Source organism: Bos javanicus, chromosome 11, assembly GCF_032452875.1.
Source record: "Bos javanicus breed banteng chromosome 11, ARS-OSU_banteng_1.0, whole genome shotgun sequence".
Classification (NCBI taxonomy): Eukaryota; Metazoa; Chordata; class Mammalia; order Artiodactyla; family Bovidae; genus Bos; species Bos javanicus.
In genome coordinates, this window is record NC_083878.1 from 12,871,182 (window position 1) to 13,015,360 (window position 144,179).

A 144,179-nucleotide genomic window follows, 5' to 3' on the forward strand; every position below is an offset into this window, starting at 1 on the left:
CAATGAAAGAAATCTTGAACTGTGGCATCTATCAAACTTAAGATTAAACTCTGTCTGTGCAATTTACTAGCTGTGTAACTTTGAGAAAATTACTGAACCTAAGGCTTTGTTTTCCTCATCTGTAAAATGAGAATTATATTTGTCTTAACAGTTTCTCTGAGAATTAAATACAGTAACACTCAATAGAAAGCTTAAGTTATCTTCAAAATGTTAAGTTTCTCTTTTTTTGTCTATTTTTCCATTATGTGAAAGAAGTTGGTTGGGTTTCCAGCAAGGTCAAAGGATATGTTTTGAATAGTCTCATATTATTAAAGGTTTCTAAAACTCAAGAATTAAGAAATGCAGGTTTTAATGCTCACAGGGAGCCAGGAAAACTATCCCCTAAGGCTAGGGAGCTGGGATTTATCATTCTTCATAATATCAAGATCATAGGATGTACCCTTACTGCAAGAGTAGAAAAGAATGATGCTTAACTACCTTCTTTCTCCATCTATGATCTAGATACAGGAAGGAATTAATCTCTGAGAATGTTTAATCATTCACCTGATGCTAAGTCACTTCAGTCGTGTCTGACTCTGTGCGACCCCATAGACGGAAGCCCAGCCCACCAGGCTCCCCTGTCCCTGGGATTCTCCAGGCAAGAATACTGGAGTGGGTTGCCATTTCCTTCTCCAATGCATGAAAGTGAAAAGTGAAAGTGAAGTCGCTCAGTTGTGTCCGACTCTTGGCAACCCCATGGACTGCAGCCTACCAGGCTCCTCAGTCCATGGGATTTTCCAGGCAAGAGTGCTGGAGTGGGTTGCCATTGCAATCATTCACATGCCTTTATGCAAATTTGGGCTTCATTCACTTTTGAATGATTCTCATGAAAAGCAGTTCCATCCCAATGAAATCCCTAGGATGCCTGGAAGAAGGAAACACAAAATCTTTGAAGATCAAGTAGTCAACCCAGATAGATGCCTATAGATTCCAAGCCAGCACTAGATTCCTATAAATAAAGATCCTCTAAAAATGAAATTCAGAGAGGAAAAATTCTGTCATGAGCAAGAGGTAGTAAAATAAAACAACAAAACAAGTAGTTGAATTAGACTGTTAAGAATTCAGGTAATAAAACTATCAAATTGATACTATAAAATAAACATTTTAATTATTAAAGACAAAATATATATGTCTTAACAGTTTCTCTGAGAATTAAATACAGTAACACTCAATAGAAAGCTTAAGTTATCTTCAAAATGTTAAGTTTCTTTTTTTGTCTATTTTTCCATTATGTGAAAGAAGTTGGTTGGGTTTCCAGCAAGGTCAAAGGATAGGTTTTGAATAGTCTCAAATATAAGTCATAAATATATGACTAAAACAAAAATTCCCTCTAAAAAAAGAGCAGATTACCTTAAAAGAAAGCAAGTAGAACTTTTAGAAATAAATAAACAGAATCAACAAAATTAAAAACTCAATGGATGAGCCCTTTAAATATATTAGCTGAAGAGAGGGTTAGCACACTGGAAGATAGTTCTGAGAATATTCCCCAAATTGCAGGACAGAAATAGACATAATTGGAAAACACACATGAGAGTTTAAGAAATGTGGAGGGGAGAATCAGAAAATACAACATATTTCTACTGCAGGTTTTTGGATAGGAGAACAGTGAATGAGAGAGAGAATATCTGAAGATAATGGCTAAGAACTTTCCATGTTTTTTATGAAAGACTTATATTCAGGAAACAAAATATAAAAAGAAATCCACATATAGACACATCATAATGAAATTACAGAACCAAAAAGATAGAAAGGAAATATCAAAAGTGGCCAGAGGGGAAAAATAGGTTACTCACAAAGGAACATCATTTAAACTGATAGCAGAATTTTCATCATCAACAACAGATGTAAATTGGCAATTGGATCATCTTCAAAGTAATGAGGGTAATTGTCAACTGCAATTCTATACCCAACTAATATATAATTAAAAAGTAAAAATAAAATAATCTATTCAAAACGACATAGGGAGTATACTATTACAGGCCCTCGCTGGAAAAAAAAAAAAAAAAATTGAAGAGTGTTTTTCAGGAGAAGGGAATTAAACCCACAAGTTAGTAATGAGATATAAGAAACGACAATGAGCAAAGAAATTGATCAACATGTAGGTAAACCTAAACAAGAATTGATACCATAAAATAATAATTATTTTGATGGCTAACTTTGGGGTATTACATCAGTTCAGTTCAGTTCAGTTGCTCAGTCAGGTCTGACTCTTTGCAACCCCATGGACTGCAGCATGCCAGGCCTCCCTGTCCATCGCCAACTCCCGGAGTTTACTCAAACTCGTGCCCATCGAGTCGGTGATGCCATCCAACCATCTCATCATCTGTTGTCCCCTTCTCCTCTTGCCTTCAATCTTTCCCAGCATCGGGGTCTTTTCAAATGAGTCAGCTCTTCACATCAGGTGGCCAAAATATTGGAATTTCAGCTTCAACATCACTCCTTCCAATGAATATTCAGGACTGATTACATTTAGGATGGACTGGTTGGATCTCCTTGCAGTCCAAGAGATTTTTAAGAGTCTTCTCCAACACCACAGTTCAAAAGCATCAATTCTTCAGCACTCAGCTTTCTTTATAGTCCAACTCTCACATCCATACATGACTACTGGAAACAGCACAGCCTTGACTAGATGGATCTTTGTTAGCAAAGTAATGTCTCTGCTTTTTAATATGATGTCTAGGTTGGTCCTAACTTTTCTTCCAAGGAGCAAATGTGTTTTTATTTCATGACTGCAGTCATTACCTACAGTGATTTTGGAGCCCCAAAAAATAAAGTCTAACACTGTTTCCACTGTTTCCCCATCTATTTGCCATAAAGTGATGGGACCGGATGCCATGATCTTTGTTTTCTGAATGCTGAGCTTTAAGTCAACTTTTTCACTCTCCTCTTTCACTTTCATCAAGAGGCTCTTTAGTTCTTCACTTTCTGCCATAAGGGTGGTGTCATCTGCATATCTGAGTTTATTGATATTTCTCCTGGCAATCTTGATTCCAGCTTGTGCTTCATCCAGCCCAGCGTTTCTCATGATGTACTCTGCATATAAATATAAATAAGCAGGGTGACAATATACAGCCTTGATGTACTCCTTTTCCTATTTGGAACCAGTCTGTTGCTCCATGTCCAGTTCTAATTGCTGCTTCCTGACCTGCTTACAGGTTTCTCAAGAGGCAGGTCCGGTGGTCTGGTATTCCCATCTCGTTCAGAATTTTCCGCAGTTTATTGTGAGCCACACAGTCAAAGGCTTTAGAGTAGTCAATAAAGCAGAAATAGGTTTTTTTCTGGAACTCTATTGCTTTTTTGATGATCCAGCAGATATTGGCAATTTGATCTCTGGTTCCTCTGCCTTTTCTAAAACCAGCTTGAACATTGGGAAGTTCACAGTTCACATATTATTGAAGCCTGGCTTGGAGAATTTTGAGCATTACTTTATTAGCATGTGAGATGAGTGCAATTGTGCAGTAGTTTGAGCATTCTTTGGCATTGCCTTTCTTTGGGATTGGAATGAAAACTGACCTTTTCCAGTCCTGTGGCCACTGCTGAATTTTCCAAATTTGCTGGCATATTGAATGCAGTACTTTCACAGCATCATCTTTTAGGACTTGAAATAGCTCAACTGGAATTCCATCACCTCCACCAGCTTTGTTCACAATGATGCTTCCTAAGGCCCACTTGACTTCACATTCCAAGATGCCTGGTTCCAGGTGAGAGATCACACCATCGTGATTATCTGGGTCATGAAGATCTTTTTTGTACAGTTCTTCTGTGTATTCTTGCCACCTCTTCTTAATATCTTCTGCTTCTGTTAGGTCCATATCACTTCTGTCTTTTATCAAGCCCATCTTTGCATGAAATATGCCCTTAGTATAGCTAATTTTCTTGAAGAGATTTCTAGTCTTTCCCAGCCTATGGTTTTCCTCTATTTCTTTGCACTGGTCACTGAGGAAGGCTTTCTTATCTCTCCTTGCTATTCTTTGGAACTCTGCATTCAAATGGGTATATCTTTCCTTTTCTTCTTTGCTTTTCTCTTCTCTTTTTTTCACAGATATTTGTAAGGCCTCCTCAGACACCTATTTTGATTTTTTTGCATTTCTTTTTCTTGGGGGTGATCTTGCTCCCTGTCTCCTGTACAATGTCACAAACCTCCATCCATAGTTCATCAGGCACTCTATCAGATATAGTCCCTTAAATCTATTTTTTACTTCCACTGTATAATTGTTAGAGATTTGATTTATGTCATATCTGAATGGTCTAGTGGTTTTCCCTACTTTCATCAATTTAAGTCTGAATTTGGCAATAAGGAGTTCATGATCTGAGTCACAGTCAGTTCCCAGTCTTGTTTTTGCTGACTGTATAGAGCTTCTCCGTCTTTGGCTGCAAAGAATATAATCAGTCTGACCTCAGTGTTGACCATCTTGTGATGTCCATGTGCAGAGTCTTCTCTTGAGTTGTTGGAAGAGGGTGTTTGCAATGACCAGTGCATTCTCTTGGCAGAACTCCATTAGCCTTTGCCCTGTTTCATTCTGTACTCCAAGGCTAAATTTGCCTGTTACTCCAGGTGTTTCTTGATTTCCTACTTTTATATTCCAGTCCCCTATAATGAAAAGGACATCTTTTTTGGATGCTAATTCTAGAAAGTCTTGTAGGTCTTCATGCTGCTGCTGCTGCTGCTAAGTCGCTTCAGTCGTGTCCGACTCTGTGTGACCCCATAGACGGCAGCCCACCAGGCTCCCCCGTCCCTAGGATTCTCCAGGCAAGAACACTGGAGTGGGTTGCCATTTCCTTCTCCAATGCATGAAAGTGAAAACTGAAAGTGAAGTCGCTCAGTTGTGTCTGACTCTTAGCGACCCCATGGACTGCAGCCTACCAGGCTCCTCCGTCCATGTGATTTTCCAGGCAAGAGTATTGGAGTGGGGTGCCATTGCCTTCTCTGGTATGTCTTCATAGAACCGTTCAAATTCAGCTTCTTCAGCATTACCGGTCGGGGCATAGACTTGGATTACCATGATATTGAATGGTTTGCCTTGAAAACAGAGATCATTCTGTCATTTTTGAGATTGCCTCCAAGTATTGCATTTTATACTCTTTTGTTGACTCTAATGGGTACTCCATTTCTTCTAACGGATTCGTGCCCACAACAGTAGATACATTGGTCATCTGAGTTAAATTCACCCATTCCAGTCCATTTTAGTTCACTGATTCCTAAAATGTCAATGTTCACTCTTGCCATCTCCTGTCTGATCACTTCCAATTTGCCTTGATTCATGGACCTAACATTCCTGGTTCCTATGCAATATTGCTCTTTATAGCATTGGACCTTGCTTCCATCACCAGTCACATCCACAACTGGGTGTTGTTTTTGCTTTGGCTTCGTCTCTTCATTCTTTCTGGAGGTATTTCTCCACTGATCTCCAGTAGCATATTGGGCATCTACCATCCTGGGGAGTTCATCTTTCAGTGTCCTATCTTTTTGCCTTTTCATACTGTTCATGGGGTTCTCAAGGCAGGAATACTGAAGCGGCTTGCCATTCCCTTCTCCAGTGGACCACATTTTGTCAGAACTCTCCACCATGACCCATTGGTCTTGGGTGGCCCTACATGGCATGGCTCATAGTTTCATTGAGTTAGACAAGGCTGTGGTCCATGTGATTAGATTGGTTGGTTTTCTGTGATTGTGGTTTTCAGTCTGTCTGCCCTCTGATGGAGAAGGATAAGAGGCTTATGAAAGATTCCTGATGAGATAGATTGCCTGAGGGGATAATGGGTCTTGTTCTGATAGGCAGGGCCATGCTCAGTAAATCTTTAATCCAATTTTCTGTTCATGGGTGGAGCTGTGTTTCCTCCCTGCCCCACTCCAGTACTCTTGCCTGGAAAATCCCAGGGACGGGGGAGCCTGGTGGGCTTCCGTCTATGGAGTCGCACAGAGTCAGACACGACTGAAGCGACTTAGCAGCAGTAGCAGCAGCAAACTGTGGTGGAGGTAATGAAAATAATGGTGACTTCCTTCAGAAGGTCCCATGCATGTACTGCTACACTTGGTGCCCCCGACCCTGAAGCCGGCCACCAGTGACCCACACCTTCGCCAGAGACTCCCAGACACCCACAGGCAAGTCTCCTGTGGGGTCACTGTTCCTTTCTCCTGGGTCCTGGTACACAAGGACCTGTTGTGCCCTCCAAAAAGTCTATTTCCCAGTCCTATGTGAGTTCTGGCAGCTCTATGGTGGGGTTAATGGCGACCTCCTCCAATGGGAATAAAATTTGGAAAATAGTGTATTAATAAAAGTTTGGATGTGATAGATCGTCATACATAGAAAAGAGTAAATAGTTTGAGTAACTTTAGACTTTGTTACGTAGTAATATAAAAAAAAATTATAAGTTTTTTAAAACAGGAATAAATGTGTATCTTCCAAATAAGAGAAATATGTATCTACCATCTCTGGGTGCCTGCCTTTAGTTTTCTCTCTTGGGAAAAAAAGCAAATAGGTTTTTGTTTAAGACATTGAAGTTGGATCTCTTGCAGGCACTGCCACATCTAATATTAACTAGTATAATTTCTGAATAATATTTCTCCACCAATATACCGTAAGATCCAACTTGGAAGGGACAGTTTCTATATTTCCCCTTCCTATATTTAGGAACTTAGTGTAGTACTTGTACAAATTGGGTTTATATGAAGAAGGGAGGAAAGGCAGAAAGAAAGGAAGGGGAAAAGGAAAGCTCTCTATAGACTCTTAACTATTTGAATAATCATAAAAAGTGTTTATTAATGAATCAGCATCAACCTGAAGAAGGATCTTAGTGTTCAATCTATATTAACATTTTTATCAATAATTTGGATAAGAACAATAACTTGATGTTATCCAATTTGACAGATGCTATACTATTAATGGGAATAAATAATATTAAGTGAAAGAATCAGGACAAAAAGTCTTTTCTGGCTGTGAAAGACAGAATAATGTGACCCTCCCCCAGAAAATGTTCAGCTACTATTCCCTGGAACCTATGAATATGTTACCTTATGTGGCAAAAGGTAATTTGCAGATGTGATTACCTTAAATCCCTTGAGAAGGGGAAATTATCCTAGTTTATCTGGGTGTAAGGATAAGAAGCTTCAGAGTCAGAGAAGGAAATGCGCTGACAGAAATAGAGGCAGGGTGAAGTCTAAACATGCTTTGCTGCTGGCCTTAAAGATGAAAAAAGGGATGGTGAGCCAAGGAATGAGGAAACCTTTAAAAACTAGAAAAGACAAGGAAACTGATCTTATCTCAGTGCCTCCACACCTTGATTTTAGCTCAGTGAAGCCCATTTTGGACTTCTGCTCTCTAGAACTATAAGATATAAATTTGCGCTGTTGTAAAACACTGGGCTTGTGACAATTCATTACAAGCAGCAAAAGGAAACTAATGTATTGCCTGAAAGTATAAGATGGTCTAACAAAATATTTAAAAATACAGATTTAATGCAAATTTTTATATTGAGATCAAAGAAGACAACCAAATCTAGATTGATACTTTATAATGTGTCAAGGGCTTATGAATTTTAATTAACAACAAGCTCAGTAGAAAATAAAGAGATGCAAAGAGATGTGTGGGCTTGGAATGGAGAAACAGAGGTTCCATGTCATCACTGAGAAGGGTCCTGCAGACCCCACATCATTATCAATGATGTGGCACAGTGGGCAGCCGTGGGTTTAACTCTTTACAGAGGATATTGACAGACAGAAAGGACATCTAGATGAGGAGGAATCTAGAAACATATTTAAAAAAGAAGTAACTAGGTAGGAAAATTTCATCAAAATAAGAGAAAGTCTATGAAGTTATGCCACTTTCTTAAGTGATAGGAGCTTATTTTCTGTGCTTCCTGTGGGTTTCCCAGGTGGCTCAGTGGTGAAGAACCTGCCTGAGATGCAGGAGACCTAGAAAATGCAGGTTTGATCCCTGGGTCAGGGAACTCTCCTGGAAGAGGAAATAGCAACCCTCTCCAGTACTCTTGCCTGGAAAATCTCGTGGACAGAAAGAGCCTGGAATCACAAAGAGTCAGACATGACTGAACAACTAACACTTCACTTCATGGACTTATTTTCCGTGGTCCCTAAGGTTAAAACTCAAACTAGAAGGCTCCAAGGGGATTTATTTTAATCCAGCATGAAGAAGAAATCTTTCACCCTCCCAGCAGCCCTGACATTGGATGAATGTGAGGGTGAATATTGGAGAAGGAAATGGCAACCCACTCCAGTGTTCTTGCCTGGAGAATCCCAGGGACAGGGGAGCCTGGTGGGCTGCTGTCTATGGGGCCGCACAGAGTCGGACACAACTGAAGCGACTTAGCAGCAGCAGCATTCTGAAATTCTTGCCCCTAGACATAACTAAGAGTATTCTGAGAGTCTTGTCCCTAGATGTAACTGAGCATAGCTTGAGCATGTATTTTAAAGTCTCTTTTGGTCCTTAAGAGACTGTGCTCCTTGAATGGAAAGTGAATAGGAATAGTATCATGGAAAGAAGAGAGATGACTCCACTGTTTCACCCAGCCTTCTTACCTCCATCCAAGCCACAGTTTCAGAAAGAAACCTGGGCCATTAGAATTCTGCCTCCATCTTGGAAAACCCAAAATCCTGATGATAAAAGAGAGGACCTTGAGTCCTTGCTAGGCAATTCATTCCCTCTCCTACCTCAGCAAACAACAACACAACCAAAGAAAAATCTGTAATTACATCAGTCAGTTCAGTTCAGTTGCTCAGTCATGTCTGACTCTTTACGACCCCATGAATTGCAGCATGCCAGGTCTCCCTGTCCATCACCAACTCCCAGAGTTCACTCAAACTCATGTCCATTGAGTCAGTAATGCCATCCAGCCATCTCATTTTCTGTCGTCCCCTTCTCCTCCTGCCCCCAATCCCTCTCAGCATCAGAATCTTTTCCAATGAGTCAACTCTTTGCATAAGGTGGCCAAAGTATTGGAGTTTCAGCTTCAGCATCAGTCCTTCCAATGAACACCCAAGGACTGATCTCCTTTAGAATGGACTGTTTGGATCTCCTTGCAGTCCAAGGGACTCTCAAGAGTCTTCTCCAACACCACAGTTCAAAAGCATCAATTCTTCCGTGCTCAGCTTTCTTCACAGTCCAACTCTCACATCCATACATGACCACTGGAAAATGGTCATACAGCCTTGACTAGATGGACCTTTGTTGGCAAAGTAATACCTCTGCTTTTGAATATGCTATCTAGGTTGGTCATAACTTTCCTTCCAAGGAGTAAGCGTCTTTTAATTTCATGGCTGCAGTCACCATCTGCAGTGATTTTGGAGCCCCAAAAATAAAGTCTGACACTCTTTCCACTGTTTCCCCATCTATTTCCCATGAAATGATGGGACCAGATGCCATGATCTTCGTTTTCTGAATGTTGAGCTTTAAGCCAACTTTTTCACTCTCCTCTTTCACTTTCATCAAGAGGCTTTTTAGTTCCTCTTCACTTTCTGCCATAAGGGTGGTGTCATCTGCATATCTGAGGTTATTGATATTTCTCCTGGCAATCTTGATTCCAGCTTGTGCTTCTTCCAGCCCAGCGTTTCTCATGATGTACTCTGCATATAAGTTAAATAAGTAGGGTGACAATATACAGCCTTGACGTACTCTTTTCCTACTTGGAACCAGTCTGTTGCTCCATGTCCAGTTCTAACTGTTGCTTCCTGACCTGCATATCGGTTTCTCAAGAGGCAGGTCAGATGGTCTGGTATTCCCATCTCTTTCAGAATTTTCCACAGTTTATTGTGATCCACACAGTCAAAGGCTTTGGCATGGTCAATAAAGCAGATATAGATGTTTTTCTGGAACTCTCTTTTCTAAAACCAGCTTGAACATCTGGAAGTTCACGGTTCACGTATTGCTGAAGCCTGGCTTGGAGGATTTTGAGCATTACTTTCCTAGCGTGTGAGATGAGTGTAATTGTGCAGTAGTTTAGTGCTTCTCAAAATCTATAAAATCTTAGAGTTGAGGAAATGTATTTTCTGGGCTCTTGTCCCAGTTCTCAGGGAAAAAAAATAGAGCAGTAAAATGAGCAGTGGTGTCCCATTTCTCACAGAGCCTGGTTCCTCTTGATCATGAAGAAGAAGGAAGGCCCCACCGGCTCCCCGGTCCCTCAAGTACTTGGCATCCATTCTTTCAGGAACCCCAGTCCTGTGGGGGAGGCATGGAGGAACTCCTTTTCCCAAATGAGACGTGGCCCTTGACCTCAGGGATGGCTTCTTTTTGGGTCCCAGCCTTGATATGTGTGTGGGGAGAGGTCAGACTAGGGGCACAGATTGATGACAGGGTGGACAGCCCAACCCCTTATAGGTTCCAGAAAACACAGGGCCCTTGGGTACCCTGGGGTTCTATGAGAGGGTGCGGGATGAGGGGAGATCAGAGAACACATCCTTCCTGGAATAGACTTGACGCCACAGATTTGTAGTTTCAGTCCTACACATGGCATCCCCCACCATCACCAACTTTAAGGGAATTTCCATCTCTTCTCTGTCCCTCGGCTCCCCCTCCACCCTGCCCAGTCTTCAGGATGGGTGGGAAGGGAACTGTGGAAATTCCCTTTTCAGGGACATGCGGGGTGACCGAGAGAGCAGGGGGTGGTGGAAGCAAAGGGAACACTGAAAACTGAGAAGGATCCCTTGGCTTTCTGCCCCCACTTTCATCCTCAGCCAGGTTATCCTCAGAAAGGAGGAAGGCCTCACCAGACCCACCAGCAGGTGCTGAATTTTCCCAAGGCCTCCTGCCCACCCTCCTCCAGTCCCCCAGCCAGCCCATCCCACCAGGGAGTCAGAAGGCCCAGCTGACAGCTGGGTTGTGCAATCAGCAGCCCAGATGTGGCTGGGACTCTGGCTTGTGGCAGCTGCCTCTGTCATCACCCAGAGCCTATGGCCTTTATTTCACCCTTGAGCTGTATTCTAGCAACATTCCTGTTCTTATCCCAGACAGGCCCCACCCCGGCCACCATCCTCCTCCAGCAACTCCAGAGAACACTTAGCAGCTAAGGATTATGGGCCCAGCTCAGCCATGCAATGCATACTCTGCTGTGCCGCCAATGGGCAGGGCCTCACCCTCCTTGGGCCTCACTAGATACATGCTAAACCTTGAGCCCTAAGTTCTCTCCTGAACTTCTGCATCATTCTCAAGGCCCTTGAGTTTAGCGATGCATTTATTGGCTTCCCACAGTAACTGGATAAAATATAAAACCTTTTGTTGCCCTTGGGTATTCTAACCAGGGCAAGGTCACATCCCAAACAGCTACCATGACCACTGTTTGCAGGAAGCCTTGGGTGTGGTCAATCTTTAGGCAACACCATTGATTCTTTGGCTTTAGGTTTGGCAGCCAATCAGACCTACAATAATTTCAGCCTGCTCTCTGCTTCATGCAGGACTGCCTGACTCAGAGCAGATGCACTGTAGTTATTTGCTAAATGGAAAAATACAGTAAAGATTAGCCGAGATAGAGAGCTGCTTGAGGTCACACTACAAACTAGCGGCCAACACAGGGTAAATCAGATTGCTTTTCCCTGCGCCATACTCTCTGAATTCACAGATGTGATGGTGGTGATGGTGGAGTGATGGTGAAGAAGGTGGTGGTCATGACGGCGGTGATGGTGGTGCTATGGTGATAGTGGTGGTGACGATGGTGATGGTTGCAGGGTTGGTGGTCAATGATGCCCGTGATGGTGGTGCTGGTGGTGAGAGTATTGGTGATGGTGGAGACGTGTTACTGGTTGTGGTGATGGAGGTGGTGGTTGCAGTGATTGGAGTGTTGATGAAAGCAATGGTGGGGGTGGTGGGGATGATGTGGTAATGATGACAGTTAAGATGGTTATAGTAAGGATGATGGTGACAAGGGTGGAAATGGTGGTGACGATGGTGGTGATGATGGTGACAATGCCTTGACATGATAATGGACATGAATCCCCCTTATTTCAAGGAGTTCTCTTTGGGAACGCATGCTGCTGCTGCTGCTGCTGCTACTGCTAAGTCGCTTCAGTCGTGTCTGACTCTGTGTGACCCCATAGACGGCAGCCCACCAGGCTCCACCATCCCTGGGATTCTCCAGGCAAGAATACTGGAGTGGGTTGCCATTTCCTTCTCCAATGCATGAAAGTGAAAAGTGAATGGGAAGTCACTCAGTCATGTCCGACTCTTCGAGACCCCATGGACTGCAGCCTACCAGGCTCCTCCATCCATGGGATTTTCCAGGCAAGAGTACTGGAGTGGGGTGCCATTGCCTTCTCCGTGGGAATGCATAGCACATTCCAATAACTTTGGTTCTCATCTTCAACTTTGGGAGGATTCAGAATCTGAGCCCTTACTCTAAGTTTTCCTCAGCAGCAGAAACTAAGTCAGCTTTGACCCCTGAGTCAGCCTTGAAGATATCTTGCCCAGAACTGCTGCTCTGATGAGGATATGGAAAGACAGCTCCAGCTGCTGCCCTGCTGGATCCACCAGAGTTTCCCGTGGTTCCCGGGGCTACTCCAGGCAATGGCAAAGCACAGCAGTGCTCCTAATGCTAGCCTATTCCTGGGGATGCAGGACTCCTCAGCCAGGTGAATTCGATTCACCATCCTCCCAATGCTGAGACTTTCTTGGAACTGTACCGCAGTCTCAGATTCTTTTTCCCCAACCCTCCTTCCTTCCCTCTCCCCTTCTCAGGGGCAGGCCTGCACTGCCCTCGGAAGGTTCCTCTCAGCCCCCTGGCTCCCTCTCCTTTATTCTGGGAGAGTGTTCCTCCTTCCTCCTTTGCAGGTGTTTCCTCTGGTAACTCTTTTGTGTCTTTTAATGTCCTGTTCTATGCTTTTCAGAAGACCCGGGGAGAAAATCTGATTGCTCAAGCTGGGTAATACCATTCTGGTGAAAGGGAATTTTTAAATAGACAAAACATTTTTTAAAATGAGATGGATTTTCTTCTGACTTTCAGACTGCCTCTGAGGACAATTCCAGGCTGGTATGTGTTATATGCTTTGAGAAATAAAATTTGCCTTTGGGAGATTAAACCCTTGCAAAGGATTTGAAATAGATTGGAGAGAAGGGGGAAGATGGAGGAAACACAGAGCAAAGACTTTGAGACAGGAATAAACTTGCTATGTTCTGGGGATGACTAAGGTGGAGGAGAAGTCAGAGAAGTGGTGAAGCTGAAGCTGAAAGGTGGAGGGAATGAGAGAAGGATGTGGAAGTCAAGGAGAGGACCTGGGATTTGATGAAACAAGAAAAGAGGTGACACAGAGGACTCTTGGTTGGGTGGGAAGTGCATTACAGAGTGGCCGGGCAAGAAGGGCTCACAGGGAAGAGGCCATCTGGAGGTGGCTGGGGCCATCCAGCCGAGCCACGATGCCAGTGGGATTGAAATGGGCTGAGAAAGAGTAAATCCGTCTTGTCTCACTGTGCATGACCACTGGAGAGGAGGAAGGCAGCAAGGCGCCTTGGAGCTTCCAGTCTGGAAAGTAGCCTGGCGGTACCTCTGACAGAAACAAGACGGCTGAAAGGTTCTGGAGGAGAGATTGTGAATTGGTTTTGGCCATGCTTTTCTGTTAATAGTGGGCATGTCCACCAGGGACTTGGAGATGTGGGCCTGAAGCTTGGCAATAAGACTGTGGACCAGGATGCGGGCTTAGAAAGGGAAGAATCAAAGGCGCTGTCCTCTGAGGCAGATGGAGGGAGAAAGCAGATCTTGGGAACTACCTACAGTGGTGGCAGGGAAAATGGAGTGGAGCAAACAGACGAGGGGGTGAGCCACAAGCAGCAGGAGAGAAAGGCAGGCAGTGCTTATAACCACAGGAGTCCTGGAGGCTGAGGGGTGCCTGTGTTTCCCTGAAGGGAAGTGGGGACAGGCATCTGGGGGTTTCTCACAACCTCAGAGGAGCTCTTCCCTAGAGCCAGGCCAGGACAGAGGGGTGACATTCTGGCAGGCTCAGAACATCTGCACCCGCCACCAGGGCGGCCTCCCACAGGCTGCTCCTGTGGTCCAGTGGACACGTCGCTCTCCTGGGGTCAGCGCCGGGGCGGCAGCAGCCTCCGTGTGAGGTGGTAGTGCTGGCATCTGATTCCCTGGAACAGGGACTAGGAAAACAGATGACCTCAGGCTGAAAGCTCTTAGAAGCATTGCTCAGAAGAGGGCGGAAAAGACGAGGCTAAAAATACACACAGACCCAAATTCCCTACCTCTCCGGAAAAATTCCAGGCAGAGTGTCCTACAAATGCGTCTGACACAGGCCCTGCAATTGGCTGTTCCCTCACCACCCTTTCCCCATCATTCTTGTCTCTGGCCTGTGCACCTGCCCTCCACCCAGGCTGGTTCCTCTCTGTGCCTGGGGCACCTTGGCTCAGTCCTATGTCCTGCCTGTCCCCACGTCCCCCTACTTCCACCTGAGGCACCTTCCTTCTCCATTGGGCTTGTCCTCACTTGGGCAGCATTCATCTCAGAATGGCCCTCCAACTTCCTCCTCCTAGGAGCCTGCTGGACCACCCATGCCAGGACTGCTCTGGGTCCCCTAACCCAGAATCTGAATCACACAAAATTGACCCTCAGATGGTCTCTCTTTCCCTCAACTTCTGAAGGTTAGACAGATCTCTTACAGTCATAACAGAATCTTCATAATGGAGGTGGAAGCAAGAAGGGACTTCTGATGTTTTCTTTTTCTTCTATCTCCAAAAGCACTCGGTCTATAATTAGGCACATGTGGAGCTTTAATAAGGTGGTGCTAGTGGTAAGAAATTAGTGAGCTTCCCTGGTGGATCAGACGGTAAAGAATCTGCCTGCAATGCGGAAGACCTGAGTTTGATCCCTGGATTGGGAAGTTCCCCTAGAGGAGGGCATGGCAACCCACTCCAGTATTCTTGCCTGGAGAATCCCCATGGACAGAGAAGACTAGTGGGCTACTGCCATGAGGTCACAAAGAGTTGGACATGACAGAGCGACTAAGCACAGCACAGTGGCACAGAATCCGCCTGCCAATGCAGGAGATGTAAGAGGCACGAGCTGGATCCCTGGGTTGAGAAGACCCCCTGAAAGAGAGCATGGCAACCCGCTCCAGTATTCTTGCCTGGAGAATCCAGACAGAGAAGCCTGGTAGGCTATAATCTATAAGGTTGCAAAGAGTCGAACATGACTGAAATGACTTAGCATGGCACAGCATGGCAGAAGCTTAATAAATCTTAGTGAGCAATTGAATAAATAGAATGGCTCAGTTATTAGCAATAAAAAAGTGGGTAGGGACTGTGGAGGGTATGGAGGATGATGGGGAAGGATGGGGAGGCTTACCCAATGTGTGTGTGTGTGTGTATGTGTGTATGCGCACATGTGTGTGGGCAAGTGTGCCTGCCCTTGCATGTGACATGCATGAAAAACTGTACTAAACCAAAAGGGAGGAACTAGAATGTTTGGGATTCCTGAGTAGTTTCTAAGGTTCTTAAGACAGACCTGGGCTCCCTGGAAAGCCCAAGCCCACATCTTTGGGGCTGGTACTACCTGATTCTTGCCCTGAATCTCCTCATTTTGGCTGGAGATCGGGGAACCCTCCTGGCAGGGTTCCCAAGTAGAAGCTTTGGATCGTTTTCTGCCTCGAAGACCCTGGTTCCTCATCTTCAGTGGTGGGGAATGGGACACAGGGGTCCAGGGCATGTCTAATGGCCGGCGTCTCTTTACAGCGCTTCCTTTGCTTTTCTCTCAGGACCCTCTCCTTACTACTGCCTCTGTCTAACTGCTTCAGTCCTCATCTGGGAACCTCGAAGCTCCAGAAGCCCTGAGTACAGCATAAGACCCGACCCTCAGTAGGTAGCCCAACGTCGCAATAGGACGAAAGGGAGGGTAGGCAGGAAAGTGGGGGAGGAATTAGTCTTCCAACCTAAACCGTCTGGCAGGAGGATGGCAAAGAAGAAAGAGAAGGAAAACACATAGACCTCCTGCGGCATCATCCCGGTGTCCTTGCGGCACACGTGGCTCAGCAATGCTGGCTGACCTCTGTTTCAACAAAGCGACTGTCGAACAGTCAAAATAGTAAACATTACAGCTCTGACACGCTGGGGAAGGGGATGAGATTCTGACCCCCACAATTCAGTGTGACCCTCAGGGGAATGCCCAGTCCATCCCTCTCCAATCTAAGGAACATCAGGTGAGGAATCACAGACCTTCTCCTCATCTCCCTCCCTTCTGGCCCCAGCCAGCCACACTGGGGATCTGGTCAAGACTGGACACTTCACGGTGGGTGGGCTGACTCAGACACCACCTCTTGTTTCTTTCACTTCCTGGGACCCGGCCTTCCCAGGCAGGCCCGCCAGCCTCCTGCCTCCTCTCACTTCCTGTGCTACGTTCTCACGGCTTGCCCGAGGCGGGGTGGACCAGGTGCTCCTAGCCTGTGGACAGTGGGCAGGTGGCTGCCAAGCCTGCCACACTGCCCCGGGCTACGGAGTCATGCGGGGCTGGGGGCGGGAAGCTCTCCTTGGACTTCCCAGGAAGCTTGGACTGTCCACCCAGCTCATCAGAGCAGCCTTGCTTTGGGGAGATGCTGGGCATGCATTCGGAGATTAGGGAGCTGCTACTTTGTTTCCCTTTTGGATTTTATCCTTATGTTCAAGACTCCCTTGGCAGGAGAGCTGGAAGGCAAGGAGGTGAACCGTAGAAATCAGGCCCCAGACCTCCCTGGAGCCTAATAAGGAGCCAGTACAGAGATAACTCAGTGAGATGCTAAAAATGCATCCTCAAGGTCACATTTCCATCATGTTCTGCCCCCTTAAGCAGATAAAGTGAAGAGCACAGGCTAGGAGACAGAAGACTTGAGATTCCAACCCTCCCCTGAAGGAATTCTTTCTGATGCACAGCCCAGTGTCCTTCCGCGCAGCACGAGAAGATGGCTCTAGGAGACCGCAGAGGACCGCGCAGCCTCTCGTGTTAAGCAACTTCAGGATCAGAATTCGGTTTGATGCCTTCAGTTCTGTGTGCAGGACAGAAGCCGAAGGAACTCAGTGGTGGAGCAATGGGGTCAGGAGAGGAACCCACATGTGTGAACCAACTGGAGACAAATGTTTGGCAGAGTTTGATTGAATGCCTGAGTGAGTGGATCAGACCGGCAGTGACGGCTTGTGGGCTGGAACTCTTGCAAGGGAGCTGTACATCCATATGCCCTACAAGCATCGACCGAAGGTTGAATAAATAATACAACTTGCATGTATATGTGTGACTGTTTTTCAAATCATCAATGCTGCTGTCACGAATGAAACACAGATTCACTCGAAAGTAGTCCTGCGTGCAGACCGCCTTTGGGTTACAAGGCAGTTTCTCAAACAGCAGACCTTATAAAGACAACTGCGGTTTACAGTGAAATAAAACGATATCTGGGCTCTTCTTTAAAATACTCAAGGGAAAAAAGGCAGGGGGTAGATGAAACTAGGAGAGAATGTTAATAATTATTGACGCTGGATGATGAGCACATGGGGGGCTATTTACCGTTGTCTTACTTTTGTATGTTCAAACTTTTCCATAATAAAATGTTTTTTGAAAAGTATAAGTGCTCTTATGTGGTCATTCATGGAATCTATTGACATTAAAAAAAGAGATTTTTTTTTTTTTTTGTGGAAAGCTGTTCACAATACATCGCTGGATGAAAAAAAGCAGTTGTGAAGCCATATGAAAGTATGACTTCAATTCTCTTTCTTTAAAAAAGTGAGTACAAGTATGTGTGTGTGTGTGTGTGTGTGTGTCTAGAAAAAGGCCTTCCTTTCAGACCCTCTGGAGATGTGAATGATGGTTACCTCCAAGTAGAAGGAATGGGATCATCTTTATTTTCTTTATTCTGTACATCTATATTTCCAATGAGTCTATTTTCCTTTTGTTATCTACCCAAAATATTATTTTTAAAACATTATAATAAGTATTCTTAGATTCTGAGAAAGGTTAGGAGGGATTCATATGGACCCTCGACTGTGATCAGAATGCAGTTTTCAGGGAAACGAGCAAGGGGAACAGGCTTGGGAAGCTGTCATGAAGGACAGACGCCTTGTGCTGGGTCTTAAGGATGGGCAGGATTTAGATCCCAAGGCGGGTGGGAGGCTGTTCCAGGCAACATCAAAACAAGTACATCCCGTCTTGAGACAGTGGCCTTCCCAGAGCTGGGATGAGCCCAGGGGCCAGGGGGCTGTGGAGGACATGGAGTAGAGATGGAGGGGTTGGGTGGGGCATGGCCTCGAAGGGCCATGGGGTTCTGGGAAAAGAGGAGCCTGAATGTCTGGCTAAAAATGGTCCTGGGTATGTGTGTGAGTGTGCACGCGCGTATTAACTGTGGCATTCAGAACAAGGGATAATTGGAAAAACATGACTGATGCTGAGCCACACGCATTTGGGGACATGTGGCTCCAGTTCTGGGATTGTTTGTCATTCCTTATTTCAGGAAAGCAGGAAGACAAAAGATGTAGCTTCGAACGCAGCGAAGACTCAGATGTCACCAGTCAATGTGGGGCCAGGCCACCGCCATCTATCAGCAGCGGCCTTTTGAGGCTGCCACCCGCCCCATGATCAGCCCCATGCCTGGGCTGTCCTGTGCCAGCTGCCAGATAGGACCCAGCGCCCTCCACAATCTGAGCTTTCGCACGCTGGGAGAGGGAACTCTGGCTCCTTCCCAAGGGTTTGCCGGAAGGGAGCTGGAGGGACAGCGGGATGCAAAGGAAGAGGTAAACTGGCAACTGGAGTTACAGGCAAACTGGAGTCAACCGGGAAACTCCCAGAAACCCCAGCACAAACCAAGGAACGAGCCTGGGTGACCCACAGAGGCCTGCATGACCTCAGGAAGGGCCAGAGGCTGCTGACTTCCAAAAGCTGGGGAGGTTGAGGGCCTGCTTCTCTGTACCTCTGTGTCCTTTCTGGCAACTGAAGTGGAGGCATCAGGATGCGGGTGGGGGCTTGAAGAGAGCAGAAGACATAAACAGCATCCACATGCGAGGCCAGGCAGGTGGACTCCGGTTGGCAGGACCTGCATCCAACCCCCTTTGAGCAAGGTGATGGAGAACACACTTGCTAACTGCTAGCATCCAGTTCCTCTGAGTTCCCTTCACTCACTGGGATCTATCTAGTGCATAGACTCTTGGTATTTAGGACTGGAAGTGACATTACCCAAACTTGTTCTGATCTTTGAGAGAACACAGAACACTGTGCCTTACTCCGAGTAGGGGCTCAACAAACGTGAGGTCCCTTTACTGGCCCCATCCTGTCTCTGAGTCCCAGGAGACCTGGGTGGCAGCTTCACCAGGAACACAATAGCTTCCTTCTTGCTTTTCCAGCCAAGTCCTTTCCCCCTTCACTCAGCCAGAAATAAGACTGGACTTTTAAAAAATGTTTACTAGGAAACTAAGAAACAAACAAAGCAAACAGAATGCATGTGATGGAAGTTGAGGAACTATTACAGAATTCCAGATTTTATTAACACTCTTGGATCAAAGAACCCAATCTAAATCCCCCAGGATTTTTTCTCTTTTTTGGAGAAGTGCTTCTTGCTCGTATTTTATTGTTCTAATTTTCTTTCTCATTAATATTTTTTGCTAATATTTTTGAGCATTTGCCATGTGCCAAGCACTTTGCAATGTCATCACCAACCATTTTATCAGACTTAAGCAATGTGCACATATATCATTTTATCAGACTAGAGCGGTTAAATAATTTGCCCATAGTTGCTCCTTTGTGGCAGGAATGGGAGCTGAAATGAAACTCTGTGACCCTCTGCTGCTGCTACTGCTAAGTCGCTTCAGTCGTGTCCAACTCTGTGCGACCCCATAGACGGCAGCCCGCCAGGCTCCCCCATCCCTGGGATTCTCCAGGCAAGAACACTGGAGTGGGTTGCCATTTCCTTCCCCAATGCATAAAAGTGAAAAGTGAAAATGAAGTTGCTCAGTCGTGTCCAACCTCAGTGACCCCATGGACTGCAGCTTTCCAGGCTCCTCCATCCATGGGATTTTCCAGGCAAGAGTACTGTGACCCTCAAACCTGTGTTTTGATCACCTCTACCCTGACTTCCTTTGGCCTACACTCCCTTGTAACACCATCTAAGGAGGGTGAGGTAGGCTGGGGTAGGCTGGGAAGCCAGAAGGCACATGTGAAATTTGGAATCCACTTCTGCCCAGGCCTACTTTGTGCAAAGGTCCCTAACACTGACTATGAAACAGCTCGCAAGTTTAAGAAGACAAATAAATAAGTCTGCACTGTATTTCTTTAATTTCTATTTCTTATGGACTCATGTACACAAAGTTAGCATAATACCCGACTTACCTCTTGGCACGTTATCATCGTTGTTTCATACATGACTCTCGGTTATTTTTTATGTATGTATTTTTCTTTATTTCTAAGAAACTGAAGACCCACAGAGCACCACCCAACGTTACAGGCAATGGACAATTACCTGTGTTCCCCTCCCTTCCTATCCCTATACCCCATCCCTTCAGAGTAACTATGCTGAATATCATGCTTATCATTCTTTTAAATGTCATTTTATCAGATTTAAATGTATGTTTAAAAGTAGAATTTTTTTAGTTTTACTTGTTTTCAAACTTGCAGGATTATAGCTGAGCACCAGAACCTAAGATTTCTTTTTTTCACCCAAAATTATACTACCAAGATTCATCCATGTTGTAATGGGCCATTTCTCTTTTTTTCTGTTTGATCCTATCAATAAAAACAGTCTAGTTAGGTAACTTTGCCAAGATTTTTGATCACTTTTGCATCTGCTATATCTTGCATAGATTCTTGAATTTAGTTCTCCTCTTAAAGGACACTTCAAAGAATGTCTTCAATGCGGGTTTCTCATGGCTGGTCATTCAAGTCTATGTATCACTAGGAATATTTTCATTATGCCCTGACAGTTGGTTAGACATTTGGTTAAACAGCTGGTTAAACTGACAATTCGGTTAGCTATATAATTTATGTAAATAAATAACTGTGGCAAGAATACATACATGAGATCTACCTTCTTAACAAAATTCTAAGTATATGCTATAGCATTGTTAACTATAAGCACAATATTGTACAAAAGATCTCTAGAACTTACCATTTTTGCATAATTGAAATAGACAATTTGCTGCTGTTGTTCAGCCGCTTATCATGTCTGACTCTTTGCGACCCCACAGACTGCAGCAGGCCAGCTTCCCTGCCCCTCACCATTTCCCGGAGCTTGCTCAAATTCATGTCAATTGAGTTGGTGATGGCGTCCAACCATCTCGTCCTCTGTTGTCCCCTTCTCCTCCTGCTTTCAGTCTTTCCCAGCATCAGGGGCTTTTCTAATGAGTCAGCTCTTCCTATCAGGTGGCCAAAGTATTGGAGCTTCAGGATCAGTCCTCCAATGAATATTCAGGACAGATTTCCTTTAAGATAGACTGGTTTGATCTCCTTGCTGTTCAAGGAATTCTTGAGTCTTCTCCAGCCCCACAGTTCAAATGCATTAATTCTTGGGCTCTCAGCTTCCTTCATGGTCCAATTCTCAAATCCATATAAGACTACTGGAAAAACCATAGCTTTGACTATATGGACCTTTGTCGGCAAAGTAAAGTTTCTGCTTTTTAATATATTGTCTAGGCTTGTCATAGCTTTTCTTTCAAGAAGCAAGAGTCTTTTAATTTCAAGGCCACAGTCATCATCTGTGATTTTGCAGCCCAAGAAAATAAAATCTGTCACTGTTTACATTGTTTCCCATCTATTTGCCATGAAGTGATGGAACCAGATGCCATAATCTTCTTTTTTTGAAAGTTGAGTTTTAAGCCAGCTTTTTCACTCTTTTCTTTCACCTTCATCAAAAGGCTCTTTAGTTCTTCTTCACTTTCTGCCATAACAGTGGTGTCATCTGCATATCTGAGGTTATTGATATTTCTCCTGGCAATCTTGATTCCAGCTTTTGCTTCATCCAGCCCAGAATTTTTCATGATGTCCTCTGCATATAAGTTAAATAAGCAGGGTGACAATATACCACCTTGACATTCTCCTTTCCCAATTTGGAACCAGTCCATTGTTCCAAGTCTGGTTCTAACCGTTGCTTCTTGACCTGCATACAGGTTTCTCAGGAAGCAGAGAAAGTGGTCTGATATTCCCATCTCTTGAAGAATTTTCCACAGTTTGTTGTGATCTACACATTCAAAGGCTTTAGAGTAGTCAATGAAGCACAAGTAGATTTTTTTCTCAAATTCTCTTGCTTTTTCTATGATCCAACAGATGTTGGCAATTTGATCTCTGGTTCCTCTGCCTTTTTTAAATCCAGCTTGAACATTGGAAGTTCTGGGTTCACATACTGTTGAAGCCTACCTTGGAGAATTTTGAGCATTACTTTGCTAGCATGTGAAATGAGTGCAGTTGTGTGGTAGTTTGAGCATTCTTTGGCATTGCCTTTCTTTGGGATTGGAATGAAAACTGACCTTTTCCAGTCCTGTGGCCACTGCTGAGTTTTCCAAATTTGCTGGCATATTGAGTGCAGTACTTTCACAGCATCATCTGTTAGGATTTGAAATAGCGCAACTGGAATTCCATCACCTCCACCAGCTTTGTTCACAGTGATGCTTCCTAAGACCCACTTGACTTCACACTCCAAGATGCCTGGTTCTAGGTGAGTGATCACACATCGTGATTATCTGGGTCGTGAAGATCTTTTTTGTAGAGTTCTTCTGTGTATTCTTGCCACCTCTTCTTAATATCTTCTGCTTCTGTTAGGTCCTTGCTATTTCTGTCCTTTATTGTGCCCATCTTTGCATGAAATTTTTCCTTGGTATCTCTAATTTTCTTGAAGAGATCTCCAGTCTTTCCCATTCTATTGTTTCCCTCTATTTCTTTACATTTTTCACTTAGGAAGGCTTTCTTATCTCTCCTTGCCATCCTTTGGAACTCTGCATTTAGACAATTTGAGACTACATCAAACTAAAAAGCATTTTCACAGCAAAGGAAATTATCAACAGGGTGAGAAGACAATCTATGGAATAGGAGAAAATATTTGTAAATTGAATATCTCACAAAGAGTAATACCCAAAATATAAAAGGAACTCAGCAAAAAACAAATAACCCAATTTAAAAATGTGCAAGGAACTTGAATAGGCATTGCTCCAAAGATGTAACAGTGGCCAAAAAGTGTGTTAAGAGGCTCAACATTACTAATCATCAGGGAAATGCTAATCAAAATCACAATGAGATATCACTTCGAACATTTTAAGATAGCCATTATTTTTGTTAAAAAAAAAAATGAGCGTTGATAAGGTTGCAGGGAATTTGGAACCCTTGAACACTGTTGATGGGATTGTAAATGATAGCAATTATGTAAAAAAGTTTAGAGTTTCCTGAAAAAAATTGAAAATTAGAACCACCATATAAGCCAGCAGTTCCAAAAGAACTGATCCAAAAGAATTGAAATTGGGATCTTTAAAAAATATTTGCGCTCCTCTGTTATTGCAGCATCATTCAAAAGAACCAAAATGTGGAAACAACCTAAATGTCCCATCAGTGGATGAATGGATAAAGAAGACATGATATATACATGAAATGGAATATTGCTGTTGTTCAGTTGCCAAGTCATGTCGACTCTTTGTGAGCCCACAGACTGCAGTGCACCAGCCCACCTTGTCCCTCAGCATCTCCTGGAGTTTGCCCAAGTTCATGTCCATTGAATTGGTGATGCCTTCCAACCATCTCATCCTCTGTCACCCTCTTCTCCTCCTGCCTTCAATCTTTCCCAGCATCAGGGTCTTTTCAGTGAGTCAGCTCTTCATATTAGGTAGCTAAAGTATTGGAGCTTCAGCATCAGTCCTTCCAATGAATATTCAGGGTTGATTTCCTTTAGGATTAACTGGATTGATCCCCTTGCTGTCCAAGGGGCTTTCAAGAGTCTTCTCCTGCACCACAGTTCAAAAGCATCCATTCTTCAAGGTTCTGCCTTCTTTATGGTCCAACTCTCACATCCATACATGACTACTGGGATGGAATATGCAATGCAATGGAATATTATTCACACATAAAAAGATGGAAATCCCACCATAGATGACAACATGGATGAACCTTGAAGATATTATGCTAAGTGAAATAAGCTTGCCACAGAAAGACAAATACTCCATGATTCCACTTACATAAAACAGAAGGGAGAATAGCAGTTGCCAAGGGCTGAAAGAAGGGGGGGAATGGGGAATTGCTGTTTAATAGTTACAAAGTTTCATTTATGCAAGACAAGTAACTTCTATAAATCTTCTCTAAAACATTGCCCTTTGTTATTTTTAAATAATGTTCCCCAATTCCATCTACAAAGCTAAAATATACCTAATGCAGAATGCTTGAAAAGCAGGCTAAAACGATCTTCAATCTTACCACCCTGAAATTTCTTCTATTAATAGTTCAATGTGTATAGATCCTGCCAAGACCTTCAAGAAGGTCGTAACGATGTAGATGTCAACTGGGTGCTTGAAACTCCTATTTCCTGAGACCTAATACTAATGCTGGATAATATTGATCTTAAAAAGTTTTGCCAAACTGATGGTTAAGAAGAAATGTAATTCCTTGTTGATTTAATTTGTAGCCCCAGAGCTGCAGGATAGTATTCATATGTGCATTAGCTATTGGCACTTCTGTGAAAGGCTCATTCAAACTCTTTGCCCAGGTTTCTTTTGAGTTATTTGAGTTTTCTTATTGTTTTGTAGAAAAAAATTTTGTATGCTAGCCTTTATGTATGTTTCATACACTTTCTCCTCTTAAGTAAAGGGAAGGTGATTTGCATTTAACTGTTTCTTTGAAATTACAGATGTTTAAAATTTTCATGTAGTTTCAACATTTTCAATATTTTCCTTTAACATTTCTGAGATTGTGCAATGCCTGGGAAGGTTTTCCCCATTCCACAATTAGAAGAAAAAAAAAAATCCAAAGGATCTGAATAAATATTTATCCAAGCAGATATATAAATGGCCAACAAGAACATGAAAAGATGATCAACATCATTAGCCACCAGGAAAATGCAAATCTAAACCACAATGAGATACCATGTATCTACTAGTATGGCTACAATCAAAAAGACTGATCATTCATTACACATGGAGAAATCAGAACCCTAATACATTGTTAATATGAATACAAAATGGTTCAGCTACTTTGGAAAGCAGTATGGCGTTTCCTCAAAAGATTAAACATAGAATGACCATACAACCCAGAAACTGTACTCCTAGATAAATACCCAAGAGAAATGAAAACAAATGTCCAAGCAAAACTTGTACGCAAACGCTCATTGCAACATTATTCTTAATAATCAAAAAGTGGAAACAACCAAAATGGTCATCAAATAATGAGTAAGTGAATAAAATACGGTATTCCATACAATGGAGTATTATTTGACAGTGAAAAGGACTGGAATACTGACACATCGTATAAGATGGATAAACCAGGGAAACATTAGGCCAAGTGAAAGAAACCAGTCACAGAAGATCACATGTTATATAACTCCATTTATATAAAATGTACAGAATAGGCAAATCTATAGAGACAGAAAGTAGATTAGTGGTTGCCTAGAGGTATGGTTCGGAGAAGGCAATGGCACCCCACTCCAGTACTCTTGCCTGGAAAATCCCATGGACGGAGGAGCCTGGTAGGCTGCAGTCCATGGGGTCGCTGGGAGTTGGACACGACTGAGCGACTTCACTTTCACTTTTCACTTTCCTGCATTGGAGAAGGAAATGGCAACCCACTCCAGTGTTCTTGCCTGGAGAATCCCAGGGATGGGGGAGCCTGATGGGCTGCCGTCTATGGGGTCTCACAGAGTCGGACACCACTGAAGCGACTTAGCAGCAGCAGCAGAGGTATGGTTGTATAACTCTGCTGCTGCTGCTGCTAAGTCGCTTCAGTCGTGTCCGACTCTGCTGTCCCTGGGATTCTCCAGGCAAGAACACTGGAGTAAAGGCTGTTGAATTGTACACTTCAAATGAGCAAATTGTATAGTATCTGAATTATGTCTCAATAAAGCTGTTTTTTTTTTCCACCAGCTTAAAAGAAAAGGAAATTTATTTGCCCTAACAATGGAAAGTCCAGGACAATGACTGACATGAGAGGTTTAGGGCTTTGTCTGTCTCTCTTCTTGGCCTTCGGATGTATAAAATTTATCCTCAGACTCTTTGGAGTTGGTCACATGGCCATCACCAAATAACCCAGAAGTGTGGAGTGTTTTGATTCACCAGAGCTGGATCACATGCTTGACTCCTGGTGCTGAGGGAGAAACTATATCCAGATCACATGAGACAAACATGTATGAGGAAGTGGATTCTCAAGTGACATTTATGAGCTATTCAGGAAGAAGAGGCAACAGATAGTAACAGACATTCAATATGGAGATAATTAAATCATCTGAAAATAATGGTGTTTCTGCATTTTTGTTTTCAGTATTTTTGCTACCCAATTTTTCTTTTCTTGTTGCATTGTTTAGGGTGTCCAGAACTATATAGGAAAATTACAGCAATAGTATTACATGACTTTAATGGGAATGCCTCTAATATTTTACTATTCTAGACAGAATGGTTTGGATAAAATTTGATGCTCTTTACCAAGTAAGAAAAATATCATTATAGGCCTAGCTGGCTGAAATTTCTTAATTAAAAGTTAATTTGACTTATAGTGAATGTCAACTGCTATAATCATGAATTTACTCTCTTTTATTTGTCCAAACTACATGAATAAACTTTTTAACATTGGACAGTTTCTGTATTTCTATGAATTGCTTTATAATGGACAGGATAAACAGATTGTTTTTCTTAAAAAAATCAACAAGTAAGTTGTGACATTTTCTATTTCAGGAGAGCTCCTGGTTAAGGGAGAAAAATTTGGGTACCCATTGAGGGAGTATATGAGCCAGGATTCAAGAATATGGGAAAAGGATATGGCAGCTGGCTCTGTTTTCAGGCCCAGCTTTTAGGCCTTTTTCTTTCTTGGACCCAACACACTGGCAGTAATCATATAAGAGGCAAGTGCGCAGGATAGCCCAGTCCACCAACAGCTCCTTTCATATAATTTCTATTAGGCATGGTCTGTCAACAAAGGTCCATCTAGTCAAGGCTGTGGTTTTTCCAGTAGTCATGTATGGATGTGACAGTTGGACTATAAAGAAAGCTGAGTGCTGAAGAATTGATGCTTTTGAACTGTGGTGTTGGAGAAGACTCGTGAGAGTCCCTTGGACTGCAAGGAGATCCAACCAGTCCATCCTAAAGGAGATCGGTCCTGAGTGTTCATTGGAAGGACTGATGTTGAAGCTGAAACTCCAATACTTTGGCTACCTGATGCGAAGAACTGACTCATCTGAAAAGACCCTGATGCTGGGAAAGATTTAGGGCAGGAAGAGAAGGAGACAACAGAGGATGAGATGGTTGGATAGCATCACCGACTCAATGGATGTGGGTTTGGGTAGACTCCGGCAGTTGGTGATGGATAGGGAAGCATGGCATGCTGTGGTTCATGGGGTCGCAAAGAGTCAGACATGACTGAGCAACTGAACTGAATTGGATAGGGGTAAAAAACAGGATCAAGATCTGATAGAAGGAAAGAAGTACTTAGAAGACAGATAAGGAGGGACAAAGTGCAGAAAGCCTGTGACTTACCTACAGTTCCACAGGTTTTGAGTCCATGTGGAATAACCTCCAAAGTCTAGTTCCTGTCCTCACCACGATACTATCCCAAAGGTTGGTCTGTACTGCTCAGAACAGGGGCTCTAAATCCTTGGAACAGAAATTTTGGGGAAAGGAGGAACCAATAACCTTGTTCCTGTCTGGGTCTGAGGCTTCTTCTGGGCCACAGAACCCTTTTCACCAGTATGAGATGCTTGGTCCACATCCTGCCCAAATGGGTTCTCAAAGATGAAGCCCTCTGATTCTCACATAACTCACAGTTTTCTAGACAGATAGAGTTTTTAGGAAAAAGAAAAGTTTATGGAAATCCCAGCCAGATTCAGATGGGAAAGACCTGTCCTCATCACAATGTTCATGCAGTTAACAGCTCTGATGCTCAAAAATGCTGTAGTGGACATCAAAATTAATGGAACCAAGGTTACTTGGAAGCCAACAGGGCTTTGGTAATCCCTTAAAAGTGTAACTTGTCTCAGTTATGACAAAGGGAGAGTGGGAAATGGAGGACAAACTTTAGTAAAAGCTGAAGACAACATTGGAAGCCCTTGGGGTTAGCCAGCTCTTCCTAACAGAGGATGGTGTTGATTTCATGGGACTGAATAAGGAGAAATACCATTCATTCATATTTTTGATGAGTATTTACCCAGTTCCTTCTGCATGCAAGGCAGCCTACCAGTTGCTGCAAACACAGTGGTGAACAGAGTAAACATGTCCCCTGCTTTGTCAGAGCTTTGAATCTAGTGAAAAAAGACAGTCAATAAGAGAACAAATTTCAAATTCTGCTAAGAGGAAAATGAAGTGTGTGTTATGGAAGGGAAGATGGGGTACACACGTGGAGATGTCAAGGGCGAGAAGAAGCCGTCTCAGTGAGGAGGAAGGGAGGCCACAGCATGGGTGAAGTCTTCACAGTAGAGAAGAGCTTGTTTTGTTCAAGGACCTGGAAGGTTAGTATAGCAGGAGCACCATGTGCTGGGAGAGACTCAAGTGAGATGACCTTGAAGAAGTATTGGGGCCAAATTATGCAGATCCTCTTGGACCATGTTGAGGAGTGTGGATTTTCTTCTAAAAAAAAAAAAAAAGACAAAAACCGTTTTTAGGCATGTGAAAAATCTGGTTTCTTTTTTTTTTTTAATTGCTCTAACTTCTATGTGTAAAACAGATAGGAAAGGGCAGTATAGGAAATAGAGAAACTGGTTAAAGGCAAGTTCCCAAGTGAGAAATTAAAGAAGCTTAGGCCAGAATGGTGTCAGTGGAAATGGAGATAAGCAAGCGGACTAGAGATGTATGTTTGAGGAAGAATCAATAGAACCTGCTGATGAAGACAATGTGGGAAGTAAGGAAATGTGGAAAATCTGTAATTACTCCCAGGTTTCTGAATAGAGCAGTTTGTTGGATGGTGATGCTGCCTTGAGATGGGAAAACAAAGGGGAGGGTGAATGGTGATGTATGGCAAAACCAATACAATATTGTAAAGTAAAAAATAAATAAATAAAATAAAATCAGCAGTCAAAATGACTAGTTGAGATCATGGAAATAAATAAATAATTTCTTACTAAAAAAAAAAGAGTTCTATTTCAGGCATATAGAAATTAAACATCTACTTTTAAAACTCTCCTTTGTCTATGGTCGCACACTGTGCCTTATCCCTGGGAGCTCCTTGTCTTATGGGTTGGTGTGTCCTCTACTAGTCAATTACCAAGGACTCAAGCGCGGGGGAGGCCTAGAAGATCTCCTCACCCACTTTTTGCCCCAGCCCCACAATGCCTGTTCTCCAACAGCCCCATGAGGCCCCAAGTACCCCTTCCCCATGTCTCCATTTTGACAGGAGGATGGACTTGACCCTGGGAGCGATTCTTGGCCTCTACTGGGAAACTGGCTCCCAGCAACCTCCTCCCCCTGCGTCAGTCCTTTTCCCCTAAATGCTTCCCAGCTTCCCAGATGGTGTCCAGATAACCCGCACCCTCTCCCTGGGGTGCGATCATCATTCCGAGGGTCAGCTCATCTCCTTGAATCCTTCAGCGTAGGAAGAATCATGAGTCCATCTGTCATCACCCACCTCCCTGGGAACTGAGGAGGGCAGAGAGCCAGGCCAGCGGGCAGAGTACATTTGTATCCCTTTGCTCAAGGCCAGCTCTGCTGGTTAATCTATGGAGAAACCCAGCCAGGAAGTCTACAAAAAAACACAGGAATCACTAGTTTGAGCCTTCTGTCCCACACATCCTCTCCCCATCATCATACATGTCCTATTCATCATCCCAGATTTAGCTCAAAGGCCATCTCATCTGGGCAGGCTTCCGAATTCCCAAGCACATCTAGTCTCTCTCTCTCCTCCAATTCTTTAATTGGACCGCAATGGTGGTCTGATCTTGATGTACTGATGATGAAACGGTCTGGTTATGTCTCTCTTTCCATTAAATCTGTGCTGTTTAATATGGCGCCCACCCATTATATGTGGCTGCTTACATTTATATCAATTAAAATTCAACAAAATATAATTTCAGCTCCTCAACTGGTCTAGCACATGATCAGGTGCTCAGTAGCCATGTGTGGCCAGTGGCTCCCATATTAAACATCACAGATTGAGAGCCCCTTCTCAATCTGTAGAATAGCACTGTGTTAAACTAAGAACTCCCTGATGACCAAACTGGGTGTTATCCTCTTTGTTCCCTTGGCACCCGGTACAGAATACAGAACATAGAAGATGCTAAATATGTATGGACTGAATGAGCAGATGAGAGGATAAGTTCTGGACACCATGTGTGAAGGAGAATATGGGTGACCTGCATGAAGTATGCTCCAAAGACAGGAACCAAGAAAAGATATGATTTAGGGGAAAGACAGAGAGGACAGCTCAGTGTGAGCAAGGTGGCCTTTCTGTGCCCGGAGACACTAGAATGCTGTTGCCAGTGTCCTTCAATAGCACCATTAAATCACACATAGTCACATAGGACAGCTCATCCTATCAGCCTCTCCTCTGTGACACCTCTGTTTACCTCTCTGTCAATCCAGTCCCCTCATTGTCCTTGAAATTCCCTGAGAAGTCTCTCCTGACCCACCCCAGCTGGTCCTACTTGCCATGCTCTGTCCAGCATCCCCAAGTACAGTGCGAAGGAACTCCGTCTGACGGCTACAGTCACTGTCCATTTTGTGCCCCAGTGCATACGTCTTATATCCGTAACTCTGCTCTGTCCTTCAGGCTGACTAAGCAACAGATCCCCAGGGATGAGACCCCCTAAGACTTGGACTCCCTAGGGGTAAGATTTTACTGATCAGGATGAGTAAGGGTTGCCCAAGAAGCTCTTTCCTAACAGGCAGGCCACTTAGGGGAAGGACCCGAGATCTGATCTCACGGAAACTGTTTACCCAGAGTCCTGCCCACCATGGCAGACACAGAGCAGGGGCTTGAGGGATTTCAAGACAACGCTACTTCTCCTGTGCAATCTCAAGTGGACTTTATGCAACAGCTTCTCTTCAGGGCAGTGGCTAGACTCTGGGAGAAGCGAGGAACACGGGCCTGAACCTTAAGGATCTGCGGAAGTTGAATCCCCCTGTGTTTGCCTGTATCAGCTCCTACTTCAGCATCTTGAGACTCATCATCTTCCTTTGCTTTCTGAGAATCCAGGAAAGATAGACTGAGCAGTTCTGTAGCTCTGACTTAGCTCTCTGTGGATTCCTTCTTGACCCAAGAGCTCTCCCTAAATCCATGACTTCAGAGACCCTCCTGCCAACAGGAAGGGCTCTTCTGGCCCTGGGCCCTTATAATCCTGCTCTTAGCCTGGGCCATTTCTCTGTGGTCCCCTGGAGTTTATGTGCAAAGCTGTGGTAGTACAGTTTGGCTCTGCCCTGGTAGACAGTTCCGCTTCTTTTCCCACTAGAAACTAGGCCATTCTCAACAACAGGCCCAAATCCCCAAATAGTGGCCTTACCAACAGGAAGGTTGTAGAGGGTGATGTAGTATTTAGAATGTCTTCAATCATTCACCTTGTCCTTCTCTTGGGCTCTTAATACCAGCTTCTTTGACCCAAACACTATCCTTTAAAGCAATCAGCAGCTGTTCCCTTTGTCGCCTGAAAGAGAACCTGGCCCTCAGTAACATATCTTTGAAAGTTGGCAGGTGGGCACACCTTATGCCCCATAGATGATCCCTTCTCACTGGTTCTGTGTGTGACACCCCTTCCACCAGAGGAAAGTCTCTTAGAGTCATGATTTGAAAGCTTCAGCACAGTTCATCTGTATAGGAACACACGTCTGCTACAAGGAGGCTTGATGGCACACAACTTTGGTGAGAGGTGTCAGGAAAGATATTCCAAGCCTCAAATCTGAGTCAGTGTTTCCCACTAGACCCATTCTTTTGGGTTGAGACTGGCCCTCCTTTTAAACAGACCCTTCTTTTTAAACAGTGGTCTTCCTCCCTCCCTTGAGGAGCGCTTGGGACTGGTCCCATGGGAGAGCTTTGTGGACGCCAGGTGACTCTCTGACTACTCCTCCAAAGGGCAGTGGAAGGAAGTGGCCATCCCAAAGCCAGAGCCTGTGCTCATCTCTCCCCAGCTGCCATGGCTGAGAGTGGAGGCTGTCTTTCCCATGTTCGGGGCAAAGGAGGGGAAGAGCTGGAAGTCATCAGGGTGTTGTTTTTGCCAGTGGAGCCCTTGAAGTGGAGACAGGAGGAAAACAAACAAACTCATGTCATCTCCCCAGGGTCCTGGAAGAGGTCCCTTTCACAGCCAGGAATGTGACAAGGAGTGAAGTCAGCCAGGAGGCTGCCTGCAGAGGGAGGGAGGCAGGCAGCGGGGCGAGGATCAGAGGCGCAGAGCAGGGGAAGGGGCCAGACACGGGGAGGGTCCAAGGCCGTCATATCCCTGGGGCTGGGGGTGGGCAAAGAGCCCGCAGGGAGAGATGTGCCCCAAGGCTGGGAGGGCCCCACTGTACAGAAAGACATGTATCTCAGCTTGCCTACTAAAAGGTCCAGCCCATATTTTCCAGAAGCCAGTTTTGTGGAATAGATGTGGCAATAATTACAGGGATTGGCCGCTGATTGGCATGGAGATCAGTACAAGGAAGAATAAGATTAGAAGTAGATACACAGAAAGGAAAAATGGTCCCTGGGAGGAGAAAAAGTGCCAGGGTGGGGACCGGCCCCAGGCCAAGTGGCCAAGTGAGACCAAGTGGATGAGAGTCCAGGTTAGACTGAGGTTGCCCAGCCCTCTGGCTCCCCAGGAGGCCTCTGATGTACTGAGGCTGACCCCACACTGCTGCTGTTCAGGAATCCATGACGTGTCCCAGCCTCACCTCTCTATCACGGGGCAGGAGCCAGCAGGCAGTTCTGGGCCCAGATTTGGTTCTCAGCTTGCCACAGCCCCTGGAAACAGGGGAGGGCCTGAGGGGAAGGTGTGGGGTTTCCTCCTCCAAGCCACCTCCATGACCTTGAGAGCACAGGTGCAGCTCACCTGCTCCTCCTTCTCCCTGTGTGTCTGACAGAGTCTGAGATCTTCTCTGCTCTGGCTCCCAGCTGTGTGGGAAAGCTGGGCTATGCCAGCCAGGTCCAGTTTTCCCAGCAACTCCCTTTGTAGCATTGGGATCACTGTAAACGGTCAGGACTCAATATCCCCATTCTGAAAAATGGAGGTATATCCTGACCTCCCCTCACCTCACCTCACTCACAGTTGAGGGTTAACAAGAAACCAGAGTGGCCAGAGCACCCAGGAAGCAAACTAACACATCTAAAGTATTCCAGGAGAGAGGTCTCTCTTTGGGAATTTTCTTTTTGTTTGGGGGTTTGTATAGATAGTACTGAAAACTTTATTTTATGTATTTGATTTTATTAAATATTGTACAGTACATTTTGACAAAATAGATACAGTGTAAATCTATAAATATTTGGATTTAAATCAAATATAATTTTTAACTTACATTCACAAACACCTTTGTTTTTTGGGCAAAAACAAAATCTTATATTTTTTCTGAATTTTGAATTTTGTTAATGAGTGTTTAAAGCACACATTATCTCTGAGACACTTTCAACAATGTTCTCTGGAAGGAAGTCTGAAAAACAGAATCAAGTAAGATGGCATGTATTATGTAGTGACACTGAATGTTGAGTTACTGAACTTGGAATTACAGCTGACCTTGAAAAATCTCTTTGGTAATTTTCTGCTGAAGATGCTGACTCCGTCCACAGCCTGAAATGTACCCGTGAGAGCGTCTGCTCCAGCATCCCTGTGTGCAATTGGGAGGACGGAGGCCCACCTGGCTCACAGACCCCTTAGGCAGGCCAGAGAAAGGTGAGCAGGGGAGAGGCAGCCCCGTCCCCTAGCAGCCCCGACCTTCTGCCTGGATTCTGATAAATGGGGTCTACCTTGTGCCTGAGACCCAGGAGCCACCTCAACCCCTTCCCCATTTCTGAACCTCCATCCTGAGATAGTCTTAGCACCGTTTGGAAGCCCAGACCTGGGGCTTGCTTTTGCTTCTCCTCCCAGAGGCTCAAGTTCCCTCTGAATCTCCAGCCCAAGAGCCAGTGCCCAAGCACTGCTCCCAGATCCCTGACACCTCCCGCCTCCTGGCTAGCTGGGCTTTCACTAGGATGTAAACACTCTGTGAGCAGGGACCTTAGGTCTTCTGTTCACTGATGAATCCAAAGCCCCTAGAACATAGCACAATGGAGACACCAGTATTTGTTGAATGTGCAGAGGCCAGAACCTACTATAAAAGAATTGGTGGGAAAATCCAGCCCACAGATTAAAGGGAAACCCATCAGGAAAGACACTCTGGGGTGGCCACATGCATCTCACCTCACTTGCCCCTCACCACAGTTTGTGTGCTATGCTCAGTCACTCAGTTGTGTCTGACTCTTTGCACCCCCATAGACTGTAGCCCACCAGGCTCCTCTGTCCATGGGGATTCTCCAGGCAAGAATACTGGAGTGGGCTGCCATGCAAACTCAGGGATTGAACCCAGGTCTCCTGCGTTGCAGGTGGATTCTTTAACATCTGAGCCACCAGGGAAGCCCCACCACTATTTGCCACCTCTCAAAATGTATCAGTCCCTCCAGAGAGGACCACCTCCCTTCACCAGCTCAGGTCCTATAGCTCTCCATTGCCTGGTGGACTCTTCCAGCCTTCTTCTTTCTTCCTCAATGCTCAGTGTCACAGTAGCCCCAGGACAGTCCCTAAGCCATCAGGTTGCCGGCTCAGCATCCATATGGAGCTCACCAGGTCCCATTTGGCGGGTCTATCCTCCCAGCCTGGTCTGTGCATGCTCAGAGCTCACCCCTGTCTTGGAGGTTGTCTAGGGTGGGAGTCCTGGCTGGACCCAGCTCCCAAAACTTATTGGATCATCGAGAAAGCAAGTTTCTTCATCCTCTCTCACATATGCATCCCCAGCTCCATGCCCCTGCCTCTCTTTCCATGTTTTTAGCATCTTCTTCCGCTTGCTGGCTTCCCAGGGGTCCAGACTCAAGGCCATTTCCCACTGCCAGCACCCAGACCGCAGGAAGGCTGCTATCTCTCCCTCCTGGGCCTCCAGATCCCAGGGCCTTGTGTTCCTCTGCTACATTCCAGGCGAGACTCTGGTGGGAGAGACAGGGAGGACACCAAGGTGGTCTGAGCTCCCGGGAACAGCCCGGCTTCTTCCCTCCACTCCACTCTGCCTTCCCATCCCCTCTCAAGCTTTCTGGCTCTAAGCTGCCTGAAGGAATCTTGGCTCAAATCTTTACAGCCCCTCCTTTAGCCTCCTCCAAGGTCGCCTCGTCCTCTCCCTGCTGGTAGGCCCTGAGGACCTCACCCTGAGGACCTCACTAACACAGCAGGCTCCCCATAAACCTGCCATCCCTTTCCTTTGTCCCTGCTGGCCGACAGATCTTAGAAAAGTTCTAATGAAGTTGGGGCTCTACATCATCCCTGCCATATGAGGGATTTCAAGCTGGCACTGTTCCCTTCATCCTGCCACAGACAGTAAACCAGTGTGGAGACCATACTCCAGTGAGAGACTCTCCCTCGGGCTGTCTCCTTAGCCTCAGACTGTCCTGCCCTAGACACAGATAGGTCTCTAACTCTGGTCCTCATTTGACATCATCTGTCCCTTCACAGGAGAAGGTAATGGCACCCCACTCCAGTACTCTTGCCTGGAAAATCCCATGGATGGAGGAGCCTGGTAGGCTGCAGTCCATGGGGTCGCGAAGAGTCGGACACGACTGAGCGACTTCCCTTTCACTTTTCACTTTCATGCATTGGAGAAGGAAATGGCAACCCACTCCAGTGTTCTTGCCTGGAGAATCCCAGGGACGGGGGAGCCTGGTGGGCTGCCATCTCTGGGGTCGCACAGAGTTGGACACGACTGAAGCGACTTAGCAGCAGCAGCAGCAGTCCCTTCACAACGACCCCAGGCCCCTCCAGCCAACTCTCAAGAATGGGACATGAAGCACTTGAGGGAGCTGATGCTAGAGGCTTTTGGAGACCCTCCTCACAGCCCACCTTGGGTGGGGAGGGGCTGGTCACCCACAGTTCACTGCTTCGTAGATACTCTTCTGCCATCAGGAAGAGCTCTCTGGCCCCGAGCCCTTCGAGGCTTACTCTCATCCTTTGTCCATTTCTCTCTGTCCCACTGGCTCCGAGTATGAAGCTAGAAGCCTAAGATGGTAGCCTAACAGTGTCAATGTTTGGAGGGTGATTTATTTACCATGTCCCCAATTATTCCCCTGGCCTTACCACTGGGTGTATTCAAGCAGTATCCCTTCTGCAGCTGTGCTCCTCTCTCAGGCCTCTGCTCACATTCAGTGTTCCTGAGGTCTCCATGAGCTCTCTTGACCCTCGCCTGGATCCCACCAGCATGCCAAGTCTCTCTTAAGTGTGGATGTCCCTGCTTCTTTCATACTCATTTCATCCCTGGAGCATATTGCTCCTGAAACACCACTCGCTGTCATGGCCTGTCCTTCTAGATATATCTGGTTTCTGATGGGTCCTGCATGGCATGAACACTGTAGAAGGTGATCCCAGAGTTGGCCAGAGTCCAAAATACCTCACTTCTAGCCTCAATTCTTTACCTTCCCTTTTCCCAACTGCCTAAAAAAAAACGTGCCTCTTATGGATTTGTTTGAATAATAATTTTCTTTTTAAAATGTAAGCTCTTCTGCAAAGTCTAGGCCCTTCCTTCCCTTCCTTATATTGACCTCACATTTCTGCCCTCTAACCTTCACAGAACTTGATTAAACTGCACAGAGATGGGGTGTCTCTATTGCTGTTTTTCACCAGCTCCTCCTTATGTTTCTCTCACTGGTCCATCATTTGCCAAATATTAATCAAGACTCCGCAATATACAAAGTAATGGGCACTTTCTGTCTTCTTTCTTCTTTTCCATTAAAAAAAAATAATTTATGAAGTAGAGCCAGGGATCCCAGGCCAAGATAAAGTCTAAACAAGGATATAGGTGGTCCATCCCAGGACTGAGTGAGGCACAGGACTTGGTGTGCAGAGCAGAGAGTAAATCCCAAGAACCTCTTTTGAGTGAGGACCCCAGGGGCACCTGCCTCCCCATGGCTCACTGAAGAAGCTATCATCAAGCAGCAGCCACCACCCCCTGCCCCCAGTCCACTTCTATTCAGAAGCCAGGGAGAGTCTCCAGAACACACCTCAGATCACATCCTTCAAGGGTTACAAACTCCTGCCTGATCTGGACCTCAATGTCCCCCTCATCCCATCTTAAGTTTGTGTGTCCCCTTGCTTGCTACAGACACATTGGTTTTCTTCAAGACCGGCTTTGTGTCAGCTTGCACATGCCTCCCTCACAACTTACACACATGCCCCTCGAGCCCACCACACTTGTCCTCACCCTCACTCTCTGCTTCTTGCCAACGTTCACATTTCACTGTAAGTGGCACTTCTTCAGAAAGGAACATCTTACCTGACCTTCAGCTGAAGTCAGTGCCCTGCTGTACATTCTCATCATCACCCTTATCATCATGAAACTCCACTGAGCTTATGCTTCTGTGATTAGTGATAGCAGGTGGCAGGGGTAACGGGGGGTCTCCATTCTGCTAGGGGGAAAACAGACATAGGTATGAGTTCTGAGAGCAGGGCTCTGGGAGGTAGTAGAGAAGCCAGTACCACATCCAGCTGACCACCAGGAGAGCCCACGTTGGGTGATAAAACCACTGTAGCATCCCCAGCCCTCGGCAAGGTCTGGCTGACCGGTCAGTGAGCAGCTGTGCTGCAGCTGGGACAGCTCTGGCCCTCCCTGTCCTCCGCTCATCTGATTTCTGCATGGCCCCAAGGATCACACTGCCTCCCAGGCCAGGAGCCTGTCATCAGCGTCTTATTCCCCGCCTCCCCTTCCTCCAGTGTGCACGCCACAGCTCATATTCCCAGGGTGTCTGGGAAACAGCAAGGGTACCACGGGCTCCTCCCAACTCAGGTGGCAGGTGATAAGCACTCCAAGCCCCAACAAAACTGAGCCTTTGACCCCTTGAGGCCTTTCCCACACATGCCATAGGTATTCAGTCTGGCCACATGAGGCTGGGGACACCTCCCTGTCTGTGTCCTGCTCCCTGGCTGCTGGCTCTCTACAGGACTGAAGGGGCATGTTCTTGGAGGTCCTGGAGACCCAGATCTATGGCTTCTGGCCTGAGGTGGTGTGATAACTTCCTTCTCCTCTTCCCTGCACCAGCTGCCCAGCCTTTCCTGGGCCTTTTCTCCTATTCTGCCTTTACAGAGGCAGCCAGTGCTAACAGCAGAGGCCTCTCATTCTTCTTCCACTTTATCCTGGTTCAAGCTCATCAGTTCTTGTCAAGAAAGGAACTGAAGCCAGGGGTTCTAATCTTCCCAGCTCTGAGAATAATTTGCTCAGAAAACCCCTCTTTCCTTGACAGCTAGGTTTTGGTGTTGAGAAATCCAGGCCAAGAGACTTCCTCACCATAAAGATCTGGACATAGCTAGCAACATCAACTTACTGCCATCAAAACCATAATCTTCAACACTGTGATCATCACCACCATGAGTAATACAGTCATGACGACCATTACATCATTACCACCATCCAACGAACACTGTCGCCCTCCTTATCACCCTGATCGTTATCACCGTCTCCATTATTTTCACCATGGTTATTATCACCGTCACCAAGACCCATGACCACCCCCCACCACCGCTGCGCAATCATCCCACTTAACATTACTGCTATGATTAGCATGTCCACCACTGTCACTGCTGCTCCACTTTCACAAACATCCTCACCAACTTCTAGATTATCATCCCCGTCAGTTTTAGCACAACACCACAACAATTACACACTCACCATCTCCTTCACAGCACGTCAGCACTGCTATCATCAGGCATCACCAGCATCTCATCACTCTTACCTTCACAAACACCATTACCCACTGCCATCCCCTCCGTGGGCACTGTTATCACCCGCCAACATCAATACCATTATGATGGTATTCATACCCATCATCGCCAGCCATCATCAACACCCATTATCACCACCAAGCATCACTGTCCTCGTCCTTGTCCATGTTCTTCTTTATTCAGATGATTTTCCTCTGTAATAGATTCTATGAAATTCTTCTTTATTCTAAAAATCTATACTAAACACAACCTGTGCGTTTAACACACAATGGGTTATTCAGGTTGAATTAGTTGGCTTTCGAGGTATAATGAGAAACCTCAAAATAAGTGGTTTGAAATAACAAATATTTAATTACTTAGTGTATGAGTCATGGGTCGGTTGGGTAGTCCTTCCAGTCTGGGATGGAAGCCACTAGGCTTCCTTGCTGCTGCTACTATGTGTCCCCAATCAGCTGATAGGTCAGGCAGCAACCAGATGAAGGGTGGTCCGACTCCCATCGATGGGGCCCCTTAGCTCCGCCTCATGTGTCTTCTCACTCTCCAGTGGGCTTGCTCAGGCTCATACACACAGTGGTCTCGGGGTTCTAAGTTTAGCAAAAAGGCAAGCCCCCATGCACAAGGGTGGTTTCCAAGCCACTACTTATATCACGCTTGCTAATATCCCATTGTCTAAAGTAACTCACAAGGTTGGCACAGACTCTAGAGATGGAGAAAGAGACCACCTCCTGATGAGAGTATCCACAAAATCACTTTGAAAGGTCATGATCTCAAGGAAGGGAAGAATTTATAGCCACTTTACACTTTACCATACTGTAAACTGGCCTGGTGGTCCTCGTGGACCCCTTTTTATCCTCCTTTTCCAGGGACTCTCTCGATTCCTGCTGGACACGGCTTATGAAACTTCTGATTCCATCAGACCCTCAGCCACTTAGTCTCCATTGCGTTTGTGCATGCGTGCTAAGTCGCTTCAGTTGTGTCCAACTCTTGGTGACCCTGTGGACTGTAGCCTTCCAGGCTTCTCTGTCTGTAGGATTCTCCAGGCAAGAACACTGGAGTGGGTTGTCATGACCTCCACCAGGGGATCTTCCCAACCCAGGGATCAAACCCGAGTCTCTTATGTCTCCTGCACTGGCAGGGGGGTAGCACCACCTGGGAAATAGCCGACTCCACACATGCTTGTGCAGGTCTGCCATCTGAGGTTGACCAGTTGCCCTGCCAGTTTCAGACTCCTGCTGCACTTCCATTCTTAGAAGAAACATCAGTGTGCAGAGTCTGGGCTCTAAATTCATAAGCAGTTACTGAAGGAGCTGAGTGACACAGTCAGGAAGCTCAGGTTAGACAACTCCCTATGAAACGGATTTTGGCAGAGAGAAGATGGGAGAGAACTTCAGATAACAGTCTGCTTTTCCTTTCTAATGAATTGTTCTAAGACACATTTTTTTCTGTACAGTCTGTTCAAAGATGTCCTGCCTGGCTGATGCACTTATATCTTGATGAGCTGTGTCTCTTTGTATCTCGTCAGGAAGCAAGGGTCAATGTGATAACTGTCGTCTTGCATTGGTTCCCAGCCTTTATGCTTCACTTCCACTTTGCTTCACTCTTGCTGCTGAATTTGCACCTCCCAAATAAAACATTAGCACTTAAGCCTTGCCTCAGGCTCTGCTTTCTAGGGAACCCAAACAAAGACATCATCTTAAAGGAGTTCATAACCAGGATGTTTTAAGAGGAAGCCAAGGACATCAGGGGGCTAAGTAGTTATGCCTTCTAGCCAAAGAAGACTGTAAAATTGACAGATTTTTTTGTGGTGTGAGACAGTGGGAGTAGTGGGACATCTGTGTCCCCCTCATCAAAAAAAAAAAAAAAAAGTAGCCCATTTCTAGGAAGCTAGGGCTTGGGGATGAGGGTCTAGGAATTCAAGTCCCTATTGTCCCAGTTCCCTGGAGAAAGGGTTTCCTTTTTTTCCCTTTGCCCTTCCAAAAGTATTCAGAATCAGGTTCAAAGATTCTTAGTTGTGCTAAGTATTAGGACTAGTCTCTGCTTTCTATCTCAGCCAATGAGCATGAAGGTTCCCACATCCAGAGATCACCTCCCAGTTCCTTGCAGACCAGGACTTTGACTCCCTCATCAGTCTAGGGTTTCCCAAAGGCAGGAAATATGTGGCTCTCCTGAAACCCAGCCCAAGATGACTCAACTGGTCACAAGAACAGAGCCCAGCCATGTAGCTGAGGTGGACACTGTCTGCTCCTCTCTCCTCTGATCATCTCACTTCCCCGACTGTGTCCTGGCCTCCTCTCTCCTTCCCAGGGCCCAGCTCTCATTAGAGAGCTCACCACCAACCTCTCCTCAGTCTTCGTGGTCTGAGATTTAGTCATGTACATGGAATTGTGGCCCACTTCGTCCTTCTCTCTGTGTGTTCATGAAACTGGATGAATGAGTTTTCAACAAGGTTGGAGACAAAACAGTGATAGCAAGTAATCCCCAAAGGGGAAAATAGTAGGAAAATATGCTATTTATTTGAAGACATTTAACCTTTTCCCCAACCCAACTCATTACTTTGAATTTGGGTTTTCCTAAAGTTCCAGCAAACCAGAGACAGGCCGTGTAGTGTTTCAATCCTTGTGTTGCAGGGCTGAGACTAAGCCCATGCATGGAGAGGGATGGGTGGTCACTCGGCCCTGGTCTCTAACTTAGGGCAGCATAAACTCTACACCTGTCTCTTGAGCAACTCTCCTGTCTATGAAGACACCTGGGTCTAAAACAGTAAAGAGAGTAAATATCACTCCTTGCCTGTTTTACCCATGGCCCAGCCACTTTTTCAGGAGTTCTCCTTGCAGCTCACCCACACCCTGCTGGCTGCATTTCAAGCCTGTTTCTACCTGCCAATTCATAGTGAAACTTGGCACTCTGCTGCCATGCTTCATTCATTGGCTCTGTTTTGCAGGGACACAGGATTTAGCTGACTCCTTGGAGCTCTGGTTAACACTGAGTTTTACTTAACACTCAAAAGTCGAAGAGCACTGGCCAGGAGAGGCCAGGTTCTGTCCTTTCTCCTGCTTGGCATGCTCTCGGCCAGGTCTTTGGTTCCCAGTATCCTCAAGGGCAGCTGCTAGGGTATGGCTTGGGCTGATGAGACCAGCAGGGTATGGGCTCCTTGGGACCAACCAAGGTCATGCAGCACAAGGGGCAACTCTTGTGTTCTCAGGTCCTTTGTTAAATGCAGTCCATCGCCCGATGGTATTGTTATAAAATACAGAGCTCAGGGCAAGGTGGGATTCTGCAATGCCCTGTCCCTATTGAAAATACTTGGATCTGATTGGTTTGGGCTCAAGCGCAGACACAGGATTCTTCCACTTTAGAGCCCTCAGCTCCCCTTTCCAGTCTAATGACTACCTTTAGCAAGCAGCAAGGAAGACAAGTGAAGACCTTCATCTTTGCAGGTAAGACAGCAGGGGAAAGGGGAAGGGAAGGACCATCTAATGAGCCTTTGGTAAGTATGTTATCCTAAAGAATATTCAGAATGGCCTGATGAGGCAGGCTGGCCATCCCCAGAGAGGGGAAACCTTTGGTATCAAGGAGTCCCAGTTCAGTGGCAGCAGTAGGGTTTTCCCCAGACACCACCCCAATGCTCGCCCTACCCAGCAGACTGCCTTATAGCTGTAAATAACATGGCATCCTGCCTCCAAGCGGAGAGAGAAATTGATTGTCTCCTATTCTAAGGAGGCTCACCAGGGCTCCTGCTCCCTGTTTATGTGATGCCTTTGATCTTCCCTTCCATGTCTCAGTGTCATGCCCAGATGCTTGGAAATTCCTGGCACCCCATCCAGGTATGGCTATGCCCAGAGGAAGGCAAAGGACCTGTCTTCCTGTTCCTCTGTCTTAAGAGTGAGGAATCATTTCCTGGAAGCCCCCAACAGACATCCTTCATAACCCATTCTTACATAATGAAACTAGCGTGACAGCTAAGTTAGAGCAACAGCTAGAATCGGGCTCTTTGATACTGTAGGCTTTTTTTAAGAGGCACCTCCAAACCCTCCTAGAACAGCTCCTCTAAGCCTCAGCTCACACCTAACAGTGTTTGGGAAAACAAAGGAAGGGCCCCCATGGTCTGTCTTGGGAGTTCATGTCCAACAAGAATGCAAGATGAGACAACACAGATGGGTAAGTGGCCTAGCCCAACTCCGATTCTTCCTTCCCAGCTTCACTCAGTGAGTGCTTAGGAACTGGACATAGAGGCCCTAGAGAGAAGGTGGGGCCTCTGCTGGGCCTGCCAGAGGCCTTTCAGTGGGGCCGAGACACAGCGATGGGATTGGACTGGACATGAGGGACCTTATGGAACTGAGCAAGTGGAGTAGGAAGAGGAGGACAAAAGATTGGGATGGAAGGAGGGGCAGATCTGAAAGGAGGGGAGGCTTGAGTTTGGGTTTGAGCTCAGAGTTGAAGAAACTCAGCCACTGCCCTCTCGGCCCTGGGTCTGGGCAGACATGTTCCCTTGCCCAAACCACAGATATCCCAGAAAAGGTTTTCTCCGGATAAGACCCTGTGAGGACAGGGCAGGGAAGCCAAAGGCTGGTACAGGAGGACGGGGCAGCTGGGAGTGTGGAGATGGCCCCGGCAGACAGTGAACACCCCGCCCCCAGGAGGCTTCCAGCAAGGGAGAGCCCCAGCACCCCTGCACATCCCTTCGGGTCCATCATAACTTCCATGGAGACAGGAAAACTAGGGAGAGTGTGCCCCCAACTGGCCAGCCAGGACAGGGCCACTGGGAGTGCAGGGCCCAGGCCAGGCCAGAGAAAGTCTTGGGCCTTTCTTCATCTCACCCAGGAGCCACGCTGCCTCGGGAAAGTCAGCAAACCTCCCGGTCACGTGCCTTCCTGGCCCTGGGGAGGGTCTGTGGGCCACTCCCTATCTGGAACTTCATTTGTGGTCTCCCACTGCTGCAGGCCAGGCCTTGCCTGTGTGATCAGAGCGCTGGGGACAGAACCACCTTGTCCCACTCCAAAGAGGGTCTCTCAGAGTTCTCTCTCCCTCCCCTGATATCAGGGTTGGTGAAGTTCCCAAATATGGCTCAGTTCAGAGAGAAGAAACTGGTCCTTCAGCAATCAGGAGTCTGGAAAGCTCTAAAGGATCTTCCAAGGGAGGAATCCCAACAGGGTGAGAGGGAAGCATCGTCCCAAGGATTTCCTAGCCCAGTGGGCACAAAAATAAAGTGAAAACTCAGGTCTCCCCAGTACAGGTGAGACTGGGGCTCCCTCCACACATGAGAGTCTGGAGGCCAAGGTTTTCCAGCTCCTGGCTTTCCCTCACTCAGGTAGGTGTTCAGGTTCTAAGGGAACCTAGGAGTTGAATGAGTTAATAATTTTCTCTTTTATGGGAGAAATCATGCCTTTTATAAAAGTTTCCCCAGACCTTTCAAAGCATAATGACATTCTCCCATCACCTTCTTTTTCTTCCTCATCTAAATCCCTCCCATCACAGTTTAAGCCTCTGGGGCTGAGCGACGTGCTAGGCCAAAGCTGAATGTTGCTGCCTTTAAGAGGCCCGCAGCTTCTGGGAGAAACAGGCAAGGCCCTCCTCAAAGGAAAGAGGCCTGCAGCAGACAAATATACAAAATAGAGCAGAAATCATAAACACGTTTTATTTCTAAATAATTTTAAAACCACTGGCCTTGTAGCAAATTGGAATATATTTCCAGAATCGACTCAAAGAGATTTTTTTTTTTACAGCAACATATGAAAAATGTCATTTAAATATCCACCAGCAGCTGCACCACATGTTGGGCTCTTAGGAAAACACGTTCATTCTTTTCATCAAAGTGCATTGATTAATGTTCCACTTTTCTTTGACACTTTTTCCATAGTTTGGGGGAAAAAAATCAAAGGCTGTACTATTATCTGGAAGAAAATTAAACCGATAAGATTTAATGTCTGCTATATTCTACAGTCATGGTAAAAAATATCGCTCAGGCCTTGGGCCAAATGCAAATGAACATTAAGCAGAGGGTACATCCCTGCAGTGAGGCTTTTTGGAGGGGTTAGGCTGGGGCAGATGGGGGAGCAGAAAGAGCTGGGGATGGGGAAATGGCGGGAAGGGGCTGGCGTGAAGGTTTGGGGGCCAGAGCAGGGGGAGGTGGAAACAGGTCTGTGCAGAGGAGAAACTCTTGATGGCAACCCCTGAGCAGGGCCAGGGAGTGGGAAGTCAGAGGGGCGGTATTGCCCACCTGCAGCAGGGCTCCTGTGATCCTGGGATTTTGTGAATGGGATGGGCAGAGGAGAGAGAAGGATTGAGCGGGAAAGAGGGAGGGGAGCACAGCAAGAGGAGAGACTGCGCCAGGAGGAAGCCTAGGCAGATGGAGAGAGGGGAAATCGCAGCCTGTCTGGCACGGCAGCTGATGCCATAATTTAAAGGTCAACTCAGTGGAAAAGGAAGAGAAAAAAGGGGGAGGGGGTGGTGTTGAAAAGACTACCTCCACAGTATGGCACTTAACCCCTCCCATCCCTGTGCAGTCCAAGTGGCCTTTTCTCTTGACTTGACATCCTCTAAGTTCTGGTATCCCCTTCCCCAGTGTGGGCTCTGGAGGCTGCAAACCTAGCTCTGCCTTCTGCCTCCTTTTGTTACCTCATCAGAGTAGAAGCCACATAACCTCCTGAACCTTAGTTTCTTCATTCATAAACTGGGGATGATAAAACCGAATCTCCCCAGTTTATTGTAAAAGTTAAATTGTATGATGGCGTAAATGCTGGAAAAACTCGTTAAAAAGTTGCAAATCTTTCTGGGCTTCTCTAAAGGAAGTGGCTTGATTACCTTTGAGAAAAAGTGTCCCTTTGTTCTAGGAAAAAAAAAAAAAAACACCATTTGGCAAATAAAAACTAGTAGCCATTCATTGTCCTAAGACACCCTCTGTCCTTGGAGACAACTGGTCATCCTTAGACTGAATGCTGTGAGGATGAGATATGCTCACTTTCAGCTTTCCTCTTTGTCTTTCACCAATTTATTTTGTAAGTGAGTTAATCTTTTAGCAAAATCTCTCTCTCTCTCTCCATGCTCCCTCTTCCTCCCTCTCTCTCTCAACTGGCTGAGTTGCTTCTTGGGGAAGAATGTTACTTTTCTCTGCATGGATTTGGGCTGCCTTATGCCTATAAATTATAGCAAGTTCTTGAGGGACTATGGAGGTTTTTGTTGGAATGGTTTTTTTGCCAGAAGGCTGAAGAGGAAACCCCAAGGGCTGCAGGAAAGACTTGCAGGCATGGGTTTCAGCTCAGGCTAGGGGAGGCTGTATAAAGTAACTGGACAGGCCCACAGCTTCCTGCTACGGTGCTCTGTGATGCTCTCTTGCCGTGCAAGGGCCATGGGACAAGCCCACACTGCCTGTTGTCTATGGTGGGACAGAACATAGACTATGAGGGAAGTCTGGAGACCACCTGTGCTCCCAGGCCTGCTGCTGGGCTAGATCACCCTGGTCTAATGGAATTGGCCAAAGGGCTGACTGGAGCCCCACTGGCCCCTTACTTCCCTTCCATTATCCTCAACTCTTCGATGAGTCTAAAATCACAGCCTAGACTCTACTGTTATAGAAGAGCCACCTCCTGCTCTTCCTATCAAGACATGGCTTTCAAAGACTTAGATTTGAAAGATGGATATGGCCATGGTGATATGGTTGGTGAGGGGGAAGATGGAGCGTCCTTCTTCAGAATCCCCATCACTGGGGCTACAGGTAGCCATTTTCCAAAGCAAGACATCAGGAGAATTATACCCTTTCCCCTGGTCTCTTAGGTATGATAAAGGCCTCTTCTCTTTTGAACCCACAAGGACCAGGACACTTCAGCCCAGGAGAGGTTTGCTTCTAGGCAGAGCTATCTAGTTAGACAGTGAAAGAGGCCCTGGCCTGATGGCAGGTGAGGATGACCTTGCCTTGCTTCCTGCTTTCGCTCTGTCTTTCCCCAGTCCATGGTCACTTCTTCCCTGTAATGATGGCTGAGCCTCTCTTAGAAGGTGAGGGCTTTTCAGCACAGGGAAGCTCAGGTCTACCCTGAGCACTATGCAGTCTGGTTCTGGGTGTGCCAGGACTTGGCTGGGTGGGGTAAGAATGTCCAGGAAGAGGTACCCAAAGAGGGTCACTGCATGGAGTGGGGGATGGGCCTTGACCTTATGCCTGGCGAACAGCAAGGAAACTCTAACTCGGGGCTTTTTGCCAGTCGCAGGGCCAGCACAGGGAGCCCTTGCCAAAGGAAGAGGCTCCCTTTGTCTACTTGAGGCTGTAAGAGAACCCCTGGGGAGAGCAGCACACCTTCACAGTGACCACCAGGGGGCTCTGGGGGACCCCGCAAGAGCTACTTCTGGAAGAGAAATTTCAGTGACCCCCCCTGCCTGGCCTGGAGCCCTAGAGCAAATGACAGAACCTAAAATCAGCTAGTAGAGAGAGCGCTCCCTGTCTCCACAGGTATGGGATGGAGGCTAAAGGAGTCATCCTTCAACAAGGGAATTCGTTTCTCATGCAAAAGTCTGACACGGGTCCACCCTGCTCCAAGATCCTGTTGACATGGCCCAGGCAAACCGACACTGTGTTTCCATTAGCTGATCGGCACACACAGCACTCTGCCACCAGCCATCCAAGAGACGGAGAAGGCTAAAACCAACCAAGCCCGTGAGAGACAAACACAAGTTTCATTCATAGTCTCAATCTAGCCAAATGTAGCTGTTGGCAGTTCCTTGCAATAATTAGAGAGACAGCTCACATTTGCCTAAAATAACTAAAGAATTGAAGGAATAAAACCTTTAGTTCCAGGGCAAAGGAAACCTGGGGGTTATGATATGTCAACACATCATAAACTGAAGAGGAGCCTGAGGGCAGAGGCAGCGTCTCCCTGGTTGGGACAGAGGCTTCCCCAGGGCAGAGCCTTTGTCCCCTGCCTGACACCACCCAACACATTAGTCCAGAACACTCTCTAAGGGTGTTTGAGAGAACTGATGGGCCCATCTCCCCGGGGCCTTGCTGCTGACTGGGGCTCCTGGAATGGGTTCTGGGCTGTAATGCAGCACCCCTGCAGTGGTCCAGAAAAGAAGCAGCCCATTGGCAGCCCCCAGCTCCCAGCAGCATCTGGTCCCCTCTCAGCAGCCCTGCCCAAGGCCACAAGAGAACATCATCCCACCCAGAGTGTCTGGCACCCAGTGCTGCCCTCAGCCCTTCTCTGATCAGTGTTTTCAAGAGCCCCATGCTCTTGGAACACAAGTCCCCTCTCCCTAAGGACAGCTCACACCTCCTGCCTCCAGCCTCTGCCTCCTTCGCAGAGTGAGCAGGTCTCCCTGACTCCCCGGGGTCCCCAGTGCCAGCTGTAGCCACTTCTCTAGGTCACTCTGGGCTCCAAATCTCAGACCTGCTGGACCCACTGTCCAGCCTGAGTCATCTCGTGTGTCAGGCCGCTCTGGGCCCTGGGGACACAGGAGCAAGCCTGCCCTCCATGGAACTCCTATTCAGGATGCTGACAGCCTCAAGAATCCTCTAGAGCTTTGCTTTCCAGAGACTGGACTCAGGTCATGATCCTGGCAGAGACTAGCAGCTATGGCTGCAGGCTGGCCATTGGGACAAGGAGGGACAGTCAGAATCAGGCAGGCATGCCTGGAACAGGGCTGTCAGACTGTTTTGGGGTATCCATCAGGAAACTGGGAGGCAGGGAGAGATGGAAGGGGACACACCAACGGCCAGGCTGGGCTCCGGGCTTATAGTCTTTGGGAGTCAGGTTGGGCCCAGAGAAGAGGCATATTGATTAAACTCATGCTGACCTAGCGTGGGTCTCCCTTCTGGGTTCTAATGCAGGCTTCAACACATACTCACCCCCTCCTTCCAGCCTGTTTCCTTCTCTGAAGATTGTAAGGATCACTCCCGTCCCTGCCTTGCCCCGTTACAGGGATGCAGTGAAGATCACATGCAATATAAAGGCCACTGTGAACATAAAGGATTTGATTCTACTGCTCATACTTACACACCTAGAGGACAGGGAACTCACTACCTCTCAGGCGGATGCTCTGTTGAGCTGGTGTCTTCACTGAGTAACTCACAGGAAGCACACTGCAAATCCAGAGGGAAAAGGGCTAATGCAGCTCAAGGCTTCAGTTGGAGACTGGCTTGACCACATCAAGACCACAACTGCACAGAAGACGGACCCCAGAAAGCCAGAAGGTGATGCTTCTGGTCTTTGGAGACTTCCCTGAGCAACTTCCTCAGCCCTGTACAAACACCTCCCTGATCTTGACCTGCTCAGCCCTTGTCTGGTGGCATCTGACCATCTGTGAAGGTCTGGGGCTCTGTCACCCACTGAAGGCCACACATCTAAGAAGCTGCCTGGATTCTGCTTGTGAGCAACAGCTGTGCCCTGAGCATCCCCAGGCAGGCAAAAGGACATCTCCCCCGACCTAGGAAAAAAAAACCCTGAGACAGGGGCGGCCTCACTGTCCCCTCGGGGAGGAGCCCCCTGGGAGTGAGGGCATTTGGGGCAGCCTAGGGGATGGGGATGAGAAGCAGGAGGCAAAAGCAGGCAGCTGGTTCAGACCCGTGGCAGGAAGTCACAACCAAGATTCATCCTGGAAAAATGCAACTAATGCTACACAGCTGGGGCCCACTAATCAGAAACACGGGCCCAGAGGTGGCAGCAGGGACAGGCCCAGAGGGCAGGGCTGACAGCGAGGTGATAATCAGCAGCAAGCTCTAGGTCGGTCTCCCCACCCTCTCCGCCGGCTGCCGTTTAGAGACAGAGGTTGTCACACTGCGATCTGGACGCATTGCTTACCCATAGCCCAAACATCAGCTCAAACAATAGCTGAGCCTTCGTCAGATCTCCAGAGAATGGAGTCGGCATGGTGACATTCACCTCTTTCCTTCCCTGGTGATGCCCCCCAAGTCCGGGAGGCACAGCCTGTCCCCCTTCTCCCAGCACAGCCCGCCATCAGGACAGGTTCAAAATGAGCCTTGAGCCCTCAGTGGACTCCTCTCCATCTGGGCAAGGCCCTGTCCCCTGGGAAAGGCAGGAACAGAACAGGATTCTGGGCCGAGGTTATGTTAGGGGAGAACATGGAAGACTGGACTGAGCCACAAGCCCTCAAAGTGCCATTTCTTTGAGTTCAAGGAACATAGATGAAGTTCCTGCTATTACCTGCATGCCAGGCCCTGGGCTACAAGGTGAATGTCTGCATTCTCTGTCCTCAGGGGCTCACAGTCTAGCTGGAGAGAGAAACAGGGAGAGAGGAGCTTTCACTTGAGGTAAGAGCAGGGCCAGGAAGGCCCCTGGGAGTCGAGGGCTAGAAGAGGGGCTCCCACACCTGCCCAGAAATGGTAGATCCTTCAGACCCCAGGATGCTCCACTGGTTCTCCTCCCCACTTCCCTCCCACTTCCCAAGCTGTCCTTCTGCCCTCAGCAACATCTGCCTCGGGGTGAGCCCTCAGGGCCACAGCCTAGGGAGAGAAGAGGGAGTGCACACTGTCGGGAGAAGAGGCCTGCCCTGTGGACCCTCAGCCCAGAGGCTGCCCCCTCCGAAGGGCTCTTGCAGTCCCTGAGCTCCTCCACCCTTGGCCCCTCCTCAGCCCCAGACCCTGTGTGGCCCCAAGTACAACCCCAGCAGCCAAGGGTGGGGAGAGGCTGGTGGCCCGTCCTATTGGTAAGACCCCTTCTTTTGCTGCCTAAGCTGTCTACTAGAGGCACTTCTGGGAGCAGAGGTCCCCTGAGCCTTCAGAGCACACTGATGGTGAGCACAGGCCCACAGCCTGCCCCTCCCCACCTTCTCCCAAGCCTGACTCCCCCTCCCTGTGGCCCCACGCTGCTCCCGCAGACCTGTCTCTGAAGCGTAAGGCTTGGTGTCTGGCCGACCCTCCCAAATCACAGAAAGCATGGGTAGGTGTTGGGTGGGGGCCTGGGTGTAGGTTTGAGAGATGAAGGTTGAAGGACAGAGGGAGAATCCGGAGGGCATGCAGGTGGGGAGACAGGGTTGGTCATGGCCTGGGGAAGCCTGGATGGAAGAAGCAGGGGTCAGAGGTCAGAAGCAGGAAAGATGATGAGGAAGCAAAGGGCAGTGTGGAGCTGGGAGCTGCCTTGTTGGAGGTTTCCTTACCGCCTGAGTGTTTGCCATGGAATTTCCCGGCCTAATAAAGAAGAATTTAAATAGACCGCAAGTTGCTTAATGTTGACTGTATAAATAATCCAAATCCCCAGCTCCCTTTGTTCCACAAGCTATTTGTGTCGAGAGAGAGGGAGGGGGCGGGATCCAACAGAAGCCACCGTCCCAGATCGCGGGGTTTGGGGACTCTATGTTCTCCTCCACCAGGGCCCCAGGGAGCAGGGTTGAGGCCTCGGACGGGGAGACTCGGGTTTCCCAGCCAAGTCTTCCGTTTGTGAGCGTGCACACACTGGCACGTCATCCCCACACAGATTCACGTGCGTGCGTGTACCCGTGCACACGTGCACACACAGCACATTGTGCCCGCGCTCCCTCTGGGTATGTGTGCACAGGCACACGCGGGCCCACACAGGCTGACTCCAGTGCACACAAATGTGCGTACACTCCCAGGCACACAGGGAGCACAGAGGGGTTCAGATGAGGTGCCAGCCTGCCAGGGGGCAGGTGCCCCCTGCTGCTCAGTGACCTGGGAGCTCGCAGCTTGGCAAGAGGGACCCTTCAGAGTCCTGCTGGGTGTGTGGCAGAGTGGCTTCAGTCACACTGAGTCACTTCCAGGGAGGGTTCCTACGGAGTCACACACAAAAGCCAAGTTGAAAGTCTCCAACTCCACAGCTCACCGGTGACCAAGGTCTCCATCTCCTCCTCCCCCACGTGATCAATCCTGCCATGTCCACCTGTGCTTAGGTCTCAGAGGATAGGGGCAGACACGGTCATCCCATGAAGCCAGGGCCAGCATGGAAGCTTCTAGTCCCTTAGTAACAGGCGTGGCTCTAGGAGGGCCATTTCGACACAGAACACAGGAGTACCACCCAATCTGTGGTAGCAATGGGGGAGAAGGAAGGAGAGAGAGTCAAGGGGAGGGAAGAGGAGGGGAGGAGAGGGGCAGGGAAGGGAGAGACTGGGAGGGGAGAGGAGAGGCCAATGGATGCTACAGGGCTGACCTGCAGCTATTCCTGTTTGGTGTCCATTCTGACTGCTCCATCCCTGTGGGGGACAAAGTTAAATATCTTTCACTTCATTCTAGAATGTACTCTTGAGCACATTCACACGGATCACACGTGGCAATGAGAGCTTGGGGGGTAAGGGGTGGGGCGCCTGGCCCCACATATAATCCCAGGTTAGAAATTCCTGTTCCAGTCTTAATTCTGACGGGCCCCTGAGTCCCAGACCTTTCCTGGTCACCTAAACCATGCTCCAGAGGCACAGCTCAGATTAGCCCAACTCTGAACCTTGCACAACCCTACAGATGCCCCAAGAAATCAGTAACAGGGACTGATGAAGACCAAACCCAGTGTAAGGGAATTTTGAGGGTGTGAGATCCAAGCTTCTATCCCAGAAACCCACAATTTAATTCTTATGCTAAGAACTAGAGAACAACCAGCCAGTGAGAAGTGACCGCTCCAGATAACCGAGTCACCAGCCAGAAATAAAGAATGAAAAAGCCTCAAAAACTAAGGTTCTGAGTAGAGGAGGAGAAGCCCAGTGGGCTAGAACCTTGGGGGCCATTCATTCTCTAATTTAGCCATCCATTCATCAAATATTTCAGAGAAGGCAATGGCAACCCACTCCAGTGTTCTTGCCTGGAGAATCCCAGTGATGGGGGAGCCTGGTGGGCTGCCGTCTATGGGGTCTCAGAGTCAGACACGACTGAAGTGACTTAGCAGCAGTAGCAGCATCAAATATTTCTTGTGTACCTACCAAATGCATCGTCCATGGGGTCGCAAGGAGTCCGACATGACTGAGCGACTCTCACTCACTCACCAAATGCAAGCACTGCAATGCTGGATACTGTCTTCATAGGAGTGTGAGTGTGTGTCTGGGCATGTGTGTACATGTGAGTGCATGCATCTGGGTTTAAGAATTGCTCCGCCACTTGCCACATACAAACCCAGACAAGCACAGGATGCCACAATCACCCTCAGTCCCAGCCCCAAACCCAAGCCCACCCTCCAGGGTCCTGTAATTCCTTCTCCTGAAGCAGTTTTGTCTCCTGGATCTAATGAGCAGAGGGAATTCGGGGTGGAAGGAGCCCCTACATCTTTGCAACCCTGACCAACTTTGCTCAGGTCCACGAAGCCCAATAATCATTGTGTATAATACCTGCTGTCTTATTTACACGGGGCCCCAGCCCAGTGCTTCCTCTCAGCGGGTGGGGTTGGGGGTGGGGCTCTGGGAATGGAAATGCGGGTCTGCCTGCTGCTTCTTCCCCAGGCTGGCTGGGGGCTCGAGGCTCGGGGCTGCCAGCAGATGGTGTGCATCTCTCAGGCTGCCTGGGAGACGGACAGGAAGGAAAGCGGGCCTGTCCACATGCCCAGAATCTCTGGGCTGTCACCAGGTCCCCTTGATCCTCCTTCCAAGAAGGAAAGCGGGAAAACATGTCTTTCCAGGCCCTAATCCTCTCCACATGGGTGGGCACCATGGAGAGCCAGGGCCCCACTGCAGGCACGCAGACCACCAGAGTCCCACCATCATTCTGGCCAAGGACCCCTCCCCTAGGACCTGCAGGTTTGTAACCACAGAAGCTCCTGCCTTCCTTCCAGAGCTTCCACACGGACCACCTTCTACTCTCAGCCCGTCCTCTGCCTAGCAGGCCTTGCATACTTCTGCCAAAGGGAAACAGGCTGATAGACACCTGGGTGGAAGGAGTCAGGCAAGAAGTGGTTTGCCCTGAGCAGCTATTTGAACTTGAAGCCCTCCCAAGAGCACTACAGGCAAAAAGATCCAGGAGAGCTTCCCAGTTGGGTGCAGGACCCTTACAAACCTACACAGTGCATCCCTAGACATTCAGGGTAGGATCCCAGCAGCCGATGCCCCCAGGGCCAGTTCCCCATGGGGTGCTCAGGTCAGGTAGAAACGAGGAAGTGGAAGATCCTCCAGGATGGAGCCCGAATGGTCAGTAGGAGGCTAGAGGATCCATCAGAGGAAGGAAGGTCTGTGTAGGCGCCCTCGTCTAAACTAGCACCAAGCCTCTCCCAGCTAGGATCCTGTGAAAGGTCAGTTTGCGTGACCGATGGTACAATCCTTTCTTGCTACAGCAAAACAGACCTCGTGCCATCTCCATATGGTTTCCAATCTTGGTTTCCAGTCTTGGCTCTTGTGGTTGATCCTGGCCACGTGGACCTCACCCCCAAACCCAACCCCCATGGCCTGGCTTTTGGTGACCTGCATGTCTAACTCCAGGGTGTCTGAGGATACAGAGCCAGTGTGACAAGCACAGAGAGTGGATGTGGGCTGCACCCACCCACAGCTGGAGCTCCTGGCAACCCCAGAGTGGGAAGGAGCTCACATGTCAATTGCTCTAAGTCACTTGGGGCCTGCCACTAATGCCAGGCTGGCCTGCCCCCTCCAGCCACTATGTCAACCACACAGCCTGGACCCCCAGGGCAGGGAGGAGCTGCCAGGAGCTGGGAGGCGGGGAGGGCTTGGCACTGCTTTGATCTCGGGCATCAAAGGCCAGGAAATGCAATCAGCTCTGAAGAGCACTTGCTGTCAAGCCATCCCCAGCAGGCACAGGCCCAGACCCCTCCCCACTCTCCCAGGCCCCGCCTGGGCCCTAGTAGGCTGGCCAAGGGCCCTGGGCAGCAGACTGGAAAGGCCACCCCCATCCCCAAGCAATTCAACGGCAACTCTGAATAAGAGCTAACTCTGCCAGCATGGCGTCTTCCTTCTGCGCCCCCTACCCTGCTTCCCTCCACCTCCTCCCTGCCCCCCACAATGGCTACCCCCCTGACTTTTATTGTCCCAGACATTTGCATGAGAACAGGAACTTTGTGCTCTGGGCTCCATCTGCTCCTGCTTATTTCTCACTTGGAACTGAAATCCATGGTCACACATGCCCCCTCCCCACACCCTCTCTGCCTCTACCCAGGCTGCCCCCAGAGTCAGGGCTTGTGGGGTTTCTGGTCCTTGGCACAGATTGGTGCGTCCTGAGAGAGAGTGGCCCAGAAGTGGACAACATTTTGTATGAGGAGGCCGGGGTGTATAAGTCTCAGGATCTCTCTCCCTGAAAGGCCCCCAGGCCCAGTATCCATGAGTCATAAGCTCCAGTAAATACCATCTTGTGTTGCTTATAGGAACCACAATGGATAGTACAAGGAAAGAGATGTTGTTAAGTAAACGACTAAATAAGTTCGCCTCTCAGAGGGCACTTACTATGTGAAGAATTTTATAAATATTACCTCATGTTTACAAATATGGCCTCAGCTTCCTCAGGGAGGTGCTACTGTAATCCTCTTCATCCAGGTGAGAAACCAGGGCAGAGACTAATTAAGGAGCTTGTCCCAGGCCACACACCTGGTCAGAGTGACTGAGAGCAGTTGGTGCTCACTCACCCTCTGAGTCTCTGCTCATGCCTGCTCTAGAAGGCTCTCCTGCCTATTCCCATCCTTCAAAGCCCATTTCCATCTTCCTCCTGAGTCTCTGCTCATGCCTGCTCTAGAAGGCTCTCCTGCCTATTCCCATCCTTCAAAGCCCATTTCCATCTTCCTCCTGAGTCTCTGCTCATGCCTGCTCTAGAAGGCTCTCCTGCCTATTCCCATCCTTCAAAGCCCATTTCCATCTTCCTCCTGAGTCTCTGCTCATGCCTGCTCTAGAAGGCTCTCCTGCCTATTCCCATCCTTCAAAGCCCATTTCCATCTTCCTCCTGAGTCTCTGCTCATGCCTGCTCTAGAAGGCTCTCCTGCCTATTCCCATCCTTCAAAGCCCATTTCCATCTTCCTCCTGAGTCTCTGCTCATGCCTGCTCTAGAAGGCTCTCCTGCCTATTCCCATCCTTCAAAGCCCATTTCCATCTTCCTCCTGAGTCTCTGCTCATGCCTGCTCTAGAAGGCTCTCCTGCCTATTCCCATCCTTCAAAGCCCATTTCCATCTTCCTCCTGAGTCTCTGCTCATGCCTGCTCTAGAAGGCTCTCCTGCCTATTCCCATCCTTCAAAGCCCATTTCCATCTTCCTCCTGAGTCTCTGCTCATGCCTGCTCTAGAAGGCTCTCCTGCCTATTCCCATCCTTCAAAGCCCATTTCCATCTTCCTCCTGAGTCTCTGCTCATGCCTGCTCTAGAAGGCTCTCCTGCCTATTCCCATCCTTCAAAGCCCATTTCCATCTTCCTCCTGAGTCTCTGCTCATGCCTGCTCTAGAAGGCTCTCCTGCCTATTCCCATCCTTCAAAGCCCATTTCCATCTTCCTCCTGAGTCTCTGCTCATGCCTGCTCTAGAAGGCTCTCCTGCCTATTCCCATCCTTCAAAGCCCATTTCCATCTTCCTCCTGAGTCTCTGCTCATGCCTGCTCTAGAAGGCTCTCCTGCCTATTCCCATCCTTCAAAGCCCATTTCCATCTTCCTCCTGAGTCTCTGCTCATGCCTGCTCTAGAAGGCTCTCCTGCCTATTCCCATCCTTCAAAGCCCATTTCCATCTTCCTCCTGAGTCTCTGCTCATGCCTGCTCTAGAAGGCTCTCCTGCCTATTCCCATCCTTCAAAGCCCATTTCCATCTTCCTCCTGAGTCTCTGCTCATGCCTGCTCTAGAAGGCTCTCCTGCCTATTCCCATCCTTCAAAGCCCATTTCCATCTTCCTCCTGAGTCTCTGCTCATGCCTGCTCTAGAAGGCTCTTCTGCCTATTCCCATCCTTCAAAGCCCATTTCCATCTTCCTCCTGAGTCTCTGCTCATGCCTGCTCTAGAAGGCTCTCCTGCCTATTCCCATCCTTCAAAGCCCATTTCCATCTTCCTCCTGAGTCTCTGCTCATGCCTGCTCTAGAAGGCTCTCCTGCCTATTCCCATCCTTCAAAGCCCATTTCCATCTTCCTCCTGAGTCTCTGCTCATGCCTGCTCTAGAAGGCTCTCCTGCCTATTCCCATCCTTCAAAGCCCATTTCCATCTTCCTCCTGAGTCTCTGCTCATGCCTGCTCTAGAAGGCTCTCCTGCCTATTCCCATCCTTCAAAGCCCATTTCCATCTTCCTCCTGAGTCTCTGCTCATGCCTGCTCTAGAAGGCTCTCCTGCCTATTCCCATCCTTCAAAGCCCATTTCCATCTTCCTCCTGAGTCTCTGCTCATGCCTGCTCTAGAAGGCTCTCCTGCCTATTCCCATCCTTCAAAGCCCATTTCCATCTTCCTCCTGAGTCTCTGCTCATGCCTGCTCTAGAAGGCTCTCCTGCCTATTCCCATCCTTCAAAGCCCATTTCCATCTTCCTCCTGAGTCTCTGCTCATGCCTGCTCTAGAAGGCTCTCCTGCCTATTCCCATCCTTCAAAGCCCATTTCCATCTTCCTCCTGAGTCTCTGCTCATGCCTGCTCTAGAAGGCTCTCCTGCCTATTCCCATCCTTCAAAGCCCATTTCCATCTTCCTCCTGAGTCTCTGCTCATGCCTGCTCTAGAAGGCTCTCCTGCCTATTCCCATCCTTCAAAGCCCATTTCCATCTTCCTCCTGAGTCTCTGCTCATGCCTGCTCTAGAAGGCTCTCCTGCCTATTCCCATCCTTCAAAGCCCATTTCCATCTTCCTCCTGAGTCTCTGCTCATGCCTGCTCTAGAAGGCTCTCCTGCCTATTCCCATCCTTCAAAGCCCATTTCCATCTTCCTCCTGAGTCTCTGCTCATGCCTGCTCTAGAAGGCTCTCCTGCCTATTCCCATCCTTCAAAGCCCATTTCCATCTTCCTCCTGAGTCTCTGCTCATGCCTGCTCTAGAAGGCTCTCCTGCCTATTCCCATCCTTCAAAGCCCATTTCCATCTTCCTCCTGAGTCTCTGCTCATGCCTGCTCTAGAAGGCTCTTCTGCCTATTCCCATCCTTCAAAGCCCATTTCCATCTTCCTCCTGAGTCTCTGCTCATGCCTGCTCTAGAAGGCTCTCCTGCCTATTCCCATCCTTCAAAGCCCATTTCCATCTTCCTCCTGAGTCTCTGCTCATGCCTGCTCTAGAAGGCTCTCCTGCCTATTCCCATCCTTCAAAGCCCATTTCCATCTTCCTCCTGAGTCTCTGCTCATGCCTGCTCTAGAAGGCTCTTCTGCCTATTCCCATCCTTCAAAGCCCATTTCCATCTTCCTCCTGAGTCTCTGCTCATGCCTGCTCTAGAAGGCTCTCCTGCCTATTCCCATCCTTCAAAGCCCATTTCCATCTTCCTCCTGAGTCTCTGCTCATGCCTGCTCTAGAAGGCTCTCCTGCCTATTCCCATCCTTCAAAGCCCATTTCCATCTTCCTCCTGAGTCTCTGCTCATGCCTGCTCTAGAAGGCTCTCCTGCCTATTCCCATCCTTCAAAGCCCATTTCCATCTTCCTCCTGAGTCTCTGCTCATGCCTGCTCTAGAAGGCTCTCCTGCCTATTCCCATCCTTCAAAGCCCATTTCCATCTTCCTCCTGAGTCTCTGCTCATGCCTGCTCTAGAAGGCTCTTCTGCCTATTCCCATCCTTCAAAGCCCATTTCCATCTTCCTCCTGAGTCTCTGCTCATGCCTGCTCTAGAAGGCTCTCCTGCCTATTCCCATCCTTCAAAGCCCATTTCCATCTTCCTCCTGAGTCTCTGCTCATGCCTGCTCTAGAAGGCTCTCCTGCCTATTCCCATCCTTCAAAGCCCATTTCCATCTTCCTCCTGAGTCTCTGCTCATGCCTGCTCTAGAAGGCTCTTCTGCCTATTCCCATCCTTCAAAGCCCATTTCCATCTTCCTCCTGAGTCTCTGCTCATGCCTGCTCTAGAAGGCTCTCCTGCCTATTCCCATCCTTCAAAGCCCATTTCCATCTTCCTCCTGAAGCCTCCATGCTTTTGTCCCCATTTTAAAAAGAAGGAAACTGAGACCCAGCAGTCACTGTATTTCTGGAAAGATTTTACAAGGACCAGAGTCTCATTTAAAACTGAACTCTCTGATTATCTAAAAATTAAAAACCTCTTTTGGTTGGAGATTTTTCATTTCAAGGTGATTCCCTCAATGCCAAGGTCAGGAGCCAGATCGGCTAGTCAGCATGCAAGCCAGGCTGCCAAGCTCTCTGGGTCAGCATCGGTGGGCCACAGCTCTTCCTTCTGAACACCACAGCTCCCCAGTCACTGGCCAGTCCTGCCACCTCTCTGAGGTCTCTGCCCCTCAGTTTCTGGCAGCTTCTATACCTCGGCTGTGCCCAACCGCACATCAAGTCAGAACTTACGAGCTCCCTTTGGGGCCGTGCTGTCATCCTGGGGAGACAAGCACAACCGAATGGACATGCTGGGCGGGCAATGGACCCCTGGACTGGGAGAGAGAGAGCTGAGGTCTATATCTGGCTCTGTTCGCGTTGGGACAAGTCATTTGGCCTCTCTGGGCCTCAATTTTCCATTATGTAAAATAAAAAGGGAGGGCTCACAAAGCCCTAAATACTCTTCCAGCCCAGACGGGATGAAGAGAGACAACATAGAAAATAGGCTGGCAGGCCTGAGCCAGAACAAGGGCACACACAAAGGCTGGGTGTGTGTGTTCACAGGGAGTTGGAGCAGTTCCCAGAATGCCAAGAGGCGGTTCCGGAGGGCTTCCTGGGGGAAGTGAGCTGTGCACCCAGCTGGTCAAGGAGGTGTCAGGAACCAACTCCGTGACGTGTAACAGGCAGGGGCCCCGCTGAGCAGAGCCTGGGGGGCGGGTGAGGGCCTGGTGTGCTACGACAGAGGCAGGGAGGGGGCCGCCAGCCCCACAGGAAGCCCCAGCTTGTTGTTGGGTAACTTCTCCTCCTGTTTTCTGGGAACAAGCTGTTTGGAGAAGAGGGGGAGGGAGACTTTAAAGGCTTCCAGATGGGGGTCCCTTCTGCTGCCATGCCGCCACAAAGTCTATGCAGTGCTTTCTAAGAATCCCAGCAAATGTTAGCCAGGGTGGCTCTGGGGAGGTCTTCCAAGCCATCCCTCTGACTCTGTGCTCCCCACTATCCTGGACCCAATAGCAGGCCATATTTCATTCTTTACTATTATTCTTTGTTTATTTATTTATTTTTATTAAAAAGCTGCAGAGACAGGGAATTTGGACTCATCTTTGTCACCCTCCTCCTTGTCCAGGGTCTCAGCATCCTGACACACTCTCTGTCCACCCCATCTGGACCAGTCTGCCCTGAAGACAGGGGTTGGAGGGAAGGACCTGACTCTCCCCTAACCAGGGGAGGCTGTTGGACATTCAACAGAGAAGAGAAAACGGAACAACCCAGGATCTCTGTGGAGAGGAGAGGCAGGGGCTGGGGAGAAGGAGAACAGAAAGGAGGGGCATTAGGGTCCACCCCTCCCCCAGCACACAGCCAGGGCTGCCGGGGTGGGCTCCCATGCTTCTCCTGGGGTTATTTCTCAGGGAAGCCAGGTGGTGCCCGTGCTCAGGGACATCCCCTTCCTGCCTCTCCCCACTCAGAGCATCCTGGCTCCAGTGCTCACTTATACCCTCCTTGAGCTGGGGTGATGTGGACATACAGGGCTCCCAGCAGAGAGCTCTGGAGAGATCCAGGAAGGATCTGCAGAGACAAGGGTGGCTGGGCCCAGCCCAGCAGGGTCCCCAACCCACAGCTCTGTCCGGTCCTGGGGTTTGTTCACTAGCCTCCAGGTGGTAGGACAGGGCAGGTAGGGTGGAGAGGAGAGCTGGGCAGTGAAGGGCGCCACATCTGGGGCCCAGGACAGCTGCCCCTCTGGGTGCTATCCTGGGGGAAGGAGGGGGTGAGCCCCCCAGCCTAGGTCAAGGAAGAGCCTACATCAGTCCTGTTAGGACTCTGGGTCTCAGAAGGAGCAGCAGGTTTCCCCCAAAGCCTGCGCCTCCTCAGACTGTTGCAATACAGGCTTCTGATGAGAAGGCATTTTTTATGAGTCAATCAGAAACACATGAAGCACACACCACGGGGGTGAGCAATAGAGGAGCAGGGACAGGGGAGGGGGCAGACATGTGCCACCAGAGGAAACCTCCCTGACCTGGTCTCCAGCCAGCCCTGGGCCCAGCTCGGGGTGCTGGGCCCCACTCATGGGGCTTCTACTTGGAAGACTGAATGGGGCCTGGGATCAAGAGAAGAAAGACGGGTTGACCTTGCCATGGCCCTTCCTCTCCCTGAGAGCCCAGAAAGTTCTGAGCCTTCCTGAGCAGAAGGGAGCTTGAGGGAGGGCTCAGGGCTCACCTACCCTTGAAGAGGCCCAGGCAAAGGAGCCCAGGGATGCCATCCCTGAACCAATGAGTGATGCTCTTGGGCCGAGGGTCAATAGATTGGTGTTGAGGTGTAGGGCAAGGGGGCTCATGCAGATAGAAGAATCCGGCTGCACCAGGCCCTCACACTTCGCAACAGATTACTCACGTCCAGACTGGGGCCTGGTCTTGGCTGAGCCCAGTTTGAGCCAGAAGGAGCCAGAGGGGACCCTGGTTTATATGTCCCCAGGCTTTGATTCTGGGAAAGATTGAAGCCAGGGGGATAAGGGGAGGACAGAGGACGAGACATTTGGAAGGCATCACCGACTCAATGGACATGAGTTTGAGCAAGCTCCAGGAGATGGTGAAGGACAGGGCATGCTGCAGTCCATGAGGTCGCAAAGAGTTGGACATGACTGAGCAACTGAACCGGAGAAGGCAATGGCACCCCACTCCAGTACTCTTGCCTGGAAAATCCATGGACAGAGGAGCCTGGTAGGCTGCTGTCCATGGGGTCGCTAAGAGTCAGGCACGACTGAGGACTTCACTTTCACTTTTCACTTTCATGCATTGGAGAAGGAAATGGCAACCCACTCCAGTGTTCTTGCCTGGAGAATCCCAGGGACGGGGGAGCCTGGTGGGCTGCCGTCTGTGGGGTCGCACAGAGTCGGACACGACTGAAGCGACTTAGCAGCAGCAGCAGCAGAGCAACTGAACAACAACAAAAGTCTCTGCTAAATCCCTTCTGCACCGAACCCCGACTCTGGCCCTGCCTCACAGGGCCCCATCCCTCCCCAGCCTCAGTTTCCCCTTCCTCTACAAGAGCTTGGACAACAGAAACTCTGGCTCCTCCGGTGATGCTGTGAGTTCTGATGCAGGCAATTTGAGGGGCAAATGTATGCAGACGGATATGCAAATAGCCATCTCCAGGATTTACGGGCGGCCTCCGTTCTGAGGGAGGAGGTGGGAGGGTAGAGGGGGCATTTCAATGAGGCGGCCTCAGCCCGGCTGGCCCACTAAATCCTGGCGGTGTCAGCGCCGTAAAGCACCGTGATGAAGGGCAGGCGGCGCGCGGAGGGGACGCTGATTTACAGCCGCGAAAGTCTCCTCCCCGCGGCCACGCAGGCAAGCGCCACGGGACAGGGACAAGGAAGGATTTATGGCGCCTGCTTCCCTAGCCCGGCGGCAGGCAGTGGGGAGAACGGCAGAAGGTGACTTTCACCTTCAGAAGCCGCGGTATGGGACAGAGCAGCCTGTTGTCCATCCACAATGCACAGAAGAGGGAAGGACGGAGGGAGCGCTACCAGCCCGACCCCTGCCCAGGCCTTCCCACGTGGTCTCTTCTCGGTGGCCTTTTCACGCTAAGCTTGACTCCCTTCACCCAGGCCACCTAACCCCAACTGTCACCTTCTTCCCTGGGGTCCTATCTGTGTCTGGCCAGCTCTTCTAAGCTTGGAAACTTTCTGTCCAGGAAGAGGAGGAAAGTGGGTTCCATTGCATTTCCTTCCCTCATCAGAGCTGGCCTAGAGTCTAACCTAACGCTTACGCTGGAAAGGGAAAGATCACACTGTGATCTATTTGGGGAGACCATAAAGAGGAAGTTATCTCTGTCCTCTTCACCTGGCTGGAAGGTGGTTGCTTTGTCCGCTCCTTTCCAGCTTCTTCCTGGCCAGCAAACAGGTGGACGCCCTGGGCTGTGGGTGGGACACAGGAAACCGCAGGCCCCGCCCACCCTGCACCCCCTGAAATCCCCTGTCGCTGGTACATTACAGCGTGGTGACACCACCTCTCCAGTGACTCACCACTGTCTCAGAAATGACTCATGTGTCACTCCGCCAGGAAGTCCTACTGTGTGCCGGGGTGAGGCTGGAGAACAGGAAGTCTCAGAGGCAAAACTCTCCACCAGGCGGTCCTCAGGACCGCCCAGCCTCCAGCTCTGAGGGCCTCTCCCTCCCGGCCCACCACAGCCTGTCTGTAAACAGTTTCCCGTGTTCGGTTCTCATAATTAAAGGAGGCCAGCCCAGGTAAGGGGACCTAAGTCCCTCAGGTAAAGAAGGGCTCCTTTCGGGGATATAAATACATAAAGCAAAAAGCCTGCTTCAGCTGAGTTGCTCATCTACTGAGTTCTGTGTTCTAAGTGAAGCATGCCTCCCTTGAGTTCATTGTAGGCAAATATGGCCCGGGCTTCTGGGTGTTCGGGCCAGAGAGAGCAGCAGGAATGCCTGCTTTCCTACCCAATGCCTCACCTCAGAAACCCAGAAACCTTCCAAGTAAGGCTGGGATCCTTCAACTTTGTCTCCACTCCTCAGCATCTCTCTGCTGCAGTCAACTCTGGCCGTGTTTTTTGGGGATCCCAATTATTCTCCGCTTCTGTCCCCCTCCAAAGACCAAGTCCAGTTACCACAAGTGCTGTTGCCTCAAGCATATCTCTGTGATGTTGGCTTTCTTCTGAGAACCAAACTATGAATTGAGGCAAGGTTCTGTATGACCGGACTTCCCTGTGGCTCAAACAGTAAAGAATCTGTCTGTGATGCAGGAGACCAGGGTTCGATCCCTGGGTCAGGAAGTTCCTCTGGAGAAGGGAATGGCAATCCACTCCAGTATTCTTGCCTGAAGAATTCCATGGACAGGGAAGCCTGGCAGGCTACAGTTCATGGGGTTGCAAAGAGTCAAACATGACTGAGCGACTAACACACAACTCACTCTGTATGACTCAACACAAATACCAAACTCCATAGACATTCCCCGCTGGGAGATTTGGCCTGGAGATTGGTGCCCAAGGTCTCAGAGACTCAAAAGAGCAGGTGATGGAGGGTAGGGGAAGCCACCAGAGCAAGTGAGAGGGCTGCCAGGGAGAGGTCAACACACACAGGACCCCCTGACAAATACACTCACCTCCTCCTTTCAACTTCATTTGTTCATCGCACTTTTGCTGAGAATGTGTGGGTCAGATAGAATCACTGCAAATAATTGTGCTGTTGGTGTGCTGCCTAAGGCTTCTTGTCTAGGGAACGGCAGTATACAAGTACAACTCCTGCATCATGGCCCTGGACTGTATCAACCTGGAAAGGGGACAGCTTTATCCCATTCATGCAAAGACCCTGTAGACTAACAGGAACCCCAATGCCAAGTACTGTGAAAATACGTTTACATCCATTACCTCATTTAATCTCAACATAGGTAGGTGTGATGTTCTTGTTTTCCAGGTGAGACAATGGAAGCATAGCCAAGTTCAAGTACTTGCCCAAGGTCACAGGGCAGATAACCAATGAAGGCAAGATGCAAACAGCATCCCCAAATCCAATTTCTCTTCTTGGTTTACTCTCTACTTGTACTCTGTCCCTTTCTTGGTGCTGTTATAACCCACATAACCTCAGCCCTCATCTAACGTGACTAACATACCAAGTGTTGGCACACAGGTGGAACATCCAGTCCTTGTCACATTGCTGGAGGGAACATGCAGTGGGAAAGGTACTTTGAATAACTGTCACATTTAAGCTCACAGAATTTATTCCAAAGTTCAATATACACCTACCATATGATTCAACCATTCCACTCCTAGACATACACCCAAAAGAAATGAAATACTGTGTCTATATAAAGACTCTTGCATGAATGGGGCTGGGCAGAGAACAAGGGAAGGGAAAGCAGAGTCAGGATGGGCTGGAGAGCTTGGCACCCCTGGGCTGCCTCACTGTGCTCCCTTCCTCCTTCATTCAAGTCGAAAGCTCTCAGGAGCTCCATGCCAACCTCGTGGGGAGAAGCTGGCGGGAGGGGGAGGCCACGGGGCTCTGGACAGTGCTCAGAGGGCCTGCTAGTGACTGAGTCCCAACTCTGACCTGTCATGGGTGTGAAGCAGGGCCCCCGCTGATGGGAAGGGCTGGTCTGGTCTGGGTTGGGCTGGCTGGGAGGCAAGGACAGGGGAGAGGGAGGAGTGGCCCCCGCCCAAATGAAGAGCAGCACGGCCAAGCACTGGGCAGACAGTAGAACTAAGGCCAGCTGAGCACAGAGGTTAGGAGCCCACAATGCCAGTATTAGCCAGAGGCCCTCAGCACGGCAGCTCTGTGAGTGCTCAAAGCTTCAGCACTTGCACTTGCGATGCTTCTGAAGGGCTCCAGCCAGGGTAAATCTGGCTGGATTTTCCCTAGGGATGGTGGCATCAAGCTTCTAGGCCGAAAGTTTCAGCAAGCTGCTGCTGGCTGAGGCCAGGCTAGGATCGACTCCGCTCCTGGCTAGGTCACACTCCACCACCCTGACTTCTGTGCCTACACTGGTCATGAAAAGCAGTACTAGCCTGTGAGCCTCAGCTTTAGCCATGCCAGGCTCTGAATCAGAAGACTGGCCCAGGGAGACATTGGTAGTTTCTTCCTCTTCTGGCAACCAGAATCTGCACAGCCTTGTCTGGCAGCCTCAGGTGGGCAGACCCCAAGTACCCTCAAGGACATCTGGAGGTAGCTTCCTCCTCACCCTGCCATCTTCTGCCTGTGCCTCTGGTTCCCTACTTTCATTTCTGCTCCCTGCTGGGACTAGAGCCTCAAACATTCTGCTCCAGGTTACTACTCCAGCCCCTGCCCTCACCCCGAGAACTCCACCCTGGCTGCTCTTTATCCCCACTGGGCAGCAGCCAGGATGGAAGACCAGGACATCCATAGCTCAGAGAGAAAAGACAATGCCACTTGAGCTAGTTCCATGCATCCTCAAAATGGTATTAGCCCCGAAGAAGAGCTCAGGAGTGGAAGGAGACCTGAAGTGGGGGAGACACACTGATTCCCCACTCCCAGCCCAATGTTCATTTTCAGTTCCAGGTTACAGCCTGGATTTCAGGAACCTCTTTGTCATTTGAAGTGTAAAATGTGTTCCAAAGTTAGTCAGGAATGTTTACTTTCTGCCACCCCTCATTCTAATGACTTAGGTCAGCACAGGGTATGGGCAGGGATCAGGGTCACCTGCTAATTTGTCTGTCCTGCTAGGAGAGTGCAGAGTAACACACTTCCCAACCAAGACCAAGAGATGGCCCCCTACCCCGACCACACTCCATTTTGAAGCTGTTCTCTGTGATTCAGTCCTAGGACTTCCATACCACTCACCACACCTCCCGTGTCAAACATGGACTGTTCTTGGCTCTAGCTTGCAAGGATTTCCCCCCCTCCACCACGTTTTAAAAGCATCTTCTCTGCTTGTCCCAGATCTGCTCTCTTCTGCTGCCCAGTTGAGGTCATCACAGCTTCTGATCTGGACTCCTGCAGTCCTACCCCTGAGGCCTGCCTGCTCTCCCAGCCCCCCTAACCCCGCCTTCCCACCAGCATAGCTGCCCAGGAGGGCAGCCTCTTACTGAATGCCTACCCACTACGTGCTGGGGCCACAAAAACTGGAGGCAAGGACAGGCTTGTCTTTCGGTGGAGAAGATGGACAAGACTCAATCAGTGTGGCAGTGTCCTGCTGCAGCACAGAGTCTGCCCCAGGTGTGGGCTGGGTCCCAGGGTCATGGAGTGCTTCTAAGGAGGGTGGGTGCACAAAAAGGGCAAGAGCCCCTCTAGGCCACAGTGGTGTTCTCAGTGGTGGGATGCGCTGGGCGAAGGATTTGAGGCCGATTTCACAGTCTTCTGTGCCCTGTGCACACTTACTCATCACACATGTCCCAAAGGACACCTCAGACTGACCTCAGGAACAAAAAGAATGTGTTGATTTTCACCCCAAACTCAACAGATTGAGCCAGAGAAGTTCAACCCAGGTGCTTAAAGGACATCACCAGAGACTCAGTTTCTCTCTGTGTCTTCACTTCATCCTCAGCTCTACAAGGTGGCCCTCCAGCACCTCCCAGCTCCCCCTTCCAGAGAGCAGTGCCCGAGCCCCACACATCACCTTGTGCAGGAGAAGAAATCCTGTGCCAATGACATACTCACTTTCACTCTCTCTTCCTTCCTTGCTAGAGCTTCACTCCCTCAGAAATACAGTGAATGTTTTCTTGGAACTCATTGACTCTGACTAGGTTAAAAATCCATCTGTGAACCAGTCGCTGAGACTGGGAGAATTTGATCATCCTATTGGCTTGGGCAGGGAAGGCCTGGCGTGCTACGATTCATGGGGTCACAAAGAGTCGGACACGACTGAGCGACTGATCTGATCTGATCTGATTGGCTTGGGCCAGGCCCTATGCTCCACCCTCAAGCACATAGGCAGAGAGTGGGCGTGAAAGACGCCATGGCCAGGAGCGCAGAGGATGGATGAACCTAAGGCTGGGGAGTGTCCTGTAGATGAAAGTCGGCAAGAGCACCACCCAGGATTTACTTCAAACCAAATATCAACTCACCTTGAAAAGAAGACTCTGGATGAAATAGTGGGCCCCCAACTTCCCTCAAGTTCCTTTCCCCGATTTACTTTTTCATATCACCTAAGCTCCTGGAGAAGGAAATGGCAAACCACTCTAGTATTCTTGCCTGGAGAATCCCATGGACAGAGCAGCCTGGTGGGCTGCAATCCACGGACTCACAAAGAGCCAGACACAACTGAGTGACTGAGGTGATGACTCTCACTTTCATCACCTCAGCTGGTACGAGAGAGCATTATCTCTGAAGAGTGCAACTTCCATTCCTCTTTGGGGCAATCTGTGTGTGTGTGTGTGTGTGTGTGTGTCGTGATGTCATCTTTTAGAATATAGGCAGATGTGGGGATTGAAAAGCCTTCCTCCCAAACACTAAACAGTTATAGCCAAGAAAGAAAGGCCACACATGCGATGTGATGCTGACACTGAAGCCAGCGAGTGCAGCTCTGGGAGCCTGGGGCACCTCTTGTAATCCCGCGGCCCGTGTCTACATGGAAGAGAATGGGGCTGGGACTTTGGCACCTGATAGGCCAAGGCCCAGGCCAGCCCCTCTTCCCCAAGGAGAAGCTACTGGCACTTGCAGGGACAGACAGAAGTGGGTGAGGGAATCTGGAAGGGTCTGAGGCCTCCAAGTCCACAAATCATCCTGTTCTAACATAAATGGCAATTGCCAAGAGTACAGCATGTTTTCCTGCGTCAGCAGCTCAGTGACTAATGTCCTAAGATAAATGGCTTTGTTTTGCCTTGTTTAGAGTGATTCTGTAACCTTTCCCTTCTTTCTGCAAAGGGGATCCCCCATGTCTCTCCTATCTGCAAAGGGGACCCCCCACATCCCTCACAAGTGCACCCAGGGCTAAGGAAGGCTGAGGTCAGGGCCTCTGGCTAGGTGGGGGTCACTCCATGTACGATGAGAGGCAGGCCCAGGTGAGAACCTGGGCTTTGTGGGTCTGAAGCAGGTCCATCATCAGTCCCCTGCAAACGACTCTCTAGTAGCTGGGAACAAGCTCTACCCTCAGGCAGACTGGAGCTGGGGCTGGAGGGAGGCTCAGGAGCACCCAGGATTACTGGGGAGAAAACTGGGACAAGAAGGGCGAGGGGAAGAAGAATGAGCGAGTAGAACAAGGAAGAGGTTACACTCCCATCTTGTGCCACTTGAGTATTATTAAGCCACCTGGACTTTGTTTTTTTGTTGTTGTTTAACCAATGATGGCAATGGCACCCCACTCCAGTACTCTTGCCTGGAAAATCCCATGGACGGAGGAGCCTGGTAGGCTGCAGTCCATGGGGTCGCTAGGAGTCGGACACGACTGAGCGACTTCACTTTGACTTTTCACTTTCATGCATTGGAGGAGGAAATGGCAACCCACTCCAGTGTTCTTGCCTGGAGAATCCCATGGACAGAGGAGCCTGGTGGGCTTCCGTCTATGGGGTCGCACAAAGTCGGACACGACTGAAGCGACTTAGCAGCAGCAGCAACCAGTGAAGACTCTGGATTTTGAAAGAATTGGCTGTGGACCCAGACCCAGGTGGTTGGGAATCACAGCCCTATCATTTACTGGCTGTGGCATCTTGGGTGGTATTGCACCATTTTATAGATGAAGAAACTGAGGCTTAGATTGGCTAAGCAATTTGCCCAAAGTCACACATCTAGCTCATGGCAGTATCCAAACTTCAACCAGGATGGTCTAGCTCCGAAGCCAATAGCGTTGAATAAAGAGGCACTTGGGGAAATCAGTTTCCCCAGGTGCCTACTGATTTGTGAAACACCAGCCCTCACCCTTCCAGAAATATGCCCTTGTTTTGCCACACTGCAAGTCCTGTGGTTTATACTTCCACCCCTCTGCTTTCTGAACACACTTCTCAGTGTCCTTGTGGTTGGTGGACCATGGGTCACTTCCAGGATGGAGCATTTCATTGTCAGTATGAAGCCCTTCAGAGCCCTTGCACTCTGTCACAGCAACCAGCACTGTTCCAAACAGGCTGCTCCATCAGCCTGCATCCTACATTAGGACCATGTGGATGGGCCTCCTGTAAACCCACAGTGGACAATGAAGCATGAGTGAGAAATAAAACTTCACTGCTTTAAACCTGGGCTTCCCTAGTGACTCAGATGGTAAAAAATCTGCCTACAGTATAAGAGACCTGGGTTTAATTCCTCAGTCAAGAAGATACCTGGAGACGGGAATGGCTATCCACTCCAGTATTCTTGCCTGCAGATCCCATGGACAGAGAAACCTGGTGGGCTACAGTCCATGGGATTGCAGAGTTAGACATTACCAAATGACCAAGCATGCACGCAGTCTTTAAACAAGTGAGATTGGAGGTTTGCTTGGGGCTTCCCAGGTGGCACTAGTGGTAAGGAACCTGCCTGCCAATTCAGGAAACACATAGACTTGGATTACTATGATGTTGAATGACTTGCTTTGGAAACAAACCAAGATCATTCAGTCATTTTTGAGGTTGCACCCAAGTACTGCATTTCAGAATCTTTTGTGGATTATAAGGGCTACTCCATTTCTTCTATGGAATTCTTGTCCACAGTACTAAATACAATGGTCATCTGAATTAAATTTGCCCATTCCAGTCCATTTTAGTTCACTGATTCCTTAGATGTCGATGCTTATTCTTGCCATCTCCTGCTTGACCACGTCCAATTTACCTTGACTGATGGACCTAACATTCCATGTTCCTGTGCAATACTGTTCTTTGCAGCATCAGATTTTACTTTCATCACCAGACACATCCACAACTGAGTATCCTTTCCGCTTTGGCCCAGCTGCTTCATTCTTCCTGGGGCTTTAGTAGTTTTCCTCCACTCTTCCCCAGTAGCATATTGGACACCTTCAGACCTGGACTCATGTTTTGGTGTCATATCTTTTTGTTCTTTTATACAGTTCAGGAGGTTCAGTGTTTGTTCATTTCTTTCTCTTCATGTTTGAAAATTACAGCCTCAACCTCTATTCTTTGGGTGAATAATCTTTTTGAGAGTTGCTATTTCATGGGGGTGTTCTCCCAAATGCCCTTCCCTATAGGGCAGCTTTCTGGTTACCTTATCCCTAGCTCTGAACCATGGGATTCAGAGTTGTGAATAAGAGATTATGTGAACAACTTTGTCTAGGAGTCTTCTGCATGTGGATGGGGTAGTTCTGAACTTCATATCTACATAGGGAACATGGAAGAGCTCGGTTTTGTTATTGGGCTTCATCTCTATTTCTGGCCTTGGATAGACAACATGTTTCCAGAGCCCTGCTCAAGGCTGATCAGAGTCAGTCCATCTCCCCGGTGGATGGGCTGTATGTTCATGGCTCCCTCTATGGGCTTCACGGAGGAGCCCAGTCCTGGCATAGCGGTCCAATCCCCAATGACTGGTCTTTGTACCCAGTTTTCAGCTGCACTTCAGCTCCTGTTCACCACTTTGGTTTCCTTCTCCGTCATTTGCCTGTGAAGGTCTTCCTTTTTATATTCTTTTTAACATACACATATATTCTAAATTAATTAACATATCTGTTCTTCCTATATATTGAGATGAAAGTAGACAGTTTGACATCCTGACCCAGGTTTGATCCCTGGGTCAGGAAGATCCCCTGGCAGAGGGCATAGCAACCTGCTCCAGTATTCTTGCCTGGAGAATCCCCATGCACAGAAGAGCCTGGCGGGCTACAGTCCACAGGGTCACAAAGAGTCGGACACGACTGAAGCACCTGAGCACATACAGCACTGAAGTAGAACGTATCCCATCCTGAATGAAACTTTTCTCTTCCTGGGAGGATGAATCAGTGAATCCTTTTAGATGTAGGCAGTAATGCCCAGCAAAGGGAAAGGACAGGGGCACATTTCCACCCACCACACCATCATGTTTCAGAGACGTCAAGGCCCAGGAGAAACAAGCCTTAGGGAAGACAAGGATTCCAACAGCCCTGAGCCACAGAGCTTTCAGACTAGAGGAGGGTCATCTGGCCCACTTGAGGTTAGGAGGGCTGGGTTAGGGAAGTCTTATTTCACATGGCCCTTGTCCATGCTGTCCAGGCCTCCTGGAAGAGGAGTCAGAATTTGGCCTTGGGAGGAACTGGCTCACTGCCAGGCCAAGCGCCAGCAGGGCCTCTCACAGTGGCAGACGAGCAATGGACATCACTGCAGATGCTTACTTTGGCAGACAGGCCCTGGGCACTGGGGCCCTGCCACCTGAATGCAGTCTCCCCTGCCCAGGCAGACTCTGCAAACAGTCGACAGGGTCCTCCATGGGCATGAGTTGTGGAACAGTAACTGCTGCAGTGGGACTGGGCTACAGGACACCAGAGGATCTCCTGGAAGTGGGGAGACCCTGTGGAGGAGTGTAGCTCTAACCTTCTGTCAGATTATTTCTTCCCCTCCTCTAGCACAAACAGAGCAACCCCATCCCACAGTTCCAAGAGACAGCTGAAGGGAAAGTGGCTAGACTGCAGAACAGACCCTTCTGGATCAGGTGGTTCTGAAACTGGACTTGATCTGGGAGAGATTCTAGAACTGGAACTGCATGCTCAAAGGGAATGCCTGTAGAAGCAGGGAGGAGGGTAGAAAGAATTTCCCTTAAGTGGCAACTGCTGGGTTAGGGTGAGTAGAGGGATGCTACTCACCAGGCATGTGTGACCCCCAAGTATCTTCTCACCACTTTCTCCTTTCCCTCCAGTCACAGCCAGCCTTGGCTCATTCTTTCCCTGACATCTACCTACTCACAGCTGTCCAGAATCTCCCCCACCTGGCCAGAGTGGCCTGAAAGAGCTCATCATCCTATAGAATGTGTTGAGTTCCTTCCCGAAGACCCTGGAAGGGCTATGTTATTTCCTAGAGAAGCAGGCAATTGGGGAGCCCCTCTAGCTCTTCCCCCAGCCAAGACTGGCCATTTGGAAGCTGCCTCGGAGGTTACCCTGGAGGCGAATCTTGACGTTACTTCTGACTCCTATTGTGTGGGTCAGCATAAGAGCATGGAGAAAACAGCTCAGCTTTTGAGATCAGACAGATCTGGATTTCGTCCCCAACTCTGCCATGTGCAAGGTGTATGAACTTGGGCATGAGCTTAAATTCTATAATCCTCAATTTCATGTAAAAGAGTTTACAATGGTGATAACGTTAGTCCCCACATCATGAGAGCATGTAAGATTCCACCAAGGGTGAAAGAAGACACAGCCCTCAGCACAGGGTCTGTCTGATGTGAAGCACATGTCAGTGCTCAATAAATGATATTTAGCATTAAAGTGCTACCCTGAGGGGTGAGAATGGAGAGGCTTGCGCCAGTCTCATCAAGCAGTCAGTGAGTTTGTTTGACTCAAAAAGGCAGGAAGAAGTGTTGGGGAACCATGTAAGAGGTTTGGGGGGACCCCAGGAGCCTGGTCAACAGCAGCACCCATGACCTGGGCACTCTGATGCCAGTGCCCACAGATGAGGAAGAGGTTCCAGGACCAGATCTGCCCAGTCAGCAGCTCTGGAGCCAGCCCAGCACTACCGCGGGCAAACATCTGAACAGAGTTGTTTAGCATTCATCCAGAATTCATGAAGCTCCACTTCATCCATCTCTGTCAGCACAGTTTGTCTCTGCTATTGCATTGTTGAGTTACCTTCTTTGACCTTCAAGTTGCTTGTGGGTATTTCAGAAGACATTATCAAGTTTCACTGTCTGGGCCAGTGAGAATAGCAGTGAGGCAGTAAGGACCACCACGACCCATTAAGAGCCCAGAGAGACCAAAGAAGGCACAGGATGAACTACAATGAAGATGTGGCCTTTAGGGCTGCTTGAAAAGGACAGGGGCCTGCTTCCCAGATGATGGCTGCCCAGAGGGGAATTTCACCCTAACACGTTCCAAAATGTGTCAGTCATTTAGCGCATTTAGTCACTCATTCTAATTTATATATGAATAATTAATATGAGACTTTTGGTTCAAGACATCAAACCGTCTACCTCCATCTCTATATATAAGAAGAACAGATATGTTTGTTAATTCAGAATATATGTATATGTTAAAAAGAATATAAAAAGGAAGACCTTCACAGGCAAATGACGGAGAAGGAAACCAAAGTGGTGAACAGGAGCTGAAGTGCAGCTGAAAACTGGGTACAAAGACCAGTCATTGGGGATTGGACCGCTATGCCAGGACTGGGCTCCTCCGTGAAGCCCATAGAGGGAGCCATGAACATACAGCCACCCACCGGGGAGGTGGACTGACTCTGATCAGCCTTGAGCAGGGCTCTGGAAACATGTTGTCTATCCAAGGCCAGAAATAGAGATGAAGCCCAATAACAAAACCGAGCTCTTCCATGTTCCCTATGTAGATATGAAGTTCAGAACTACCCCATCCACATGCAGAAGACTCCTAGACAAAGTTGTTCACATAATCTCTTATTCACAACTCTGAATCCCATGCTTCAGAGCTAGGGATAAGGTAACCAGAAAGCTGCCCTATAGGGCAGGGCATTTGGGAGAACACCCCCATGAAATAGCAACTCTCAAAAAGATTATTCACCCAAAGAATAGAGGTTGAGGCTGTAATTTTCAAACATGAAGAGAAAGAAATGAACAAACACTGAACCTCCTGAACTGTATAAAAGAACAAAAAGATATGACACCAAAACATGAGTCCCCCAGGTCTGAAGGTGTCCAATATGCTACTGGGGAAGAGTGGAGGAAAACTACTAAAGCCCCAGGAAGAATGAAGCAGCTGGACCAAAGCGGAAAGGATACTCAGTTGTGGATGTGTCTGGTGATGAAAGTAAAATCTGATGCTGCAAAGAACAGTATTGCACAGGAACATGGAATGTTAGGTCCATCAGTCAAGGTAAATTGGACGTGGTCAAGCAGGAGATGGCAAGAATAAGCATCGACATCTAAGGAATCAGTGAACTAAAATGGATTGGAATGGGCGAATTTAATTCAGATGACCATTGTATTTAGTACTGTGGACAAGAATTCCATAGAAGGAATGGAGTAGCCCTTATAATCCACAAAAGACTCTGAAATGCAGTACTTGGGTGCAACCTCAAAAATGACTGAATGATCTTGGTTTGTTTCCAAAGCAAGTCATTCAACATCATAGTAATCCAAGTCTATGCCCCTATGCCACCGTGGCTCAGAGGTTAAAGTGTCTGCCTGTAGTGAGGGAGACCTGGGTTCGATCCCTGGGTCAGGAAGATCCCCTGGAGAAGGAAATGGAAACCCACTCCAGTATTGTTGCCTGGAGAATCCCATGGATGGAGGAGCTTGGTGAGCTAAAGTCCACAGGTCACAAAGAGTCGGACACAACCAAGCAACTTCATTTCACATGCCCCTATTACCAATGCCAAAGAAGCTGAAGTTGATCAGTTCTATGAAGACCTAGAAGATCTCCTAGAACTAACACTCAAAGAAGATGTTCTATTCATCATTGGGGATTGGAATACAAAAGTAAACAGTCAAGAGATACCAGGAGTAACAGGCAAGTTTGGCCTTGGAGTTCAAATTGAAGCAGGGCAGAGGCTAACTGAATGCTGCCAAGAGTATGCATTGGTCATAGCAAATACCCTTTTTCAACAACACAAGAGACGGCTTTACATATGGACATCACCAAATGGCCAATACCAAAATCAAATTGATTACATTCTTTGTAGCTGAAGACGGAGAAGCTATAACTGTCAGCAAAAACAAGACCTGGCACTGACTGTGTCTCAGATCATCAGCTTCTCATAGCAAAATTCAGGCTTAAATTAAAGAAAGTTGGGGTTGGGGGAACACTAGGTCAGCCAGGTATTACTTAAATCAAATTCCCTATGAATATGCAGTGGAGGTAACGAATAGGTTCAAGGGATTAGAACTTGTAAACAGTATGCCTGAAGAACTGTGGATGGAGGTCCGTAGTGTCATACAGGAGGCAGAGAACAAAACCATCCCAAAGAAAAAGAAAAGCAAGGAGGCAAAATGATTATCTGAGGAGGCCTTACAAATAGCTGAAGAAAGAATAGAAGCAAAAAGTAAGGGAGAGAGGGAAAGGTATATCCAACTCAATGCAGATTTCCAAGGAACAGCACGGAGAGACAGGAAGGTCTTCTTCAATGAACAGTGCATAAAACTAGAAGAAAACAACAGAAGGGGGAAGACTAGAGATCTCTTCGGGGAAACTGGAGCTATGAAGGGAATATCTTGCCCAAAGATGGGCACGATAAAGGACACAAATGGTAGAGACCTAGTACACACTGAAGAATTCAAGAAGAGATGGAAAGAATACACAGAAGAACTGTATATAAAATATCCAGATGAATGGATGATGAGCATGGTGTGGTCAGCCACCCAGAGCAAGACATTCTGGAGAATGAAGTCAATGGGGCCTTAGGAAACACTGCTGTTAATAAAGCTAGTGGAGGCAATGGAATTCCAATAGAACTATTCAAAGCCCTAAAGGATGATGCCATCAAGGTTTTGCATTCAGTATGTCAGCAAATCTGGAAGACCCAGCAATGGCCACAGGACTGGAAAAGGCCAATCCTCATTCCAGTTCCCAAGAAGGGTAGTAGTAAAGAATGTGCTAACCATTGGACAATTGCACTCATCTCCCATGCGAACGTGAGGCCATACTCAATGTGGCCCACGACTGGGGGACCCCTCTCCTTCCTCCACACTGCCAGGTTAGCGTGCTGTGGCCCTCATGGACCCAGCATGGGCAGTCAGCCCATCCTAGCCACAGCGGGCGCAGAGCAGATGGTCTGGCCGGGTGATCACCTCCCCTCTTCCTCACTTCATGGATTTCCTCTGCCGCCTGTTGCCCTATGCCCCAGGCCACACACGCCCAGCTCCTTGTGCTAGCTTTTAGCCTCCCCGATGGCTCAGCAGGTAAAGAATCTGCCTGCAATGCAGGAGAAACAGGAGAGATAGGTTGGATTCATCAGTTGGGAAGATCCCCTGGAGGAGGAAATGGCAACCCACTCCAGTATTCTTGCCTGGAAAATCTCATGGACAGAGGAGCCTGGTGGGCTACAGTCCATGGGTTACAAAGGGTCAGACATGACTGAGCGACTAACACACACCCATGCTAGTAAGGTTACGCTTAAAATCTCGCATGCTAGACTTCAGCATTATCGAACCAAGAACTTCCAGATGTCCAAATTGGGTTTAGAAAAGGAAAAGGAACCAGAGATCAAATTGCCAACATTCTATGGATCATAGAGGAAGCTAGGAAATTCCAAAAAAAAAAAAATCTATCTCTGTTTCATCAACTATACCAAAGCCTTTGAGTGTGTGGATCATGATAAACTATGGAAAGCTCTTAAAGAATGGGAATACCAGACCATCTTACCTGTCTCCTGAGAAACCTGTATACAGGTCAGTAAGCAAAGCTAGAACCCTGTATGGAAATATTGACTGGTTCAAGATTGAGAAAGGAGTATGACAGGGCTGTCTGATGTCACCCTGTTTGTTTAACCTATATGCTGATCTCATCATGAGAAATGCCAGGCTGGATGAGTTACAAGCTGGTATCAAGATAGGCGGGAGAAACATCAACAACCTCAGATATGCAGGTGATACCACTCTAATGGTAGAAAGTGAAGAGGAACTAAAGAGCCTCTTGATGATGGTGAAGGAGGAGAGTGAAAGAACCAGCTTAAAACTAAATATTAAAAAAAATGAAGATCATGGCATCAGGCCCCATTACTTCAAGGCAAGTAGAAAGGGAAAAGGTGGAAGTAGTGACAATTTTCCTCTTCTTGGGCTCTAAAATCACTGGGGATGGTGACTGCAGCCATGAAATCAGAAGGCAATTGCTTCTTGGCAGGAAAGCAATGACAAACCTAGACAGTGTGTTTAAAAGCAGACACATTACTCTGTCAGCAAAGGTCCGTGTAGTCGAGACTATGGTCTTCCCAGTGGTCATGTGTGGTTGTGAGAGCTGGACTGTAAAAAGGCAGAATGCCAAAGAATTGATGTCTTCGAACTGTGGTGCTGGAGAAGACTCCCAAGAGTCCCCTGGACAGCAAAGAGATCAAACCAGTCAATCTTAAGGGAAATCAACCCTGAATACTTGTTGAAAGGACTGATGCTGAAGCTGAAGCTCCAGTGTTTTGGTTGTCTGATGTGAACAGCTGATTTATTGGAAAAGTCCCTGATGCTGGGAAAGATAGAGGGCAGAAGGAGAAGAGGGTGTCAGAGGATGAGATGGCTGAATGGCATCACTGATGCAAACTTTGGGCAAACTTTGAGAGATGGTGAGGGACAGAGAGGCCTGGCGTCTTGCAGTCCATGGGGTCGCAAAGAGTCAGACATGACTGGGCAACTGAACAATAACCATGAAGTTGCCCTATAGGGAAGGGCATTTGGGAGAACACACCCATGAAATACCAATTCCCAAAAAAGATTGTTCACCCAAAGAATAGAATTTGAAAGTGTAATTTTCAAACATGAAGAGAAAAAAATGAACAAAAATTGATTCAACAGAAAGTATAAATGAAGGGGAGGTAAGGAGGCAAAGACAAATCATGCTAAGTGAAATAAAAATGATATTGCAGACATAATTATATTTTATATTCTTAATAAATAAACCTAAATGGCTTAAACCTTTATTAAAAGGCAAATTTCACAGTGTTTTCACTTTAATTCATTACATGTTATTTATGAAAGAACTGTATAAAATTGAGACAGAAGGGATGGAAATGAAGATAGGCAAAACACATACACATAAAATGCTATCCAAAAGGTAACTGGTAAAATATTAATTAATAAAAGAAAACATTAATTTTATGGAAATAAAAAAGAACATTCTGGAACATTTTCTAGTCTTAAAAAGTATTATTCATTAAAATGATATAACTATAATGTTGGTATACAACTAACAGTGCAGACTCAAAGTATGTAATTTGACAGTATTAAAAGAAGTTGACAAATCCACAATCAGAATAGACCACCTCTCAGAAATGAATAGATCATACAGTCAAAAATTGCCAAGATTATTAAAGATCTGAATAATAAAAGTATAGATTTGATATAATAAAACCATGTAGTATTTTGCACCCAATAAATAGAAAACACACATATCTCTCAAGTACACATGGGTCATTTGTGATATTTGATCTGAAACTGCATGTCAAAGCTAGTCTCACCAAATTCCAAAGACTCAGCATGATAGAGAACACATGTTCTGACTGCCACATAATAAAGCTCAAAATAACCATTAAAAGAGGTCACCCCCAAAGCCCATATATTTAGGAATGAACAAGCAAAACAATCCCACTGCCAAATAATTTATAGGTTAAAGAGGAAATCATAATAAAAATTGTGAAAATTTTAGAAATGAACAATAATAACAAGAGCATAGTATATCAAAATTTGTGAAGTTGCCCCTAGAGAAAAATGTCTAGATCAATCTGTATTTATCAGAAATCAAGAAAGATTTAAAATAAATAGACTGAGGAGTAACATCAAGAGGTTGAAACTAGGATAATGGGGCAAACCAAAAGGCAGAAAAAAGAGAATAGCAAAGATGAAAGCCAAAATAGTAAAATAAAAATAAAAAATAGAATCAATGAAATAAAAAGTGTTTGCTTGAGAAAAAAGAAAATCTCTAGTAAGTTTTAATAATATAATACATTAAAATAGTAATAATATTATTTCAATATTGCAATATTCTTACAAGCAACCAAACATAATTATAGATACAGTAGAGTTATTTGGGGGGCTTCCAGTAGCTACTCTGTATAATAATCATGTCTTTTTAAAATATTTCCTGATGCTTTAATATCTGAAGCCATGGTGACCCCCTCAGAATTCCTAGATATAGTGAAGGACTCACCTGCAGGCACCCTTCATATGCAAACCAACCAATCCAGTGCCATACTCCATCTTCTTCCTTTATCCACCTGCCCCTTGCCCTAATCATCTCAGGGCAGGTACCAGACAGCTAGGTGTGTCCCAGAGCCTGCTGAAGTTATTCAAACTAGAAAATCCTAAGCCTCCTTACTCTACCTTATCCATTCTCTCAGAAACCACAAAAAAGTCCCTTGCTCATATTTTCCCTTCACCCATACTGCCTTCTGACTGACCCTGGTGCTTCCCCAAGTGGGCCTGATGGTGCAGCATTTTCCCTCCTCTTGGAAACTGTGAGGAACAAACTACCTTTTCAGTGACAATCGTCTTCAGATCTGGACCTTACTACACCTGCATAGCAATAAAACTTGCATTGTAAACCAAGTTCCTCACCACTAATCCAGAAGGAGAAAGAGAAGGAAATAGATAAAGTGGGAAATGTAAGATATAAACAATCTCTCTAACCTTAGAAACAAAAGGTCCCAGGGAGGACCAAGCATTATTAGTAAAAGAGGAACCACATTTAAATATCTCCTGGTGATATTTTAGATGTCAGGGAGAAAGTTCAAAATCCTTGAAGTATTTGAGGGAAATAAGGTTAATGTCAGTGTGGAGAGGATTGAACTGGAATCAGACTTCTCCTCTATAAATCTAAAAATAAAAAGAAATATGATAAATATAATAATATCTACAAAGTTCCAAGGCGGGGGAAACCTGCAATCTAAGACAAGAAAGCTATAACTCATTTGTGAGATCAATTAAAAGAATATTTTTCAAACATTTAAGCATTCAAATGTATACCACACACTCAACCATCAAGAAAAATTTGTTCAAAATAATGGTTCAGCTAAGCAAGAAACAAAAAGGATAATTAGTAAAAGTCAGACACAACTGAGCAACTGAACTGAACTGACGGTTAATTAAGTTAAAATCAATATTAACATAATTTTTAAAATAGAAATGTTCAAAATAATCACTGAAAAAGAAGGTACATAAATATAAGAAATAAAGTCATAATAATAATAATGACATTAATCTAAAATGTCATTGTATCAGGAAAAACAGGAGGTAGAAGCTTGAAAAGCATGAAATAATCTTACACAAATAAACATATACTATGTTCTTTTTGAGGTTGGAAAACAGATAGTATATATATAGTGTGTGTGTATGTGAGATTAAAGGAGCACAGTTCACTCAGTTCAGTCACTCTGTCGTGTCTCTTTGCAACCCTAATGATTGCAGCACTCCAGGCTTCCCTGTCCCTCCCTGTTAAGGGAGCTAGAGATGAAATCAAAATGTAAAACATGACTTTCTAATCTCTAAATATAAAGACACTTGCAAAGCAAGCTTAAGCAAATGGAAAAATGAAAAAGGAAATATAAGGAAGCATGAAGAGTAGAAAGTATTAAATCATGCAAGATAAATGGTCAAATATCCTGTCTCCAATGACCCAGGACTAAAATGACACTGGGAACTTCATGCTGAGGAGAGTCTCAGTTCAGTTCAGTTCAGTCGCTCAGTCGTGTCCGACTCTTTGCGACCCCATGAACCGCAGCACCCCAGGCCTCCCTGTCCATCATCATCTCCCGGAGTTCACTCAAACTCACATCTATCGAGTTGGTGATGCCATCCAGCCATCTCATCCTCTGTCATCCCCTTCTCCTCCTGCCCCCAATCCCTCCCAGCATCAGAGTCTTTTCCAATGAGTCAACTCTTCACATGAGGTGGCCAAAGTACTGGAGTTTCAGCTTTAGCATCAGTCCTTCCAAAGAACACCCAGGACTGATCTCCTTTAGAATGGACTGGTTGGATCTCCTTGCAGTCCAAGGGACTCTCAAGAGTCTTCTCCAACACCACAGTTCAAAAGCATCAATTCAGCTCAGCTTTCTTCACAGTCCAACTCTCACATCCATATATGACTACTGGAAAAACCATAGCCTTGACTAGACGGACCTGTTAGGTCTACTTTAATTTCCCCATTTGCAATAATCCATGCCCTCTGTTTCTCAGAGTACCTGTAGGAAGATAGCTGTTGCAAGGACAGCAAGCAAGTCCAGTGTATATGTCCCCTTTGATCTTTAGAGTGGTGAAGCTGAGTGAATACCCTTAACCCTAGTTTCCACCACTCAGGGATGATTCTTATTGGCCCAGCATGGATCAGATGCCCCCTTAGAGCAAGCAAACAAGTGTAGCCAGGGACAGGGTCTTAAAGAGCTCCACACAAAGTGTACCACCTTCCAGGAGAAGGTTAGAAAATCTGCTAGGTGTACACTACTCAAGGACAAACAAAAAGATAGCAATATTCATATTGGAAAATGTAGAACTCACAGAAAAAAACCAAAACAAAAACCCTAAAGTAAGGGAAAATGTTATCCTATATTTAGTAAATTATACAAACTAAATGAGAATATCCCAAAGAAGGCCAATGACAAGGAACATTCAAACAGTAACACTGTGCTATTTCACATGCTAGCAAGATGATGCTCAAAATCCTACAATCTAGGCTTCAATAGTACATGAACTGAGAACTTCCAAATGTACAAGATGGATTTAGAAAATACAGACGAACCAGAGATCAAACGGCCAATATCCATTGGATCATACAAAAAGCAAGGGAATTTCAGGAAAAAAAGCATCTACTTCTGCTTCATTGACTAAGCTAAAGCCTATGACTATGTGAATAATAACAAACTGTGGACAATTCTTTTAAAAAAAATGGGAATGCCAGACCACCTCACCTACCTCCTGAGAAACCTGTATGCAGGTTAAGAAGCAATTGTTAGAAAGGGACATGGAGCAATGGACTGTTTCAAAATTGGGAAAGAAGTACATCAAGGCTGTATATTGTCACCCTGCTTATTTAACTTATATGCAGAGTACATCATGCAAAATTCTGGCTAGATGAAGCACCAACTAAAATCCAGATTATCAGGAGAAATATCAATAATCTCAGATATGCAGATGATGCCACCCTAATGGCAGAGAGTGAAGAGAAACTAAAGAGCCTTTTGATGAAGGTGAAAGAGAGTGAAAAAGCTGGCTTAAAACTCAACATTCAAACAACTAAGATCATGGCATCTGGTCCCCTCACTTCATGGTGAAGAGATGTGGGGGGAGTGGATGGAAACAGTGACAGATTTTATTTTCTTGGGCTCCAAAATCACTGCAGATGGTGACTGCAGCCATGAAATTAAAAGATGCTTGCTTCTTGGAAGAAGAGTTATGATAAACCTAGACAGCATATTAAAAGGCAGAGATGTGTCTTTGCCAACACAGGTCTATGTAGTCAAAGCTATGGTTTTTCCAGTAGTTGTATATGGATGTGAGAGTTAGATCATAAAGAAGGCTGAGTGCCAAAGAATTGATGCTTTTGAACTGTGGTCCTGGAGAAGACTCTTAAGAATTCCTTGGACAGCAAGGAAATCAAAACAGTCAATCCTAAAGGAAATCAACCCTGAATAATCTTTGGAAGGACTGATGCTGAAGCTGAAGCTCCAGTATTTTGGCCACCTGATGCAAAGAACCAATTCATTGGAAAAGACCCTGATGCCAGGAAGAATGAGAGTAGGAGGAGAAGGGGGCAACAAGGATGAGATGGTTCGATGGCATCACTGACTCAAACAGACATGAGTGTGAGAAAACTCTGGGAGATAGTGAAAGACAGGAAGCCTGGAGTGCTGTGGTCCATGGAGTTGCAAACAGCCAAACATGACTTAGCAACTGAACAACAAAATGAGAATATAAGAACCAGGAATCTGTGTGTACTGAATATAGTATCAAATATACATAGCCAAAAAGTTTAGAAATTAAGGAGAAATTGAAAAAAACCACAGTCATAGTTAGAAGGCTTAATATTCTTCACCATTTCTGTGAGATCAAGTAGACATAAATTAATAAGAATATATTAATAGAAGAGTTAAACATTATTAAATTAATAGGTTTATATCAAAATATGTTTCCTAGAAACAGAAAATACACAGTCATTTCAAATTGCTAAGGAATAGTTGCAAATTTGATCATAACTTAGGCCACAAGGATAATCTCATTAAAGTTTCAAAAGCAGAAATAGTATAATACACAAACTCAAACCACAATTTAACAATGCTAGAAGTTAATAGCAACAGAAAAAAACAAAGAAATATGAAGTTCCTCTGGAGGGAGTAAAACTTGTCTTAATAGCCCTAGAGTGAAAGAAGAAATCAAAATTACAATTAATGTTTGTTTCAGAAACAATGGAGAACTATAGCAAAGAAGAAACACAAAACTCTAAAGAACAGAATGCATATAGTTTTATATTTTTCTCATTAAACGGAAGAAAGAAATTTACTGAACAATGTATTCAACTCAAAATGCAAGCAAAAGAGCAAGAAAGCAAACCTATGAAATGCTAGAGAAGAATTTAAAGATAATGAATTAGAACATTAAAAAGAATACATTTGAATCAGTTCTAATGAGGTGGATGAAACTGGAGCCTATTATACAGAGTGAAGTAAGCCAGAAAGAAAAACACCAATACAGTATACTAACACATATATATGGAATTTAGAAAGATGGTAACAATGACCCTGTATACGAGACAGCCAAAGAGACACTGATGTATAGAACAGTCTTTTGGACTCTGTGGGAGAGGGAGAGGGTGGGATGATTTGGGAGAATGGCATTGAAATACGTATAATATCATATATGAAATGAGTCACCAGTCCAGGTTCGATGCACGATACTGGATGCTTGGGGCTGGTGCACTGGGACGACCCAGAGGGATAGTATGGGGAGGGAGGAGGGAGGAGGGTTCAGGATGGGGAACACATGTATACCTGTGGCGGATTCATTTCGATATTTGGCAAAACCAATACAATATTGTAAAGTTTAAAAATAAAATAAAAAATTTAAAAAAAGAACATAATAAATTACAAATAAAAACTATATATCTGAGAAATTCATGGGCTGGATCTTTGAAAAGACTGTAATTAGGATAACAACAGATTCAAGGGATTAGATCTGGTAGACAGAGTGCCTGAAGAACTATTGACAGAGGTTTGTAACATTGTACAAGAGGCAGTGACCAAAATCACCATAAAGAAAAAGAAATGCAAGAAGGCAAAATGATTGTCCGAAAAGCCATTACAAACACCTGAGAAAAGAAGGGAAGTTAAAGACAAAAGAGAATGGGGAAAATATACCCAACTGAATGCAGAGTTCCAGAGAATAGCAAGGAGAGATAAGAAAATGTTCCTAACTGAACAATGCAAAGAAATAGAGGAAAACAATAGAATGGGAAAGACTAGAGATCTCTTCAAGAAAACTGGAGTTATCAAGGGAATGTTTGGGCTTCCCTGATGGCTCAGTGGTAAGGAAAAAAAACAAAACTAACAAAACAAAAAAAACCCCGCCTATGATGCAGAAGACATGGGTTCAATCCCTCAGTCAGGAAGGTCCCCTGGAGAAGGAAATGGCAACCCACTCCAGTACTCTTGCCTGAAGAATCCCATGGACAGAAGAGCCTTGCAGGCTACAGTCCACAGTGTCGCAAAGAGTCAGACACAACTGAGCAACTAAACAGACAAGGGAACATTCATGCAAAGATGGGAACAATAAAAGACAGAAACAGCAAAGACCAAACAGAAGCAGAAACGACTAAGAAGAGGTGGCAACAGCAATCAGAGCAGAAAAAGAAATAAAAGGAATCCAAATTGGAAAGGAAAAAGTAAAACTCTCACCGTTTGCAGATGACATCCTCTACATAGAAAACCCTAAAGACTCCACCAGAAAATTACTAGAGCTAATCAATGAATATAGTAAAGTTGCAGGATGTAAAATCAACACACAGAAATCCCTTGCATTCCTATACACTAATAATGAGAAAATAGAAAGAGAAATTAAGGAAACAATCCCATTCACCATTGCAATGAAAAGAATAAAATACTTAGGAATATATCTACCTAAAGAAACTAAAGACCTATATATAGAAAACTATAAAACACTGGTGAAAGAAATCAAAAAGGACACTAATAGATGGAGAAATATACCATGTTCATGGATCGGAAGAATCAATATAGTGAAAATGAGTATACTACACAAAGCAATCTATAGATTCAATGCAATCCCTATCAAGCTGCCAACGGTATTTTTCACAGAGCTAGAACAAATAATTTCACAATTTGTATGGAAATACAAAAACCTCAAATAGCCAAAGCAATCTTGAGAAAGAAGAATGGAACTGGAGGAATCAACCTGCCTGACTTCAGTCTCTACTACAAAGCCACAGTCATCAAGACAGTATGGTACTGACACAAAGACAGAAATATAGATCAATGGAACAAAATAGAAAGCCCAGAGATAAATCCATGCACCTATGGACACCTTATCTTTGACAAAGGAGGCAAGAATATACAATGGAGGAAAGACAATCTCTTTAAGAAGTGATGCTGGGAAAACTGGTCAACCACTTGTAAAAGAATGAAACTAGAATACTTTCTAACACCATACACAAAAATAAACTCAAACTGGATTAAAGATTTAAATGTAAGACCAGAAACTATAAAACTCCTAGAGGAGAACATAGACAGAACACTCTCTGACATAAATCATAGCAGGATCCTCTATGACCCACCTCCCAGAATGTTGGAAATAAAAGCAAAAATAAACAAATGGGGCCTAATTAAAATTAAAAGCTTCTGCACAACAAAGGAAACTATAAGCAAGGTGAAAAGACAGCCTTCAGAATGGGAGAAAATAATAGCAAATGAAGCAACTGACAAACAACTAATCTCAAAAATATACAAGCAACTCCTGCAGCTCAATTCCAGAAAAATAAAAGACCCAATCAAAAAATGGGCCAAAGAACTAAACAGACATTTCTCCAAAGAAGACATACAGATGGCTAACAAACACATGAAAAGATGCTCAACATCATTCATTATCAGAGAAATGCAAATCAAAACCACAATGAGGTACCATTTCATGCCAGTCAGAACGGCTGCTACCCAAAAGTCTACAAACAATAAATGCTGGAGAGGATGAGAAAAGGGAACCCTCTTACACTGTTGGTGGGAATGCAAACTAATACAGCCACTATGGAGAACAGTGTGGAGATTCCTTAAAAAACTGGAAATAGAACTGCCATACGACCCAGCAATCCCACTGCTGGGCATACACACCGAGGAAACCAGAATTGAAAGAGACACATGTACCCCAATGTTCATCGCAGCACTGTTTATAATAGCCAGGATATGGAAGCAACCTAGATGTCCATCAGCAGATGAATGGATAAGAAAGCTGTGGTACATCTACACAATACAGTATTCAGATCAGATCAGTCGCTCAGTCATGTCCGACTCTTTGCGACTCCATGAATCGCAGCTCACCAGGCCTCCCTGTCCATCACCAACTCCCGGAGTTCACTGAGACTCACGTCCATCTAGTCAGTGATGCCATCCAGCCATCTCATCCTCTGTCATCCCCTTCTCCTCTTGCCCCCAATCCCTCCCAGCATCAGAGTCTTTTCCAATGAGTCAACTCTTCGCATGAGGTGGCCAAAGTACTGGAGTTTCAGCTTTAGCATCATTCCTTCCAAAGAAATCCCAGGGCTGATCTCCTTCAGAATGGACTGGTTGGATCTCCTTGCAGTCCAAGGGACTCTCAAGAGTCTTCTCCAACACCACAGTTTAAAAGCATCAATTCTCAGCCATTAAAAAGAATACATTTGAATCAGTTCTAATAAAGTGGATGAAACTGGAGCCTATTATACAGAATGAAGTAAGCCTGAAGGAAAAACACCAATATAGTATACTAATGCATATATATGGAATTTAGAAAGATGGTAATGATAACCCTATATGCGAGACAGCAAAAGAGACATAGATATATAGAACAGTTTTTGGACTCTGTGGGAGAGGGCGAGGGTGGGATGATTTGGGAGAATGGCATTGAAACAGGTATAATATCATATGTGAAACAAATCACCAGTCCAGGTTTGATACAGGATACAGGATGCTTGTGGCTGGTGCACTGGGATGACCCAGAGGGATGGTATTGGGAGGGAGGTGGGAGGGGGGTTCAGGATGGAGAACATGTGTACACCCATGGCGGATTCGTGTTGATCTATGGCGAAACCAATACAATATTGTAAAGTAATTAGCCTCCAATTAAAATAAATTTATATTTAAAAAAGAAGAAGAGGTGGCAAGAATACACAAAAGAACTATACAGAAAAGTTCTTAATGACCCAGATAACCACAGTGGTGTGGTTACTCACTTAGAGCCAGACATCCCAGAGTGTGAAGTCAAGTGGGCCTTCGGAATCATCAGTGTGAGCAAAGCTAGTGGAGGTGATGGAATTCTAGTTGAGCCATTTCAAATCCTAAACAATGATGCTGTGAAAGTGCTGCATTCAATATGGCAGCAAATTTGGAAAACTCACCAAAGGCCACAGGACTGGAAAAGGTCAGTTTTCACTACAATCCAAAAGAAGGGCAATGCCAAAGAATGTTCAGACTAACATACAATTGCATTCGTTTCACATGCAACCAAGGTAATGCTCAAAATCCTTCAAGGTAGGCTGCAACAGTATGTGAACCGAGAACTTCCAGATGTACAAGCTGGATTTAGAAGAGGTAGAGGGATGAAAGATCAAATTGCCAAAATCTGTTGGATCATAGAAAAAGCAAAGGAATTCCAGAAAAATGGATATGAGAGTTGGACCATAAAGAAGGCAACTGATGCTTTTGAATTATGGTGCTGGAGAAGACTCTTGAGAGTTCCTTGGACAGCAAGGAGATCAAACCAGTCAATCCTAAAGCAAATCAACACTGAATATTCATTGGAAGGACTGATGCTGAAGCTCCAATACTTTGGCCACCTGAAGGGAAGAGCCAACTCATTGGAAAAGACTGATGCTGGGAAAGAAATGAGGGAAGGAGGAGAAGGGGGTGACAGAGGATGAGATGGTTGGATGGCATCACTGACTCAATGGACATGAGAAAGAGCAAACTCCAGAAGATAGTGAAAGACAGGGAATCCTAGTGTGCTGCAGTCTATGGGGCTGCAAAGAGTCAGATACGACTTAGCAACTGAATAACAACGAGAAGAATAGTGAATCTTTACTGGGTATTCAGCTGATGACCAAGTATCACACTGAGCACTTTAAACACGCCACACATTCATCTCACAATCAACCATGAGGTGGGAAGTATAGATACTCCCATTGGAACCGGGAGAATAATATCACTATATTATTACCACCTAATCCACAGACATCTTTCAAGTTTTGCCAACTGTCTCAATGTCCATAGGCAAGTAGATTCAATCCAGGATCACATGTTACATTTTAGTTGTCATTTCTCTTTAGTTTCCTTCGGTCTGAAACAATTCTTCAATCTTTTCTTGACTCTCTTGACCTTGACACTTTTGAAGATAAAGGCCAGCTATTTTGTTGAAAGTCTCTCAATTCGGACTTGTATGATGTTTCCTCATGTTTCATATTTTGAATAAGAACATCACTTGCTGACTCCCCATTGCATCCTCTCAGGAGTCACATGATTTCAGTTTAACCTCGATCACTGAATTAAGGAAATATCTTCCAATGTCAAGGGACCCTTCTACCCTTTGTAATCAATAGGTACTTACTGGGGAAGTACTTTGAGATTATATAACTAACAAGTTCCTCATCCACATCCAAACATACAATGATGTTTCTTGGATGAATCAATCATTACCTTGATGATTTTCAAATTGTAATTTTTGTGTTTTTAAAAATTTTATTGGAGTATAGTTGATTTTGTTGTTGTTCAATAGTTGATTTATAATGTGTTCATTTTTGCTATATAGCAAAGTGATTCAATTATATATATATGCATGTACATATATTTATATACACTTTTTCATATTTTTCCTCTTATGGCTTATCACAGGATACTGATTGTGGTTCGTTGTTCTACACAGTAGGACATTGGTTTTATCAAGTGGTAATTTTGAACCCCCACCATTCCTTCTACTATAAATTAGTTGACATTCTGCTCTTAAGGAAAGGTTCTTTTCTTTTCTTACATATTCATTTAATTATTTATATCAATGTGGACTTTTGGATTCCTATTTTATTCAATGGTAAACATCTGTTGTGTGTGCTCAGTTGCTTCAGTCGTGTCTGACACTGTGTGACCCTATGGACTGTAGCCCACCAGGCTCCTCTGTCCATGGGTTTCTCCAGGCAAGAATACTGGAGTGGGTTGCCGTGCCCTTATCCAGGGGTTTTTCCAGACCCAGGGACTGAACTCATGTCTCTTAGGTCTCCTGCACTGGCAGGTGTGTTCTTGATCAGTAGTGCTGCCTGGGAAATCTAAAATTCTGTTACTGTTCCCTTATATTTTTTTCAAATTATTCCAGATCTAGTAGGAGTCCCTTCAGACTATTTTCTATATCCTTTTGACCTGTACTCATCATTCTCTGAGTACTTCTTTTCTGGCACAACAAGATGTTCCAGTCTCATCTTGTAATTTTCTTGCCCCAGTCCAGGAATCCACCATTTCTTTCAAAATCCCTGTTTATTTTTGGTGCAAAAAGGTACTTAAAAACAAAGATCTAGGTATGAGGTGTGTTCATTGCTATTAGGGCACAATGATAACAGAGTTGAGAAATCCACCAATATCTGTACCATCTATCGCTCTGTCTATCTACCATCTATCTCTCTGTGGTCAGTAGTTCCAAGATTGTCCCCAGGTATTCAAGTACTTATGAAATCCCCTCCTTCCAAACATAGACTGGACCTAGGAACTCATTTATAACCAACAGAATATGGCAGAAGTTCAAGTTCAACTTTACATTACAAAAAGACTGACTTTTATCTTGGGCATTCTCTCTCATTCACTCATTCTGAAGGAAGCCAGTTGCCCTGCTATGAGCTTCCCTAATTGAGAGGCCCACATGGCAAGGGACTGAGGGTGCTTCTGGTCATCTGCCAGTGAGGAAGTGAACCCTTCCAACAACCACATGAGTGAACTTGGAAGCAGAGCTTCTGCTGACAGAGACTTCAGATGAGACTACAATCCTGGCAGCCTTGTGCATACTTGAGGCAGAAGCACTCAGCTAAGTCACTCTGGATTCCTGATGCACAGAAATTATGAGATAATAAATATGACCTATCATTTTAAGTCACTAAGGTTTGAGGTAATTTATTACACAACAAAAGAAAACCACATACATACACTTATTTCTGTATCTATTCTATGTATTGAAAACCATGAACTCACACCACACTTCCAATTCCAATTCAACACCATGGGATTAATTCTAGTTTTCTTCCTTCCCATAACTGTGACTCCCTTCTCAGACAGTGAGAAACTGACTCACAGTATTCTTTAATATATAGTTATTTATTAGGTCAATTCCCCACCCTCCATTTATAACCAATTTCCTCTCATTGCCCTTGCCACCCAATGTACGCTTTCTCTATCCACCCAGACCCCAAAACCCCAACTTAGATTTATGGACACCACCTACTTTGTTTGGATCTCAACCTTGTCCAGCCATCCCCCAATGACTTCTGAAAGAATTGTTCAAGAAGGGAGAAAGGTAAAGAGACAGACTAGAAAGCAAGCAATATAGAATACCAAAATATATATTTTTAAATAGAGAAATAAGCTTCAAAAAACCTGAAAAACTATTAAGGCCTTACCCACCTAAAGGTGTTAGGCCCAGAAGTATTACTATTCCCAGTTCTCAAGGAGTAGATCATTCCTGTGCTATACAAACTGTTCCAAGACCAGAGAAAAAATTAGGTAGTGTCTCAAATCACTTTACTAACCCAGTAAAACTCTGATTAAAGAAATTAAAGAAATTAAAACTTCACATAAATAATAATAGGCTGAATTCAGCAATACATTTTAAAAGTAGTGTATGAGCAACTAGATTTAACTCCAGAAATCCAGGGATGGGTCAATGCTAGGAAGTCTCTTCACTCTAATAGGTAAAAGGAACTATATGGAGACACCAGTTGACATCAAATGGATTTTTAAAAAATTCAGATTATTGGGACTTCCCTGGTGGTCCAATGGTTACAGACATGGGGAGAGAGGAGGGAAGGGTGAGATGTATGGAAAGAGTAACATGGAAACTTTCATTACCATGTGTAAAATAGACAGCCAATGGGAATTTCCTGAGCTGTATGGCTCAGGAAACTCAAACAGGGGCTCTGTATCAACTTAGAGGGGTGGGATGGGGAGGGAGTTGGGACGGATGTTCAAAAGGGAGGGGATATATGTATACCTATGGCTGATTCATGTTGAGGTTTAACAGAAAATGGCAAAATTCTGTAAGCCAATTAATCTCCAATAAAAAATAAATTAACTTTTTAAAAAATCTAACCCAAAAAAGAAATCATTAGTTGGAATATGGGACATACTAAAGACCAAACTAAAATGTACTTAAGCTCTTAATATATAAATTATAAAGTATTTTTTAAACATTATCCACATGAAAAGACTGTTCTAATTTGGAAAAGAGAAATAAATTTACTGTTGAATTAAAAAAAAAACCCCACCTTGAAATTCATGGGACATGGGTTCAATCTCTAGTCATGGAACTAGGATTCCACATGCCACAGGGCAGCTAAGCCCATACACTGCTACTACTGAGCCCATGAGCCACGACTAGAGAGAAGTCCATGAGCCACTACAAAGAGCCCACATGGCACAACAAAGACCTGGACACAACCAAATTAGTAAATTAATTTTTCTTTGATTAAGATTCTTTTCTAGAAAGTCAAGTCATTTTTGGTTGCAGGTAACAGAATCCAAGTCAAGTTTGCACACATAGATCTATCTCATGAAAGGCAATGAATCAGAACCAAAAAGAATTGCTGGAGAGGAAAAGGAAAAAGTTGTCTTTTATATCTGTCCATTAAGAATAAATATTCTAAAATCAATAAATTTCTTATAAATCAATAACAGCTGTCTCGAAAAACCAATGGGGAAAAATTCCAGAACCACAGATCAAATTGCCAATATCCATTGGATCATAGAAAAAGCAAGAGAATCCAAAAAAAACGTCTACTTCTGCTTCATTGACTAAGCTAAAGCATTTGACTGTGTGGATCACAACAAACTGGAAAATTCTTCAAGAGATGGGAATACCAGACCACCTTACCTACCTCCTGAGAAACCTATATACAGGACAAGAAGCAGCAGTTAGAACCAGACTTAGAACAGTGGACTGGTTCCAAATTGGGAAAGGAGTACATCAAGGCTGTATATTGTCACCCTGTTTATTTAACTTACATGCAGAGTACATCATGTGAAATGCTGGGCTGGATGAAGCACAAGCTGAAATCAAGATTGCCTGGAGAAATATCAATAACTTCAGATATGCAGATGACACCACCCTAATGTCTGAAAGTGAAGAAGAACTAAAGAGCCTCTTGATGAAGGTGAAAGAGGAGAGTGAAAAAGCTGGCTTAAAACTCAACATTCAAAAAACTAAGATCATGGCACCTGGTCCCATCACTTCATGGAAAATAGATGGGGGGAAAATAGAAACAGTGACTTTATTTTCTTGGGCCCCAATGTGTCTGCTGATGTTGACTGCAGCCATGAAATTAAAAGAAGTTTGCTCCTTGGAAGAAGAGCTATGACAAACCTAGACAGCATATTAAAAAGCAGAGACATTACTTTGCTGACAAAGGTCCATATAGTCAAAGCTATGGTTTTTCCATTAGTCTTATACAATGTGAGAGTTGGACCATAAAGAAAGATGAGTGCCAAAAATTGATGCTTTTGAACTGTGGTGCTGGAGAAGATTCTTGAGAGTTCCTTGGACAGCATCAAACCAGATAATCCTAAAGGCAAGCAACCCTGAATATTCATTGGAAGGACTGATGCTGAAGTTGAAGCTCCGATACTTTGGCCACCTGATAAGAAGAGCCGACTCATTGAAAAGACCCTGATGCTGGGAAAGATTGAAGGTAGTAGGAGAAGGGCTCAATATTGGATGAGATGGTTGGATGGCATCACCGATTCAATGGACATGAGTTTGAGCAAACTCCAGGAGGTAGAGAAGGACAGGGAAGCCTGGTGTACAAAGAGTCAGACATGACTGAGTGACTGAACAACAACAACGATATCAATGAAAGACTATAACAAACCTAGAGGATTGATGCTAGTTATGTACAAATATTGAAGAAATGTAGAATATTTTATGTGATGATATAAAAAGGAAATTTGGTGAAAATAGAGGCATGTTCGTGGGTAAGAAGACGCATGTTGTAAAAATGTCCAACTGCCTTAAATAAATCTATAAATTCAAATCAATCCCAATGGTGTTGTTTTCAGAATTTAACGATACAATCCTAAAATTGAGGTGGAACGCTTAATAAAAGTCAGGAAAATCTTGGGATATTGCCTGTGTGTGTGCGTGTGTGTGTGTGTATCACATACTAAAACCTTTACATCTATTGAGTGCTTACATTGTACTGAATTAAGTGTTTCACATGCACTATGGATTCTATTTTCTCCTCCTCAAAACTCAAAGTACAATTACCTGCAACTTCGAGATGTTTAAAAAGTTTGCCAGTAACACAGAGGCACTATTATAAATGTCAGGAGTTTTATTTGAAGCCAAAACTCATTACTTCAGGGCTTAAAAGTTTAACTACTATACTGATTAAATATCTTACAAAGCTTAGAGTAATTTAAACAACCTGGTACAGAAAGAGGGCTCAATTGAACAAATTAATAGGAAGAAATATATATACCTATCTTATTCCTAACATAAGAAAAGAATTACAGGTTTTTTGTTTCACTTTATTTCTTCCATGATTTATTATGATGAACAATATAAGGGAGAACTTGTTTATTGTATTACATTTTTCATAGAAAGTGTTATTGAATATATTTATCAATTCTATTTTTCTTTTTGTAATTCATCTTTTCTTTATAACTTTTCCCTCCTATTTCCTTTGGTGTGTTTTGTTCTTTTTTGAGTTTTTTGAGCTGAATGCTAATGTTTTTATTTAATAATGAAGCATTCTTGCCTATTCATTTTTCCAACTGAACTTTGTGTTCTCTTAAAGTTCTGAAAAACTACTATGAGAATGTTTATCAGAATTTTATTAAAGGTATAAATTAATATGTGGTGAAACAACATTTTTACACATTGAATCTTCTCAACAAGAAGCATGTCCTTCCATTTATTCAAGTCTTCTTTTGTGAATTTCAGTACTGTTTCAGAGTTTCATTCCTATGGGTTCTGCACAGCTTTCAAGAGTTCATGCCAGGGAAATTTTTTTCCTTCATAATTAGCTATTGCTATTTTATTAGAAAGCTCTTGATTTTGTTAACTGAATTCATCTTGTAGCTGGTTCCCCTATAAATTCTCTTCTATAGCTTCCCTAGGATTTTCAAGAAAGAAAAAAAATTATTATATGAAATTAAGATAATTTCATTTTCTACTTCTTAGTTTCTTCTTTCAGTTTCTTAAACAATTGCATTAGCTCAAACTTTGAGAACAATGTCAACTAATAATGGTAATTGTTAGCATATTTGTGCTGATTCTGACTTTAAGGAAAATGTCTTATTTTTTCATTACACTATTTGTTCTGAGATAATTATAGATTCACATGCAGTCATAAGTCGCAAAGATACCTCATGTATCCTTTACCCAGCTTCCCATAAAGTTATAGCTTGCAAAAGTATAATCACAGCCAGGATATTAATATTAATCCAATTTACATCTTATTCAGATTTTCCCAGGTCTGCTTGTATTTGTGTGTGTGCATGTGTATGTGTTTTAACTCTGAGGAATTTCATCATGTTCTTGTAACCACTAGCACAGTCAAGACGCAGGACAGTTCCACCACCACAAGGATCCCTTGTATTGCTCTTCGATAGCCACAATAGCCTCTGCCCCCTTACCAACCCTCACACCCCATCCCTGACTCCTGAAAATCACTCATTTGTGCTCCATTCCTATACTTTTCTCATTTCTCATTTCCTCATTTGTTCTCTGTTCTCTATACTTCCTTGAAATAAACTTATATACAGTATGTGATCTTTTGAGACTGGCTTTAACAGCTTCACCATAATCCCCTGGCAATTCATCCAAGTTGCTGTGTGCATCAATAGCTGTTTTTGTTTCTGTTCTGCTGAGTGTATTCCACAGTCAGGGTGCACCACAACTGGTGTCACCATTCACTCTGGAAGATTTCTGAATTGTTTCCAGTTGGGGGTATTATGAATATATATGTTGAACATCTTCTCATGAGCTTATTTGCTATCTGTATGTTCTGCTTATTACAAATTATCTGTACGTGTCTTTTTCTAATTGGATTTTTTTTTTTACTACTGAGTTTTGAGTGACTTTTATATATTCTTGGTGCTGCTGCTGCTGCTAAGTCGCTTCAGTCGTGTCCGACTCTGTGCGACCCCATGGACGGCAGCCCACCAGGCTCCCCCGTCCCTGGGATTCTCCAGGCAAGAACACTGGAGTGGGTTGCCATTTCCTTCTCCAAAGCATGAAAGTGAAAAGAGAAAGTGAAGTCGCTCAGTCGTGTCCGACTCTTCGCGACCCCATGGACTGCAGCCCACCAGGCTTCTCCGTCCATGGGATTTTCCAGACAAGAGTACTGGAGTGGGTTGCCATTGCCTTCTCCGATTCTCGGTGCTAGTCATCGTCAAAGATGTGATTTGCAAATATTTCCTCTTTGTGGCTCCTCTTATTCCCTTCAAATAGCTCCCATGGATAAAAAGCTTTTAATTTTGATGAAGTCCAATATATTGTGGCTTTCTGGTATAGATAATGGTTTCACGTCAAATTTAAGAACCCTTCGTCTAGACCCAAATCCCAAGATCTTCTATTTTTTCTAAATGTTTTATAGTTTGTTTTATACTTAAGTCTGTGATAAAGTATTTGTCAAAGCCCAACACTCATTCATTATTAAAACTCAGTAAATTAGGAATAGAAGGGAATTATCTCAAATTCATAAAGAGCATTTACAAAAAAAGAAAAAAAACTGCAGCTAATGTGCTTAATGGTGAAAGACTAAATGCTTTTTGCCTAGGATCAGAAACAAGGCAAGTATGTCTGCACTCACTGCTTTTGTTCAATGTGGTGCTAGAAGTCCTGGCCCCTGCAATAAGGCAAAATAAAGGAATATAAGGCATGTTGTTTAGAAATAAAATTGTCTTTATTCGAAGATGATATGATTGTCCATATAGAAAATTACATGGAATCTACCAAAAAACCGATAATATATGAGTTAAGTAATGTTTCTGGATACAAATTCAACACACAAAAAATCGATTGCTTACCTATGTACTAATAATGAACCTATGGAAACTGAAATTAAAAGCATAGTAGCATTTACAATGATTCCAAATAAAGTTAAATACTTAGGTATGCATTTACCAGGGGCTTACCCACTGGCTCAGTGGTAAAGAATCCGCCTGCAGTGCAGGAGATACGGGTTTGATCCCTGGGTGGGAAGATCCCCTGGAGGAGGGCCTGGCACCCACTCCAGTATTCTTGCCTGGAGAACCCCATGGACAGAGGAGCCTGGCCAACTACAGTCCATAGGGTCACAAAGAGTCAGAAACGACTGAAGCAACTGAGCACAGCACAGCACATACATTTACCAGGGCTTCCCGGGTGGCACAGTGGTAAAAAGTCCACCTGTCAGTTCAGGAGGTACAGGAGACGTAGGTTCAAACCCTGGGTCAGGAATATCCTCTGGAGTAGGAAATGGCAACCCATTCTATTCTTGCCTGAAAAATCCCATGGACAGAGGAGTTTGGTGGGCTACAGGAGTCGCAAAGAGTCAGACATGACTGAGTGACTGAGCCCAGATGCATACATTTACCAAAACATGTACAGGATCTATATGCTAAATATTACAAAATGCTGATGAACTAAATCAAAAAAAATAGCCTCATACCAACCAGAGTGGCTATCATCAAAAAATCCACAAAGAAAAAATTCTGGAGACGGTGTGCAGAGAAGGGAACCCTCCTGCACTGTTGGTGGGAATGTAAATTGTTACACCCACTATGGAGAACGGTATGGAGGTTCCTTAAAAAACTAAAAATAGAGCTACCATATGATTCTGCAGTCTTATTCCTGGGCGTATATCCAGGAGTAAGATATATTTTTTCTTACTATTCTTACTTTCTCTCTGTTTTTCTCTCTGTTTTTGTTGGATACAAATTCAACACACACAAAAAAATCAATTGCTTATCTATGTACTAATAATGAACCTATGGGAACTGAAATTAAAAGCATAGTAGCATTTACAATGATTCCAAATAAAGTTAAATGCTTAGGCATGCATTTACCAGGGGCTTACCCACTGGCTCAGTGGTAAAGAATCCGAGAAAAACACGGCCACAAAAGATACACATACCTGAAAGTTCAGTGCAGCCCTGCTTCCAATAGCCAAAACCATCTGCAGCAACCTGGATGGACATAGAGAGTGTCATACTGAGAGAAGTAAGTCAGACAGAGAAGGGGAAATGTCACATGACTTCCCTTATATGTGGGATCTAAAAGAAATTATACAAGTGAACTTACAAAGCAGAAAGAGACTCACAGACTTAGAAAACAAACTCATGGTTGCTGGCAGGGGTGGGCATGGGGAGGGATAGTTAAGGACTTTTGAAAGGTCATGTGCACACTTCTGTATTTAAAACGGATAACCAACAAAACGTATTGTATAGCACATGGAACTCTGCTCAACATTATGTGGCAGCCTGGATGGGAGGGAGTTTGGGGGAGAGTGGATACATGTTTCTGCATGGCTGAGCCCTTCACTGTTCACCTGCGACTATCACAACTTTGCTAAACAGCTGTACAGCATACAAAATGTTGTTGGTGTTAAAAAATTAAAATGAAATTTGAAACAGGAAAATCTAAATCAGTTCAAAGACATACTGAACTCATGAATTGAATGATTCAACACAATAAAGATGTCAGCTCTATTCAAGTTGATTTTTAGATTTAATGCAATTCCTACCGAAATCCCAGCAAGATTTTTTGTAGACATACACAAGCTTATTCTAAAGTTTGTGTGGAAGACATAGGCCCTAGAACAGCTAAAACAACCTTCAGAAAGAAGAATGAAGTGGGAGAATCACTCACTCTGTTCTGGGCTAAACATCTTCAAATAATTCTTTTTAAAGGAAGAATGTGGATCATACACTCTTACCCACAAAACTGAAAAATGGAAACATTTCCATGCTTTCTTTTGGCAGTCAATGTTGCAGATGGGAAATCTGAAGTCATCCTAACTTGTGGATAATGTTTTTTTTAAGTTTTTGATTCTCGAATATCTTTTTCTTATTAAATATAATTACTTCCATGATATGTCTAGATGAGATCTCTTTTTACTATCATGCCTAAAATATAGTAAAACACTTATGGACACATACGTGGTTTCCCTTTTGGCTTCTAAGACATCAAAAGAAAACTTTTTTTTGTTCTGACTGACCATTGCCTCCTCCAGCTATTCTGGTTTACCTCCCACCCAACACCTCTTGTTCTTTGCTCCTATCCTGTGCAAGTCTAAGATCTTAATTGCAAGCACCCATACTAACTCTTGCTGCTTTAGTCATGAATTAATTTATTAAACAGATATTGAGAATCTAACCAAAATATCAACCAGTGAGGACTCCAGCGATGCCACCACTGAACGCTGGGGGCTGCTCACAGCATTAGCGCTTGAGCACTGGACCCCAGACACTGCAGTTTGTGCCGTGGCTTCCACTGTCCTGGACCAGTACTGCCACCCTCAGAATGACATCTCCTCAATCCTTTCATCATTGTGCTACAAGCCCCCTTTTCAAAGTTCCATCTGCCTGAGCCTGACTGGCTGGCACAGGTCACATGCTGGTACCCTAGCGAGCAGCCTGAGAAAATGGGATTCTGGCCTCTTCTGATTCTATGTGTCAGACAGTAAAGACATCTAACATGAGAAATTTCACAAGCAGAGAAAGGAAGTTCCACTAGGACCTTGCTTCTCTGTCCTCCCTCTTCTCGCTCATCATTTTCATCTCTGTATCCACTCACATTTTGGGGAGAAACACTCAAGTTTGTTTTCCACATCACTATTACAGTTTTCCATTGTGTCAGTGCTGCTCCTCACCTGCCTTAGTGTGGGTATAAATATATGTGTGTGTGTGTGTGTGAAAGTGAAAAGTATTAGTCATGCACTTATGTCTGACTCTTTGCCATACCATGGACTGTAAGCCTGCTAGTCTCTCCTCTGCCCATGGAATTCTCCAAGAAGTGGTTAGCCATTCCCTTCCCCAGGGGATTTTCCCGACCCCAAGGATAGAACCTGGGTGTCCCACATTGCAGGCAGATTCTTTACCAGATGTCTGAGCCACGAGAGAAGCAATATATATATTTATATATAGATATATATTTATTTATCAGTTCAGTTCAGTCGCTCAGTCATGTCTGACTGTTTGCAACCCCATGGATGGCAACACACCAGGCTTCCCTGTCCATCACCAACTCCCGGAGCTTGCTCAAACTCATGTCCGTTGAGTTAGTGATGCCATCCAACCATCTCATCCTCTGTTGTCCCCTTCTCCTCCCGCCTTCAATCTTTCCCAGCATCGGGGTCTCTTCCATTGAGTCAGTTCTTCACATCAGGTGGCCAAAGTATTGGAGTTTCAGCTTCAGCATCAGTCCTTCCAATGAATATTCAAGGCTGATATTTTTTAGGATTGACCGGTTCGATCTCTTTTCAGTCCAAGGGACTCTCAAGAGTCTTCTCTATATAAATATTTAAATTTATATATATATATATATATATATAATTTATATGCATGTAAATTTATATTTATATAATATATTTATATAAACCATATATGTATATTTAAATTTTGTTCTCATCCTTCCTTTGAACTTGCAATTCATGGGAGTGTTGACTGCAAAGATAGATGTCAACAATTCCTCCTGAACCTGTTTGCACAATTATCCCCCTCCATCAAGGGGTGAAATTTTCCCTTGGTATCTCTAATTTTTTTGAAGAGATCTCTAGTCTTTCCTATTCTATTGTTTTCCTCCATTTCTTTCATTGATTGCTGAGGAAGGCTTTTTTTATCTCTCCTTGCTAGTCTTTGGAACTCTGCATTCATATGCTTATATCTTTCCTTTTCTCCTTTGTTTTTCACTTCTCTTCTTTTCACAGCTATTTGTAAGGCCTCCTCAGACACCCATTTTGCTTTCTGCATTTCTTTTTCTTGGGGATGGTCTTGATCCCTTTCTCCTGTACAATGTCACAAACCTCTGTCCATAGTTCATCAGGCACTCTATCAGATCTAGTCAGTTAAATCTACTTCTCACTTCCACTGTATAATCATAAGGGATTTGATTTAGGTCATACCTGAACAGTCTAGTGGTTTTCCCTACTTTCTTCAATTTAAGTCTGAATTTGGCAATAAGGAGTTCATGATCTGAGCCACAGTCAGTCCCAGTCTTATTTTTGCTGACTGTATAGAGCTTCCCCCTATTTGGCTGCGAAGGATATAATCAATCTGATTTCAGTGTTGACCATCTGATGATATCCTTATGTACAGTCTTCTCTTGTGTTGTTGGAAGACAACAGCAGATGATATTAAGAAGAGGTGGCAAGAATACACAGAAAAACTATACAAAAAGATCTTCACGACCCAGATAATCACGATGATGTGATCACTCATCTAGAGTCAGACATCCTGGAATGTGAAGTCAAGTGGGTCTCAGGAAATATCACTAAGAACAAAGCTAGAGGAGGTGATGGAACTCCAGTTGAGCTATTTCACATCCTGAAAGATGATGCTGTGAAAGTGCTGCACTCAATATGCCAGCAAATTTGGAAAATTCAGCAGTGGCCACAGGACTAGAAAAGGTCAGTTTTCATTCCAATCCCAAAGAAAGGCAATGCCAAAGAATGCTCAAACTACCACACAATTGCACTCATCTCACACGCTAGTAAAGTAATGCTCAAAATTCTCCAAGCCAGGCTTCAGCAATATGTGAACTACGAAATTCCAGATGTTCAAGCTGGTTTCAGAAAAGGCAGAGGAACCAGAGATCAAGTTGCCAACATCCACTGGATTATCAAAAAAGCAAGAGAGTTCCAGAAAAACATCTGTTTCTGCTTTATTGATTATGCCAAAGCCTTTGACTGTGTGGATCACAATAAACTGTGGAAAATTCTTAAAGAGATGGGAATACCAGACCACCTGACCTGCCTCTTGAGAAGTTTGTATGCAGGTCAGGGAGCAACAGTTAGAACTGGACATGGAACAACAGACTGGTTCCAAATAGGAAAAGGAGTATATCAAGGCTGTATATTGTTACCCTGCTTACTAAACTTATATGCAGAGTACATCATGAGAAACGCTGGGCTGTATGAAGCAAAAGCTGGAATCAAGATTGCCAGGAGAAATATCAATAACCTCAGATATGCAGATGACACCACCCTTATGGCAGAAAGTGAAGAAGAACTAAAAAGCCTCTTGATGAAAGTGAAAGTGGAGAGTGAAAAAGTTTGCTTAAAGCTCAACATTCAGAAAACAAAGATCATGGCATCTGGTCCTATCACTTCATGGGAAATAGATGGGGAAACAGTGGCTGACTTTATTTTGGGGGCTCGAAATTCACTGCAGATGGTGATTGCAGCCATGAAATTAAAAAAAGCTTACTCCTTGGAAGGCAAGTTACCACTAACCTAGACAGCATATTAAAAGCAGAGACATTACTTTGTCAACAAAGGCCCATCTAGTCAAGGCTATGGTTTTTCCAGTGGTCTTGTATGGATGTGAGAGTTGGACTATAAGGAAAGCTGAGCGCCGAAGATTTGATGCTTTTGAATGGTGGTGTTGGAGAAGATTCTTGAGAGTCCCTTGGACTGCAAGGAGATCCAACCAGTCCATCCTAAAGGATATCAGTCCTGGATGTTCATTGGAAGGACTGATGTTGAAGCTGAAACTCCAATATTTTGGCCACCTGATGCAAAGAGCTGATTCATTTGAAAAGACCCTGATGTTGGGAAATATTGAAGGCAGGAGAAGGGAATGACAGAGGATGAGGTGGTTGGATGGCATCACCGAAGCAATGGACATGGGTTTGAGTAAACTCCAGGAGTTGGTGATGGACAAGGAGGCCTGGTGTGCTGCTGTTCATGGGGTCACAAAGAGTCGGACACAACTGAGCGACTGAACTGAAACTGAATCAAGGGGTGGGATGTCTTGTGACTTGACATAACCAATAGAATGCAGCAGGAGTGCTATTATAAGACTTCCAGTTTTCATTCTTAAGAGGATTAACAGCTTCCACTTTTCCAGTTTGACAATCCAGCTGCCATATGATGAAACTCAAGCCACATGAGAGAGCAAAGGGTCCCACAGTTCTCCAGTCATCAAGTGCCAGATATGAAATGAAGCCACCTTGAACATTCCAGCTTTGGCCTACTTCCCAGCTGAATGCCACCACCTCATGAAGCAGACTCCACATCACGTGGGGAAGAATTGTCTAGCTGACCCTGTCTTAATTTCTTCCGACAGAATTGTAAGCAAATAAAATGGTGTGATTTTATTGAGCAATAGGTAACTTGACACACTCCTACATCTTACATGGTTCTCTTTTCATCTTACTTTGTCATTTGTTCATCTCATCTTATTTCCTCTTGATCTTCTCTCTTCTTATGATTGTCTTTAGCTGTTCGTAGAAGCCACATTAACTGAACTGAACTGAGAAGCCACATTTCTTTGCAACTTAATGCAGTTTCCAAACAATTTCCTAAAATTGAATTTTAGTTACTCTATGTACTTATGAGTCATCAAGATGAATTTTTCTTTCTAATGTTCTGCAGTTCATCTTTTTTAAATAGATCAAGTTGACTGCTTTCCTTTTTTATTCATTTCTGGAAATAAAAGATATATTAAATTTTTGTGTTTTTTTAAAATAAATTGTTTTAACAACCAACAGATTGTGTAGATCTCCCCTGGTCCTCCTACTTTGAAGTTAGCTGGGTCTCCTTTCTGGCTTAATAGCAACAGGACTTTCAAGGACTCTGTATACTAAAGAGATCTCAGCCCAACTCCCAGGGTCTGTTTCCCAGGCTTTCTTGTAATATGTGGTTGCTGTGTTGCAAGGTGAAGTCTCATCCTCCTACCTAGCTTCCTGGAACTTTGAAACTATGCTTTCTAGCATGTCTTGTTACCAGGTGTGTTAAGTCTCTGTCTTCACCTACATGTATGTTCTCCTTGAAAGCAAAGCACCTCCACTGAGCTCCCCTATACTGCCCTGTTGTTTGCATGGTTTCAGTCTCCAAACGAGTGTAGAAATGCTTGTAGGAAGGCAGAACAAGCGGCATCACAGAGTAGTGGGGCAGCTTCCTAGATTTTTATTAACCTCACATCAGAATATTTTAGGGCAACCAGAGTAAGAAAAAAGAAGTATCCTGCTTTATTTTAAGAGAAGCAAGAGTATGTCACTTGTCTGGGTTTCAATACAACTTTATCAGTATTATGTTTAATAAACATTCCTTCCATAATCTGATAATACGTTGTTTATCAGCTTCAGTTTTCAGTGATGTTATATATTTTCATCTCTTTCTAAGTTTTTGTAAGACTTTTAGAAAGGAAATCATAGAGGCCACATCAGGGACTGCAAACCCTGCCTCCATTAAAACCTTTAGCAGTCTAGAATATCTGATAGAGTGTCTGATAGAAGCCCATATCACACCTGCTGAAGGAAGGTCGTGAGTGGGAGTAATTCTAGGAAGATGTTGTGCAAAAGGAATTCTAATTCCATTTTCTCAAAGGAAGCAGGTGGACTATGAAGAAAAGGATTGTTAAGGAAAATGCCCTAGATTAGAGAGAGAAGCGGATTTGATGAAAAAGTTTTGCTAGCTGCAGTCAGGATATTGGATCCTCAAAAATTTAGAGATCATCATAGTGCCAAATTTAGGCCTGACCAACATATGAGCAGAGATCTTGAATGCTACAATTTTAATGTTAAGGTCATATCAGTAGTTAAATCTCCAAATTATATATGCTTTTGAATCCAAGTATAGAGAAGGCAATGGCACCCCACTCCAGTACTCTTGCCTGGAAAATCCCATGGACGGAGAGGAGCCTGGTAGGCTGCGGTCCATGAGGTCACTACAAGTCGGACACGACTGAGCGACTTCACTTTCAGTTTTCACTTTCATGCATTGGAGAAGGAAATGGCAACCCACTCCAGTGTTCTTGCCTGGAGAATCCCAGGGACAGGGGAGCCTGGTGGGCTGCCATCTATGGGGTCGCACAGAGTCAGACATGACTGAAGTGACTTAGCAGCAGCATAGAGATGGTAGAAGTAAGGAGTCAGCTAATATGGGGCATTGAGTGAAAATGTGCAGACTGAATCATGCAGTGTAGCCCCAAGCTCTCTTTCCCCACTGTTTTGGTTCTCCACTGTCACATAATAACCACCCCAAAATGTACTATCTTAAGACAACAAGCTTACAAATGCTTACAACTGTAAGCAATACAAGCTTTTATTGTTTACAATTCTGGAGGTTGACTGTATCCAGCTAGATAGTTCTTCTACAGCATAGGAAGTTGACTGGGTGTTATAGTCATCTGAGGGTTCATCTGGCCTGCAACATCCAAAATGGCTAACTCACCTATCTGGTGCCTTTGTTGCTCACGCTAGAAGGCTGGGATAAGCTGGGCTGCTGGGGTGTTGGGGCCTCTCTTTACCCGTGTTTCAGGGCCGCCTTCTCTATGCTTGTCCTCTCCATGTGGCCTTTCTTCACGGCCTCCCCAGCAAGATAGCTAGCCTTATTACATGGTATCTCAGGGCTCCTAAGAGTACAAAAGTGGACACATCCAAGCCTTCTGAAGGCTAACCTTAGAATTGTCACAGCATCATTTCCACTATATTTTACTGGTTAAAGTAGTCACAAAGCCAATTCAGATTTAAGGGGAAAAAATATCACTTTCTGAGAGAAAAATGGAAAAAAAACTCAATGACCTTCTTTAGTGCACCATACTCACCTAGGTCCAGAACACTAGCAGCCATTATATAATGCAACTGAGGCTATACTCACACTGTATAGAGAATGGAGAGAGGGGCATGGAGGACTTTTTCCAGTGGAGAAACTGAATCACCTTAAAGAAAAGATACACACATTTTCTGGAGGTTCACAACAGGACTCTGAGCTACCTGTCTACAAGCCCCTCCTCCTTTCCCAGCTTTTGATCTGCTTTTCAGTCCACACCTCTACATATGAATGGATAATCAAGGATTGGTAGACATCCGAAGTAAACTGCACACATGATAGACAAAGTGAAAACTCAAAAGAAACAGAGATGAAAAGAAAAGCAGTGAAAGGGATAACAAAATAGGTAATTAATATTTTCAGGGAGATTTTTAAATATTTCATCCAAGAAATAAGAAGATAATATATAAAAAAGAACAATCAGACAATAGCAAAGAACTCTTGAAAATTAAGCATATGAGCCAAAAAAATGAATAGAGGAATTAGAGGATAACATTAACAAAGATAAATACACAAAAAAACAAGGATGTAGACAATATAATGGATATTCAAATATTATAGAATAAATACAGGAGTTCCAGTTTCCAACCTCTAGGTGTTCCCAAGGTGAAAAAAGAAGATAGCACCAAAGTAACTGCTGAAAGAAAGAGAGATAAAGAGAGGGAGAGAGAAAGGGGAAGGAAGGCGGATTCTTTACTAACTGAGCTATCAGGGAAGCCAGGAAGGAAGGGGAAGGAAAAGAGGGCCACACAAAATTTTTCCAGAATTGAAACTCAAGGGCCTCCAGATTAAAACCCAGTTAAAACCAAGGAAGTAAATCAAGAGAGAGGAGACACGACATGAGATCAAATCAACAAAGACTAAACATAAATGGGGGATAAAAGGAATGCAAGAATGGTAGGCAGGAGGCAGGTCGAGGCTATGCAGCAACCATGGAGAGATGTGAGTCAGGACAGAGAGCAGATCTCGGAGCACAAGCAGACGAGACTCTAAAGGGGAGGAAATGAAAGTGGTCAATTACCTGGTAGGTTTGACTACTTGGAAAATTGTATTGAGAGGTATTTTACAGAGCTATGAAATGGTGTGAAATTCCTTAGGCAGAGGATCAAAGAAAACAAAACAGATGGAAAACTGAGGCAATTATTAACTCCAGGAAAAACGAAAAGTTGAACAATAATGGAGATATAACCAGAGTATACCACTTGTGTCAACAGTAAGCAAAATTTATAGCCATAATAATGAAACTCTGAAAATGATTTTAATTAAGAATCAAGATATAATAGTAAAAGAATATGGGCTACAGAAGAGAGTATATAAATGAGTGTATATTTGTATCTGTCATAATAGAAAGTGAATAATGTTTGAAGTTAATGGATAAAGAAAAATCCATATGTTATTTTAGTTAGAAACATGGATATAAATACCAAAGAAGCACTGTAAGAGCTTAAAATGCTTCCTTCTGGGGAGTAGGATGGGAGGAGGGTGATGAATACAGTTGTGAGGGGTCTCAGTAAAACTACCTACTACAGCATCCAAATAATCCGCTCCTTACCCCATGCAACATCCCTTTCCCAGCCAGGCATTGCCTTGCAACACACTTCTACTCGGTCATAAATCCCCTTCCTTATTAATACTATCTTCCCCCTCACCCCCTGGCCAGGCTCAAACACTCCCCAGACAATCTCCTTTACTCTTTACTCTCTGTTTATACTTATAATTAAGTCTTTGAGACAGCATGTTTGCTGTCTGCAAGTCCCGAGGGAAAAAAATGCAAAAGAGAGGGACTTCTCTGGTAGTCCAGTAGCTAAGACTCTGTGCTCCCAAAGCAGAGGGCCTGGGTTCAGTCCCTAGTCGGAGAACTAGATCCCACATGCCACAACTGGTATAGACAAATAAACGAATAAAAAAACAAATAAACTTCCCAAGTTTACTTATTAAAAAATGAGAAATTATATAAAAACTAAGGATCTGGGATCAATAAGGTCAGAGGAAAAAGTTTTCAGTCTAAAGCTCAGAAAGCAAGTGGATAGTCATGTTGTCTTTAACTTTTGAAGATTGTCGGTCTAGCTTGGATAGCCATGTTTACCGGCCCGCCTCCTTCCCAAATCCATCCTTCAAGTCTCACCTCCTCCATGAAATCCTCCCAATTCCCCAATCTTCAAGGATCTCTCCTTTTTAGGACAGTGGTACCTTCAAACTTACCAACTCCCAGCTCATCACATACATCTTGAAATATTTCTCGAGTCAGCTACAGGAGAGCAAGCACCATACAAATACGTCTTCTCCATGTATTTAGATCACAGTCAAGAGCCAGGCGGAGAAGGCAATGGCACCCCACTCCAGTACTCTTGCCTGGAAAATTCCATGGATGGGGGAGCCTGGAAGGTTGCAGTCCATGGGGTCACTAAGATTCGGACAAGACTGAGCGACTTCACTTTCACTTTTCACTTTCTTGCATTGGAGAAGGACCTGGCAACCCACTCCAGTGTTCTTGCCTGGAGAATCCCAGGGACGGGGGAGCCTGGCGGGCTGCCGTCTATGGGGTCGCACAGAGTCAGACACGACTGAAGCGACTTAGCGGCGGCAGCAGCAGCAGCAAGAGCCAGGAGCAAAGCGCTTATAGGCCCCCTACAGGGGCTGAATTTGTTAAATTGCTTGATTCAACTCTCAACAAATGCCTAGAGCCTGTTCACATTTTCTTCTCTTCCTGTATGAACTGGTATGGAGGCCAGTGTCTGACTCTTCATGTCTGTTTTTAGTAGGTATCAAAAAATATTTATTGAATGAATGAATTTAATAATCGCATTTTTTACTTCTGGTTCCTGCCTTCCTTAGGTGATGTTAGCACAGGAAAGCTGGGTTAAATTGCACTGAGACCGTGGTTCTCAACGGGTGATCCCTGGAAGAGCAACATCACATAACCTGGGAACCTGTGAGAAATGAAAATCCTCAAACCCCACCTGGGACCTCCTGAATTAGAAACACTGGAGACAGGGCAGCCTGTGTTCTGACAACCCCTTCAGGTAATGCTGATGCAAGTTAAGGTTTGAGGAGCGCTGCACCAATATTTCCTCTCCTGCTGAAGGCTATATCTTGCCCTGTCTTTACTCACATAAAGGTATTGGCATGCTAGGCCAGTAACCACAGCCAGCAGTAAGACCAGCAGAAGCCTCTGGAGTGATGGAGGCCCCTGCTGCCCAGTGGCAGGACTTTAGGCAGACTGTTTAGTCTAAAGAAAGGTGACCTGAATCTTTAAAGTCCTGTTAAGAATCACCTCAGGCAGGGGCACTGGGCTTCAACTACAGTAAAAGGTATCCAGGCTAGCTGAGAGGAGGGTGGCTGGGCCAGAGTAACCAAAGGAAGACGGAGAAGGTCAGGTCCTTGTTCAGAAGGGCCTGGCGCTCTGAGAACCTCAGCCCTCTTCCCCCCACCACCCTTCCCTTCATCTTCATCCTCCAGGGGAGAGCCGAGACAGCGCCAGGAGCAGATTTACAGCTCACAGCCATGAATAATGCAGCAGCCTAGCTCTTCAGGCAGAAGCTTCTGGGTAGCTGTAAATCACCCAGACACTGTGCCAGCCTGCTTAATCAGCTGTCCCCAGGGCACCTCAGCAGAGGGAAAGAGGGCACCCTAGCTGCATTCAGTAGCCTGGTTAACAAGACCCCAGGCTACAGCAGCCAACAGGCTACCCTCCCTGCCAGCCTCACAGTTCCCGAAGTGTGGCCCATAGAGGAGCGACTTCCCTAGAAGGGACAACAGAAGGACATAGGTGAGAGAAGAGATGCAGCCCTTGACACTGGAAGCTCCAGCATGCGCACACACAGAGCACTTCTGCCCTAGAGCTCTGGGCCACAGTGCGATGTTGTATATGCCAGGCATTCATTGTAGAAAGGCCCCAGCAGGAGGGACACACACACAAGGCTGAAATCCAGCCCAGCTTTGCCCACTGAGCCCTGCGTGCTGCCTCAGGGCTGTGCTGTGGTATCTTTTTCTGATTTGCTCAAAGTTATGGTCTCTGCTGCAGCTCTGGGCATACACCTGGGTTCCCACTTCCTTTCTAATCCCACTTTCCCTAGGTCACAACACTGGCCCTGCCTCTTCCTAGAACCCCAGTCTCCCCAGCTGCTTCCCAACCCCTGCCTAGGTGAGGCCCCACCCCCTCAGGACTCACCCTTTCCAGGTGTTGAGTTCTTCCTGCTATCTGCCCTGCACTCCCCAGCTCTGTGCTACTCAGAATGGGAAGCCCACAGCTACAGGTGCCCGCACACTGCTGTAGTACAGATACAAGGAGCTGGGACAGAACTTTCCCTGAGACAGCCTTAAGTGGGGTCATACCCAAGTTCCCTGAAGGACAGGGCAGGACAGCTCCTTGTTGTGAATAACCATACGTAGATGATCCCCAGCAAAAGCAAATTGTTTGGGTTCCCTTCAGTGTATTTGCATTCCAAATTTGATGTACATTTCCTACCCGGACCCCTCAGTCAAGCCTGAGCCATAATCTAGCAGGGAGGCCTTCTCAAACTAAGGGACGATTTTCAACCCACTGGAACTCTGATTCATGAATCTTTTAATGATGCTTATTCTCCAGCAGAGAGGAGGATATTGCTCACAATAAAAGGGTATGTTTGGGGAGGGGTATGCACAGGGGAGCAGTCATCTGAAAATAGGATTAGGAATTTTAGAAATGTATGAAGTTCCCAAACCATGTCTCCTATCACATGACCCATTTGGTGTCTCCGGAAATCCCACATGGAAAATTGGACCGAAGCAGGGAGACACAGCTTCCCCAGGGAGGCGGGAAGGCTGAAGTCGGCAAACTGAACCTCCCTGGGAATGGTGGTGCCCTTGAACTTGCGGTTTAATAAATGAGCCAGGTCACCTGCTCTGGGAGGAGCCCCTGAGGTCTTATAGGTCACAGGGGCAGCCCACCCTGACCACAGTAGCCCACTTCCTGTCTTGGCCACACTCCCATCCCCAGTCACCACTGACTCTAAGTGTTACATGACTCAGCACCCAGAGCCACCAACCACTGAGTTCATCATCCCCGTTGGAGAGGCCCAGGCAACCAGAAGTCCCCAAGTTTACTAGCATCTATGGGCTCCATATGAAATGATCCCCCTGCCCTGATGGAGAAAATGCAACCCTTCCCCTTAGGAGGGCCCTGTCCTTGGCCATGCCGGTGGCCACCGCAGCTAGGCACTCAACACACATCGTTTATGTAACCGCAACAGACCAGGATACAACACAGGAGCCATACCTATGGTCTTTCCTCTGAGTCAAACAGTCAGGTAGTCATTCAACACATACAGCTGAAATCTGTGTGCTGGGCACCGGTAGGCCATAGTGTGAATGGGTTAATAATACAGTCTACAACTTGGCGAGCATTGCTGGGTTCCAGGTACTGTCTTAAGCACTCTGCATGTGTCAGGTCAAGTAAGCCTGACAACAGCCTTTCGTATCAACTTTATTTTACTGGAAACTGAGGCACAAACACATTAAGTAATTTACCCAAGGCCATACTGCAAAGTGAGAGAACAGATTTCAAATCCAGACCACCTGATTCCAGGACTCAAGCTCTGGGTAGCAGCTGACTCTGCTGTTGCTGCTGCTAAGTCACTTCAGTCATGTCCGACTCTGTGTGACCCCATAGACGGCAGCCCACCAGGCTCCCCTGTCCCTGGGATTCTCCAGGTAGCAGCTGACCCTATTCCTCCACTAACAGGTCTCTTTCAACAGCTCACCATCTAGGGGAGAGTAGGGTAAGGAACCAAGTAATCAGAACATGGAGCACTCTGAGCCAAGGTTGCTAATTCAGCAGGGCCCTGGTGCCTTAACTGGACATCAAAGTAAGATTCTGCCTTCTCCTGAAGGGATCAGTCTATGAACCATCCCAGAGGAATAAGAGCTTGGCATTTCCAGAAAATAGCAAGACACTCCACAGCTGTGAGCCACGGGGCTGGAGAGGCAGGTTGAGGCCAGCGTCTGAGAGGCCGTTCGTGCCAGGCCAGGGCAAGCAAGCTCTGTCTTGTGGGCAGTGGGGGGCCACTAAAGGTTTCAAGTAGGGCAGGAACATAAGTCCCATCCAGAGGAAAGCCCTGGCACAGGGGATGGGGGCCATCTGGGGCCCGCCTGTGGCTGAAGACCTAACGGCCAACTCCCCAGAGCCTGGCCTGGCCTCCACTTGCCCTGGGCCCGGGGCGGGACCAGGGGAGCCGGCCGGCTGTCTCCAGATGATTAAGGAGCTGGCAGTGGCTCCCTTGGTCCAGGGAGGCCGAGCCAGCAAAGCATAGTCTTCCCTCTTCCCCTTTTGGCACCGAGGGGGCCTATTGATGTTTATCAGCCCGTGTTTATTATTCTTAACGCTGCTCAGGATGTTCCTCCCAGCTGGGGAGGGTGAGGCAGGCCAGCGGGGAGCACAGGGACAGGACCTTGGCTTCACTGCCACCCAGGATTTGTGTCAGAGCCGGGAGGCTTACAGCTCGGCCAGTTCGGCTTTCTCATTGACAGATAAAGAAGTGGAGGCCAGAGACTAGGAGACATTTGCTCAAGGTCACAAGCAAATTCAGTACGAAGATTGTCTGCAAAAGAGAACTGAATGTGAATTCAGATCTCTCTGTCCCTAAGACCCTGCATCTGACCTTGGTGTCTCATTCAACAAACACTTACCACATGCCTGTTGTGTGAAAAGGCTCTTATTATCCAGGAGGTATGGTGGGGACAGCTGAGATGGGGCGAGAAAGGGGGTAGGAAGGGTACTCTGAGTAGAGAAAACAGTTGGGTAAGAACCTGGAACATAGCAATGGTTCTGGAGCTGGATGTGCCTAGCACACGGAGGGAGGTGGGCCAAGGCAAGAAACGCAGCTAAAGAAACCAACGGGGCTGACTTCTCTCCCCGAGAAGTTTCCCATGTGGGGTCAGAGGAGCCAGCTGCCCTTATGCCTCCAAGTAATGCTCAAGCTCATCCCCGCTGCCTCCAACTCCACCATTAGGCCAGCATCCCTCAGATTCTCACTGCCCACAAACGCAGCTGAACTAGACTGGGGCAGGGAGGGAAGCTGTGAATCCAGTTTCCTCTGCTCACCCGGAGACTCCGCGTCCAGAAAGAAGGGGTTGATGAGAACTAGCCCTTGAGGACCACACAGGGGCCCTCTTTGTAGGTGGTAATGTCCCTCTGGAGACTAAGGCAACGAGGCTGAGGCCTCCAGCCAGGATCCCAGCTTGAACAGCCCCTCTAGGCTATATCTAACCCCGCTCCCTCCACCTGGGACTCCAAGGGGCGGGCCATTGCCCAGCCTGGGCCCAGTGTGCTGCCGCTCCAGGCCAGTGCTGAGCAGCGTCCAGGGAGGAAAGAGCACCCTCTTGGCCTTTGTCCTCCCAGGCCGTTTCTGCCGTGAGCCTTCCCAGAGTTTTCTCCTCCAGACTGTCCTCCCCAAATACCCTTCCTGATTCCAAGAACACTTGGGAGCTGGGGACTCAAGACTTCAGCCCACGAGTTGCCCTGTGTTAGTCCACACTCATTTCCCTTTTCTTATAGCCTCTGGCTGATTATGTTCTTCCCTCTGAGAAGGATGGGTCTGTATTAACCACTCCAGGCTCTTTCCGGGCCTCGCTGAGCCTGCCAGAAACTGGGACAGTATTGAGGAGGCACTTGATGACCTTCTGCCGTGAACCAGTCCCAAGAAGCTGCCTCTAAGCCTCAGGGTTGAGACCCAAATCCATCGTCTTCAGGGTTGAGGTCTTATTGTACCCCCCCACCCCACCCCAGACCCTGAGTACCAAGCGCTTGAAGGGAGGCAGAAAAGAAACAAGGATTGGGGTGTGAGTCTAGGAGGACTTGGGGGCATCTGCTGCATGAGAGGGAGCCAGACCAGCCCAGGGCTGCTGAGACATGAGGAAGAGGGCAACAAGATGTGATGACTGGCCAACCACCCAAGTCAGAGTTCACCGGTGAGCCCTGGGCTTGCGGGGCTGCCTTTCCCAACAGCACTGTGGCCTGTGGGCCAAACCCTTGGCTGCAAGGGCCTCATCTGGATGATGAAGGTGTTGGGTGGTCCAGAAGATTCCTACAAGGCTTCCCAGATCTGACCGTCAGGATTCTGTTTTGTTTTAATCCCATGCTCTGTGATTGCAGTGCACGGTGGTGGAATGTGTTTCCAACCTCAGTATCTCTAAAGCAGAGCCCTGGAAGCCCACATTAGTAAATGCTCATGGCCCTTGTGCAGTGTCTGAAATGACCAGTGCAGCTCAGGGTAGAAGAGTGGCATGTCCCTTACAGCCAAGGTAGCAGAGATCAAACAGCCAAACCACACACAGAGCTTCTGTTAGTCATCTGTGCTCAAGGCCAGTTGTAGTTAAGGCCATGGGCTTTGAAGGCCAGAAGAACCCCATGGAAGTAGGGCACAGCTCAGAGCGGGAAAGTAGACTCAGCATGAATGCCTGTGTCGGCCAAGAGTGATCATAAAGGCAGCACTGATGCATCACTCCATTCAGCTCATCAACCATTCATTATTCATTCTTTGAATTTTCCCCTGGCTGCAGTTATATGCCAGGATCTGTGAAGATTAAGTGAGTAAGACCATCTCTACCCAGAGGAGTGCATGACCAGGCTAGGAACACAGATGGGTAATACAAGTTAAGGGCCATCAGAGCTTCATGAGGCCGAGTCTGGTGTCTGCCTGGCAGGGGTGGCTCTGAGGGAGCAGCATGCAGAAGGAGGGGCCAGCCCTGGACCTTGCTGTGTGGGTAGGTGCTGGGCTGGTGATCAAGGACCAGAGGCCTCAATGGCCCAGCACCCCCAGGCCTGCATCCCAGGGGGCTGGGAGCCACGCTGCAGGGAATGGACTTTAGCCAGAGGCCACAGAAGGGCTGGAAGTGCAACTTGCTCCAGTTTGTGCCATCAGGTTAAGAACGGCAGGGCCCTGAGCAGGTGCAGTGAGGAGGGAAGAAAGGGTAGAGGGAGCATGCACTGGCCTGGACCACTGCTGCAAGGACTGGGGAAAGCGGGATATCATCCTACACACCTGGTTTTCCCATCTGAGCAACGAAGGAGGCGACGTTGAACACATCAGAGTGGGTTTAGGAGAAGATGCCAAGTTCAGCTTTCCCTGAATCACACACAGCCATGTTTCCTTCAAGCATAAAAGGTTCTGTCGGCAATTCATAAATGATTTATTGCTCCTCCCTGTCTGCATTCATTATCCTTTGGATTCTGAGTCCTATACACAGAGACAGAGAGAGGCACAGAGAAGGGGAGAGAGCCCGAGAGAGAGTGATCAGAGAGGACTGAGTCTGTCTTCTCTCTCCTCCTGCCCCTGGTCTCTGCCTCTCACCAGGGTGGCCAGTCCTGGGGCCTGCACGGGGCCTGCATCCACTCCCTCACCTCATTCTGACAGCAGTCCTTGAAGCCTTGCGAAATGGAGGCCCCAGGAGGGACTGTAACTTACCAGAGGTCATCCTTCTAGGCAGTAAATGTTTCCTGATGCTTGCAGTGTGGTGGCCACTGGGGTTCACTTCTCTGCTTCCCTTTGTGGCTATCAGCAGCATCAGGAGGTGGAGGGGGATCCCAGCAGGGCCTGGGACATAGCAAGGCCTCATCTTGGTCCAGGGAACTAGGTGGCCAGGGATGCCTCTGGTGGATGCATTGGGTCAGCAGGGAGGGGGTGGTCTCTGCTCCAGATGAAAGGTTGAGAACATGAGAAAAAATGTCAGGTCTGCATCCCTGTGGAAATGCCTCCTGACCTTTTCTAATGTGACGTGGTTTGAGTTTTCCGGAAGCCAAGCCCCCCAAATAATGGTTCTACTCTCTTTTCTAATAAATATGTGGCCCTGGGCCCAGCTCTCTTCTCTGCTTTGTCATGAGGGACCCGTTATTTATGACTTGGGGATGAGTCACAGGCCTTGGCAAGGAACTCACAGCTCTGGGCCCAGTGTATTTTTCCACTCGGTAGCAAGAGAAGGAAGATGCTTGTAAATTCTCCCATTGAAACGACTGTGTAGGTATCTTCACAAGGATACTCCTCCTGGCTCGACCGTAAATCTTCTACTTGGTGGATGTTCCTGGTGGTCTTTGGCTGCCACAGGAAAAGTGGGTGGGGGTGCTTGTGTACTCTGGGCTCAGCTCCCACCCCAGCTCCCAGGCCACACAACTACATGCCTCAAAAAGTGCCACAGATTCTGGGGTGGGGGGGGGGGTGGTTTCAAGGCACCCTGGGCACTGTGAGTGGAAGGAGATGAAGGGGTCAGGACAGCGGGTCCCAGAGAAGGTAAGAGTACAGTGTGGGAGAAACAGGCCCCAGGAGGGAAAGGGTTTAAGGTTTTCCCAGCGCCCCCCAGCCCAGTCTGCATTCCTCACTCACTTCTGACTCTGTATTAGGCTTGACCGGCACCTCTCCCAGGCCTGCATGGACATTCTGGGTTTACTCCCACTTCCCCATTTGCTCCAGCTCTTCTTCCTTCCCCCAACCCCTCCCCTCAGAGCCCCTAGCCAGGTACTATGCTCAAGCCATCAGACCATGTGATGATTTCTTACTTTCCATTTGTTTGACTTACTATTCGATTTTAAGCTCTCTTTTCATCACTTACACCATGACTAGGCACTTGATCTGGGGTGTGGGTGGGAGAGGTTCAAGAACTGTAGAAGGAACAGAGATGTTTTACCCTGCTTGCAAGCTAGCAAGTTTGCCTGACACTGCTTCAGAGATGCTGGCAAAAGACACAGGATTCCTGGCTCAGAGACAAAGGACAGTTTCCTACTAACATGATGGTAATATCCAGATCACCAGCATTTGAACCAGTGCAGGGAGTCATCATCCCTACAGGGTGAGGCAACGAGGGCCATGAGATGCTTGCATAATCATAGGCTGAATTACAGGGGTGGATCCCTGAGTTAGGGAGCCTGACTGTTTTATAAAAGGCAGTAAGCATGTATAAACTTGACCCAGAGGAAGACATTCTCTTTGTTGTACTCAATAGTAAACAAAGCTGCCCTCTGCTGCAGAGGGAGACACCTTCTCTGTCTTCATAGACTGTTAACCATGCAAACAACCTTGAAAAGGTCATCAAGAACAAAGCAAGCCCTGGCTTGTGCTGGCAAGGAGTACAGGAGAGACCCATGGAACGTTATCTCCTAATAGGAAGCTTATAGTGACCATCTCTGGCTAGCATTGTCCTCAAACCCTGTGATCTCCAGCTCTGAAGTACACTCAGAGTCTTGGTGAGGTTGTGCCCCATTTATAGAAGCACGCTGCAGCAGGCTCTTTGGTGCCCGGCCATCATCCTCAGCAGTCACTTGACAAACTGAAGACTGTTAGTATTACAGGTACTTAGCCTACACACAGGACAAGCCTGTGGTGCTGGAGGCTTAGCGCTCCTGGAAGTAGTCCTCAGTCAAAGAAAGATGAGGAGGTGGTGGATAGACACCCCAGCTTCCTTCCCTTTGCTCGAGATGACTGTCTCCCAAGTTCCCAGTGGAACTGAGCCCCAGTTGCCCACATGGAGAGCTACTTGATGGCACACCCTGGGATTCTCCCCTGTTCTGGCTCATTCTTGCCCTCCCAGTACTTTCTGGGATCGCTTCTCTACTTGCACTCAAATCCTTGTCTCAGGACTGCTTCTAGGGGACCCTAACCAAAGATACTTAATTAACATTATAATGCACTCTTATTCAAAAAAATGAAACATATTGTCCTCACAATACAAGGCACAAGTAAAGAAGTTAAGCTTACCACACTCAACTTGACTCCTGGAGACATGCAACAATTTCTTGGAGAGAGCAGCAGATCAATGGAGAGAAGGGGAACATTGTATTAAAGAGGCCAAGATAACCGAATCTAGGCCCTGAGAACAGAGCAACTGAACCAACCTCAGATAATACAAAAGGGAGACACGTAAGCATTATTGGCCAGAGAGGTATTTGCCTGTAGTCTTCCCTTCTGTGAGCTCTCCCCACATTATCCAACCCCAAGTCTACTGCTTCTTAGTCCAGACTCTTCCCTTATAGGAATCTCAATCACTCACAAGTGTGAGGATCTGAGAATAGCTGTGAATGGGATCCCTGGGGTACCGACTTTACAACAAGCCTCAAAGCCTTGAGCTAAAGTGAGGAATACCCAAGAAGGGCAATAGAGTGGGAGTCAAGAGCATCAGCACAACATGGGGAGCTTGTCCAAACCACACACTTAATAATTTGGAAACATCCCAAGAGTGGGCTGAAAGTCTCCAGTTCAGCCACATCCCTGCAGAATTTCCATTCTGCTCAGGACCACTTGCCAGACTTCCTCTTCAACACAGACACTGGAAATTCTCCCCAACAACCCTTGACAAGTGGATAGAAACCCATGAGGAAACTACTAGCATTAATTGTTCTGTGCAAAGTCAATTCAATCCTGTCCAACTCTGTGTGACCCCTCGGACAGTAGCCCACCAGGCTCTTCTGTCCATGTGGTTCTCCAGATAAGACTACTGAAGTGGGCTGCCATGCCCTTTCCCACAGAATTAATTAGTACTTGTCATTATTGCTTATTATCATTATTATCCCTCAAGTGAGAACAGCTCTTTAACTTTTCAAAGCTTTATCACTTTGACCATATGTCATTTGAGACTCTTCTTCCCCCGAGTCCCCATTAATATAAATTTTAAAATAATATCATCCTCATTTTACAAATAATGAAACTTTGGCTTGTAAAAGGAAAATTAATGGAAATTCTCTTAGTTTATAGATAAGAAGACTGAGACTCAGAGACACTGGCTTGCCAAAGGTCACAGAACATGCTGGTGTTACAGAGAATAAGAGGAGCAACTTGTAAGTAGTAGCTATCACTAGCTGGGTATTTACAGTCTTCCAGTTCTTGCATGCTGAATATATTCTGTTCATGATCTTTATTAATCCTCAGAACAACCTTACCAGGCTGATGCTATTATTATCCTCATGGAACATATGAGGACCTCAGGCTCAGTGTGGTTCATGTCTGCGAGTGGTCATGGCTGGGTGGCATGGCTGTGCATGGAGTTAAGCTCCCTGGCCCACAGCTCCCTCCAAGCATGAGCCAATCAAACCCAACAGCCAGACGTCTAGGCTGGTGACATCAGGGCCTAAGGCAAGGGACTGGGGGACAGCCAAGTTCTGGCTGGTAGCCCCCTGCCTAGACAGCTCCCCATGTGCTAAACCACATGGGAGCCAGAGTAAAGAAGTGTGCCTGCTCCTCCCTGCTGAGGACACCCTGCCAATGTGCCTGGGGCTTGTCTTTATACACCAAAACCAGCCCACAATTTCTGGGCCCTAGTTGGGCAGTGGGAGGCTTTGGACTCAATCCTTGCAGTTCCAATTCCAGTGTAGGCAGCTCCAGTGCAGAAAGGACCCAAGTCACTAGCCATCCCAGCACTCCCAGCAAAGCAGAGCACAGAGCCTCCCTTGCCCCCACCAAAGCAGCCCCTTTTCAACTATTTGGCCATCCCTTTCTACCAATCTGCTCCATGGTCTCTTCCCAGGGAGACATGTTGCTCTCCTCCCAGGCCTGGCCCATGGCTCAGAATGTACACCCAGGCTGACCTCTCCACTTTGTTTGAGGAATGGTTTGGTGTGAATGCCAGGCAAAGTCTTGGGTCACTGGCAACAAAAGTCTGCTGCAGCATCCCTTTCCCTGAGCCCCGACACTTGCCCTCTGGCAGTGAACCTTGAAACCTCCTCAGGATCCAGATGTTTGGTGTCCTGCAGTCTGGCCAGTGTCCAGCCACACCACAGCAGCGTTAATGGACCATGTAGGCATGGAGACTTCTGCTGGGCAAGATGGAGGTCAGTTTACTTAACTTGGTTATAAACAAAAGCAATAATTAGCCTGGGTGAGGGAGGAAAGGGAAAAGGAATAAATCAAGCCCAGGCTGAAGAAACACCTGTGGAAAGAACGCCTCAGCCTAGGGGAACAGCGGCTGCAGTAAACAAACCACGAGCGACCTTGGCTCACAGACTATTAATTTGCTGATTGTTGATGGGTTTACACAGCCTAAAATGAGAAGAAAGCCATGGTCAGGCAGCAGCCCAGTCACCCTGTATGGGAGCATTTAGTCATTGAAATAGCAAGGTGGACCAGTCCTGATCTAGGGCTGTAGGCCTGAGTGGGGGCTCTGCCATCATGGGGGCACCCAAAGAGACATATGCCCTCTACAGACTGGGAGACAGATGGGGAGCGGGCAAATTTGCACCCAGACAACTCCAGTAATAAGTAGAACCAGACAAGTATATGTAGGGGTCAAGACTTTTGGTTACACCTTGAACAAGTTTAGGAAAAAAGATGAGTATTGCCTCACAGAATTCAGTCAAGTAATGGCAAGAGCAAGAATACAACTGGGCTTCAGGTGCCCCCAGATTTCTCTGTGTGTGTGTCTGTCTTGCTCTCTCACTTCCATCTCCAGCTCTCATCTTCATCTCCATCTTTCATCTTTCTCTCATCCACATCTCATTTCCATCTCCATCTCTGTCTTTCATCTCTCATCTCCATCTCTGTCTCCATCTCTCCATCTCCATCTTTCATCTTTCTCTCATCTGCATCTCATTTCCATCTCCATCTCTGTCTTTCATCTCTCACCTCCATCTCTGTCTCCATCTCTCCATCTCCATCTTCACCTTCATCTCCATCTCCATCTCCACCTCCATCTCCATCTCTGTCTCTCATCGATGGCTGTCTGGGTAGTAGCTTCCTTCTCTTAATGCACAGTGACTTCTTTCACACAGAGAAACAGCATCCAATAGCTTCCAAATTTTCCATCATACCACTTCTACCTCATTCTCCTCAGTTTCTGTTTTTTAAAAGCATATCAGGTATATGAAATTGAATGAGGTAGCTGGTCTTGAACCAGTGAACCAGAACCAGGTGGATAAGGAGCTATGATTGACCCAGCTTGGGGAAGTCCCAATGGTGACCATAAAGGCAGGGTTGCCAAAGACCAGGCCAGTACCCTCTCTTCAGCCATGTCGGTGCTGGGGACAGCAGGGAAGGGAAAGAACTCCAGGTGGAGGGAGGGAGGCTGGATATTAACACCACGGCTGGTCACTGCAGTCTGTTGACAGTCACAATAAAGAACCATAACGGCAGCATGAGCCACACGAGTGCAGAGCAAAGATTATGTGACTGAGTTGGGTAGATCAAAGAAGGTGGCACTGCAGTGAGTGAAGAAAAATAGGAAGTCAGTCCACACAAGAGGAGCAAATTGCAAAAGATGTGGGAGCCTGAGAGTATGTGGCTATGGTATGTCTGGATGATGGGGTCAGCGTTGGACCTGATGGCCCTTTGACTTTATTATGAGTCATTGAGGAGCCCCTGATGATGTTTGGGCCAAGGTGACATGATTATTCATTCACACAAGAAACACTTTCTGGATGTTTGCTGTTTTCCAGATCTTGTGCTGGGTGCTGGGGACAGAGAGAAGGAAAGTCTTGGTCCTGCCCTCAAACACTTCCTGAACAGGTGAGAAAGAGATGCATAAATGGATGGTTATGGTGCTGGCCCTTGGACAGACAGCAGCTATGCCTTAGAGGTCATGGCTGGAATCATGGCATAGTAGCCCCTAAAAGGCATTAAAGGGGCAATAAAAATCTCCACAGTTGACAGTTGAGGGGTAGACAGTTGAGCCAAGTCCTGGAGACTGAGTAGGTGTCTGCCACATGGTTGGGGAGATGGCAAAAGTGAGATGGGTGGGAAACCCAGGCTGAGAAACAGGATGTACAGTTTTCAGAGGTCATGAGCCATTTGGAAAAGCAAAGCAAGAAGAAGAAGAGGGGTTGGAATGAGAAGGAGCAGGCCGTTGGGTGTGCACTGTGGGCAGTAGGGAGCCAGGGAAGATGTGTAAGCAGGGGATGTTCATGTATGGAAGAATCTGGCTGCACCATAGACCTGGAGAGGCAAGTTCAAGTGGGAGACAAGAGACAGCTAGCAGACAGCTGTGAGACCAGGACAGAAGTGATGAGACCTGGACTGAGGCAGGGAGATGAAGCAGAAGAGATGGCTTTGGGGGAGTTCAAGGGTTGAATTACATGGGGACTGATAGAGCCTGGGGAAGAGTCAGGGCACACACAGGAGCAAGGGTCCCATAAGAAAAAGAAAGTTGGGGAAGAAAACCATGAGTTAGGTTTGATTTTAAGGTGTTAGTGGGACCTCCTAAAGGAATTACCCCATTGTGAGGTGTAGAGTCAGAAGATGCTATGCTATGCTATGCTAAGTCACTTCAGTCGTGTCCGACTCTGTGCGACCCCATAGATGGCAGCCCACCAGGCTTCCCCATCCCTGGGACTCTCCAGAACACTGGAGTGGGTTGCCATTTCCTTCTCCAATGCATGAATGTGAAAAGCAAAAGTGAAGTCGCTCAGTTGTGTCTGACCCTCAGCGACCCCATGGACTGCAGCCTTCCAGGCTCCTCCATCCATGGGATTTTCCAGGCAAGAGTACTGGAGTGGGGTGCCATTGCCTTCTCCAGAGATACTTCTGCACTAAAGATAGAGGTGTGGGAGCTCTTTGGGAAGGCAATATTTGAATCTGTGGGGTGCTTTGGATCTCTATGGAAAACACACACAGAACGAAGAAAGTGGGCTTGAAAAGCTAGCACCAACATTTAAAGGGACAGACGGAGGAAAACTGCCCATGAAATATATTAACAAGGACCCATCACAGGTAGTCATCCTCCAGTATCTGTTCTCCCTATCTTACATGGGAAGGGGAAAATATACCTGGCTAGAGATCACAGTCTCCAGCTTGGTATGGCCATGTGCTATGTTCTGGCCAGTGAATTATGAGCTGAAGTGACATCATATTTCCCACAGATGGCAGGATCTGGAGCATCCATCTGGGGCCAAGAAATGGAAATGCCACATAGAAGATGGCAGAACAAATAGGAACTGGGTCTTGAAGCCTTCACACTGCCACCCCCACCATGCACCCAGCCCTTTCCTTGAGAGGAGAGTAAATTTCCATGGCCTAAGCCACATGTGGGGATATGGGGATTCTTTGTCTCAAAGGGTAGTCAAAGAGGAAGGTTGTCAGTGTAATCAGACTCCATAGAAGTTAAAGGAGAGAGGTCAGAGAAGAACTTGGTCATGAAGCCACTGGTGCCCATGGTGAACACAGACTCATTGGGGTAGAGAAGCCTAAGTCCAAGTGGAGTGGGCTGAGTTGTGAACGTCAAGCATAGTGGAGAAGCAGATATAGACAAGTTCAAGAGGCTAGATCGAGAGGGAGAGCCGAGATTACCAGCAGTGTGGAGAAAGGGCTAGTAGAGGGTGGGTAGTCGGAGAAGGCATTGGCACCCCACTCCAGTACTCTTGCCTGGAAAATCCCATGGACAGAGGAGCCTGGTAGGCTGCAGTCCATGGGGTCTCAAAGAGTAGGACACGACTGAGCAACTTCACTTTCACTTCACTTTCATGGATTGGAGAAGGAAATGGCAACCCACTCCTGTGTTCTTGCCTGGAGAATCCCAGGGATGGTGGAGCCTGGTGGGCTGCTGTCTATGGGGTCGCACAGAGTTGGACACAACTGAAGCAACTTAGCAGCAGCAGCAGCAGTGAGGGAAAGGGTCCAGGGAAGCCCCTTAAACCCTTTAGGCTAGAGCATGCTGGCTGGGTTAGGGAGAAAGGAAAGAAATGCCAAGGCAATGTGAGGTGGGAGAATCAAAGCCCTCTAGAGGCTAGACAACAGAGATGCCTGCATAAGGCTGGGACTGGAGTATTTCATGGTGGGTTTGGGAAGGAGAAGGGTAAGCCAAGTTCCCATTCTCAACATGAAGGGCAGATCCAAGGTCTGCCCACAACTGCCTCTCTCAGGTCACAGCCTTCATGGAGCCATTAGTCAGTGTCCAGTCTCTGGCTCCATCTGGTCTGATGTCTGCTGGGCAAGCAGGGTCAAGGGTTCAGGGCCAACTGGGTGCCTGATGGAGGAGGGAGGAAGGCAGAAGGGAAACCAGGCCAAAAGAAAGAAGGAGGGACCCATCTCTTGGTCCTGGACTTTCCATCCCTGGAACAGGAAGAGTGGGGAATGGAAAGGTCTGGGTCAGAAGGAGGTGACAAGTAGACGTCTGGGGACATTCTGGGCCTAAGGCTCCCCTGGAGAGTAGCCGGGAGACACAGGGTCTCAAGCTCTGGTTCTCACGTCTCCAGGGCTGAGGGGAGCATGGCTGGAATGCACCAGAAGCCAGTGTCTATCCCCCGGGGCAGCCAGTAGGGAATCTCCAGCCCTGAAGTCATCACCACCCGAAGAGCCTGGACCCCGCCATGGAAAAAGGGTCCCGCAGGGGCGCCCGGCGCCGGCCGGCAAAGATGAGCTCATAGCTGCTTGCGCCTCTTCCCTTCTTTTCCAGGCATCTCAGATTTCTGGATGTCAGGCACATCTGACAGACAGGAGGAGAGAACAAGAAGGCAACTGGGATATAGACCCAAGGTGGGATATAGGGCCCAGCAGTGTTCCCCTCCACTCCAGTGCTGCTCTTGCCTGCCTGACTCTATCCTAGACCAGATCCAAAGGGGTGACCTTTCCTCCTCATTTCCTTTTAAGGCACCTAAGGAGCCCTAATGATCAGGCACCTAAGAAAACGCACCTGTGTTACCCGGAGGACCAACAGCACCTCTGTCCTCTCTCATCAGTCCAGACTACTTATCACATATTTGCTTTGGAAACAAGGGTCCTGGACCTAAAAGGAATAGGAAGCAGGGTAGAAGAGGTAGTCAGGGAGGCAGGAGACTTGTGGGGCTGGGGCGTCCTGGGAGGAGGCAAGGAGCTGCCACGTGACACTGCAGACAGAGCACGGTGGCAAGAGCCAGAGCATCTTTCCCTGGCTCCCGCTTCAGCACTTCATAGTCCTATGACTCAAGTGAAGTCACTTTCTGCCTCAGGGCCTCAGTTTTCCCATATGACCTTAGAGGGTTTTGAGGATCATTTGGAAGCACAGAAGTGGGCTTTGAAACCTCATAGCTCTTTGCACTCACAGGGAGCATATTATTGATGCAGGTAAAAAATGTACTGTTCTCAAAGCAGTCACACTGCCCAAAGCCCTGGGCCACTATTCACCCTGCAGCCTATAAGCCTGGTTCTCCCTGTGCTGTGAATGGAGTTCTTGGGAGTGGTGCAGCCCCAACTCGATGGAATGGCTGTCCAAAAGTTTCCGTGCTTGGAGAGTGGGGCTACCCTGGTCACCGGCCCATTGGGTGTCTCTCTGGGAACACCTAGATGTCCTCCCTGCTTAGGACATTCTAGTCTAAACAGGGTCATGCTTCCCATAGGGAGGCTACAGAAGGAAACTGGCCCATTGCATCTCACAAAATTAGGACAAGATCAGACAGATTTCAGTTAATTAGATAGTGAGACTACAGAAGAGATAAGAATGGCTCTGACACCTGTGAGACTAGATCAGACTTCCCTAGAGAGCTACCCAGAAACCCTGTTAGTTTATCAACAATGAGGCCTAGATTTCCTGTCTGTATAGGGAACATAAGACTGTCAGGGTCACTGTCTTTTTCAATCAAAGATGTAATAGGCCAGAGTGGCCTTGGAGGTTGAACACTCAGAGGGGGCCCTATGTTCAGGGGCAGCCAGTTCCACAGATGGACAGCTGTCCCTGGCATCCAGAACTGGATGCCTTGTGGTAGAAGTGTCATTTTACCTACAGGGAGAATTTTCCAAGGGAAGAGAGGAAAGGAGTTGTCAGTTACTGAGTCCTTGGTCTATACTAGTACGTTACCTGCCATGTGTCAGATATATTGTAGGAACTCAATGGATAAGGTACTGAATGATTGGATGAATGGATGGACAGCAGGGGAAAAAGCCTAAAACATCTGACACCCTGAATAACTGCAGTGATTCTGACTCCTAAGGAAGTGATATAGTGATGTAACATCTGCCTCTTCTAAGTAGATGCTTTGGTGTGACGCAAAGTCCCTTAAAGAGATATGTGGTTTGCAAAACTGGCCAAAGGAAGTCATTTGCTCATTACAGGAAAACAAAAAATTGACAGCTGTATTGAAAAAGGCACATGTACCCCAATGTTCATTGCACCTCTATTTACAATAGCTAGGACATAGAAGCCACCTATATGTCCACTGACCGATGGATGGGTACAGAAGCTGTGGTACATATATACAATGGAATATTAGCCATTAAAAAAGCATTTGAGTCAGTTCTAATGAGGTGGATGAACATAGAGCCTGTTATACCGAGTGAAGTAAGTCAGAAAGAGGATAATAAATACTTTATACTAACGCATATATATGAAAGCTAGAAAGATGGTGCTGATAAACTTATTTGCAGAGCAGCAATGGAGACACAGATGTTGAGAACAGACTTATGAACACAACTGATGGGGGAGGAAGGAGAGGGTGGGATGTATGCAGAGAGTAACATGGAAACATATACTATCGTATGTAAGATAGATAGCCAACAAGAATTTGCTGTTATGACTCAAGGAACTCAAACTGGGCTCAGTAATGATCTAGAGGGGTGGGATGGGGATGGAGTTGGGAGGGATGTTCAAGCCACGTGTTGAAAATGGCAATGGGTTTCCTGGTGTGAAGAGAGTTAATGTACAAAAAGGGGATAGAACATGCAGCATCCCAGTAAACTTATCTGGCTGAAGATTTTATCTGTGGTTTAGGTTGCAAAATACCTCAGCAAGGCATTCAAAGTCCTCCCTGCTCTGACTCTAGCCAGCATTTCAGTCCGTATATTCTGCTGCCTCTCTCTATGAATCTTGCACTCCAAACAACTTTCCCAGATTTTGTTGAATTTCTGGGAAGCCAGAAATACCCTGGGAATCAAGGAGCAATGGCTAGCAGGTTTGAGCACTTTACCATGCTGTGTCCTGCCTCTAGCTCCTGGTGTTGCCCCCTCTGCCTTTAAATTGCTTTCCTCTTATCCCAGAGCCCCTCCAGATTGACCAAGTCCTTCCTCCATGACCATACCAGCCACTCAGGATGCTTCCGTTCCCCTAGTACCTCCTGTACTCTATGAACAAACAGCTGCTGTAAGTCACTAAAGAATTCACCAGTATTCCAGCTCTCCTCTTTCCAACCTCCTCAGAAGATTGCACTTTCCTGCCTCTTTGGAAATTAGTCATCCTTTAGCCAATAAAATATAGGCAGACTATAATAGGTGGCATTTCTGAGCAGAAGCTTGAAAACCCAAAACATGCTTCACCATACTCTATTTTCCTTCTGCCGCAAGACTGCAAAGTTATAGGTGTCTTGAGGCTGCCCCATCAGCCTGGATCTCAGAGTGAAACTGATGTGGGGCAAAGCCACAGCCAACCTGCAATGTACATAAAAGTAAGTGAGAAAGCCTGTTGTGGAAAGCCAGAGAAATTTTGGAGTCTCTCATTACCACCCCCTAAACTAGCCTAGGGCTTCCCCAGTGGCTCAGTGGTAAAGAATCTGCCTGCAATACAGGAAATTCAGGAGACATGGGTTCAATCCCTGGGTCAGGAAGATCCCCCGGAGCCGGGTACGGAAACGCACTCCAGTATTCTCGCCTGGAGAATCCCATGGACAGAGGAGCCTGGCGGGCTACAGTCCATAATGGACACAACCAAAGCAGTTTAGCATGCTCTCAACCTAGCCTAAGGGTTTCCCAGGTGGTGCTAGTGGTAAAGAACCTGCCTACCAGTGCAGGAGACTTAAGAGATGACATGAGTCAGACAGGACTGAAGCAGCTTGACACGCACACACACAACCTAGCCTAAGCTGACCAATACAGAAACAGTGTAAGATTCTCCACATTCTCTTATAGCCACCGTGATCCTAAAAGCACATAGAATTGGATTCTCCATCAGCATAGTCCATGGGTGACCAAGTGCACAGAACCACTTTCTAACATATAGTATTAGAATTAAACTTATGCTGTGTACACTCTCTAAGGTATAGGGGCTGTTCGTTATTACAGCATAACCCAGCCTATTCTGACTATTGTCTTTAGGTGCCCTACATATGTATCTGTCCTACGATCTTGATTAATACTCCTATACTGATAATACTGTGTCTGTCATTGCCATGTCCAGCATCACTGCATCTCTTATGAATACCACTGTCCTCACCATTATGAAACTTGACATCTTGGCCATAATCCCTCCAACATCCCCACAACTATGAATCCATCATCCCCGCCAATGTTCCTACCAATGCCACCTCCAACACCAATTCCACCATCACTCCCATCACGCTCACCATTCTCACCACCAAGCAGAGTCACTATCACTTCCACCTTCATTGGTATAATTGTCAATGTCAACCGCATTACTCTCACCTCTCTGTATCACTCCCATCACATGAACCCCATTATTACCACCTGTCTCACTACAATATCACTTTACTATCACTGCTAATGTCTCTCCTCTAATATTTCTATCTCGTCACCCCTGTCATCATTAATACAACCACTTCCATCGTTCCTCTATAAGAATTTTGGCCATTACTTCCAAGATCATCATCAATATCACTTTCACTGTCCCTGGCATCCTCACTGCCTCTATCGCTTCTCCTGTCACTTCCTTTATTATGTTCATCACAAAATTCCCATTGTCACTACCAATTTCTCTATCTCTATCAGCCCCATCATCATACTATCACCTCCAGCTTCACTGCCATCTTCACTGGTGGATTCTAAAGGTCATTCACAGCTCTCCTCTTCCAGCTTCCTGCATCAAGGAGTGTTGCAATGTTATTTAGGTCTAAGAATATCTTATGATGTGCTGTGTTAGTTCAGGAGGTAGTATGCCAGACTACCTTCTGGCCCACATGGGTGCAGTATGAAGGTTACAGCCTGCTCCCCCGGGGAGAAAGCCCAGTCATCTCTCCTTTTCGCCTTGAACCTTTTCTCCCCACTCCTCTCTTTCTCTCCCATATGGCAGCCACATGGTCCTGGAAGGGCCTAAGCAATGGAGCAAATGCAAGATATTTCCGTGTTTCTTGAGCTCCCTTTTGTGGCTTTCTGGTGAGTGTGGACATGTCCAAGACTTGGGTTTGGACCTAGAGGCGGTAGATGGAGCAGGTCTTTCAGCTGATCTTGGTTCCAAGCCATTTGGATTGACTTATTTGGTCAAGAAGTTCTCCACATAATCTAGCACAGCTCACTCGAGTTTTGATTTTTATATTCTATTTAAATCTTTATTTTTTTATCAAAGTCATACATGTACATATTTTTGAAAGTAAAATGTTCTACAAGGTTTGTAATGAAAACCATAAGACTTCTGCTCCAATCCTGCTTACTTCTGAGTCCTCCTTTCCTGAGGCAAGTCCGTTGAATTGCTTTAACTCTTTCTTCTAGTGTTTATTTCCATGCCTATAAATGATATGGTAATACTGATATATCTTGCATTTTTCCATTTCCAGTTTTATTTACTGTCATTTTACTATAGAAGATGAGGAGTCAGCTCTCTTACAACACGGCCACCCACATATGCATGTGCACGCACACACACCACACACGCACATTTGCACAGCAATATTGATTTTGATCACAACCATATCCAGGCTTTGCATTACTATTACTAAATTACTATCATTCACAGTTGCACCACTTTTCCGTTCTTGTATGACTTTCTGGTTCTCTTGGTATTAATAATTACCTGTTTTGCTTAATTTTCTATGTGTCATTTACTAATTCATCCCTGAAATTTCCAGTGGAACTGAAATTTTCCCTTGAATGTACATAACTGTACATTTTTTATTTTCTTCTTGGAGAACTCTCACCTGAGTCCTTCATCCTCATGGCCAACATGGACCGACTGTCCTCTGCATATTTTGTACGACTTTCATCCTGACTCTCCACTTCACCATCATCCTCAGACTTCCTCTGTCTCTACCTTGATTGCTACATCCTTTGTCTCCTTCCCTTTCCTTGGTTTACTCCTTAATTAAGTTGGACAACATTCTTCAATATCTTCCTGGAAATAGTGCTTGGGAGCTAATTTTTAAACACCATTCATGCCCCCAAAATATCTTTCTTTTTCATCATACTCAATTGCTAGTTTAACTGGGTATAGAATCTAGTGTGGAAACTATTTCCCTCAGAATTTAGAAGCATTATTCATTTCCTTCTACTTTGTATAGTAGTAGTTGTTGATATCTTTGATACAATGCGGATTCTCAGCAATTGGTAAGTAATCTTTTTTCCCTGGAAACTTTTACATTTTTATTTCCGGTGTTTGTGCCTTGAGGGAAATTGTTTTTGTTTTTAAATTCAGTTTGCCATGTACTCATAGCAAATTTTCAATCTATAAATTCATGTTCTGCAGTTTGGAGAAGTTTTCTTATATTGCTTCTTTGGTGATTTTACCTCCGTCCTTTATTTTTTATTCTCTAGAACTTATTTTTTAGAGGATGCTCCTAGACTGATCACCATTTCTGTTGATTTTCGTCTCTTTGGTATTTTGTTCTTTTTTGGGAATTTGTCCTTACTTTATCTTCCAGCCTTAATTTTACTTTTAATAAAATAAAAATATTATATTTTTATTCCCAAGAGCTTTGTTTTCTCTGATACTTTTAAAAAATCACCTCCAGTTCTCTTTTAAAGGAAGCATCACCTTTTTAATATAATTCTTGGAGGAGGGAGGAGGGTTCGGGATGGGGAACACATGTATACCTGTGGCGGATTCATTTTGATATTTGGCAAAACTAATACAATTATGTAAAGTTTAAAAATAAAATAAAATTAGAGAAAAAAAAATGTCAATCATAATATCTGTGCTTTCTTCTTCTTTGTTTCGTCTATGTTCCTTTTTCCTCTTAGTTTGTCTTGATATCTACCTTTCATGTTGAAGAACTTCCTGAAATATCAAGTAGTTCTTAGCTGTCCATTCATACTGAAGTGTGAGGCACTAAAATTTTGATAAAAATGTTGGAAGAAGAGATAAAGTTGTTGACATGTGGGCTTTTGGTGATGGACAGGGAGGCCTGGTGTGCTGCGATTCATGGGGTCGCAAAGAGTCAGACACGACTGAGCGACTGATCTGATCTGATCTGAAAGACCAAATACCAGAACCTATAGAACTTTTTCCCACAGAAAACCAGTTTCCTCTGGAAAGTCTCTTCAAATAGCCTTCCTGCATGATATTTACCTGACTTCAGTTACCTGGGAATTGATGATGAAGAGAGCAGAAATCCTCACCTTTCAGGAAACAGACATATCCTATTTTCAGATTGGCTCCTCACCCCTCCACATGCTCTGCCTGATGCCTCAGTGTTTAGAACCTTCCAGGTTCAACATCTCAGAACATAAACCTTCTGTCCTCTGCCAGCATGGGAGGGGATGATTACCTGGTTGCATGGGGTAGGGAATAAGTCTGAGATGGGGAGGTTCTTACAGGTCTTTTTAAAAAAAAAAAAAACTTGGAACCAACCCTCCCAATTTTTCACCCTCATTCTCAATCCCTGCCTTCAGAAGTAACTGGTACTTCCAATTCCCAAGCTTTTCTGGGATTCTGTGACTAGAAACGTTTTGCTACATATTTGCTTCTGCCATCTACCCCCACAACGTTGCAGGCTTGGGTTTCAGTTTTCTGTGGTCTGCTATGTCAGGTACCACTCATCCATCGACTTTCTAATTTCCAAATTCTTGACTTCTCTTGCCTGCTGCCATTTCCTCTCCCATTCTCCTTTTCCTTGTGGGTTTATTAATTTAAAAAAAAAATTCCAGTAAAATAGCACTGTAGTGAGGCTTCTGGAAGTAGCCAAGATAAACATAAGCATTTAATCAGCAGTGATTAAGAAGTCAAATGTTCTCCATTGGAGTTTAGGGTGAAAGTAACAGTTAATCACATAGCATTCTTCCACCTTGCTGTGCCTGCTTCCTCTGTGCCTTTATCTCCTGGAGTGAATAACTGGTTGGAGGTAATCCTGGTCACTAATCACCATAACTCACCGTGACTCCAAGTCAAGTGTAACACAATTATCCCACACAACACAACCATCTTGACCTCTGTCAGAGCCTTTATTACCAGAGTAATCATCACTGTTATCCTTTCCTTGACGTCATCATAACCTCCATTTCCATCTCCACTACCGCCCCCACCATCACCATCGCTACTGTCTCCATCCATACTCCTTGGCGTCCATGCCCACCATTACTTCTGAAAATACCACCACACCCTCCACCATCATTTCATCGCCACGAGCACCATCAACTCCACTGTTACCAGTTCCATGATTTTCACCAAAATTTTCATTATCTCCTCAGGTACTGTATTATCACCTCCAGAAATTTCATTTAAATTATACATTTAGTATATTCTTCCTTTTGGGTTACAACAGTGATTTTTCAGTACACAGAAAAGGAGTAATATCTACATTTCAACACACAGAATTCTCTGCGTGGGTGGAGGGGTAGAAAAGAACATACTGGTTTCTCCAGCTCAAGCTACATACATAGGAAGGGGTGGGGTGGAAAGGGAACATTCATTGAGCCCTTTCTAGGTAATAGACATCATACTAGGCACACGAGTTAGAGGATTTTCTCTGGTAAGAATCACTGCCCTAGTTTTACAAGGAGGAAACTGAGATTCCCAGATGCTAAATAACATACTCAAGGCCACACAATTAATAAGTGTTGGAGCCAAGATTCCAACCCTGTGTGACTTCAAAGTCCATATTCTTTCCATTACAGTATGCTGGCAAGAAGTCTCAAGAGCTTGGTTTAAGCACAATGGGTTATGACTCTGAGTAAAGAAAGCCATTGTCATGGTCCCTGATCTCAGGGAGATCTGATCTGATGAGGCAGGAAGACGCCCCTCTCTCAGAAAGAAGACTGTTATTAATGAACAAGATTAAATCCCAGATTCACAGAGCCTATGCTTTGCCTAGGCTCACTCAAACAATTCTTCACAATGCCCAAATCCTGCCACCTCTCCCTGACCTTGGGTTCCCAGAGGGAAAAGGGAGGGAGTGTGGACATCCAGTCCTGGGAATGCCTGGGGTTGGGAGAGCTGAGCTATTTTGGGATTGTTTACATTTGGAATCTTCCTGATTTTTGGTCCCAGAAAAACACCCACATGTTGGAAACTCTTCCGAGTTATTCACTGTTGGGGTTTTTCTTCATCTCCTTCAGCTTTTTCTTCTTCTTGGATGGAAAAAAAATCTGCTAGTGATTAGTCACAACCTGTGAGGCTCAGCTTTTGACAGCCCCACTGAGAAGAAAGAGACAAAGAGGCTCAGAGAGGGGCCCATGGGCAGATGCTGCTGGGAAGGAAATGTGGTTCACAGCATTGACCTCCTGGGGTGAGGGATGGTCCGTTCACCTCTATCTGCCAAGGGACAATTGCTCCCTGGACTGTGGCTGTTTTATTCCAACCTTTCATCCCAACTTAACTGGAGAGAACAGGCCAGAGCATGCATTAGAAGGAAACCCAGGGGGTCAGGACCTGGGCAAGCAGACTAAAAAGAGAGGACAGGGGAGCAGGTGCCAAGCACAAAAGATGTCTGCCCAATGGGGCCCTTTAGGCCACAGTCTCCACTGACAACCCAGAGGGCCCCATTTCAGGATGAAAGCATAAGCTGAGACAATTCCATACCCCTTTGGACAGCCCTGTGATCCTTAGCAGGTTTTATCACATGTTTGGGCTCCTGGAAATCCCAGGGTGTGAGAGGGCCTCCTGCTTTTTTGCGAGAAGGCTAAGGGTCGGGTGGGGCTGAGCACTGTCCACAGAGACCAGGACAAAGGGAGATTGTTTGAGCTGAAGAACTGGGGCCTGGAAGTCATATCTGGATCCAATTTTAAAATCTAAGGATTGTGAAACATGGTGAGGAGGGGGTAATAAAGGGAATTTGGGAAATATCCCTTGGTGTAGGTCTTTTAAAGGAGGTTTCAAAGCAACAAAGGGAAAATCAATGAATACAATAAGCAACAATACAGCAGGAAGGTTTAATGTCAGGGGAATGCAGAGCTGTCCCTAGGCTGTGTGGGACCCTTGGAAAATATATTTTTGTCAGGCTCCTATCTATGTAAACAATTTGAGTCATTCAAAATCAGCATGTCAGCACCATTCTGAAAGCCCAGTCTCATGTGATCCCACATGAAAAATCCTTCACCAGCCAGAGGAGCAATCCACTCACCAGACTGCCTGCCTTGAAGCCCTGGGATGACTGCATAGGCAGAAGTTGCATTGCTTATTGGAGCATCTGGTCAACCCCACACATAGGGTAGAGGGTTGGAGGGCAGTTGAGGGAGGAGAAAGGCCTGGGGCCCACACAGGTCCAGGTTAAAACTCAGGGTGCCCCCCTCAGATGGCAGTGCCAGACCTTGTCTGTCCTAACCACAGAAGAGGATCTAAAAGTTTTAAGAAATTCACTTCAAGGACAGGGTCTTTCTCTCCCGGGTGTAAGGATGGTACTGAGGCTAGAGACAGTGACATCTCAGCAGGACACCTTGTACTTCTGGCAGGGAGGGGTGGTTCTGGAGGGGCAAACTGTTTTTTACTAGTTATGTGACCTCAGTGAAGCCTCTGTTTCCTCTCTAACCTCAAGTTCCTCATTCATAAACCAGTAATGGCAATGCCTACCCTATAGGGCTGTTGTAAGCATAATGGCCAGCATCCGGGTCCTGCCTCTGCCTGCAAAGTGTGGAGTTGCCTGTGGGCAGTGTGATTCAGGTCTAGAATCTTGGCCCTGACTTCCAGCATCTCCAAGGTGGGCTGTGCTGGCCAACATCATTTCTACGTGTCTCAGTCACTAGCCCTGGGGAGGAGCTCATCTTCTCTTAAGAAGAGGGGTCTCTAGGCCAGGCTCCTGGAGGGGAGGGCAGAAGGCTGAGTTACAGATCTATTATCCAAAACAGGCAGTCAAGGTCAGCAGGGTTCAAGCTGCAGGCCTGACAGGAGGAGAGGAAAGCCTAGGCTGGATCACCCAAGAGAGGATCTTGAGAATGTGATGCCAGCAGAGACACTACCAGCTTGGACTGAAAGGAACAGATGAAATAAAAGAAGGTAGAATGACAATCAAAATAAAGACTGCAACGTCGCAGCCATGAGCCAAAGAATATGGACAGCATCCATCCTGGGAAAGGTGAAGGGATGGACTCTTCCAACTGGGGGCTACACAGTGATGATCTCAGGAAGTCTTTGGGCAGAGAGTCATTCTGGTCTTGTTGTAAGGAGAGAAGGTGGCAGCTGAGCCCTCAGAGAAACATATTCAAGGCTCCCTTTTGATTCAGTGTATGTGCGATGGAACCCTGGCGGCTGCCTAGTACGTGTCCACATTCCCATCCCCAAAGCACCCACTGAGCCAGCTGAGGAGCAGCCATGGTCTGGAGATAAGTGAGAGGTGAGGATCAGGGCTTGATTAGGCTAAGCTTGCCCTCTCTCTGATTCCCTCTGCATCTCCTGCTTGCCCTCCCTCCTCAGAATACTACACTAAGTGGCCTCCTGGAAAATCCCCTTGGTGTCACGTTTTGTTAACTATGGAGCCAGACTGAGGTCCCCTAGGACACTCAGCACAACCCAAGCTAGGACAGCCCCCAAAGGTAAAGGCGAGGGAACACTTGGCAATGACCCAGCAAGGGCTCCACAGGAGCCTGTCCTGAAGACGCTCCATGAGCTTGCCATACCCAGAACTCTATCCTGCCAGGTGGCTAGCCTGCCACTCTACTCACTGCAGAGCCCTGTGAATCCTGGGAGGCAGCCCCTGCCCAACCCCCACCTCCACCTGGGAGTGCCTCCCTCCTCCCATCTACAGCTACTTTTTTAGAAGCCAGCTGCAGTCTATCAAAAGATTTTGTTTTCTTATGTGCAAGTTTAAACGAAAAGTCATACAAAGATACAGAAATCAATTACATTTAATTACAATGCACATGTAATGAGCCAACATAAGAAAGAAGAGACTGTCATGTTCTTTGATGGATCTACAAGGAGAGCTGAAGCCATGGATGCAATGCCATGCCTGGCAACACAGTCCCACCCTGGTGACAGAATGCAGCACAGGTTCTGCCCCCCATCCCCCGATTTAGAGGAGCTCAGTGCCTGCCGGGGCCAGAGATCTGCAGGAAGGGAGGAAGGGGCCTCCATAAGCATGCTCCAGATGTCATTTAGGCCCGAGATTTATCAAAGTGGGGCAAGTGTGGGAAAAGACCACTAAGAAACCAGGATAGATGAAAGTGCCGCATGTGAAGGAAAGACGGAGGTCCAAGTCTGAGCACCAGCGGGCCTTGGCCTGTTTGGTGACATCATGAGGCGACACCACTCAGATCCAACAACGCCCTTCTGCTCAGAATATCATTGTCGTTTATTAACCATCTCCTTTTAGTCACTCTCATGACTACCAACTCCAGGGACGCAGGCTGTGCCTTATTTCTGCCATTTTAGAGATAGAGTAGCTGAGGAGGAGAGATGGCATTGTGTCCTTCCTTGCTGACCCCCTGCATGGAGCCTGCAGGGGCTGGTTCCAGCCTCGCATTTTGGTGGAGCCCCATCTTTGCCCCTGCCCACACTGACTGGGGTGAAGAGAGTCAGAGCTGCCAGAGCCAGGTCAAAGAGGGCAGCTCTCAACAGGACAAGAAGGCCACTGGTCACCAGGAGGTAGCCCAGCCCTCTTGGCCAGGTGCCCTCTCCCACACTCACCAGCTAAACTTCCTAGGCCAGGGCCTCTGACCTGGACCCATTGTCTGGGAGAACTGGCACCTTGGGGATCAGCCCTCATTCTGTCAGAGAGCAATTAGCCTCATCTCAAGTATTTGTGCCCCCACTTGCCCACTTTAGTCTGTTTATGTTTTGTCCTGGAACCATGCCTGGGCCCAGCCTCTACCCTTAGAGAGTTCCCTAAAGGCAAATTCTGGGTCTCCCTCCCCTCTACTTCTATATATTTATTCCCAAGACTGTTTCTTGCTTTTTCTTTTCAATACTCTGCTATTTGCTTGCTTGCTTGGCCGCTCAGTCATGTCCAACTCTTTGCGACCCTTTGAACTGTAGCCCACCAGGCTTCTCTGTCCATGGGATTTCCAAGGCAAGAATACTGAAGTAGGTAGCCATTTCCTTCTCCGGGGGATCTTCCCAACCCAGGGATCAAAGCCTCCTCTCCTGTGTCTCCTGCGTTGCAGGCAGATTCTTTACCACTGAGCCATCAAGGAAGCCCCAGGACCCTTCTATCTTCTCACAAAAACTGATTGATAACTGTTTCCTCCCAGACATCCATCTGTCTAACTTGGATTTTCCTCCATAGATGGATGGAGATTCACCCTGTGCTTGTAAAGCAGGGAATGGACCTGAGTCTCCCCATTTCCCAGATGGAGAAAGCAAGTCTCAGAGAGATTGGGAGACTGGCCTGTCAGGAAATATTCAGTTCTGGACCTCTGGCCTCCCAGTCTGGGGTCCTTTCCCCCAGACAACCTCACCATGGCCTCCTGGTGTTCACCCCAAGAAAAATCCAGGAGCCGGGACAGGAACTGGGACAAAGAGGAGGACACTGGGGCCCAGGCCTTGACCCCAAGTTCCTATTTATAGTCTTTGTTCCGGAGACGGCCACTTAAACACACATTCCTGATAACTGAATAATCTTTGGCACCAAGCAAAAAATAGCCTGTGGCCCAGACCACAATTGCACAGCTGGAGCAGGGTGAGCAGGGGCGACGTGGGGCTGGATGGTGCAGGACAGGCTACTGAGCGGGGAGAGGGGTGGCAGGCGGGGCCAGGGTTGGGACAAGTGAGTGGGACTGCAAATATAGCCAGTTAAATATAGCCTTGCCGACCTGGACATGGGGCCAGCCTCCTCTGCAGGCAGTGTTTCCCAAATCGGCTTGGATCTCCTTTTCCCAAAGGAAGTGAGAGCCAGAGGCCTGGCGGGGAGGGGCTGGAGGGACCTTGATGGTGATGGGGCTGAAGGCACTGGAGAAATTGGAAATAAACTGGGGACCCAGAGCAGCGGCCCTGCTGGCATCTTCTGGAATTACCACTCTGATGGGGAGGAGTAGCCATTCCCTGAGGCAGATAACAAAGGATATCTCATTCCCCAAACCAGCTGACTAAGACCCCAGGCCCCTGCCAGCTCCAGGACTGATGCTGAAGCCTCTTCTTCCAGAAGACTCAGGCCAGGGTGTAAATGGGAGCAAGAGATATGGAAAGTTTTGGAGTCCAGAGGCCTCAGAAAAGCAACCATGGCTGCTCCTTCTCTCAGGGTTCCCCTAGAGCAGAATTTTGGACCAGCAGACACCAGGTTGATGCCAAGGGGCTTGCAGGGGTGACAATTTGGGCAAACGTTTCTTTGCTCCTAACAGTGTCCTCCCACCCTTCAGTTGTTCCACTGGAGCAGGATCTTGGTTCTAAGCTCTGAATGTGGGGGAGTCAGTGTGCCCCCCTTTCAAGAGTTACTGATAATAGTAAATAGGGTCACAAAGCCAGATCTGAGGCCCCCCTGCCCCCCTGTCAGTGTCACTGATATTCTGGGAGGTCCCAGGCCGTGTCTCACTCAGGGTTGGGGATAAGCCTCGTCACCTTACATGTCGCTGTAAGCCCCCTGAAGGAGTCTCACCTCGGCCCCTGCCGCTGCTGTCCCCTGAAAACCCCTCCATGTCCGGCAGTCACCAAGCCTGCAGAGGGCCAAACCATATTGCTTTCCTTCTGATCATCCTCAGAATGTGTCATCAGGGAAAGGAGAAACAAAAAGAACATCCGTGTCCCTGTTCCTACGCTGTGGACCCCCAAGTATCACTGCCTACATCTCAGGTCCCACAAGCTCATCAGTTTTCTCTCTGTCAAGTGTGTGGGTGCACCCTTGGCACATTTTGCTTGCTCTTCCTTCAACATCCTTCCAAGCTGGGGCAATGCGCCTCGAGTGTGGTCTTGGGGTAGCAATGCCACACTCCCCACTTCAGGAGATGAGGGTGTCAGGTCCAAGGACTCCATGCAACTCAGCAGGGAGCACACCAAGAGGAAGCCCTCAGTGTCCACAGGCTGCAGCCATAGGGCAGGGGGGGAAGGGGGTGGGGGCAGTGACAGCTGTGTGGGAAGGGGCTGGTCATGCAGGCCCGGTGCAGCCGACTCTGGGGCCCCCATGCAGAGCACTGGCCCTGCATTTCACAAAGATGCCCAAGAGCCCACCATCTGCCAATTACCATGGCCACGAGTAAATGAGGCCCAAGAGCTGCTCCAGCAACTGCTCACAGTCACACAGTCAGGTATGTGCTGGAAGTGATGACAGAAGCTGGCAGGAAGCTGAGCCAGTGGGGACAGGGATCAGGAAGGCCTCTGGAGGCCTTGGAGGCAGTGAAGCAAGGGATTCCAGACAAGGATCCTATGTGTAAAGGCCCAGAGTGAGAGGAGGGCATGGGAGATGGGTGGTATGGCTGGTGCTGAGAATAAAGGGAAGAGAGAGAGGAGGTACAGGATGCTGGAGGAAGGAGAAGGGGCCAGATCATGCCTTGGACCCCATTCAGGGAAATCCTCCTGAGGGCAATAGGGAGCCATTGAAGGGTTGTAAGAGGGGGTAACCTGATCTGTTTCTAGATCAGAAGGGTACTTTGACCAAAGTATAGAGTGGATGCAGAGGGGAAGCCTAGACAGGATGTGGGCAGACCAATTAGGAGACACTAGCAGATGCCCAGGGGAGCAATGGTTGTAGCCTGAACCTAGATAATGGGGGAAGTGGGTGGAGAAAGCTGGGAAGTCCTGAGATGTATTTAGGAAATAGACACCATAAGACATGGTAAATACTTGGATGTGGGAAGAAGAGACAGAAAGAGGTAAAACATTTACTCATTCGTTCATTCATTCACATATTCACTTATCAGCTCCACAATGAACATCTAACACAGGAAGTTCTTTGCTAAGCCCTGGGGATACAGAAAGTGAGACAGCAGGTTTCTTCTCTCAGGGTTCACATTCTAGCTACACAGGGATGATGTAAAATAAACACATAAACCAATTCAAGATCATTGTTGGGTAGTGGCAAACGCTATGATAGGCTTCCAAGGTAAAGAATCTGTCTGCCAATGCAGGAGGGTCTTGAGACGTGGGTTTGATCACTGGGTTGGGAAGAGCTCCTGGAGATGGAAATGGCAACCCACTCCAGTATTCTTGCCTGGGAAATGCCATGGACAGAGGAGCCTGGCAGACTACAGTCCGTGGGGTCGCAGAGAGTCAGACATGACTGAGAGCACATGCAAACACTATGATGCTAATAAAACAGGGTAAATAATAGGGTGGTTTTGGGAAAGGGCCTGCCTTAGATTAAATGTTCTTTGAAGCCTTTTCCAGAGGACAGACTCAAAAGTCAAGGCTCAGAGTGGGAAAGAATTTGCAGTTTTTGAGGAACAGAAGAAAGACCAGTGTAACTGGGGTGTAGTAAATGAGGAGAAGCTTGGAGAAAATGAGGTGGAGGGTTGGGCAGCTCCCAGATCTTGTAGGCCATGGTGAGGCATTTCCATTTTATTCTAAGTGAACTGGGGAGTCACTGGAGGGTTTTTAATTAAACAGGGGAGGGACATGATCTGATCTATACTTTTTCAAAAGATTAACTGCTTTATGAAAAAGAAAACTATGGCCATATTAGTTTTCTAGGGATGCTATAACAAAAAACACAAACTAAGTGGCTTCTACTATATAAATTGATTGTCTCACAGTTCTGGAGGCTAAAAGTCTGAGATCAAGGAGTCAGCAGAGCTGACTCTCATTCTGAGAGCATGAGAGAGAATCTGTTCCATGGCTTTCCCATAGTGGGTTGCTGGTAATTTGGAGCTTTCCTTGGATTGTAGCAACATCACCTTCATCTCTGCCTTCATCTTCACAAGACAGTCTCCCTATGTGTGTGTCTTTGCCCTGATTTCCCCTTTTTATTAAGGATATCAGTCATATTGGAATAGAACCCACCCTAGAGACCTCATCTTACCCTAATTAATTACATTGCAAGGATTCTACTTCCAAATGAGGTCACATTCTGAGGTACTGGTGTTAGGAGTTCAACATATGGATTTGGAGATAGACACAGTTCAACACAAAATGTTGGCATTCACTCCTAGGCTTGGTAAGTATAATTTGATACTAGAGATCTTAGGTAATTACCCCAGTGAGTATCTAGTGAAGAACTAGTGGGCAGTGATGCTCTTCCTTGAGGTGGTTATCCTGAAGACCCCATGTGGGAGGCAACGAGAAGTTCAGCTTTCAACATGATGATTTTGAGGTGTCTCCAAAAGATTAGAGGAATATCCAGTAGGCATATGTTGTGGCGCACAGGAGAGGAGGTGGGCCTAGAGGCGTCAGTTTGTAGTTCATGAGTATCTCAGGCAGTAAAGTCAAGGAAATACGTGAAGTCCCCGGGAAACGTGTAGAGGGAAGATAAAGCCAACATGTAGGGGCTCTTTGCTAAGGAACACGGACATTTTAGGCCTGAGCCCATAGTAGACTGAAAAGGGGCAGCAGAGCCAGGTGGGAAATTGGGTGGGAAAGAGTGGTACCACGTGAGCCAGGGGAAGGCAGAGTTTCAAAAAGGAGCAAATTGACTTCTGCTTCTGGTACTGGTGGGCTAAGTTATTTGATTCAGTCCTCTTACTGAGAACAATTGAAAGCGACAGGGGATTACTTTTAAAAACATAATCTTTAGAGCATAGAAGAGATCATACGGAAATGGAAATTAGCAGGCTAAATCTAGAAGGAGGAGATTGCTCAGAAAGGTAAGGGAGCACCTTAACCCTGAAGGCACTTGCCAATCTGTAAGACGAAGCCTCAAAACCAAGCTGTGATTTTTCACACCTCTCAGGAAGAGGAGAAGAGAATAGAAAGCCCAGGGCTTTCCCAAGTTCGGACAGTCCTCTCCCACAGTAAACTGGAATTATAAAGAATTGCACTCTCCAGGGTGAATTAAGAGTAAAATGGCCTCTCACTTTCTCTTCCCCAGCATCCTCGCACAGGTGCATGTACACACACACACGAGCGCACACCAAGTCACTTCAGTCCTGTCTGACTCTTTGCTACGCTGTGGACTGTAGCCTGCCAGGCTCCTCTGTCCATGGGATTCTCCAGGCAAGAGTACTGGAGTGGGTTGCCATGCCCTCCTTCGGGGCATTTTCCCAACCCAGGGGTAGAACCTTTGTCTCTTATGTCTCCTGCATTGCCAGCGGGGTTCTTTACCACTAGCACCACCTGGGAATCACACAAGCACATACATAATCCTGCCTCCCAGGATTATACAAAAGTTAGCTTGATGCAGAACAGATCTGGGAAGAAGAAAAAGAAAGGAAAAGAAGAGGGGAGGGAGGGGAGGAAGAAGGGAGAAGAAAGAGAGGACAAGGATACCCATCACTGAGAGTTTACAGAACAATTACAGGTCATTCACTGGAATCACTGACCAAATCTATATCGCTGGGGGAGTCCAAGGAATCTCGAGCTATGAGATTTTATGTAATTGCGATCATAACTTTAATCAGTTTTTCACTATTATATTATTTAAAATATAACACTTTAATCTAATTAAATATTTACATAAGATATCAAAAACCTAAGGATGCTTACCAAAGAAAAGCTGCAGTAACGAAAAAGAGACTTTAAGAAAAAGGCATTACCAAGAATCTGGTCACAATCAAAAAAGATTTAGTTCACCAGAAAGGTATAGCAAGTTTAAACTCTGTGTACATAATAACATAGCCTCAAAAGTATACAAAGTAAAAATTATCAGAACTTCCAAAAAACTGAAAAATCCACAATCACAGTGCATTAACTCAATTCACACAAGCCAGAGTTCAAACAAGACGTCAGTTCATTCTTCTGTAGCAAGGACTGTTCCTTCTTCAGGCCTAATATATGCCCTCCACTCCAGGGCATCCTTTTCCAGGGTTGGGATAAGGAAGAGAATACCAGAATAGTTAAGTACACAGGGTCAGTACCCAAGCTGCCTGAGTTCAAGTCCTAGCCCTACATTTAAACTCTCTGAATTTCAGTTTCCTCATTTATAAATTTGGGGTAATAACTGATCATGGTGAAGATAATGAGTTAATGCACCTAAAGAACTTAGAACAGTACTTGGAATACAGTAAGCACCCGGATAAATGTTAATAATAACAACTCGACTGCCTAAGAAGACAAATTCTTATTCAGATGATTGCCTTGTGAATGTGGAACTAGAAAGGGGTGTGGAATGGCTTGGAGGGAAAGTTTACTGTGCTCTGGGGAAGCCTAATAAAATATCTTAACTCCACAAAAGAGAGCCCTCCCCCGTTTCCTGAGCCTCTCTTCCCTGAACACGGCTGGAAAGCAACAAACAGCTCTTATTCCTCCAGTCTTTTTCATTCTAATCTCACCATTCCAACCCACCCACCCTCCTGTAAATGAGCTACGCACCAATGTGCTAAGTACACATTGACTGGCTGTGAATTCAAAGGAGTTTCTCAGTGCCTGTGCCTCAATTTCACATCAATTTCACTGAACCATCTATAAGGCCGGGTTAGTATTCCAGTTACCTATTGCTGCATAACAGACCACCTCAATCCCAATGGCTTGAAACAGGGGTCGGCAAACCATGGCCCACTTCCTGTTTTTGCACAGTCTAAAGGCTGAGAACAGTTCCTTATATTTTTAAAGAGTTGAGAAAATATCAAAAGAAAAATAAAGTTTTATTGGAACACAGCCACACGCATTCATTTATGTATTGACTGTGGCTGCTTTTGCAGGACAACAGAGTAGAATTGTTGCAGCAGAGCCTTAATGGCCTACAGAGCCTAAAACATTTACTATCTTGTCCTTTACAGAATAAGTTTGCCAACTGCCTGGCCATTTCCTAGCTTTCCTATCCCCTTCCTTTCCTTGCTTCCCTTCTGGAATGGTCGGCTTCCAGGACAAAACACTGAAAGAGGCATAAACTCAGGGCAAAGAAACTACTTACTGCCCCTTTCCATGGGCATAGTAGCAGAATTAAGTGGGATCGCTGGTTATTTTTGCAGATGAAGAATGGGTCTGAATGGGATGAAGGTTGTCACTCAGACTTGCTGGAGGCCCCACGAAGCCCATGACCAGCTGTGACACATATGAAGAGCCCTTGCCATGGGCCACATTCCATGTCAAAGCCTGGCCTCCAGATGCCAAGCTCCACAGTCAGGGCCACCATCTGCATGGCCCCCATGAGACCTCCCAGACTGAGGCCATGTGCAGGCGTGCTGTCAGTGGGGGAGCGGGGGCCTTCTAGCTGCGGAGCACATGGATTGACAGGTATGCTGTTCCCACCCTAGGCCTCGCCACAGACTTGGGAACTCGGAGCTACCAACGTCGAGACAGTGTATGTCTCCACTGGAGGAGGGGCCAGGCAACCTTTCAACAGCTGGGGCTTTGGGAGGTCACAGGACTCCCTGCAAGTCTCATCCACATCAATTACATTGAGGATAAATTGCTTCCCAGTCACACTCAGCCCTAATTCTGGTCACATCAATGTAACCTCACACTGACCACAGACTGACCCTGACACTGACTCATACTGATTCCAGCCTTGGCCATGACCAACCTCTGACAATGGCCACCAAACTGACCCTGGCCTAAGACTAGCCTTGACCCCAGCTGCAAAACCAATGCTGACCCTGACCACTGACTGACCTTTGATCTATTAATAACATTAGTGGAATATACCAAACCATAGCACAGCCTCACAGGTGTAGCATCCGACTGTACTTGAGTGACAGGTCAGGAGGAGGAGGGTCTGTCCTATATAAACTCAGAGTCCTTGCAGCAAACAGGTCCTGAGTGACTGCTCCCAGGCAAGACAGCTCAGAAGCACTTTCTGGAATGCCTGATGGCCTCTGGACCTTATCCTGTAGTTCCCCACCAGACAGGCCTTCCTCTCCTTTCTGCTTACTCTAATCCTGCTATGTCCAGTCCACCTGCCCGAGTAGGCTAGTCTGAC